Source organism: Callorhinchus milii, unplaced genomic scaffold (assembly GCF_018977255.1).
Source record: "Callorhinchus milii isolate IMCB2004 unplaced genomic scaffold, IMCB_Cmil_1.0 Scaffold6, whole genome shotgun sequence".
In the NCBI taxonomy this organism is placed as follows: Eukaryota; Metazoa; Chordata; class Chondrichthyes; order Chimaeriformes; family Callorhinchidae; genus Callorhinchus; species Callorhinchus milii.
The window spans coordinates 26,177,146-26,295,418 of NW_024704747.1; the positions used below are offsets into that span (position 1 = coordinate 26,177,146).

General features: G+C 38.1%; 3 protein-coding genes, 1 long non-coding RNA gene and 1 other non-coding gene across 7 annotated transcripts; 3 read left to right on the forward strand and 2 right to left on the reverse strand.

Moving 5' to 3' along the window:
• Positions 1 to 2,591: 2,591 nt before the first annotated feature.
• Positions 2,592 to 4,751, reverse strand: LOC103176580 (TLR4 interactor with leucine rich repeats-like). Its single transcript, XM_007890212.2, has one exon. The coding sequence runs from the start codon at positions 4,749 to 4,751 to the stop codon at positions 2,592 to 2,594; it is 2,160 nt and encodes a 719-aa protein (XP_007888403.1).
• A 14,834-nt stretch (positions 4,752 to 19,585) lies between these two features.
• Positions 19,586 to 82,644, forward strand: chn1 (chimerin 1). 3 transcript variants are annotated; one of them, XM_042336473.1, is made up of 15 exons: positions 19,586 to 19,654; positions 21,716 to 21,925; positions 28,967 to 29,005; positions 29,969 to 30,024; positions 32,986 to 33,017; positions 35,755 to 35,868; positions 52,516 to 52,804; positions 59,621 to 59,662; positions 65,836 to 65,913; positions 68,187 to 68,271; positions 74,687 to 74,860; positions 77,545 to 77,622; positions 79,684 to 79,821; positions 80,499 to 80,604; positions 80,839 to 82,644. In XM_042336473.1, the coding sequence occupies exons 2-15, from the start codon at positions 21,898 to 21,900 to the stop codon at positions 81,008 to 81,010; spliced, it is 1,431 nt and encodes a 476-aa protein (XP_042192407.1). In that variant the 5' UTR covers positions 19,586 to 19,654; positions 21,716 to 21,897; the 3' UTR covers positions 81,011 to 82,644. The 3 variants fall into 3 exon arrangements, with proteins under 3 accessions (XP_042192407.1, XP_042192409.1, XP_042192410.1); XM_042336475.1 differs by lacking the exon at positions 59,621 to 59,662; XM_042336476.1 differs by lacking the exons at positions 28,967 to 29,005; positions 29,969 to 30,024; positions 32,986 to 33,017; positions 35,755 to 35,868 and having other exon boundaries at positions 52,512 to 52,804.
• A 9,883-nt stretch (positions 82,645 to 92,527) lies between these two features.
• On the reverse strand, positions 92,528 to 95,102 carry LOC103176466. Its single transcript, XR_487597.2, has 2 exons — positions 94,980 to 95,102; positions 92,528 to 93,017 (listed from the first exon to the last, which is right to left on the reverse strand). It is a non-coding gene; the product is annotated as an uncharacterized LOC103176466 (long non-coding RNA).
• Positions 95,103 to 95,543: 441 nt separating this feature from the next.
• On the forward strand, positions 95,544 to 95,616 carry trnam-cau. The gene has a single exon. It is a non-coding gene; the product is annotated as a tRNA-Met (tRNA).
• A 945-nt stretch (positions 95,617 to 96,561) lies between these two features.
• Positions 96,562 to 106,429, forward strand: LOC103176465 (cholinergic receptor, nicotinic, alpha 1 (muscle)). The gene is made up of 9 exons (XM_007890026.2): positions 96,562 to 97,167; positions 99,748 to 99,890; positions 100,574 to 100,618; positions 101,101 to 101,210; positions 101,683 to 101,878; positions 102,356 to 102,593; positions 103,783 to 104,006; positions 104,653 to 104,892; positions 105,739 to 106,429. Exons 1-9 carry the CDS (start codon positions 97,110 to 97,112, stop codon positions 105,868 to 105,870), a joined length of 1,386 nt encoding a protein of 461 aa, XP_007888217.1. The 5' UTR covers positions 96,562 to 97,109; the 3' UTR covers positions 105,871 to 106,429.
• Positions 106,430 to 118,273: the final 11,844 nt, after the last annotated feature.

Consider the following 118,273-nt stretch of genomic DNA (forward strand, 5'->3'; position numbering starts at 1 on the left):
AATAATAATATGGTCACTCAATCCACAACTGTTTGTGGGACATTGCTGTGCGCAATTGGCTGCTGTGTTTAGCCCACAAAATACACAGTCAATTCACTTTTCAGTATACTCTCGAAGACGTGATAAGGCCCCAAATCAAACATAAGGATTATTATATATAATCGTGGTTAAATGTGTCAATATTCACTGTCAGAGCTCACACCTGAAGAATGACTCCTTGGTGAGCAATAACAGGCTACCTGGTACCTATAGAACTGTACTCCCAGCAAGACTCAGCATGCTAGAGCAAATAATGTTAAAACAAATGATGCAATAAAACCCTTTACAAAATGAAAAACAATCTTATGAAGAATAATGGACACAAAAATGGCAATCGTCTAAAAATTGGAGAAAAAAAATTGTGATGAAAAGAGAATGAAAGAGTGGTGAAATGGTGTTTTGATTCACCAAGAGTGTTACTCTGAGGTTTAGCAACAGATCCAACACCTTTCAAAATCAAATTAGTGGGACTAAAGTTAGGCAGAAGTCTACTGATTATATATCAATAATTTATCATTGTATTACTTTGATTTTTTACTTATTTGATTCACAGCCAGGTTTAAAATAAATGTTAAGTTTTGCTGCAACAAAAAATCCAGTAATGGGTTTCCATTTGCTTAAATACCTAACTCCTCTGCAAATCTTAACATGTACTTAATAGTTAGTGCCATATTTACTTTCCCGATGAGTCACGAAGATGGAATTTAAACACGGGCCCATGACAGATTTTTTTGATTGAGCCAATTCAGGAAACAAGATACTGTATCAGAATGGATCCTAATATAAGATGATGTATAAGAGATAGCATGGTTTATATTTTGCAGATCATACAGAAAAAAGTTTCTCAAAACCCTAAACATCCTTTTTATACGGCCTTGAGTATATTTTAGGCAGAACACATACAGTTGGGCTAAGTGTTTGTGGCTGACAAGATTGGTCTGGATCTCTTGTAACGCGACAGAATTCTTCTATCGTGTGTTGAGCGCTATTGTGATGGTCTTTTTTTTTCTACTCACAAGTATTGAGCAGGAGAGTAATAAAACTCGGAAACTTGCTCATGAGAAATTCACCTGCAAAGCTGCACCATCACAATGCCAGTAACCGTATGATTATATTTTTGGGGCAGAAAGTGCCATCTAGTGGCCTTCACCAGATTTATAGAAACAAATGAACTAAAGTTGAAGTCTGATGCTGTTCTTCACAACATCAGAAGTCTGACTGATTCCACTCGATTCATTTAGTTCTTGTGTGTTCTGTGTTGTTCATCTTTAGAAGAATTCTTTTCATAACTGTTTGATGATACTTTTATTTGCAATGCTGCAAGTTTACTAAGCTTCGTGACGTTTTTCATTTGAGTTAAAATAGGCAACATTTTTTTCCCTTTAGATCACTAGATTTTGCTTGGAACGAGAGCACAGAGTGTAGACACTTTTATATCCATGGTTTGGGGCATTTGCAGGTAAGTCCTAATAAGAAGGATGAGATTTAAACTCAACGTATGTTTATTTGGACTTCTTACATCAGTCAGTATAAAAATATTTTCATGTTAGAATTGTACAATTTTGATGGAACAAGTCACTTTGCTTATATTATCTTTTAATATTTATTTACAGTGTGCAGATACAAAGATACACAACAATGTATCTTTGGAATAAAATATTTTTAAAAAGGTCATATCTAACCATGCTGGACTAGAAGAGACAAAGAAACACAGTAAAATGACACAAACTTTCATTGAAAACTATCCGGCAGTTAAAATACTGACTTTTTCAAGTATTGCTTTTTAATAAGAGTACAGAAACTTCACTGTCACAATTGAATTGGGTCAGATACCCTCATTTAATATTACCCTAGCTGCGAAATTATAGCTAAAGTGCATCAAAAGTACAATCAATAATGTATAACTGAAACTAAAGCACTGGTAAAACATCAATTTCTCTTGTGTTGCTGAAGCGTATTCGTTACATAACGACCCTCGTACATTTCATACTTCTAAAATATGTGCCATTTAATAACTTTTATATTCCAGCATATGTTTTGGATTCCAACAAGTTCCAACTGCGGAATATGAATCGACATACAGTACAATATTCTATAAACCTGTAATTTTAAAGGGTTAAGAACATCCTTAAAGTTGAGTAATAATATCGCTGTGTCAAAAATAAATTAATGGAAAGCTCCCAGTATTGTAATTACCCACTATATTGCCTGAATATCATGCGTTTAAATTGCCTACATGGTGCAGAAGAACAACATTATACAACAACAACAACGTGTCCCTTCCAGTCTGCTTGATTTCTACAAAGTTTGTTTTAAGAAGGGCTTGGAAAAGTCCTGTTTTTTTTCTTTCATTCGTTCGTTCAGAAACAAAAAAAAATTGCATAGCGCGTTTCGCCCACAGTCCATCCAATTCACAGTCAATCCAATTCTGTGACTGTCTGACAGGTCTCAACAAAGTGATAAGGTGCTATATCAAATGCAAATATTATTATTATTGTGTCCAAATACTGTTGTCTGTAACAGAGTCAAGTAGTGAAGGTCCTGTGATGCACTCAGTCTCTCTGTGGTGGCTCCGGACAATCTGCACAGTTGGGCTGAGGTGTGACTGATCCGGAGTTGGTGCTCTGGTAACTTGAGTTGTATTGGGAGGTGATCCCAGAGCACGCAGCACAGTTACTCTTCCTGACAGAGCAGTATCCTGACTTGGGTGCATTATCCGCTCTCCTGCGTCCGATGTGTTTCGCCGCGAAGGTGCAGATCAGGAGAACCAGGACCAACACTAACACAGCACCATTAGCGGCCGTGACATACAATATCAGGCTGAGTGTGTCCACGGGGAAACTGTCCTGGGCTTTGGTGAGAATCCCCAGACAGTGCTCTCTGGATTCCATCTCACATGTTTTCATGTCCACCACACTCTCCAAACAGATCAAGTAAGGGACAGATGGATAGAGGTCCTGCAAAGTGTAACAATTGGTCTCCTCCTTGACATAAATATAGCGACTGAACCTTTTGTTCTGGTTGAATCGATCATACATGATTCTGAAGCTGACGCCTGTTCTGGCATACTCCAGGTCCCAGGTGAGGGTGGCCGAGGAAGAGGTGACCAGTTGGGTGGAGAGGTTTGTGATAGAAAGTCGATTGAAGCGGCAGGAGTCAGCGAGGGTCAGCTGTGGGACCTCCCCCAGAGGAGAGATGTCGAGCTTTGCTGGGGTGCTCTGCTTTGCCCTTGGTCTCATTGTGGCTTTCGATCTGCTCTCTGAGAGCCCCTTTCTCTGGGTGGGGGTGGGCTGCACATTCCCATTCCCATGCCCTTGCCCTTTGCTCCCGCTACTCATCACCGCAATTCCTGGAAAGGGCGAGCTTTGAGATGAACTTGAGGGCTCTGCTTGGGTTGAGTCCAATTCTGTCACCCCTGTGTCCTGGGCTATTTGTGTTGCCCGAGGGTGTGTTTCTGATGGCGAGGTGGGCTGGGTGGCCTTGGTAGGACATTCTCCCCCCGAGTTGATCAGGTCCTGGTCACTCAGGAGATCGAGGTACCTTCCTGATAGACTTTGGGGTTTGTCACAGCGAATGAAGACAGTCAGGAGTTTATGGCCTTTGACAGCCCAGTGGATCCAGTCTCTCAAACCCATCAGATGGCAGTCACATTCCCAGGGGTTGTCACTCAGGTCCACCTTATACAAATGTCCCGCAGAGGCAAACACAGCCGGATCCAGGCCGGTCAAGGCATTTCTCTTCAAGTTTAAGCTGTTGAGCAGATGTAACTCCCAAAAAGCGGCGATTTGCACTTCACTGATGGCATTTCTGCTCAAGTCGATGTCTTGGATCTGCTTCACCGGGCTGAAGAGACGCTGTGAGATCACCGTAATGTTGTTGCTGTCCAGGGCCAGGGATCTGAGCTGGGTCAGCCCCTGGAATGTGTTGTGGTCGAGGTCAGATATTGTGTTGTGGCTGAGAGAGAGTGTGGTCAGCTCTGTCAGCCATCGGAAGGCGCCTTCTCTCAGAGAGACGATACGGTTCTCAGAGAGTTGCAGCTCGGAGAGAGACTTCAAGTGTCTGAAGGGGTTGCCCCGCTCCAGGCTGATGTTGTTTTTGGACAGGTTTAAGTAGCGCAGTTTGCCCAATCCTCGGAAAGGGTTCCTCCACAGAGAGCGGATGTTATTTTTCTCCAAGTGCAAATAGCCCAAATTCCCCAGAGTCACGAAAGCCCCGTCTGGGATGGTGGAGAGGACATTTCCGTCCAGTCGCAGTTTGATCAGACTGTTCAAGCCATAAAAGGTGTCCCTTGAAACGTGGCTCAGACGATTGCGGTTCAGATCCAGCAATTGGATGTTGTTGAGTCCCGCAAACGTCTTGTTCTCTAGACTAGAAAGCAAGTTATTCCCCAAGTAGAGCTCTTTCAGTTCTGTGAGAGGCACAAAGGTTTTGGAAGAGATTGTCTGGATGGAATTGTACTGCAAACTCAGCTCCTTCAGGGCAGGGTAGTTGCAGAAATCCCCAGGAGAAAGGTGTGTGATAAAATTGCCACCTAAACTAAGAGCCCGAGCTGCTGAGCTCAGCCCTTGTGGTGGTTGAGGCACTGACTTCAACCCCCTGTTGGTACAAATCAAAGTCTCATCGTGACATTCACACACATCTGGACAAAACAAAGGTATCACCTCCTTCAAGCAGCTCAGAAAGGTAAACCACAATACCATTGACTTTGCCATTGATTTCTTTGGCACAAATGTCGGTCAAGAACAAACCACCAGAGCCTTTTGGATCAAGGATTCCCAAACCCCAGAGACACACTGGGAACAGAATATTTCACTACAACACGTCTAGGTCGCTTGAACGTTGTAGAATTCCCCCCTCCCACCCATTTCCTATTTGTCATAACATAACACCACAAATCCCCAGCAATGTTAGGCGTGTCCTAGTTTAGATGTTTGTTTCTCTGGCTCTCTATATCTGAGGACTTTCCCCACGTCCTTATTTCACCAGAAATAACAGATAATCACAGATGAAAAGAGTGATGTGTCTCTAGGCTGATTTTCCACTTGCAGACTGCCCTACTTCCCCTTTCACTTCACAGCTAAATAACCAGAATAATCCTTGAATCTACAATAACTACTATATTCCAAAGAAGACTTGATGCCCTTCAGAGGAAACTCTCACCTGCACCTGAAAATGTTGTGTGTGTGTGTGTGTGTGTATGTGTTTTTATGGCTTTTAGATCAATAATCAAATAAAATCCATTTTATAAATTAAACAACAATCGTATTTGTTTAATAACTAGAATTCCATTCTTGAGTTAGAGTTGGGACTATTCCAGGTTTAGGTAAATTGGTGTGAAAATGACCCACTGGTTTGTGTTATTTTGTTTTAATCATCTGTCAATTAGAGTTTGTTAACATTGTGTGGTAGATGATACTGTACGACAGTGTGGGAGTATCCTTGTCTGTCGCTTTGGAAGCAGAGAGCTTCCTGTCTGGTTTTGGGGGGTGAAGTGAAAAAATGGGCACAGACTGTCTGTGTGTGTGTGTGTGTGTGTGTGTGTCTCTCTGTCTATGTCAGCCTGCCTGCCTGCTGTGGACACAGAGCTTTCCCAGGCTCTCCTCTTGCGGGGTATCTGACAAGGCGATTTGACTGGTGCCAACTAGTCTCGCACCCATAAAAGTTCCAAACAGACAGACACCAGCTTTCCAGATGGAACTTGTCAGCAAATCGGCTAAAATTAGCGCTTTACTAGCCACTGAATCATGAAGTGAAAAGGCTGGTAACCCCCAACTTAAAGCTCAGTTGCGCCCCCCCACCCCTCACTCATTTATTTGTTTACTTATTTATTTCTGTAATTTTCATGACTAATTTATTTGTTTTCTTATTTATGAATAGATATATTTTTCGCCCACAAAATACCCAGTCAATCCACTTTACAGTATATTCAGTGAGGCGAAATGCAAGGATTATTATTGCAAATGCAAGGATTATTATTAGTAGTAGTATTTACATGAAAATGAGAAAGAATGGATTACCTTTCAGATGTGATGATCTCTCTCTCTTTCAAATGTTGATTATCCTGCTGTGAATTTCTTGCATTGCCTTGCTTTTATGCCCTAATAAATAGATTTGTTCTTGAGTAGCACTTCAATGCAGAAACCAGAAGGATACCTAAACTTTACCATTTACAGGTGTCCCTTTTTTGTTCTTTTCTCACCAGAGTTACAATAATAATCCCTGCATTTGAAATAACGCTGTATTATATGAAAACCTCTCAAGATGCTTCATCTGTAAACCCCTCTGCTGCTAAGTGTAGTAACCATGTATTTGTTGGCCAATGTGCCAGCAAATTTGCACCAAGTGATGTCCCATATACAATCAAAAGGTGAATGATCAATTTAACTGGAGGATTGCTGGCTAGGACACCGAGAGAAACTCCCTTCTCCTTTCAAACCAAATCACTGGTTCTTTAAATCAGGCAGATGGCACCTCGGTTTAATGTCTCATCCAAAGGAAGGCACGTCCAACAACAGAGGGTTAGCCCGGCATTCAGTCAAGACCATGAACTCAAAGTCTATGATCTAGACCTGAACCCACTATCAGATGCTGCGCTTTTATACCAATTCTCAGTAATTACACTTCACAGTGCCATGTGAAAAGGAGACTTTTTTTCTTTTGGATTTAATCCTGTGTCATCTTGTACTGATTGGTTTAGATTGGATTACATCCAGATCAACCTATTTTCAGCATCAACTTGTATGGCTGTTGATTTGCCAAAGAGCATGATGCACATCTAGGTCAATGTTTGCTTACAGTTAAAATGTAATGTAGGCAGCACATTTAAGACGTAAACACCCAAATTCAATTTCGTTCAAAAAGGTAAAAGTGTTTTAATTCTTCTTGCCTGATGGACTGCTGTGATTTGGAATATTCTTTCAATTTGCACATATGGCAATTGGCTTCTCTGGATTTCCCCCCAGCTTCATCCTCCTTTCAAAGCATCGTCCAGTGTTTATAAATGCAGGACATTCAGTGACATGTCATTCATTATTAAATTTATCCGAAGATTGAGGAGATTAAGAAGTGCTAGAGCCTTGTAGGAATTACATTGTCCACCTTGCTATTGAATAGCGTCCTATTTCAAGGGCTCTGGTCTGCTACCCTATGTGAGTGGTGCTATATAAATGTAAGTTGTTGTTGTTAATTTTACATTGTATCTAGAAATTTAAGTATGATCCTTAACAATAATTTACTTGTGAAGTGCTTCGAGATATTTTAACAAGATACAGTGCTAGAAAAATGCATGTTCTCTATGCTGTATTTAGAAAATTATGCTTCCTGGAAAACAGTTCTGTACACAGGGACTTGCACAACTTTACTGATTAATAATAAAGCAAGCATAATAATAAAAAAAAAGCAATTCTATAAATAACGTACTAGGGTTCACTAAATGCCTCACATTTATATTTACACTTTGGACACTAACTATTAAAGAATAAATAGAATCAGGACTACCCTCTGTGAGGGGAGGGAGGGGATCTCCTTGGAGTGGGATCTGCTTAGAGTTGAACTGGCTCCAAGGTGATATGTTTGGCAAAGGAATGTTGGAACTGAGCCAGCCCTCTGTGGTGGTCCCAGTTGTCCAGTTCCTGAGCCAGGCTGGTCCACAGTACTCAAAGGCAATGCTGATGACAGCACAGCTCATCGGCAGGCCGTGGAGGAGCAGACCAGTGGGGGACAGGGATTTTTCTCACTTAATTCCTGTTCACTGTAAGCCAAAGCCCCAGGGTGGTTTGGTTACTCTTAAACATGGTCATGGGTTTTCGTTCGTGTCAGACACTTGGCGGCGGAAACAAAATAAGTCAGGCAGATAATATACCCAAATAGTATTCCCTGTAAACCACTGTTGCAATCTGAACTGACTGTCTCCTGGGAAAATCAAATAATTTTACACAGAAAAAGGCCTGTCTGAATATCTCAGTAAAATGGTGCAAATATATCAGATCCCTAAGCACACTGCATAATACATTTTATAGTGTTTATATTGCAGTGCGATGTGAACATGGCCTCGAAGAGATGTTGAACAAATACATACAAATGCAAAGTTAAGTTCTAATTTTTGAACCCCTGACTTTTGGAACACTTAATATAAAATGAAACAGCTATAGTTGGTATAATTTACTTACGCTTACGTCCTGCCTGTTCAAAACAGACTTCGATCGGCTAAACACATGTCTGGGGCGAGTCAAGTTTGTCTTTCATGTGAATTGTTTATGTTTCATGTCTTTCTGGATGAAGCCTAGCTCTAAAGAACTTATCTCTGTTCCAGATTTAGTGATTCTATTTTGGCATGTTATCTGCCTGATCCTATTTTGTTTTGACAGCCATGTGTCCAACACATACAAAAAACACACTTACCATGTTTAAGAGTATCCAAACCACCCCACCCACAAGCGCTTCTTTTTTAAAAAAAAGCAACCTGAACCATTCATTTTATTTACAATCCTGCAGCCAGTCAAACCACTAATAATTACTTCACCAACTGTAGACCACATTACTACTGTAGTTGATTTTCTCTCAGCCTAAGTACTGGGTTGTTTTACAGACATCCTGGGGGCAGAACTAGAGAATTAACCCAGGATGTCGGTAATTTTAATTGCTCTGTGAATAGGACTTATGCAAGGGACATATTACAACTATTATCAATGTCAGTCCCAGACTTAAGTCTTTTCAATGCTTTAATGCCAGACTCTCTCTGCATGCCTGCTGGGGGCTAAACATTACGGTGCATTGCTCAGAAAAGCCTTGAAGAAATCTGCCACTTTGTCATCCTCCCAGCAAAAGGAAGATGAATGATGTTGAGTGGTTTTGTAAAGAGGAGAGATTAGGAGAAATGTAAACCAGTTGGTGTGGAGCCAGTCTACAGCGAAGCCTGCCGTCTCTACATGCTGTGTGTTGAACATGTTCCCTTAGTAACTGTTAAAGATCCCGTAACACTATTTGAACAGAGAAGGGAATTTCTTCTGCTATCCTGGTCAACTTTCCTCTAGGTTAATTGGTCATTCACCTTAACAGCTGTTTGTGGGACTTTGTTGGCCCAAATAATTTCCTAGGTGTTTGCCTACACTTGACAGTATTCATTTAATTACTTTTAATTCAATTAATTACTTGTGAAAAGCTTTGAAACATTCTAACACAATAAGGCTTTATAAATAGGGGAATTCTTTGGTAAAAATAATAAGTTTTAAATATATTCTAATGTATTCTAAAGTGTTTTGAGCTTTTGATCCTTGCACTTGAAATTTAACTTTCGCTTATTCTTCAGGTAAATGTGACATATTCATTGCTCTTTTATGTGCAATCATAGACACACAACAGTCTAGCCATTATTGTAATGAATGTGAACAAAAATGTTGAAAGCGAGTGATCAGTGAAATGTTTATTAGCATGCATGTTCAGTATAACATTTACTACATAAATATCTGAAGTAAATGTGAAATGATGCTGCAGAAGTAATATCCTGTAAATAATAGGATTCTGCTGTTATTGCCTCCTGCAAACATAACCAGTTCATGCACATTAAAAAATAAGAAGGGTGAGTGTCACAAAGGTGACAAAAGGAGGGATTAAAGAGTCTCAGAGTCATGTACGGACAGCTGATGATACTAATGGGAGGGAATCTTATGATTCTCCTCTTTCGTTGAGAGGAGATGGGTTAATATGTGATTTTCAGGGGACGGAAATAACCCTCACACAGTTTGCACCTGTGCAGTTTATTCTTTCAAGCAATTGTGCAATCGTGTAGGAAATGGCAATTAGTGTTTGTTGTAAACTCTAGATAGTTTGTACTGATTTTTGCTTGCAGAAGACTAGTAACCATTTCTCCAAATCCTTTACAGTATATTCTGTGAAGTGCTTTGAGACGTCTCGACGAGTTTGCTTCATGAATGATTGATCTGTAGCATATACATTATCAACATGTAACTTTCAACACAGTTCAAAGTGTTAAATATAGTGCATTTAGGGTTTAATAGAATAAATTTGTAAAATAAGTACAAGTTGTACTTGAGCTGAGAAAGCTTGATTAACACTTTGAAGTTCGGACCAAGTTATTAATCCCTCAACACATCACACGTCAATGGTAAAGATTCCAGGAGTCCCAAAGCAAGGAAAAACATCGCGTCAAAATGAAAAGCTTTGCACTGGACTGAAACAGAAACAAAATGTCTCCAGCCAAGAATAATAAAAAGACAGTTTTACTGGATCAAGCTGTTTTCTGGGTACCTGCACTGTATTAAAGTCTTACAATCTGAAAGTGCTGAGGGACCAAGAAAAAAAATTGAGAAAAAAAGACAGATTTTCATAGTACGGCTCATTTATGGTTGATTGTTCAGTGTAGAATGTTCTTCAATTACATATAATATTGCAGGAGAAAGTATCAGTTGCTTAGGCACCTGTCCAAATACAGACCACCTACTGGGAGATCATCATTGAGGAGACATTTTAATTACTAACATTCGTCTATGATTCCTCTCAACAGTAACTGCATCCAAATTTTTTAGTACCTTGTGTTGATATATTACCTTAGCTCTCCGATTATTATATCTCCTTGTACTTTGTAGTTCACAAATACCACATGACTTTATAACATATGGAACAATAAGATTCTGTACTGTAATGTTAATCTACTGATTTTTTTATATAAAGATAAGACTAGAACTTATAGTGAAGTGCATGTTGCTTGTACAACCAAGTGATTGACTTCTATGACAGTGTTGGGTTGGGATAGTTTCTCTGGCCTGCTGTTCATTTTAGGTTTAAGAGACCCGAGCCATTAATATTAATTGTGTCTCCATTAGCAGCTTGTATTTGAGATTGTAGCCTAGGCAGGCCTTGATGAACAACTATATAAAATAATTCTACAATCTCCAACTGGTTGGTGTAGTCAGCAGATGAGCAGAGTTTCTGAGAGGGAAGGAAATAGCTGTAACAAGCTAAATTTGCAAAGAAGAACTGTTTAGGACTACATCGAATATTGTTATCAGCAACTTTAAATAATAATAATCCTTGCATTTGATATAGTGCCTTATCACGTCTTTGAGATGTTTCAAAGCACTTCAAAGAGTATACTGTAAAATGAATTAACCGGATATTTTTGGGGCAAAACACGGCAGGCAATTGCGCACAGCAGAGTCCCACAAACAGTCGTGGATTGAGTGACCCTTCTTTTTTTAAGGGATTATTATCCGGTAAACACGCCACTAATTGACTAACAACCGGGTTCCTACTTACTGCAAGGTGAACAGAGGCATGTGGAGTAAGGAAAGTTTCCCAACGTTTCGCCCTGCCAGGAATCAAATCCAGGTCCTCTCACTTGCGAGGCGAGTGCTCTAACCACTGAGCTGCAGAACCCCAATAGCCTTTTAGCCATTTCACTGTATTGAAGTTCAATTTTAATTGCCAATTTGAACTTGATGGTGTAATTTGCTTAGGCACCCTTATGCCTGGTCCATACTAAACCTTCACATTTCAGTGGAAATTTCTGTCACAAATGTAATACTGATGAACTGAAATTCTGATTTGCACATTGTAATTAACTGAGCTCAATCTACTGCATTTGTATCCAAAACATCTATGTCACCCTCATGAAATGGTCATGTAACTTGTGTCAGACAAGCAATGAAGCAGAACAGATACAGTGAAGTGACTGGTGGTATTGGAGAGGTTGGGACCATCTGATTCTGACCACTAATTGTTTACAATGTTCTACTTTCACTGTCATTGTAGTTAAACATACATGGGAATTTTTGCTGCGGAATAATGAGGAACTGATTGAATTGAATGGAATTTATCTAATTTACAATGATCAGTGTTTGCAAAGATTACTAAGGTAAAGCTCACCACTGTCAAATATTGTATTCAATAAGCTTCTTAAACAGTACCTTCTTTTTCCTAAGTCAAAGTTCTAAGATGATTTCACCTGTAGGCAGCAGAAGACCTTAATCATCCACGTTTGGTGCCCTTTTCACTTTCCCTGCTATGATGGGTCACATGAAAGTGATATGATAAATGACAAATCAAACTCTACATATGACAAGGTCTCTGGGCAGTTGTTTTCTGCTGTCGAAATGTCATGTCAAACAGACCCCACATGTGTGACAGAGTGCCAACCCCTGCTGTAAGGTAATGTTTCCGAGAAGCAGTTTGATGCATTACTCCCCATTAATGGAGGACCAGTTTACTTAATCTCATGTGTTGCAGGAAGGACAGTTTTACTGGCAAGAAAATATTCCCAGCGTTTCCTTACATTTTTTTTTACTATTACTATTAATCTAGATGCTATCTTTGATAACCTTTTGGATTTCTGGTACAAAACTGTAGACAATGAAGTCGTAAAAATATTTTCATAATACTTCCACAGTATAACATTTCTTTGAAATGGTATGAAAACATCAATGTTATTCTATTTTCTCTGGTTATCTAATATTACAGTAGTTACCATTGGGCTTTTTACAATAATAAAACTTTTGATTATGTTTTTTTTTGGTTATTCCAGAATGTACGTGTAGTCCAAATACAGTATGCAATAAACTGTTTTATACAGATAAAATTACATATTTTCTAGGAAAATAAGTGTTAACTACATTATTTATAGTACTAAGTTTAAAACTTGATGGTGTCTGTGAAGAACATGAAGACACTAAAACAAAAAATTCTCTTTTCTTGACCACTATGTTGAAACCTTACAAAATGTTTTATATTAAATTACACAAACAACTAACTCGAACCGTGTACACTTTCTGCAAGACAAGGTTTGGACAGACTTCTTGCTTGTTGTGCTTAGAGATAAATCACCCAATGCGAATTACTCAGATTGTTTGATGTGTTCTATTGGTGCAAAAAGTTCCTCAATTTGAATGTCCGCTTCCTNAAAAAAATACATAGTTTGCAAGTTTTTACAGGTTTAGAAAACAAAGACAGCAGAGTGACTCATAAGTTTTTTTACATTTGTTCCCATGTTTTTAAATATAAATACATTCATTTCCTGGAATAAGCTTAGCATTTATACTTTTCTCGTGCCTGTCATAGGATCATTGTGTTTGCCATGAATCTTTGGTACTTTCCTGCATACATAAGGTCAAAACCTCTTTTTCTAGAGGTTTTTACACTTGTAGCTTAATTATAGTAACAGACCAATTGACTGGCGGGAAACTTATTGGAAATCTAAAATGTGCTAAATACAGGTATTGTGAATCTTTCTTTCATTTAATCAAAAAGAATTACAAGAATTTCACAGTGACAACACCACTGTAATCAAAAGATCCACAAAGGATATGCAATGGGATTTTAGTGGTTGGTTACCAAGCAAAAGTTTTATACAGCATTTTAGTTTGCTCAATTGAATATATTTTCTTGCCCATAAATCAGATCTTCCACCCTGATTGCCTGCTGTTTCACTGTGTTTTTTTAAGGTTTTGAGTAAAAAGGAATTATCTGAAGTTTTTTGGAAAATTGCCAGTACCAACAGACATTAAGATAACATCACAATGACTCTTCATTTCATTGCAGACATCAGGGCTGCACGGCATCTTTTCCAAATCCACACTAATCAACCATAACATTTATTTCTTAAACATTACTAGTGAAATGTGGATCTATTTCAGCTTACCACCCCACTGGCATGAATTCTTTTTATCTTTGTGTTCCTGTTGCAAAAGAACCATTACCAACCAAGACATTCAGCCTTTTGGGCAGGAAAGGGACTATTATGGGCTGAAAGGTCTTCTGTGCTGAAAAAAAAATCTATAATTCCAATTATTGTAACCAATGTGCCGTTTTATGGAAACCAAATCATGTTCATGTGTACAATGTTTATGAGCATCACTTTCTTTGCTGAGTAAATTTTTTTTTGGAGAGATTATTACCCTCAGTATGTGATCCACCAATTGACTATCAACCGGGTTCCTACTTCCGGCAAGGTAAACAGAGGCGTGTCGAGTAAGGAAACTTGACTAAGGTTTTGCCCCGCCGGGGAATCAAACCCAGGTCCTCTCGCTTGCGGCGTGAGTGCACTAACCACTATGCTGACTGTCCAGTGCCATGGGACATCCCCCTGACGTGAAAGTCACCTTACAAATGTAATTTGTTGTTGTTGTAGATGCTGGATGCACATGTAGAATTCCAATTATTTTGGTGCATATTTAACCAAGCCACATGGATGTAAATTGTTAGTGTTTCCAGAGAGAAGTTTGTGGTAGTAAACGGTCAGTCTGAAGAGCTTATTAAAACCCATTAATAATGAATCTGTCAAGAATTGGCAGGCTCTCCAAAAACATAACTGTGTTTTTAAAACTACAGTTTTGGGTTCCAAGTTTGATTTCAAATGAAATTTGCTTCTAAATAGCCTTTCAATTAGAGCACTTATTCCTGCCAGTGTTGTTTGGCTCAAGGACAGAAACATGATGTTTCACCACCAGGTCATGGATTCCAGTCTGCTGCTGATCTCTGCAGTATCTTAATCCATCTAAGCTTGTACTATGGCTGGTATTATTTTAAAAGTATACTGTGCTCTTTAATTATTATTATTGATCATTATTATTATTTAAAATAGACAAGACTGACTGGACTTTATTTAGATCTGAATTCATTCTATTCTAATAGAATTATAAGTTTAGGAGTGTTCTCATTCATCTTCAGGATTCCCTAAAGAATGTGGATCCAATATATTAGAAGAGTTTAGAAAACATTTTGACGTGTACACACATGTATAATTAAAACAAAGGGAAAGGATATGAGATTTTCTTCGCACAAAGGGTTGTTAGAACAAACATCCAAAAACTGCATTTTAAGTTGAATCCATAATACAAGGGCTTTTAAAAGGTGAGTTGACAAATATTTGATAATAATTGACAAGTATAACAGGGCTTGAGAAAATTCAGGGGAGTGGGACTAAACAGAAAGTTGGCAGAGGCACATTGGCTGAATGACCTTCATCTTTGCTGAAAAATTCTATCATTCCATGTGCTTGTGTGTGCATGATTTTACGCATGTGTGTCTGTGAGTGTGTTTATGTGACCATGTATGCTTAAACATCTCTCAGCGGCTAAGAATCGCACGAATAATCACAGCAGGTAAGCTGGGATTCCAGGCTAGATGACAATTTAGACTTTAATATTAATTTGTATCATTAGCATACAATTGTAATGGATCAAATCTTTGAACATTGAAAATAAGCATGAAAATGTTTATTTCCTGCATATTTTAGATGTATAAAATCCTGCCTTTGTGCCTGTGTGATTATTCATATTGGGCACTAAAGAGATAGAAAATGACCCTGGGCAACAATACGTAATTTACTCAGGTGGTAAATATGATATTCCTATGTTTTAAAGTATGGCAAAATGTGATTGAGTAAGAGATGTGCCATATATGTTTTTATGAAATGACCTTTTACTAAGTTAATGATAAAACAGAGAAAAAGCTTCCCAAGTTTTTAGCCACTGACCTTTAAAATCATTAAGTCTGTCAGGGAAGATGTTCTTGGATTCTGGAACTCTAATCTGTTGAGGAGCTATCACAGTAAAATACCTCCTCTCCTTTTTAAAATGCATGCTTGAGACTAAAATTAACTAAAAGTTTCATTCTGAAAGACGCATTGTATTCACAAGAAAAAATTGGCACACGAAAGACTGCTTTGTGATTGATGTACTGTGTTTGCACAACTGCTAATCTCCAGAAGAGGCTTGTGTCTAAAAGTTAAAATGATTGCAATGAAAGGAATATTATTATTTGACACTCTGGTTATTATTAGATCTCGTTCTTTTTATTATTATCAGGGGCATGAGAATTGCTACACTATTGCTTTTACTTGTACCACACATTTGTGTAACTTCTATTTGCCCCCTGTATCATTTGTTAAGTGGTTTTGCAGTGCACAAATGCTCTGTAAACTTTAAAAATAAATAAGAGAAACACTTCAAAATAGACCTCATGTATATTTTAGGTGCAATATTAGTTGCAATTTTTTAAGCATAGGAGAGCTTTTGTTAATGATTTTATGTGGTCATTCACACATCCTTGAAATGTATTTTCAATGGGTTTAAAACTGTTTATTATTATAAACCTTCTGCTTGAAACTAAGATCATTTTTTTTCCTTGGACCAGATAGTGCCATTGATATCACTGATTTGTCACATAATTGAAATGTGAAATACAGTTTAGATTTCACGCAATCAATCAGCTTTTACAATTAAACATTTCTTTATCACTAAAGAATGGCAATGCAAGTTTCTCTGGTTCAGCGTTTCCTGTATGATAGCCATTTCTGTTTCAACTGTTGTTTCTCATCTGATACTGCAGTTGAAAAGGCTACAGCTCCCTCCAGTGAATCAGTGGGGAATTGAAAACGATTAAGAGACATGAATGTATTTAGGTCATTATATTCAGGAGGTAATCTAAAGGATGGGTCATTGAAGAAAATATGAAATAAGGCAATTCATTTCTATCATATTTATTAGCGTTGATCTGAACAATATTTAAATGGTGGCACTTGTGTTTGTTCGCAGAAGCTGATTTTTCAAGATTCTATCTGCTGTAACCTTTGATATTCAACAATGAGTTTATAATGACTTGTTTTAACAGATATTTTCCACTTATCGATACGGGTATTATTAATGACTCCAATTAGGAATGGCCACAATTTTGACTGCAATATGTGGGTCCATATATGTGCAGGACTTACTGAATTAATTTCAAATTGAATGTGACATCAGTATAATTCCGGTTTACTGACATTCTGGAAGTCACGTCATATTGATTCCTGTTGTAGAACTGGAAAACTGCTGAGGAGATTAAGTCTGGAATGCTTCTCTGTCACCTGAAATGTTCTATTTCCACAATCTTAACATTTTTCCGTCTGAAGCACATTGCACTAAAGTGTTGTTACATTCTTAACCATGACAACAGCTTTCAGTTATTGAAAGTGGATGGATGTAACCTGCAATACAGTATCTGTATATAGTATTTCAAACTGGGCTGCCAGTATTCTGCTAAGTGGTTTCATCAGATTTGTTCACTGCATTGGTGCTGTGGGAATAGAGCACTTAATACTGCAACTGGGTTGATACTAAATTGTAATAAGCCTATATTCATTTTGCTCAGGCAATCCAATGCTTGAAGAATTACTCTCAGATATTTGCTTCCAACCTAAGGTAAAAAAACATCTCTGGAGAGAGTATCTTATCTTGGGGAGGCACTGGGGAACATAGGTTCAATGTTTAATATTGCGAGTTCCTGATGTGAGTGTTCATGTCCTTGAATGGGAGGAGGGATTATAGGAAGAGAATAAAGAAATGCCCATGAGGATCATAAGGGGGTGAACAAAGCTGGAGACATTAAGACAATCCTGATGTGACTGGATTGACTCCTTCAAGCCCAATTACAAAAACCCAGCCTAATGACCGCCAACAGAATTGTCCTCCTGACATGAAAGGCGCTGTACCAAATGTAAGGGTTATTATAACATAAAAGTCGCTGGGAACGCTAAGCAGCATCTATGGAGAGAGGAAAATGAGTTAACGTTTCAAGTTGATGACCTTTCGTCAGAACAATGTGCAGTATTTTGCCTTTTGTTTATTGCAAGGATTATTATTATTATATATTTACTGATGGCTGACTTGATTCTGACATTCTGTTACCAAGCAGGTCACCTTGGAGCCATCATAGCCTTACTTACTTACCTTTTATTTTGTATTACAATGGTTGGGTGATTTCACTATTTTTCACCTACACCAATTCCCATGACAATACTTTAGGTTTTTTTTATATATCACTGGGAACTAATGGGATGATTAGGGTTAGAATTAAGGCGAAGAAGGGAGTCATTAATCCTTGGTGCTCCAGTGCATTTACGGGTAAAATGACAATTTTGTTAACAAAGCAATGTGTCTCTTGCTGCTGATGTCATCAGTTTACTCTTTCATATACTGTAATTTATTTACATAAACAGAAATTGAAAGAATAAACAAGTCTTTGTGTGAACCTTTAGCTTCAGGATGCTTTACACACAAATATCTAGTATTGGCAACAATTTGACAAGCAGGACACTCACATTCCTGCCTCGAGGGATAGAGGACTGCGGTGGCAAAACAATACTACGATGCATTGCGGCTTGAGCAGCGTTTCTTTCCTGTTCTCCCTACAGTTTTAACAGTCTTATTCATGTGGGATTTATCCTGTGTTTCCAAAAACAGCAGGTAGATGGGATTGCCTAGAATTAGGTAAACAGGACGCGTCTCTCCAGGGAGAAAGCGCGCGTTCCATCCCAACAGATATCTCAGGAACGTCCACGTCCGGGTGGGAATGCGTGGAATTCCCTGTGTGGTTTGGAAAAATTCTTAAGCACGGTGATGGGCTGCTGCGTGGGTCAGACACCCGCCCGGCTGCCCACACCCACCCCCGAAAAAAGTATTTCAATAAAAATTACAGGGCAGGATTTGCAGGGCAGGTTGTCTGCAGAGAGAGCTAAATCAGCGTGGAACAGGCCAAGCAATAACATTTTGAAGGTTGTTTGCAGGAGCCTTATTAATGCAGAGACACACACATATACACATGCACGCACGCACGCATACACACAGACACACATATACACATGCACGCACGCATACACACAGACATACATATACACATGCACGCACGCACGCATACACACAGACATACATATACACATGCACGCACGCACGCATACACACAGACATACATATACACATGCACCCTCCCATACACAGACACACATATATACACATGCACGCACGCACGCATACACACAGACATACATATACACATGCACGCACGCACGCATACACACAGACATACATATACACATGCACGCACGCATACACACAGACATACATATACACATGCACGCACGCACGCATACACACAGACATACATATACACATGCACCCTCCCATACACAGACACACATATATACACATGCACGCACGCACGCATACACACAGACATACATATACACATGCACGCACGCACGCATACACACAGACATACATGTACACATGCACGCACGCACACACACAGACATACATATACACATGCACGCACGCACGCATACACACAGACACACATATACACATGTACCCTCCCCATACAGACACATATATACACATGTACCCCCCCCATACACACACACATATATACACATGTACCCCCTCCATACATAGACACATATATACACATGTACCCCCCCATATACACACACATATATACACATGCACCCCCCCCCCATACACACATAGACACATACATACACACATACATAGACACATACATAAACATGTACCCCCCCATACACAGACACATATACACACATGTACCTCCCCATACACACATATATACACACACACCTACACACACAAGCTCTGCACCGTTAGGACTGTGAGCAGTGTGAGGGCGGCGGCTGGTGGTGATGGTGGTGATGGTCCTGGGAGGGGAGGGGAGGGGGCGGTTGCTATGGTGACGGCGCTGCCCCCCCCCCCCCCCCGGGGCTCGAGCTGATGAGGACAGTCTCGGGGCTGAAGCAAAATGGCGGCCCTGAGCCCGGAGATTGCGGCGTGAGGTGAAGCCGCGGACACTCCCCCACACACACACCCCCACACACACTCTCACACACACACACACCCCCACACACACACCCTCACACAGCCCCCCCCCCCCACACACCCTCACACAGCCCCCCCCCCCCACACACAGCCCCCCCTCACCCCCACACACACCCACACACACACCCTCACACACACACACAGCCCCCTCACCCCCCACACACAGCCCCCTCACCCCCCCACACACACCCCCACACAGCCCCCCCCCCCACACACACACACACACAGCCCCCCTCACCCCCCCACACACACCCCCTCACCCCCACACACACCCTCACACAGCCCCCCCCCCCCACACACACACACACACAGCCCCCCTCACCCCCCCACACACACCCTCACACACACACACAGCCCCCTCACCCCCCACACACACCCTCACACAGCCCCCCCCCCACACACACACACACACACAGCCCCCCTCACCCCCCACACACACCCTCACACACACACACAGCCCCCTCACCCCCACACACACCCTCACACAGCCCCCCCCCCCCCACACACACACACACACAGCCCCCCTCACCCCCCACACACACCCTCACACACACACACAGCCCCCCTCACCCCCCCCACACACCCTCACACAGCCCCCCCCCACACACACACACACACACAGCCCCCTCACCCCCCACACACACCCTCACACACACACACAGCCCCCTCACCCCCCCCACACACACACACACACAGCCCCCTCACCCCCCACACACACCCTCACACAGCCCCCCCCCCACACACACACACACACACAGCCCCCTCACCCCCCCACACAGCCCCAAACACACAGCCCCCTCCCCCCCACAGACACACCCCCCACACACACAGCCCCCCACACACACACACACAGACACCCCCCCCGACTACACACACACAGACCCCCCCCCCTACACACACACAGACCCCCCCCCCACACACACACACAGACACCACCCTACACACACACAGACACCACCCTACACACACACAGACACCACCCTACACACACACAGACACCACCCTACACACACACAGACCCCCCCCCCCTACACACACACAGCCCCTACACACACACAGCCCCTACACACACACAGCCCCCCCTACACACACACAGCCCCCCCCCCCCGACTACACACAGACCCCCCCCCTACACACACACAGACCCCCCCCCTACACACACACAGACCCCCCCCGACTACACACACACAGACCCCCCCCCCTACACACACACAGACCCCCCCCCACACACAGACCCCCCCCCTACACACACACAGACCCCCCCCCTACACACACACAGACCCCCCCCCCTACACACACACAGACCCCCCCCCTACACACACACAGACCCCCCCCCACACACACAGACCCCCCCCACACACACAGCCCCCCCACACACACACACAGACCCCCCCCCCTACACACACACAGACCCCCCCCCACACACACAGACCCCCCCCACACACACAGCCCCCCACACACACACACACAGACCCCCCCCCTACACACACACAGACTCCCCCCCCACACACACACAGACCCCCCCCCTACACACACACAGACCCCCCCCCCCCCCCCTACACACACACAGACCCCCCCCCCCCACACACACAGACCCCCCCCCTACACACACACAGACCCCCCCCCCCCCTTACACACACACAGACCCCCCCCACACAGTTGTATAAAATACTCATCCGGACTGGCCGCTTCTTGTTATTTTTTTAAATTATTGTTTGTGAGGCGTCGGCAAATTCAGGAGATTTTCTTTTGTCTTTTAACATAATAATAATAATAATAATAATAATAATAATAATAACAACAATAATAATCTAATAACCATCTATAAATAAATAAATGTAACAAAAATTGATTCCAGTTTTGAATAGTGACTCAATTCAATTTCATTCCAAACCCCCCCCACCCCCTCTCCCCTCCCCCCCCCCCACTCTCTCCCCCACCCCTCCCCACCCCTCCCCCTCCCCCCCCCCACTCTCCCCCCCCCACCTCCTCCCACCCCTTGAACCCGTTTTTCGTAGACGAACAAAAAGGAATGAAGGTTTGAGTTGCTCTGGTGATGGTGAAGAGAGGAAGACGAGAGAGAGAAGAGGAGAGGAGAGGAGAGAGAGAGAGAGAGGGTGTGGATCAGTGAGTGGCCCCGACCAGTGGGAGGAAGGAAGGAAGGAAGGAAAGGAAAGGAAAGGAAGGAAGGAAAAAAAAGATGGAAATGGCTCTAACTGTGTTTGGTGGTAAGTTGCTGTGTTAAAACTTGGAACACAAAGGCATTGGGATGGGGTGGGGTTGAAATGATGGTGAGCTTTACCTTCCCCTCCCTCCATCTCTCCTTCCCTCTTCCCTCTTCCCTCCCTCCTTCCCTCCCTCCCTGTCCTCTCCAGGCAGAATGTGTCACAGGTAGGTTGTTCGTCTGCAGGGCTAAGAGCTTGCTTTTTTTTATTTTTTTTTCAAAAAAAACCGATGAGATTCGTGAGAGGCCATCTGTGGATTTTTATCATCCATAATTAATTATGAATAATAATAATTAATCACCATCATCATCATCATCATCATATTAATATGAACGGGGTTTCGAGCCCAAACCGGATTCAGTTCCGTTCATTGTCTTTGCTCAAAGAAACCTGAAGAAAATCTTAAAGGAAGGGCGGGCGGGCGGGCGGGCGCGTGTGTGTGTGTGTGTGTGTGTGTGTGTTGGCTGACAGGGACACAGGAATTATCAGCACAACAATACTATGGATAGTTTGTTTTTTACAATGACATTGTTTATAAATATCTATTCCGCTTTGCATTACATTGGTCATGTTACTAATACGGAAAGCGTTCAAATTTAACTTCACGCATGTTTCGTGCCTTGTGTATTCATCCTAAATTAGTGTCATACTAGAATATTAATCTTGCAACTGGATTCATTTCTGTCGTAGAAACCCGATCCAGTTTTAATCTGCATGTAATGAAGAACAATAGGACATCACTATTTGTCAGTGTTTTACATTCCGTACCAGAGGAAGATGAAAGTTGTAACTAATAACGTGACGGGGATTGGTCCATTCGTTTTACAATTCAAAAAGATGTTTTCTTATAATAATAATAATAATCCTCGCATTTGACATCGCACCTTATCACGTCTTCGAGACGTCTCAAAGCGCTTCACAGAATACACTGTAAGGTGAATTGACTGTATATTTGTGGGCAAAACGCAGCAGCCAATTGCATGCAGCAGTGTCCCACAAACAGTCATGGATTGAGTGACCAAATTATTATTGTTTTGATGGTTTTTTTTTCTTGTGGGATTATTATCAAGCTTGTGGAGTAAGTAAACTTGTCCAAGATTTCAACCTGCTGGGAATCGAAACCAGTGCTCTCGCTTGTGTGCTAAGTGCTCTAACCACTGAGCTACAAGACTCCACTTATTCCATTCAATAATATTTAGACTGGTTATTTTACTCTTATAATCTTTGAAGCTGAGTGGCAACTTTGTTTTTGCTTGGGAGAAGGAGGAGAGGCAAGGAAAAGAGTTCTTTTTTAAAAATCTAAAGCTACAAAAAAAACAGACTAGATATAATTCTCCAGTGTATATTGCTGGTACTTACGGAAGGCCACCAATTGCTTCAAGTACTTTGATGCAATTATTTAAACAAGTAAAATGATGGGGATGCACAGTGGAAATTCTGCCCAGTGTTTATAAAAATCACTTGTACTTATTCTGTAACTTGAAGTGTTGCCAATCAGTGCATGGCTATTACCATTTAATTAGATTAAACTTGTGAGTTGATGGAAAGAATGAACCATCATCAACTGTAGCTCACTCACAGATAGAACAATTTGAGAAGTCAGATAGCAATGAAAGATGATGAGATGGAAACTTCTTTACATTTGCATTGTTGCAGACCCTATCAGAGACTTTGGAAATGTTGAAGACAATGGCAAATGAATGGTTCATGAGTAAAGTTCCAAAGGTGCGTATAACAGGCAGGAAGATTGCCAGTGGAACTGATGAATCCTCCTTTCTATTCAAGAAGCTAGGCAAGTTATGGCTTTTCAAGTGTTCATTATAATCCCTCCAAAAAAAAGCCAAAACAATAATAAATTGGTCATTTTCAATCTACGACTGTTTGTGGGACATTGCTGTGCGCAATTGGCTGCCGCGTTCGCCCACAAATATACAGTTAATTCACTTTACAGTGTGTTCTGTGAAGCGCTTTGGGACGTCCTCCCGACGTGAAAAGCGCTATATCAAATGCAAGGATTATTATTATTATTATGAAGGCACTATGAGAGATATATCTATTTAATTCCTAGAATTGTGGTATTTGAGCTCTGATTTAGGTAAAGACAAATGAGCACATTCATCCTTATAGCAGCATAGGTAAATTATTTTATATTTATCCAAGATAGCATATATGTTGACGAAAATAGTTTTTTCCATCCAAATTCAGGAAATTGTACATTGCTGTTTTGCAGTTGCTGCTCATGCATGTGGTTGGCACAAATAAATGTTTTGCCTTCATTTTATCCCGAGTGACACAATCTTATTTCATAAAATATATTTAAATGTGTCTGGTCTTGTTTTGAAATCTGTACACCAATAGACTTCACATAATGGGTGTTTTTTTTCTTTCTTGTTTGCTTCTATCTGTGGTCAGGATCTAAAGTATAATTAGAAAGAAAATAAAAGGTGATAAAGAAGGAATATAATAACATGATAGTCAACACTACTTTGGTTTACAGTTGAAAAAGATCCTTGATATTGTAGTCATCTCCAAATGATGTCCAACTCAATTTATTTCAGGCAGAAAGCTTTGGGTGAAATGACAGTGTTGGCTTCATTCAAAGGATAACAATGTGGTATAGCTGGAAATTAATGGTGCTCATAACTTACTTGGTGTTTTTTATACTGCTGCAAAGCACTAGGCTGATGATTTCATTGATCTATGCAAGAAAACCCTTAGCTGTCTTTCCTGATCAGCATGATATGCAACAGTTCATTTAGCTCATATTCCCTATTTGGTTTCTTGCTCTCACACTAATTGCAGTATTTTATACTGATCCACATTGATTGACTGCTTGACATCTCAGACCAGCTACACAAAAGATCCACGTAATTTGAGTCTAATTTCATTGTTATTTATTTTGCTAGGTTTCAGTCTGACTTAGTTGATAGCACATTTGCTTCTGGGTCAGAAGATTATAGATTCAAGATCTATGTAAATCCAGTGTGACACTACAGTATGTGTATTATGAGGAGAGTCCAATATTGTCAGAGGTGTCATCTATTGGTAGAAACGATAAAAGCTATGATTCTATGGATAAACTGAGACCCTGCCTACCAGTTTAGGTGAATGTTAACATCGCATAACATATTGGAAAAGATTCTCTGTTGTCCTGACCAGTTTTCCTCCAGATTTAGTCTCTCACCCATTTGTGGACTTTACTATGTATAAATGGCCTTCATATTTGACTAGAAAAAATGTTTACCATACAGGACAGAAATTATCATTAATTATCAAGATGTCTGCAATGTTTTTGTGTTCATAGGTGCTAAAGATAAGGAAGTTGTTCTTATGTGGTAACTTGGAGATTTTGCCTTGTCTCAGTAGATCTGTTTTGGAGCTAATTGTTAATTTCGCCGTCAGGAACATGAATTTGTATTTGTCTTGCATTTTGCAAATTGTTCAGTTAACAAATCAAGATTGATCCCTTTTCGTAGCCCTTTTCTATCCAGACAAGTTGCCTGGCTACACGATTTTTGAGTTCTTTTTCCACCTCGACAAAGTTCTAGAGTTATTTAGGTTTTCATATATATTTGTTTCCCTCTCTAGGTCTCATTTCTACTTGCATTTTAATAATATCAAGCAATAACTTGGTTCAATTTTGATGTGTAAGAATTCTCCTTAATTTGCAGTCTTTTAAGACCGGAAATATATTTAGTTTGCTTGTCACCAATTGATAATATTCTGAAATGCTTCCATAGAATCATAGCTTTTAGAAAAACAAAAACTTTATTGATATTGTTATCGCCCCACTGTTTTTTAAGTTTTGTAGACTGTTCTACATCTGTTCAATGATATTAATAGTAATAATTCTTGCATTTGATATAGCATCTTATCACATCTTTGAGACGTCTCAAAACGCTTCACAAAATATGTATTGTCTACCAGTTTGCTGAGTACTTTTAAAATTAAGGCTGTTTAGGTGGCAATTACCTAGTATAATAATAATCCTTACATTTGATATAGGACCTTTTCATGTCAGAAGGATGTCCCAAAGCATTTCACAGGACATACTGTAATGTGGAGTGATTATGTTTCGTGGTTAAATGGAATACTTGTGAATTTCCATATTTTTAATAAAGCAATTAAGCAAAATTATAAAATGTTGATCCTATTTCTGCTTTATCTTTTTCTTTTAAAAAAGAAATTCATCTCTAATTGACTAATAGAAATTGATCAATTAGAAAAATGTAATCTAATTGCTGTCCACAAGATGGAGCTTCTTTCCTTTGGCAAATATTTGTACTGTAGTTAAATATTGTGCTTCGTTCTGAAACCGTTACAGAGACACAGGGCTATGTTGTACATTAGTTTCCTTATAATTGTAAGTAATTGTGGTTAACGTTCATGTAAATTTATATCAAAAGAACATAATTCAGTAAATAGTGCTACCCTACATTTTTCCAAGGCTGAGTTCAGTGGTTTCCTTTAAATAGTCTTTTCAAACATGGACAAATTGGGGAAAAAAAATGGAGGATAAACGAGCTAATTTAGAACCTGCAATGTAAATGTTTGCATTGAGTCTAAACAATTTTGTGTTAAAATTGAATATTTTGAATCTGTGCTCTGCATTACAAGAAAGTGAACCTCTTGTATCATGTATAAGCCATTGTATAAGTGAGTTGATTGAAACTTTAACAAAGCTGATTGATAGAATCAAAAGCCCACTATACTCCTGTTCCTGACACCATGTTTTATGCTTACTTGCATTTAAGAGAAGACTGCTAACCTTTTATCACACTTAGAATGTGTGCGCACATCCTTGATTGGATGAAAATTATGAATAATTTGTCTTTAAAGTCATTTAATATTCCACTGAAGAACATAAGAAATTCCACTGAAGAACATAAGAAACAGCAGTTTGATTACTTTAAGAAATTTCATAATTCTGTAATGGGTGAAATCATGTGGGCCAATGTGTTCTTCATCCAAGCCTCCCTTGTGAACTTTTATTCTCATTCTTCCAAAGAAATTTAGTGCTGAAGTAGATCAATTTATTTATACGCTATTGAGGCTAAGTGGAATAAATTTGCATACTAATCATTCTTCAGTTAAGAAGTTTGGTGTCTCTAAATTACCTGAAAGGCAATTTGATTGATGACTTGTTATCATGCAGAATTTACCAAGTTGGCATATTTATGAGTTCAGCAGATTTAAGTCAAGGAAAAAAAGCATGTTAAAAATAGTCAAAGGGATGACAATCAGAGCTGCATAACTGTTTAGAAATAAATCTTGTTTTCCATAACATTTTTTTTAAAAAAACAACACATTCTATTTTTCTGTTTTATTCTTAAATTCTTTAATGGACATGCTGACAGTTACTAACCTAGTTACCCATTAGTCAACTTTCAACATAAAATCTTTGCTGAGCCCCATGAATAACATTTTCCTCAACAGCTTGTGATGGCAAGACATTTCGTTTTTATTGGTTTGGCTGATCCCTTTTAGTGCATCTGTTATATAGAGAAAGCTTGTAAAAGGTAAAAGAAAGAGATGTTGGAAGAACCAAGGGTAAGCATCAATCAATAATGGTACTTGATCATTTTGTTAACTTTTTAAATGTTAGTTTTAAGTTTCAATAACTGAAGACTTAAATTTGGGCTTTTTTTTTGAAAACTTGTGTTTCCGAAAATTGCTATTTTGGTTAATCTAGTCTGACAACATAAAGTTCTGTCATTGAAGTCACCCGGGCAATATTAAATTTTTGTCAGTGCAATGTTGAGCTCTCCAATTGCTCAATGAGAAAACTTACACAGAGTAAATCAAGTGCTGCTGAGATTGTTCTTATTGGTTGCACCTTGGAAGTCAACTAAACGTTGTCAATTAATTAACATTTCATTTTTAATTCCACTGTTGGTGCCTATGTAACTATAGTTGTTGATATAGAATACCTATATATTGAAAGTGAAGTTTCTAGTACAATTCTCCAGCTTGTGTCTTGCATCTTTTATTGGGATCTGTCATTTCTTTAGTTGCGACTGAGGGAATATTTTATCATCTTTAAAGTAAGTTACATTTTCTTTCTGAGGTCTTGAAAAAGTAATGCATAATGAGGATAGTCTGTACCTGTTCTGTAACGTGTCCTACACCTAGATATTTTGAAGTGATGACAGAACTGTCTCGGCCACCTGTCCTTTGGTGAACATTAAAAATCCCATGAAACTATACTAAAAGAGAAAGATGTTTCTCCCAGTGTCCTTGTCCCCCTCTTGCTGTAGATGTTTTGACTGTTAAACTGAATCCTTATATTTATCTGTACTCTTACAGATGCTGAATATATTTTAAATTCTTTGAGCTTTTTCTTTTCCGGTGAACGTTATCCACTTCTGTAATAATAATAATAATAATAATAATAATAATAATAATAATAATCCTTGCATTTGATATAGCGCTTTTCACGTCGGGAGGACGTCCCAAAGCGCTTCACAGAATATACTGTAAAGTGAATTGACTGTATATTTGTGGGCGAACGCGGCAGCCAATTGCGCACAGCAATGTCCCACAAACAGTCGTAGATTGAAAATGACCAATTTATTATTGTTTTGGGGGTTTTTGGAGGGATTATTATTAGGCGTGTGGAGTAAGGAAACTTGCCCAAGGTTTCGCCCTGCCTGGAATTGAACCCAGGTGTCTTGCTTGCAAAGCAAGTGCTCTAACCACTGAGCTACAGGACTCCATAATATTATTATTAATAATAATAATAAAACAAGAAAGACATGCTGGAGCTTTGAAGATAATTTGTGGACAGTTTAGATCTAACTATTTTACACTACAGAGAGGTGTGACTGTGGAATAGATTACCAAGTGGGACATGGAAGGAAATTGCGCTCACAAATTCAAGAAGATAAGAAATGGTGTATGATGTATTTTATCTCATTCATTCTGTCTCTGTGTTGAATTAGAAATTGCTGTAATTCCTCAGGGAAAAGTCACCAGGGCTAATATTCCTTTAAGAAAATGTTTGTTTCTTTACTGCTAATTTTTACTGTTTTTCCTCGTACACAGAAAATGATGAATATAAGCCTCCGGTATGGAAATCCTACTGTAAGTACAAAATTTGATATTTACATTTGAAAATCGATCTTTAGAAAACATGTTTTTTTGTGCACATTTATACAAGCACTAAACTAATTAATTTCTGAATTGTAATCTTCTCTTGCAAAATTGCATAAACCAGATTAATTGTACTTTAAGGGACTATACTTCATCTCAAATATGCATTTTAGAACACCAAACCCAACCATTCTTTTACTATCTATGCAGCTATATTTTGGGTGGAATAATTTGGGTATATAAATTTATTATGTTGGACCAGCATTTAAAATTGTGTTTTTAACTAATATATTGCAGAAGCATCTAATAAAATACCAATGAGCTGCTTGAAGTGTTTTTGTATACAGCTACATCTAATGAAGATCTGAGAAATCATTTTCTTGGAGACACATTAGCTGTGGCAGTAAAATACTTGAGTCCCAATGAGGAGGTTACAAGTTCAAGTTACAAAGCTGCTTTTCATTGGCACTCAATTGTTTCTTTTGGCTGAGTTCTGTTCTCTTTGAGCCAGGTCTCAAAGTGAATTAATGAGATGTTCTATCATTTGTAAGAGGGGAAAAAACTGTCTGAATAACAAATAAAGCTTGTATTATATTCTACAATGTCCATTGGAGACTAAAAATCATACCTATATTTTGGCTTTTCCATCAGTTGAAATTGTGTAATTTATTCAGGAGTGAATTGAAGCAGAAGGTGAGAGTATGTGACGGTCTGTCTGCTAAATTTGCATTTACTATCCTAAATTATATTGGTGGTCCAGTGTATTGTACATTGCACCCTGTACAGAGATTAAATAAACCTGTAAACCTCTATTGTAATCTATAAGTTTTGCAAATTTTATTTTATAAAAAATTCTTGTTATATTGGTGAGGTAAAGTTGTGTTCCTTTATGAGCAACCATTATTAATTTTGTGCCGTATGTTTTTATAATTCTTGCCTGTTTTCACGTTGTAGTGTATCAGTTACAGCAGGAAGCTCCTCATCCAAGGAGGATTACATGCACTTGTGAGGTTAGTTTCATGTTATCCAAATGTCAGTAGATTTACAAACATTGTCTAATATTCTTTCAAATCACTCTTCAGATTTCAAAGATAACAAACTTTGTTGCACACTGTGTGATCTGGGTCTTATCCAGTCCACTTGCCTGCTTCCCATCTGCCTGCAATAATGTCTTACGTGAAGAATTCAGGATGAATTTCAACGCATATACTGGAGATTAGCATTGAACTAGAAACCTGAAAAGGGATTTGTCTAGTTGGTTGGCAGGAAGTGGAAAAAATTACTCCTGCAGTTTAAGGGGGTGCCTTTATGAAGTTGAGTGTTTTAAAATAATAATCCTTGCATTTGGTAAAGTGCCTTTCACGTTGGGAGGATGTACCAAAATGTCTCACAGGATATACTATGTATTTGTATTGTTGTTTGAGCACAGTCCAAAGAGCTTCACTCTGAAACTTTGGATTGATCTGATATGGAATGCTTGATCCTGGTAGTACAACCTAGTCGTTCTAACACAGTTTTGTTGACTGAATCATTCACTTTGTGGCTGTTTGTGGGATACCGCATTTGCCTGCAAAGTACATAGTCAGCACCCTTTACAGTAAATTCTGTGAAATGCTTTGAAACATCCTCCCACATGAACTATCCTCTATCAAAGTGCAAGAATGACCATTTATTATTATAATTCAGTACATTATACATCTAAATGCGACTTTTGTTATAGTTCCAGCATATCACACAGTGGGAAATCCAAAACAAAGCAACATTCAGAAAGATGAGCATTTTTATGTTCTAAGGTTCAAACTAAGTCAGTCATCTTGCTATTTTAATCAAGCATGCATGAATATGATTGTCGGGTGAGAGAGCAGGTTCAAGTCCATCTATGATGCTGTTATGGGCTACAGATGTGGAGTGACTATTTGGTGAGGTAACAGAGGATTCTGGCCATGGATCTGTACCCCATCATGAATCAATATCTTCAAGGGAAAGAAAATTAAAGTGTTCTGTCAAATACATACTGCTATCAATTGTAGGTTATTCAGTTATATCCTGCTGTCCAAATCAGTTCTGAAAAACAGAGCTGTAAAGATTGCCAGGAGTATGCCATCAGATATTATTTTAATTGATATTATGAAGCTTTTTTACATCACAATAATGTAGAGGAATACGAATAAAACATCCGTATAGTATAGTTCAAAGATATCCTCAGGTAAGGGTTGAACTGTCAACTGCTTTGATGGCTTACACCCTGACATGTTGCAAGGATTATTGCAGTAAAAGTGGCTTTTAACCGTACAATGATTTCCTCGAATTCGCACTCACATTTATTCTCAATGCTTTATCTTATAGAGTAAGGAACCCTACAGATAAATCGCTACTGGGATTCTAATTGTAATGAAGCTACTGAAATGTTAATCCTTTATTAATTTGACAGGTATATTTTCATTGCCGCAAGCAGTCAAGTCCCTGCTGTTTGCTTTCTCATTTAATTAAGACAGGATTAAGTATCATGCAGGGTTGTTTTTACTTGAATTATATCAATGAGTACTGTGGATATTCTGTAAATAAGAAATATATTTTATTTATGCAGTGACTGAAATCTTGCAACTGGGCTCGTCTTTTAAATGTTTCTGGAAATTCAATTTATCATCAGGAAACACTCGTTCCAACAGCATTAGATATTTGTGTTAATTCGATCAATGCACATTATCCTTTCAAACTACTACATCTTGGTGTATATCCATTTAAATACATTGTAGTTATATAATGTACATTATACAGTGAAATTCTGTTAAATTAACACTTAATTTTACAGCGAAAATTATTCAATAAACCAAACTATTCATATAACTGGACTAAACATAATAAGAGACTCATCTTCCGAAGCTTTAAATTCTATTCAATAAATCAAACTATTCAATGATCGGATATTCAATTAATTGAATTTCACAGTAAAAGAAAAAAAATTGTATACATAGCTCAGGCAAGTGCTTTGAAATGTTAATTCTGAAATGTGGCTGCACGGATTTAAAAGCTTATGTAATTTTTATTTTTGTAATGCTCTGTGGCCATCGGATTTATAAATGTGTTTTCCATGCGCTCACAACTTGTTTTCCTATTTGTAAAATGGTTACCATGACCACCACTTGCATATTATTGTTCCTTTTTCCAAGTACATCTAGCATCTGATTTTGTATTCATTACATTCTTAAATATATATTAACTAATTTCTCCCTCTTCCCCCCATACCTATTAATCAGATTAAAAATAGGAATATAAAATGTATTCCCTTTCATCTTTCTCCCCTTTCCCCATCCCCATTTGAATTTATCTGCCTCATTAGGATTCCTAACGTCACGCGAATCCTGGGCCAAGATTGCAGGAAAAGCAGCCTGCTGTTTGGCCTCCGACAATCCCACTTTTGAGCCACTCATTTAGAGTCAATGAGAACAGCATAGTATGTTACTTTGTGCTTGGATAGTGGGTGAGGGCTTTTGTCTTTTCCCTACGTTAGTGCAATTCTGCAATCTCAGGCTGTCATTTACATCCTGCCCCTCAGTGGTACAGAATTTCATTACACTATTATTCTGGGGCACTGTTTAAATCCGCACCTTTCAGCAATAATGTCTAAATAGTATGATATTATAAAGGTTGCAATCTCTCAAAATTCTTGACTACGTTTGAATATAATCTATTTAATTTTTTATGTCAAATATTCTAAACTCCTTCAGGGTAGACATTCTACTAAGATTATGAATGTTGATACAGTGGTAGACAATCCTAATGTGAATATATATAAATTTGTATTGTATTATACAAGTCTATAAACTTGTAACTGCATAAAGATGTGAAAACAACCAGTGTTTTGTTTTTTTAACTTTGTTGATGGATCTCTGAATTGTGACTTATGCCAGTAATTAGTAAACGGCAACTAAATATGGTTAATATTCAGAAATATTTTGTTTTAATTGCAGGTGGAGAATAGACCCAAGTACTATGGAAGAGAGTGAGTATAGTTCAAATTTTTATTGTACTATATTTTCTATAGCATGTTACAATATGGAGCAGGGGGAATAAAAGCAAGTATTTGATGTAATCCTGAAGAATTGATTCAACTGCCACTAATTTTTTTTAACCAGTCAAAAAAGGTTTCACTACTTGATAATACTTATACAGCTTATAATAAGCTCTGTAATTACTGTGAAGTAACGTGTAATTGCTGGGAAGGAGAAAATATTTTGCGGCTAAAGTATCTATGCCTCTGCTTCAAACATTGCTGATACTCAGTTACTCAAAGGCTAACACATCCCAAAATACAAAGGATATGAGTCACCACTGTTTCAATGTAGGTGCTCATTGATTGACTTTATGACTGATGTCAGCTGAACAATGTTGTTAACTTGAAATGTCCGGTCCCCGAGGAGTTGTAGGCAAGGATTATAGCCAGAAAATGGATATGTAAAAAAACATTTATGCTTGAGACAGAATTTGCTGTGTGTTACTCTTTGCTGTAATTTCTCCTTTGAGGAAGTTTCTTGAAAGATTCACTGCATTTAGATAATGCCAAAAATATCAAAGTTGCTGAAAACTATAAATACCAACTTTTAAGGTGGTTAACATTTTCCAAAATATCTCTTTTAAGTACCCTGCTTTCGTTCTGAGCACTTCAACAGGCCATTTGGCCTAACTAGAGCCTTCTGGTGTTCATAGTACTCCGCATGAGCTTCCATCCATCCTAAGCCCATTTCCCTATCCTCTTCCTATATCCATCTATTCCTTCTTTCCTCATGCCTATATCGAGTTTGCTCTTAAGTGCATTGATGCTTTCTGCTTCAATCACAACTTCTGGCAGAGAGTTCTATCTTCTACCACCCTCTGTGTAAAAGTTCCTTCTAATCTCTTTCAGGCCCGTTGGTGGCTATTTTAATATTTATACCATCTTGTTATAGACTCATCAACAAGTACAACCAACCTATTTATTTCCACTTTATCGGCCCTTTCATAATTATAAGCATGCTTATCAAATCCTCTCTCACTCGTCTCGTTTCCAAAGGAAAAAAGCTCTAAAACAAAGTACTTGCCATTACTGGCATTCTTGAATCTGCAGATCCTCCATGATTATTTAGATAATTAACTTATCCAAGGAACCATTCAGTTTTTAAAGACAGCCATTCATTCGGTCGTGATCTCTTAGGACTCAATCATCAAGAAAAATCATAGTAGGAGCAAGTGTCTTTGGGCAAGTTGGTCACTTTGTGAATACCTGGGATTTAGTATTGCACCAGTACACTAAAGTCCTTAGGAGTGATGGTGGCTACTGTTTTTTGTGGTTCTAGAAAGGAGGCTTGACTTTGATTTAACTGCGCAGTTTTAAGAAGATAATGTTCAAGTGGATTGGTTCCAGGTACCTCTCACTTTACAGCTGGTGGTGACTAATTGGTGCCTCCCTAAAAGGCTAAGGTACCAATCTCTTGGGATTCTCAATCCGAAGAAGATGCATCATTGCAATTAGAACATAAATTAGCTCAATTTCCAAGTAGTACCTAAGAGATGCACCATTTTAGCATTGGGGAAAAGATTTGCTTTTGATGCAAAATGAAAGCAATTTGTTCTTGTTCAGTCAGATTAATGCAATATTTTGTGATATCCCAACAGTCTTGTCTTTTGCAATCTTTATTCAGTTAGAATCTTATCTGCAATTCCTTCAGATTTCATCTGACAGTTAGTTCAGCCTGCTGTTCCTCAATGAAAGAAAAGACCACTTGGATTAATCCTCTAAAACCCAAGATCATGAGAGATGTCTGGAAGATTAGATGTTATGTTAGAAATTAACTATTCAGGATCCTCCAGGCAAAGTAAAACCTCTATTTACTCAAATGTTGTCTGTTTCATAAGCCAGGTTCAAATTTCAGCTTTGATTGTTATCTGTGGCACTGCCTCAGTATTTTATTTGAACATTCCCATTTGTAACCATCATCTTGAGAAAGATGCCTTATTACTTATTATGTATTATAGTTCTTTCAAAATTTCAGTCTTTGAATAAAATCGTAGAGTTGCCTGCTTTCACTAGTTTGCTAATGGATTGGTATTATCGTACGGATGAGAAAGCAAATAAATATGGCGTTTTTGGTGTGATCTTCCAGTTTTTTTTAAATTGATTGTGCATATGTGCAGTTTTCCTGTTTGAAAATTATTCCTTTTTGTATAATCTGCAGTTACATCAACTGAAATGATCTAAAATGAGTTTGAGATCTTATTCATAACCCAGCTGAATGGAAGATCATGCAAGATTTTTTTTTGTCTTACTTGGTAACACTGAGTTACAAACAAGTGGTTTTGAAGCCCATATGACTTGAACTGCTTATCTGAACTGTCATTGTAATGTAGTACAGAAGGACTGCCGCACCATTGGAGGTTATGTGCTTTGGATTAGGTGTAACTGGATTCTGTTTGATGTGATTTGTGGAATGTTGCTGGTGCAAATTCAAGATGTGTTTTGCCTGCATAACAATCAGTATTAATCATTGTGTGAAGCCCTTTGACGCACTTAAACTTAGTAAGATAAAATTAAATGAAACTAAGTTTCAGTGAAAGTTCTTAACTTTTCTTTATTGCTACCCCAATTGGACTTAATTTGTCGTAGGTGGTGGATAAATGTACAGAAATTCAACGTATTGGTTCCAGGTAATTTTAGCATTTTCTAGGAACTTTTTTTTTAATAAAAATCTTCTTTTTATACACAGGTTCCATGGAATAATTTCGCGAGAAGAAGCGGATCAACTGCTTAGTGTAGCGGAAGGAAGTTACATTATTCGTGAAAGTCAACGCCAGTCTGGTACCTACACATTGGCACTGCGGTTAGTGGTTTAGCAATTCAAATTTCGGTACAGCCACATATTGTTGTACATAAGGGTCCAGATAAAATTATGCTTATCCATGTGATCAGAGGAAGTCATCAAAGCAGTTCAATAAATACAAATATGCTTCTTGCAGCAACTTCCCCAGTGCGGCAATTGTATTAAAATTTGCGCTGAAATTTCACACAAACCATTTCTGCTTTTTATTTAACAATCGCTGCTTACTAATGTTTCTATAGTTATATGAGCTCCTATGGTTTCCTTGTCCCATCCTCCATTTTGTAATTTTTCACCCCATCATTACATTTTCTACTTTCCTGCTTGAGAGACTCAGTTTGAGGCCTTTGCAGATGCTGTGCACCAGGGGGCCCATGAGAGCAACTCAGCGCCACTTGCCATTTGATATTTTTAGTTTCCTCCCTACCTTCTCTGCTTCTGACTGAGGTACTGCAGTGTGTCTGCTTGGATACTGTGCCAGGTCAGGTGTTGATCCATATAATGAATTGCAAGCATACACCAATGTCCTGTACCATTTGGAAAATATCCTAGCGGCTGCACTGTCCTAGCCCCTTGACAGGAGAAACGTAATGGCACAATTGTCTGTTAATTACTCCTTTGTAAAGCTGCTCTCCTTGTTTATGTATCTTCTTGGAATAATGTCACGTTGTCCTTGAAATGGCAATCTTCAAACCTAATCCTTTTTACAAGTACTTTAATTTCATTTGTAAAATCTGCATCAGAAGGAATGTTGTTCCTTTATTTTAGTCAACAATTTGGTATCAGTAACAATTAAAGTCTGAAAATTATTGCAATTCACAGCATTTTCTTACACCTATATAACAGGTGTGGTAATACTTGCAACCTTGTATTTGTCAGCAGCAATGTACAACAAAATTCACCTTTTGTTTAAATATTACCACTAGAAGTATTGGTATTTAAATGTTCAGTGGCTGCCTTGTGGTTTTATTTGGGTAAACAAGTGTTGTGAATAGGTATTATTTCCATCTCTTCTGCAGTAGTTGTTTTAATTTTATTGCCTTTCGTTCTTACTCTGTCAAAAATAAGAGGAAATATGTGATTTGAACATCTAATAATTTATTTTAGTAAGTTAAAAGTGAGCTGAAAATAGTTACAGAGGTTTAATCAAATGTAGTTAGAAAGTTAATGCGCTTAAGTCATGTGGAAAAGGATTAAGCTAAAATCTTGTTGAGATTTTATGGAGGTAATTGAAGCGGAACATTGCCAACTACTTTAACTGATGTGTAGAATAAGCAGATGTTTGAGGAGACTGAAGCTTTTAGTCGATTTAAATGTTAAATAAGAAGCCAAGTGTTCAATCCATATCTTCGTTATGGTTTTATGAATTTTAGGTAAAATAAATAGCTATAAGCATCATTGTTGATGTACAGCCTTTACCGAACTTGACAAGATATTTGTTTTTTATTTTTATTCCTGAATTTCAGCTTGCAATAAAAAATGAACTGCCCTCTGAAGAAAATACAGTTGTTTTGAAATGGGGAATATTTTTGTGCCTGAGTGATTAGCTGTCTTTAGCTTCCAGGTGATCTGCAACATTGATTTCCTTCTGGAAATTGCATTTTTTTAATAGGTGGACAAGTCCTTTGAATTTAATCAAAGGAGCCAGTCTGCATTGTAAAACAAATATGTTAGAGGGGTTTTGCATTATCTAATAAAACCATGAGAGAATCAAGAAATAAATGTTGTTGCTTTCCGTTTCTCAACTTTTGGATAGTTTCATCAATGTTACAATCCTGAGAATTGTATTGCTCATTGTGGGACAGTGAACAGCCAAGACTTAATATTACAAAATCTACGTAATGAGGACAAACAAGGTAACTATAAGACTTGAGTAGCACAAGTGAGAGGCTTAATCTTGATTGATCAAACTCGGTTGCCTGAATTATATATATTTTGTCAGTGAACTGGATTTTAGAGAATAGTTCAGGTTGCCATTGGCAAAAGATGTTACCTACCCACTCATCTGCAGCTAGTTTTCACATCCTCACTTAATAAATTTAATTACAAAAAGGTGGAATTTAATTACAACAAAACCAACAGCAATTTCCACTTACACAGTGAAATTCTGCGTGGTCTGAAGCTTGTGATCTGGAGAGCAGGATATTGGAAAATTTGAGTCTGGAGGTGACAAAGGTGTGGATGAGGGTTTTGGGTATTAATTCATCTGGACCCAATTTGTAACCTCTTCTTGGTGTTTGTAGCAGCTAAAAAGAACTAAAAAATGATGGCTTGGGGATGCTGTAATTGCTGAACAGGAAAACTTTTTGGGTTTATTTTGCATCATCCAAAGAGATGAATATACCAGTGATTTGCATCCCACACTCCAGGTGGACATTTTTACAAGGTACTTCATTTGAACAATGATGATGAGTACTCAGTTTATCCTCCTTGACATCAATGTACTGTATTTTGGATTACAAAACATCTTTGAATCATTTTCAGCCTCTATTCATACAGTGTTAGCTTAACAAGCATAATGTCGTTTTATCAATGTTTTGAGTTAAAGTTGATTTTGACCAGTATTTTGGGAACTTGTTCGGAAAACTAATTAGCTGGATTAGATGTGCGATTCTAGAATCCAAATGTTATAATCTTACACAAAGTGATATCCAACATGCAGGAATATTATTTTATGCAAAACTAAGTTCAACATGTGTTTTATTCTCTTTAGTGTTTCTGTTAGGAAACTGTTTTAATGCATATTAATGCAAGTTTAGAACTGTTGTTGTACATGTCAGCAAAGTGACTCATTGAAGCAATTTATCTTTAAAATATGTTCTGGCAGTGCCACCAAAATAGACTGCAAGTATTGTGCACTAATTTATGGGCTATTCTTATCTGAACCTAGAACCAAGTAGCCTCCGGAGTCTTCCTAACAGAAATAATCCTTGGAGCACTTTCAGCCTCAGAATAAATGTAGTAAAATTCCACGTTTATTAGAATATTTTTTAAAAATCGTTGACTGTACTTTTGGCCACCTCTTCTTTCCTCCTCTCTCCCCCCGCCCCCCCCCCTCCACCCCCAAAGAAAATGGTCAGGTTTGCTGCAGCCTTGCAATGTTTCCCAATGTGAAAGGTGCTTTAATGCTAATTGTTGTGTAGATCCTTCAAATCAGAACTGTTGAGGGATCGATTGAATTTTGAGATTTTTTTTATAAATATACTGTTTTTATGAGAGGGGGAGGAATGGAAAGAGGTGGCTTTGAGAAATAAAGTGGAATCTCCTGGCATGAGGCCGCAGCACAATCGATGAGAGTGAATACTATGGATTATAAAGTCACAAGAATCCGTCCAATTAACACTTAACATGCTGAGTCAATTTGTCTGGGCTGATCAGACAGACTTCAGGGCTTGGTGTTTATTTATCCAGCAGCGTACCTTGCTGGTTTGATGTTCCATCAAATATAGAACTTAGTCACATCTGTTATTTGACTACATCAATCTTTACGCTTCTGGCATTGAATTGATTGGATGAAAATTGACCTTTTGGAGGTGGGTTTCGTCTGAGGATCAATTTTATTTTGCAAGGTCCAATTTCTAAAATATAAACCAGGAGGAAGAAAGAAATTGGTAAAGAAATTGCTAAAATTACTGTTGGAGAAAAAAAGTATTGGGCTAGATTTTGATAAATGAAAAAAGACAGTTACAATAATTTAGCTACTCATCATATCTGAGTTAATTTCGGAATTTGTTTTTCAGCTTCAGCATGTTAAACTTTTTCTTAAATTGAGTTTACATTTTTTGGCAATCTGAGGTCAAACTGGTAATGACTGATGAGCAAGTTCTCTTACTATAGTAAGAGCACGTTTTTGAGCAAGTTGCTCAAAAAATATTGATCTCAAATAGTAGTAAGGATAACATGGAGGTCTGGTGCTCGTCTGTATTAAGATTTATTATATTATATAAGAAATCATTGTAAGTTAATGATAATACAGAAACAGTATGTACAGCTACGTTCTTGTAGGTAAATATTATGATTCGCTTATATTTCATAAATGTAATGGATGATTAGGGGCATTGCAATGGTAATTTTCCCTTGAAACCTCACATAAAAGCGTTCAATATTTTGAATGACCTTTTTAGAGAAAGAACCTAGATATTAAATCCGGTTCTTTTTTAAAAAAAAACCTCAAGTTAATTGATGTATTATTTGAGGATAACGGTGTGGAACAAGAAATGAGGATTTGATAATCTATCCAATCCTAGACCCGACTCCATGTATGCAATTTCCTAAGTGGAAGATATACATTATCTCTAATCCTTAGAAGCAAATTTAATGAATATCTCTACGATGAGTGCTACCTCTGAAAGACTTTCACATATCCTTTTGTGGTGCAGAACCCACAAGCGCCATCATGGCATGTGGGTATTTGATTATTTCCATCTATAATTACCCCTTTAATATTGAATCATATTCCTAACCAAATATTTATCCTGCTTTTTTTTTGAAGGATTTCATTGACTTTGAGTGCTTTTCCTGGCAATTTGTTCCTTATGTCTACTTTGCTGTTGGGGAAAATGTGTCTCGCTGGAGGTTTTGGTATGTTTGTTTTTGTGCGTATCAAAAAAAATCTGTTTACATCAGCATCATGTATGCCTCTCAGGATACATTTATATAGAAAATAAGTGATTGAGAATCTTATTGAGGGGTTCACATGAGAAGCTGCCTGAGCAAACCATAAGTGGTTTACCTACTGAACATCATGGATTTCCTTGTCCTCAGTCCCATCCAGTCACTTTGGGGAAATGAATGTTCTAACTGAAGTATAAACCTTTTACTGTTGTATGTGGAAGAAGTTCATTGCCTATTTTTAGCATTGTGTGTGATTGGTAGACATAACTGGCTAAGACATTCTTTGCAACAGTCTAGTGGTACTTACATTTATATTGTAATCATTGTAAAATGACGATCGACATGAATTTGTTTAATTCAATTAATAAATTAAATTTTGAAAGTGCCCCATAATATGATCAACTGTTAGAAAAAGTTTGATTTAAATCCACATAATAAACCTTGAAAGCCCCCGCTATTTTTGATTTGGAGCAACAACATCAACAACAACTTGTATTGATATAGTGCCCTCCAAGCAGGGTAGGGTCTTATAGTGCTTAACAGTGGCGGAGCCTGACTCCGAGCCTGGGGGAGGTGGCCATAAGCATGGTCGAAAAAGAAAGTCTTCAGTAGGGATTTGAAAGAGGGGAGAGTGTGCAAGGTAGAGGGAATGAGGGAGAGTGTTCCAGAGCTTTAGGGCATAGTGACTGAAAGCACGAACTTCTGAAGGTGGGGCGGAGGGTGAGAGGGATGAGCAGAAGGCCGGTGCCAGTCGAGCAGAGGTGGTGGATTGGGGAGTGAGGAGGTCGGAGAGGTAGGGAGGTGCCAGGGAGTGAATGGATTTGAGCATGAGAGTGAGGATCTTGAAGTCGATCCGTTCAGTGATGGGGAACCAGCGGAGCCTGGGCCAGAACTGATGAGATTGGTTCGGGTCAGTATGCAGGCCCCAGAGTTTTGAATGAGCTGGATTTTGTGAATGGTGGAGAGAAGTGCGTTGGAGTAATCCAAGCAGGAGGTGATAAACGCATGCACGAGGGTTTCGGCTGCATTTGGGGTAAGGTGCGGTCGGAGGTGGGCAATGTGGCAGAGGTGGAAGAAAGTGGTCCTGATCAGGGACCAGATGTGGGGGAGGAAGGACAGTTGGGGTTCAAACCGGATGCCTGGGTTGCACACTGGTTCGGTGAGTCTGAGGGAGAGCCCAGGGAGGTGGAGGAGTTTAGATCCGCAGGAGTGAAGAAGTTGACGGGCCAGAGTATGGCTTCCGTCTTGTCCATATTCAGCTGCAGGAACTTTACACTCATCCAGGCCCTGATGTCTACCAGACAAGCTGATAGAACATCAGGGGGACCTGGAGTTGGTGCTGGAGGAGGCAAAGTAGATTTGTGTGTCATCTGGATACATGCGGAAGTTTATCCGTGTCTGCGGATGACATTGCCCAGAGGGAGCATATAGATAAGGAAAAGAAGAAGCGAAGGATGGAGTCCTGGGGTACCCTGCAGGTGACCGGTGGGGTGGGCGGAAGGAGGAACCATTTGTTGAGATGAAATGGAGGCTGTTGGTTAAGTTAAGCGGTTGAGCAAACCAGAATTGACAAATTATCGAGGAGGGTGTGTAATCTGACCCATGCACTCACTGAATAATTTGGAAAATGGTGGAACCAAACACTACTTGGCATATATGAAACAAGATTTAATGATTGGAAACTTATCTTCACAGTTATTCTAATTGAAAATGTCTAATATCAAAGATGTTTTAAAAAGGTGATTTTAAGCTTTTCAGGGATTCTTCGAAATGTTTGACTATCAACCCCTTGGTGCTTTTCATTTTGAAAAAACGCAATCTACTTTTATTGATATTGATGCAGTTAATTATTAGTCAATTATGTTTTTCTATATTTTTATTTTCAGCCCTATTGCTACAACTAACTGCAGTGTTCATTAACTTAATCATTTTTCTATCTGTTTCAAAAATAATTTTATTGTTTACATTTGTTTGAAATGTGGCATTTAATCATGTGAAAGGACATTTTACATGATTAAGTCCATTTATTATCAGTTCCAGTATTAGTAAAACAATCTATTCAATATTATTTTTCATTAAATGCAAAATGTGAAATTTACATATGGTGTATCTTTTGAAATAAAACAACAACTTCAGATTGATTGCATGGCCATTTAATCTGATGTTAAAAGTAGCATTTGAAACCAAACTAATTATGACAGCCAAAGGGTTTACTCAATTCAAAGAACCAAATCAGCAAACAAGAACTGTTCCATTTTAGATACAGAGCAACAAAAGAGGTGACCTAGATTGAAAATCTGATCCCTTGCTACTTGCAAACTGTGTAGAATTTAAGAACTAATTATGGTTATATTCAATTTTGAAGAATCATCAGGTTACCCATCTTGTCAGTCTTTCATTTTTATTTTTCTGTGAGTAAAAATCCCTTCCCTCCCTGCCCCCCTGCTGATACCAGAGAAGCGCAAAATATTTTAGTAAGTTCAAATGAAGTACAAGGATACGAACACAAAACTTTATTCATAGGATTTTGCATTTGTAAATTGCTGTTGGCCGATAGATTAATGCATTGTGAACAGTGCTTTCATTTACACCATTGGGGATGGTTTTACATTTGGTAGATTTAATTTCATTCTATACAGTATTTTACTTCCAAGGGGACTGATTTTTTTGTACAAACCTTTGATTTCAGATTGATCAAATCTACAGTGTGAGATAGTATACACTTGAAACTATTTCTATTAAGAACTGAGAAAAAAACACTCACCAGTGATTAATTCTGAGGTCTCTTGCTTGCTTTGAGTTACCATTTACCTGATTTTTACATCTGAGAGGTTTTCAGAGCTTCTAATTAAATTTGAATGTACAACTGTTATTCAGCTCCATTATTGGAATCTTCCTTGCCCAATATGTTTACACTGTGCTTATGTTTATATTGCGCAATGAACAGTTTGTAGATGCATAAGGTATTTTAATGATCTTATCTTGGAAAATGTTGCACTATGATTATGCAATAGATGTCAGCATCAACTGGATGCATTGTATTGTTTCTTGAAAAAAAATGTTTTCCCCCGTATAAGTCGAGTTGTGTACAATAATGGTAGTTGTTTTCTATAATAATGATTCAGCTTTAAAATGCATATTCAGGTGGATCTTGTTTTTATTGGCCAGAAGGGTGTCTGACACGTGCAGACACCCACTACCATGCTCAACAGTATCCAAACCAAACTGAGAATTGCATGCATCCCACTTATCCAGTATATGGAAATTCTCGTATTTATTGGAATGGAATCCACTCTCTTCCAACTGTAAGGTCACATCCTGCTTACCTAATTCTGGAGAGCATTCGGCACGGATTGGCAAGAGCCAAAGCTTAGGGGACCCTGGAGTATGCGTTGGGCAACTGCTGGAGTTTAACCAGCTTTAGGGTCTTAATAATAAAAATAATCCTTGCATTTGATACCGCACCTTATCATGTCGTTGAGACGTATCAAAGCGCTTCATAGAATATATTATAAATTGAATTGAACAGTGCTTTCATTTACACCATTGGGGACGGTTTTACATTTGGTAGATTTAATTTCATTCTATACATTATTTTACTTCCAATGGGTTCAATTCCAGGGTTCAATTCCAGGCTGGACGAAACCTTGGGCAAGTTTCCTTACTCAACACGCCTAATAATAATCCCTCCAAAAAACAAAAAAAATAATAAACATTGGTCACTTTCAATGCACGACTGTTCGTGGGACACTGCTGTACGCTGGCTGCTGCGTTTCGCATATGGTCAATTCACTTTATAGCATATTCTGTGAAGTGCTTTGTGACGTCTAGAAGATGTGAAAAGCGCTATATCAAATGCAAGGATGATTATTATTATTTTGTGGGCGAAACAAAAGGGTCTTGTGTCTTATGAGGCTAGATCTGAAGAAGAATTAATTCCTTCTTATTGCAATACTGCCTTTTGAAAATGAGATGTCCACCTGATCTGGTCATCTCCCATTTGATGCAGTGGAAACTAAAATACAGTATGCATAATGCTGTTCACGAGTCAATTAGAAATGCTGAACGTTGCAGTCAGGTGAACAAGTGCAACCAATTTTACACTACTGTCGGTAATGGAAAGATGATAAGAGTATTATATTTCAAATTGGGACTATTTGGGAGCTAATTATGAATGTAAGAAAATTATTGGAGCCATTAAGTGTTGACACAGTAGCAGTAGTAAGCTATTCAGAAATGTGTACGCCATTCAGATTGCATATTGTTCAATTACAAGATATTTCAACTTTGATTGTTTGGTTTGTTAGATCCACTAAATACAAGAATTCCTATGTAAAATGAGTATTTATATTATTGTAGCAACACTACATGNTTTTTTTAAAAAGTATTTTAATTTGTCCTTTTTTTGATTGAAATAATGGATTTTTGTATGAACGTTAAAAGTTCTTAAATGTAATATTTCATTTCTGACAAGTCTGACACACTGTGTAAATCGAATAAACAAAAAATCCAGCTTTAATTGCTTTACAGAAGACAGATTCTAATCATAATTGTACATAGGCCATGTAGTCAGCTTTGTACAGCTCATTGCTTACCATTAATTGCTTTTCCAGTCATAGAATACCTTGAACCATATAAACTACTAACTGAATTAGAGGTGATATTAAATATTTATGATTCTATTATACACCAATAGAGGTGTGAAATGCAATAAATGCCAAGGTTTTATATGATACTAGTTACATGATAATGGAAGAATGTGGTTTGCCTACATGTAAAATTTAAAAGGGCTTCAGAACAGAAATGCAGTGTCAATGTACTACATAAAATATGGCATTACGCAGCATTTGTCATAACTATGTAATATTGACCTTACATTGGAGTTTTTTTGACTGTGTACAATTTTATGTCACTTCAAATATTATTTGTATAATCTTGCACTGAAATTATTTTAATTTAAAATATAACTACTGTATCACCACACATATGCTAATAACATGGAAACATACTAACATATGAATTTATTGCAGCTTTACTCAAAGCTCAACTTTGAGAAACCTCAACTAATGCATTATTTTTTGAACACCATGTTTTTATATGTATACAGGGTGACCAAAACGATGTGATGTTTGTGGAGTCCTGTAGCTCAGTGGTTAGAGCACTCGCTTTGCAAGCGAGAGACCTGAGTTCAATTCCAGGCAGAGGGCGAAACCTCGGGCAAGTTTCCTTACTCCACACAGAGCCTAATAATAATCCCTCCAAAACCAAACAATAATAAATTGGTCATTTTCAATCCACGACTGTTTGTGGGACATTGCTGTGCGCAATTGGCTGCTGCGTTCGCCCACAAATATACAGTCAATTCACTTTACAGTATATTCTGTGAAGCGCTTTGGGACGTCGAGAAGATGTGAAAAGTGCTTTATCAAATGCAAGGATTATTATTATTATTATAAAGCAGTGAGTAAAGTGTTCCATCCAATTCTCCTCAAACTCTGAAACGTGACCATGTTCATTATTTGATAGATCAAGCATCAACATTCATATTAACATAGTTAATAACATAGCATTTTGTTACTTATTCTTTAGTTTTCATTGAAAAAAATTGCAATTGAGATCTCAGGCAGTTTCGATTTTTGATCATATTTGATTCAGGGCAATGGTACTCTGATGGATTAGAAAATTATCCTTGCAATAATCAAATGCAAGGATTATTATCATTTTGTTTCTGGACCTGGAAATTGAATACAGTTAAGATTTTTAGGACAAAAGTGTTCTTCTGATGGTGTTAATGTTTCCAAAATGAAAGTTTAGATAATCCTGAGCCAGTTTCTGACTCAGAGGCAAGAACGCTACTAACTGAGCCAGGTTGACACACACAGGGTGATAGTCTTGCGAAGTTTAGTGCAGGTAAGATATGCGCTATCAAATTTCGGATGACTTTGATCTTGTAAAAGATGGCGCTGGGGAGGGTGTTGAGAATTCACGTCTGGAGATAATAAAGGAGTGGATAAGAGGTTGTAGCTATATTACACATGACATATTGCTAGAGGTGCGAAATGTGGTAAATATGAAAGTGGTCTTGGTCAGAACTGCGCTATTCGAAGAATATTCTCCCTGGTCTGAAAGGTGTGTTTTGAAACAAGTGTTATTGTAACAGAGACCCACTTGTAGAAATTCTTAATGAAAAAAGCATTTGCATTTAGCCCAAAGATTAACTGAAGTCTCCTAGCTTATTCCTTATTACGTATACTGCAACTCTCCAGGAGACCAGATACCATAGCAACACAAGACTGATATTTAGATTGTTTCAACAGGCAATTTTTGCTTAACTGTAAGTAGTAACAGATGCCTAGGGATGTGAGTTACAAGAAACAGTTCAGAATATCATCTTAAAATGCAGGAGTGTTACGGAAACAAAATGATATTGGGATTGAAGCCAAGGTTAAAAAAAAATCAGAAATGTTTGTAAATTGACAGATCTACCAACACTACCTTAAACCAGAAAAAAAAATGTCAAAATTGCCTGTTGTAGTGCAAGGAAATGGTAAAGAAGGAGCTGTTGAGCTGAAGGAATCATTACAAAGTGAGCAATTTTATTCAGTATGTTCTGGTTTTAAAAGAAGAGGCTGTACTGCATTTGTTGAAGAATCTACAAGACAGCAGTGATATTTAACCAGGTTTGTTTCACCTGTTCAAATAAGTTTTGAAAAAAAATGTTAGTCGTGTCAATTGAAACCTCAGCAAATGGCATTCAGTTATTGAAGAGATAGACATTGTGAGATGTAAATGCGATGTGTGCTGTTAGCTTGTAACCTCGTGTGAATTTTGAAAAGCGTCAAAATTATAATTTGATCAGCACTGGCAAATTTTAGGATTTGTCCGTGTATCAATGCGCGGTTATTGCTGCTCTGCACCGATTTCAAGGTTGAAAATGATTTTGTATGAATAGAACAGTGAGTCATTCGGTAAGTCTGTTCCTCCATTCACCCAGCTTAAACCAAGGAAGCCAGCAAGTATTTGTTGATATTTTATACATTTTTATTTTTAACATTTTGGTAAATTTCCAAATGGTAGAAAAAAAAGTCATCTCTCTAGAAATCAAAGGCTAAAGTTATTGCAGACTTTACTAATGTATTGAATAATCTCAGATAATTGTATTGCTAATATCTGAATGAATGTGCAAGTTGCAGTTTCTGAAAACAAGTTATAAGTATTATTGAAGAAGTATTCATCCATTTGATGAAGGAAAGTTGGGCACTTTTTTTTACATAAAAGTTAATAGACTTGTGGAATAAATTATCATACAAAGCCATTGAAACAAACAGTTTGAAATGGATTCAAAAGACAACCAGACGAGTTTGGACAGAGACGAGCTTGAGGAATATAGTGATAACACAGTTGATTCTTATGGCCTTTTCGTNAAAAAAAAGAGTTGTTAAATGGATTAGTATTTTACCACATTGTGCTGTGGGTTAAATATCTGTTTGTACAGGAAAAATAAAATCTAAGTTTCTTAATTTGTCGCGGCAACACTGCAATGGTTTGTGGCAAAGTAAAATGCATCACTTTTACTTGGCAAACAATCCTGAGTTCAATGGTAAGAAGCAGTCTTACCAATGATCTTTAATGTGATTACATTCAGTAATTTATTTTAGATTTTTATGCTTTTTTCCCCCCAATAAAGATTTTTTGTAAAATGTTGTTAATGTTGTTCATTATCGTAATTATTTATGTTGGTCATAAAATGTGCAGTCAATGGCTAACAAATGACTGTATGAGTCCAGTTGGATTGGCAGGTTTATTGTATTTGAGGAATCTTGGCGATGTTGGTTTGGGTAAACTATGACCATTGATCTACCTCGTTTTTGTTACAAATTTATCATCTCAGTTGTAAAAACTTTTAATAGTGCAGAAATTCAAATGGGATAGTAATAGCCATTCATAAACTATTTCTCTCTCTCTCTCACACACACACACACACAAGTATGTTTTCAGATTATCCTCTATTTTCTTAGTTTTCTAACTTTTTTTATCCGTCAGATGGAGGCACATTTTGACTTGGCCTTTGCCACAATTGCAGTTAGTCCTTCTCTTATGAACCAGCAGCCAAAGGTAGCTTGCAGCCTTCTTCAAGCAATGGAGTGCTCTTTTGGCATTTGGCATTAAGTAGGTTGGTTGAAATTTGGCAAAATTGTCCATTAGGAGTGTAAAGCAATATTTATCTCTACAGCGATTTGGGACATCAATGTAATTTGTTGTTGTTTCCTACTAAAATTAATAAGCGTATAGAAGACAGTAAGAACACACATGGCAAATAACCTGTAGTAGTATGGGTATGGTGCCTATATCTTCATTGGGAGAATGAACTTCAACGGCCTTCCAGGTCCATATAACACAATTATGGCATATTTTTAACATGCTTTCAGTATTGTAATATATTACTAGTGGGCAGAATTTTGGATTCATCTTTAAAGGAGTTTGCTGTGCTTGATCCTAAACTCTGTGAACCATCCTAAATTACAAAACGCTACACATGCCAAATGTATTATGTTTAATAATATACTAATAATTAGATCAATTATTGTGTATGGATAAATGTCGCCAAAACAAGGTAAAAATATGTTCATGGTCAGAAACGGAAATTAAATGTCAGGCTATAGTATAAAATACAATCATAAAAGTAGACTTGTTAATTTTCATTTTAATATACATGAAATAAAACTTAATTAAATAGTAGTAAATCAAAGCCATGACCTTTGTAAATACTTATCTGTAGTGAGTCTGTTTGGCCCTAGAGCAATAAACAAGAATAGTGGAACAGAGGACCAGCTGTATTGTGTTATATTTTGTTCATTTTTGTGAACTGTAGCAAAGTCACACTTCATATTTCCTAGCAAATAAAGTGTCATTGTTTTACTAGTGATATTCGGAATTCAGTTGCCATTGTACATTGTTCGAGTCTAAGCGAATGTACTTAAGATTTTCATCCAATATATAGAGAAAATAGTTCCATTTAAAATGATCCACAGTTTTAAACCTTTTGAGTTCTACACAAATATTTTTGCCCCAAAATAATTTAAAGCTGCTTTGATCTTTTGATTTCAAAAATACTTTCTTCTGGTTATACACATTTTAATCCTGATTTGCTTTTGAAATTGAACACTTTTTAAATTTAATGATGGTTGAGGTTTAAACCGTGTTTACAGTATTCAGCAGAAAATTATTAATAGTTCTGAAACTAATGACTTATTTTAACATTTTCGACTGAAGATGACTTGCATTTCATTTTGCAGCAAATGATAGGGTATAGGAATTAAAATATTTGATGCAGCTGAAGTTGTGTTTCCAGCTGGTTCTATTTAAAAAACAGGAAATAGTGTGTACACAATACATCTACTGTTGGCTTCACACAGACTTAAAATTCCAGGGCTATCGTTTTACCATATGTTTCTATTTTCTCTTAAAATGCTGAATGGAAATTTTACGTAAATAAAATAGATCTACAGGAACACAAATTCTGGCTTAAGTAAGAAGATGCATAGAAAACAATGCGTTTCTGAGAAACTGTCCATATCTTTTGAGGAAAAGTAATTGCTGCATATTTGAGATCCTTTGCCCAATCTAAAATATGGTTCACTACGTTTATCTGATTTCTTCATCAACCTATAATCCTGGCCAACAATCTCCCAGATAAAAAAAAATTGTCCGTTCACTTCATGGCGGTTTGTGGGACATTGTTGTGCGCAAGTTGGCTGCTGTTCTTACCCACAAATAGTCACAACACTTCACAGAAAAACTCTGTGAAGCACTTTGAGACGTTTCGACGTGTTGAAGCATTATTTCAAATGCAAGGATTATTATCTTTTTTTCATTTGAAGCTTTGTACCTGATGCACAATACACACACACACACACCTACTTCCAAGCAAGAGAATTGTGAATTGAATGGACACGCAAGATATCTGGTACACTGTGAATTCTTATATGTACTGTGGCGTTAGATACGGTAATAACTTTGCGCTGTATAACAGTTTTTGTAGCAAGCTCCAAGCGGGTTATTGATGACATTTTGGCTTTTTGTAATGCAACAAAAGTTTATGATATTTGCCTTTTTTTTTTACAAGGCAGGAAAGGAGTGATATATTGTCAGAATGATTGAACATAATTATGTATTTTGTAAATGGATGGGATTGTCAAATTCTGATATGAACAACCTGTTCGATGAGATTACTTCAGTGTTGTTCACAGCACTACTCGGCTCACACGGGCAGGAGAGTGAATTTCCTTTTTTTTAAAAAAGATTGTCAAATTTGAAAGTTATTTCTAACTCCTTTTGTAAGATCTCCTCGTACCAGCCTGAAATGAAGACTTCAGTTCATCTGCTCACAAGTCTCTTAAGACCTTTTCATCTATTTATTGGGAGGTGTCCTGCATTGACTTCCCCTCTGAAACTACTTTTGCTTCTCCTCCCCCACCCCAACCCCCCCCTTTCCGAGAAATAATTTGCATCATTGATCCTTTCCTGATGTTGTACTGAAGATCGCAGCATTAATATCTCTTAATTTTAGCATGAAATACCAAGGTATCATTGCCCTTGTACTGACTCTGATTAATTTTTAATTTTCAAATGTTTGTGTGAGAACCACAAAATGTCATGCATTGGAATTTGCCGAGGATGCCAATGACTCAAAAGTAGAAAATATATATATCTATTTTTTAAAATGTGATTGATGATTAGCAAGGTGAGGTTTCAGTGAGGTGAAGTTTATGTACACTGTGTACACATGTGTGTGATGTGTATATATGTTTCCAAGCATGACTCTCAGTATAAGAGCACTGACTATCACTCGGCAGGAGAATGAAGGTAAAGGCATACGGTACCATCAATCTACAGGAAATTTAAAATAACCGAGTTAAATTGAAAAATCAGGGAGTCGCAAAGCATTGCACGTGACTAGTGATGGTGACACGTGTGGCCAACATTTTCATATCCTTAGTCATCTTTGACGCAGATGCACGGTTGTCTGTGAATGCTGTTTGCAGTATTCCAAAGTGCTGTTAGCCTCAGCAGTGATCCTTTGAGGGGAAATGACTGAATCTTAAGAAAGAAACTAGCTAGAACAGCAAGCAATAGACTCAGGAAGGCAAATTAAATCAGAGATAGGACTGGAGAGGACAGAATATTATGATCAATATGGTAGTATGGTCTAATTGGATTAACCTGTTTTTCTTTTTGGCTAACAAGAAAGAATAACGTACATACATTATCTAATTTTTAAAAAAAGACTTAAATGCTTTAACATTCATTATTGGTAAACATACTCAGTTAACAATGAGAGAAAATTCTTGACAAATATTTATTCTGTTCTGCAGAACGTTCAGAATTCTGTAGACTGAATTTACTTCAACATTGTGAAGAGTATTTTGTATTATCGACGGAAGCGAGTGCAGCACATAAGCACTTTGTACACTAAACTCAACAGTTAGTTCTTGGCCTCTAACCAGAAAAAAAAGAATACTCACTCTTGTGCCGTTCAGTCTTACATTTCAGCTTCTGGCAGCAGCTCTATGCAAGTATAATTGTTGGCATTGGGACTTCATAGCACCCAGAATGGCCTCTTCCTTCTGAAATGATTGGGCAGAGAAAAGTCTAACAGCAGCATCAAACAGTTGATCTGCATTAGTAGAGGGACAACATTATGATGGTAAATGAGAAATAGAACAGTCACGTTCTGATAACAAAGATGTTTAAAAAAATCAAATCGATAGTTCTGAGTATTTTTCAGTTTCTTCACAACTGCAATATGCAGTGGTGTCTGAAAAGGCTGAGAACAAATCACTCCTTTTAGGGCAGGCATTGGTCTGGTGATCTGTCTTCATTTGTCAGTGTTGTGCCCTTCCCATCTGTATAGTTCACTTTTATATTTCTGTTTCACTGCAATACCCTGAATGCAGGCATTGCTTGGTATTTTGGACTCGCGGACAAATTCTGCTTTGCTCATTTTGTTTTAATTTCTGCTTTTAATCAAGACAGATTTGGGACTCAGACCAGAAATTTTCGTCTTTACTACGATGGGAAGCACTTTGTGGGGGAGAAACGTTTCGAGTCGATCCATGACCTGGTAACAGACGGATTGATTACATTGTATATCGAGACCAAGGCAGCAGAATATATTGCCAAGATGACGATTAACCCAATCTACGAGCACATAGGCTATACTACTTTAAATCGGGAACCTACCAACAAAAAATGTCTGCCAGTCCTGAGGGACATACAAGCAGGGCACGATTCAGCTGGAGAAGATGGTATTCCTGAGAAAAGGGTAAGGATTTTGAAAATTATTCTTTTCTTCCACTGAATTTCCCACAGAAGTGGAGTGTATATACTTGTAAAGTATAGGTGTAACTATTATTCAAAGTTTTCTGATTTTTGCATAGCACCTAAATCATGTATTAGAATGTTAAAGTGTATGGGGCATTTAAATGCTGATATCTTGCTGACAGCCTAAAGGTGCAATAACTGGTACAACCCAAACTAAAAGTAATTTTGAGCAATTTTTGTATTTTAATACTTAATATCAATATTCCTGGTAAGTACATTAGGGGCTTATTGTGAGGTGCATGGCAATAGAGGTAGTATGCAACATACCAACAATATGTCATTGTCAGTAGAAAGGAATAAAATCAAATTAAGCAATGTAGAGAATAACTGGTATTGGAGATGAGCTTATAGACGTCACTTTAAACCACAAGAACAAATCATGAGTGGTTTACAGATGTCATATTTAACCCCAAAAGTTACTTTTAGTCTTGAGCAAAATTCCACATATTCATTATTCAGAGTTTTTCATCTCCACTTTTAACATTGGATCTTTGTTATCATTGCAAATTTATTTCTGGCCATCCTTTATGTTTTGCTGCCAAGTCTTGTTGTGCAGTTATGTGTTACAAGATTAGAAGAATGTGTGTCTTTTTTTCCACGACTAATATCCTAATTGCATCAGCAAACTGAAAAATATTATAGTGAAATGAAATGTGACAATAGTTATACATTCCTTTACATTATCAACTAACTTGCATTTTTATTGGTGTTAAATTGGATTGTATCATCAACTAGTAATAATTTATTGCGGTCACTTAAGGACCCATTTCTATGACAAAACTTTGGGAAAGGGGGAATATTTTGTGCTTCATAACTCATGTTGAATTCTGCTAATATATGGTCACCTACACTAGGAATAAATATGTATGTAATAGAATAAAAATGGGTGGAGTTTTTTTTTTACATTTCAGTAATTTACTGAGTTAAGTATATTTGGTTCCTTTATCTGTATCTATACAAAGGTACCGTTTCCACTCCAACAAGAGTTGCACTCCCATTATCTTGCATAGGTGATAATTGCATCAGAAGACTGGATTATTTGTCACAGTTACCAATGGATTGTAACTTGCTTGTACCACTCCTGTAACAGCAGGATAGCTGAAAAAGCACGGCTTTGTTAGTAATTGTAAACTACACACAGTATATATTTTAAAGAAAGTTTTGAGCTATGTTTCACTTGAATAAATACTGTACCACCTGTCAGAGAAGAATGAAATATAGTTCAGGCTTGACACTGATTAGCTTCTTTCATTTAATTTCTCTTGGGTATGTGTCGCACCGATCTGTTTCATCAAACAGAAATTGGTTATATTGAGCGCTGGTTATTAGTTTAGTGTGAGCATCTTCATTCTCAGAAGCGAAATGAATATAATCCTTAGCAAACTCATAAAACTATCAAGACTCCATTCTTTGTGACTTCAAAGAATGATTGCCACAGCTGACACTTTACTTGTTAACGTCCTGGGAACAGAAGATTTTTTTTCGAAGACTTAGTGTACAAAGTATAACCTTGGGGAGTTGTTGATAGCTGTATCCCAGATGGTTCTTGGTGTGGGACTCCAATAATTTGACTAAGCTGAAAGCAATACTCTTGAATGATTGCTAATGTTTCCAGAAAAGCATTTATAACTATATCACAAAGTATATTACTTTTCTCCTTAGGCTGTCTGTCAGCAATTTACAGTGTAAAGTAAATGTTTTGATTTATTACTTTGTAAAACAAACGCCCAATTCCTAGACAAGTTAAATTACTTATTAGCAGTAAGTCCTATTTTGTACCAATTGTGAGAACAACTACCTCTTATTAATTTTTCCTGGAGATTTGTTATGAAAACAGGGTGTTAATTTAAAATGTAATGCTTCTTAATATAACAGTTACGTTTTATTTTCAAATTCAAAACCTGAAATTATTCCATCCAAGAAAAACACTACATAAGTGAAGTTAATTGTAGGAGTTAGACTTTGTGTGGAGGGTAAAGCCTCTGTCAAGTTAAGTTAAAATACAATGTTTGGAAAGTTCCCTTATTTCTATGATAAATCAGATTTAACGTATGTTCAGCCTTTTTCAGTTCACAAACTCAACAGACACAATCTCTGAACTGTTGTCTGCTTTGGGACCAAACAGTGAGCAATGCCAGGTGGCGCAACATTCTTTTCCCTTCAGAGATGTTTATCAGCAGTTTGGCAAATTCTTTTCTTGGCCTGATCTACATCGAGGACCAAATGAAACTTATTTTAAAAAAAATGTAGATTTAATGGTCAGGAAGCTGCCGCAATAATATTGCATTATTGATCCTCCACATACAAATGGGATGTTCCCACACTCTCTTAGTGAAAACCATCTTTATACACTCGCTTTAATAAATTCACTCTGCCTTCAACAGCACATCTCACTGTTGCTTCCCACACCAGAAGCAGCTCTAAATTACTATGCATTAGATAATTGGCATATTAGTGTTATCATTCAGTCTCTTCCTGAAGTCTTTACTGCTTAGGGAAAAAATTCAATTTTTGTATGAATTTTTTCTGGCACTATTTTCATCGGTGCTATTTTGCACCCTTGGCTATCTGACCAGATTGTCTACCTCAGGAACCATCCAGTGTTAGCAAATCAGTCTTATAATCTGCAAAGCACACTCTACATGTTCCTTTCCAGTCACAAAACACTTACCATTCTGTCATCACATTGTTCACAACTCAGCCAAAGACACAACACAATGAATTCAGCCATAGTTAAAACCTTGGGGTTTACTTCAACAAAACTTTCCCCCCCTCCCATCTCTGTCAGGCTTTCAGACCTCAAATCATCCTTCAAGCTTAAGACTAGGCTTCCCCTTGTTTTCCAAGAGGAGTTGGGCTAGCAACCTTGACTCTGTACATATGGATAGGATGTATGCCTTGACGAGTACAGTTCAAATAGTGTTTCAGGTAGATCTCCAACCACAAGCATAAGCTAGAATAGTAAACTAAGAATAAGCAAATCTGCAATTATTAATCTAGTGAAGATTTCTTCAAGTCCTATTGTTAGTTTGTTGTCTCTCTTGCCCCCAGGCTTGTTTATTCTGTCCCCAGACTTCAAACGTATTTTTATTTACACAGTCACCTGCAGACTGCTAATTTTCTAAATGCAGATATTCGCCTGGAAATAGTCACTACGCTTCACAGAAACGTTTTGAAGTGCTTTGAGACATTCTCAGTTATAGACATATCAAATGAAAGGATTGTTAATTTTAATTAACACATGACATCCTTCCTACGGGAAATCTCCAGGGTTCCCAGATAAGAGGTTTAAGCAGTTGACTCCTTGAGGGAAGGGGCTGTATTGCCAACGGGCTCACCACATGCTAATGGCTACTAGTGACGTATACTGAGTAAAATTTATATATAGCATATACAGAGCAAATTAGCAACAGCACCTGCTACAGTATAGCTCGGAATCAGATGAGGGCTAATATAGATAACATTGGACAGATGGGTAAGTTGCTGCAGCATTGAGCAATGATTGTTTTAGACAGGTGCTTAAGGCATTAATTCACCAGGCTATCACCTACGATTAATGACAATTAATTGAAACTGGCCTTTTCTGATGAAGGTTACTTGCTGACCTGTACTTGGAATGGAATTTGCACTCTCTCCCTGAAGGTGTGCATCTTGTTGACCTAATTCCAGAGAGTATTACAAAGAATGTGGTGGAGGTTGACAAGAGCCAAGACTTGGAGACCCCCAGAGTGTGTGCTGGAGGCTAACCAGCTAAAACCGCATATCTTGCCATTGAGGCACTGCCTGCCAAGCTAGGACCACCCTACCTTTCAGGGCTTTGGCTGAAGGATATAGTGTTATTGCTAGGAGAGCTTAAATAGACAAAACTACTCAAGTATGTTTTATGCTTGTGGGTTGGTGGACACAGATTTTCTTCTGATTTGATTATTGACTTTTTTTTAGATTTTACTGATTTTTTAATAGTTTTTTTGTGGGTCGAAAGACAACTGTCACACTTGGAGCACACACCACCTCTACTGTCTCAGTAAAAGCACATTTTTCAGACCTGCGATGAGTTATGTTTTCAGGCTCCCCCTCTTCCCCCTTGTTCAATGTTAACAACAACAGTATGTTTGCTTGACTGAGATGAACCCATTTATCTTGTACCAATCTGGTTTACCTCCAAATCGGTTTCAGTTACCTATAAATCCAACACCACTTGACCAGCACCGCCTGGCCAGCCATTCATTAGTTTCCACAATCCTATATTCATGAACTTTTCACCTCTACCACAAAAATTGACTGGTGACTCAATTTTTAACCTTTGTCTGGAAGAATATTGGCAGTATAAATGCAAGTGACTGGAACAAATTTGTGTCAGTGGTAACAATACGAATGCAACATTGAAATTTGTAATTACAACATCCCTCAATTTGCAGCCAAAATTCTTAAATGTTTTAGTGCATTATTTTATATCTTTGTCACTAATTTAATATTTAAATGCTTTTGCAGAATTTTGCTTGCTGGCATCTAAATCATGATGAACTTCCTAATGTTGGAAAACAGCAGACAGGGGAGTTGAGGTGTTTCTATAATTAGAAGTTTAAAGGCTCAACAGCACTCAGTCTAGTTTGAAGTTAGTCCAAATTAAAGCTATAAATTAATTAAAAATTTATGCTTGAAGCAAAACGGTACAGTATTCTAGGTTTGATTACAGTTGGTTTTTAGTCTCTTGCGCGTAAATGTATGCACTAATCTGGAGTTTCCATCCTATTAACATTTAATTTGACACCCGTATCCATGTGTGGAGGGTTAAGATATAACAAAGATGGAAGGTTGCTTGAATTCCTAATCAGTCATTTTGATTGTACACTCTAAAATCTTTGTTTATTACCTCTGTTTTACATCTGGGTCTCAATAGGTTTTCTTAAAAATAGCATTTCCGTTTCACAGAAGACATATATTTTCTGTGCAGCCAATGTAGCTTTCAATTTTTTATGTTGCAATCTAAAGTATTTTTTGTAATGATCCATCTAAAACCAGATTGCATCTATATAGACCAGGTAATACTGTTTTATCACCCCGGTAGTCATGTACTAAAGCTCGAGAATATATTTGTTCCGCCAAAGCCACTCAGTGTAAATAAAATAGATTAATGCTTTGCACACTTTATATAATTGATATGATTATATTTTATGAAGTCAACTAACAGAGACCTCTTTTTGTTGGCCAACCAACAGAATAATCCACCCATCAAATGAATCTAATTAGCATACAGATTAAAATGCTTTTGCCTTGATGGATTTTTGTGTAGGTTCTTATACTCCTAAGATAATGCAATGTACATTTTGCAGATTGCAGTGAAAACAGTCATGGTTTTGTGAAATATTAAAATGTTTCCTAGTTACATTAATATTTATGAGACAACTAATATTGAGAGAAGTGTAAATTGATCATTTAAGGGAAGGAAAATCAATTGGGAATAATTTCTTTTGAAGATACTCCCTTGATCTATAATCTTTTGAAAAAATTTCTTGCATTCAAATACCTTGATTTTTCTGCTTAATGGAGACGCACTATTTTGTATCACTTTCCCTCCTCAATAACTAAAGTAGAGGAACCCTGTACCACTCAGAGATGCTTCAAAACTAAAGTTGGAGCCAAACTGGTGCTGCCCAATCCTAAAAAGCCTTCCATCGGTATGCGACAATAGTTAGCTAATGATATGTACACTCTGGTACTTTCAGATTGGCTCTGAAGCTGGTGTGAAGTTTCAGGCTTCCATTTCAATGAATATATTTGCTCTCAGGATACATGAGGCTCCTCCCTGTAACTGCAGCTGACAAAGGAAGGAAGGCAATCTGAAATGGCAGGTCTTCACGAATGACAAAATCAAATTGATTCAATGTACAATATGTATTTATTCTCGTACTTCATTGGCTAGCGATGGGATTTAAACACGTAGTACTCCACGTGGACTTGTATGTTTTATTACTCACTCTTTAGTACCATAACTATTGAAAGACATAGTTTATATTTTGAATTAAGTTGATTTGAAAGTGAAGATAGAATTGCTCAAAACTACATTCTTGTGAACCATAGCTTTGGCACCAAGGATTTGTTTTCTAAAGTTGCCTATACTTTAACTTGAAATTCCCAGATGATCAGTTTACAGGTTATTTCTTCTTGGTAAATCTGAAAAAATGACATTGCAAAATGTCGGTTTTATTGTGTGAACATTTGTCCCACATCAAGTGAATGTAATGCACAGACATGTGGTGTCTGGATTCTATCGCACAACACGAAACTGAATTGAAACAGAATAAAGCTCCTACTCAAAATTGAAGTCAAATATATTATCTTATATTATGAGACAGCTTTGAGGAAGTTAAAAGCTGTAATTTAATTGTAGGGTTCAGGTGACTACTATAAACTATTTGATCCTCTATTAGCTATCCATTGTTCTGTATTTCATTTGTCTTATGTTTTCTAACAAGACAACAACAGAAACAGACATAAGGTATTTGAAACAGTATTATCCATCATGTAAATCATTACACATTTCTTGTCTTTTGGGGTGAATGGAAGAATTGTTGGAAAGTATAATTTGGCTTTAAAATCTAGAAGTAGGAAACATCAAACAATATGAACAGTGTGCCAGAGTAAGAGCGTAAAGGTGTCCTTGTAACCTTGATGTTTCTGAATTAACAGCATAAATCACTGTCTAGACTGCTTTGAATGAAGTAATTTATTGGTCTCATGTTTTTGTGACCCTTAGACAGAGCAAGTGAGCCCTGAAAATTGCCAGACACCTAGTTTAGTGAGTATTTGGAATGTGAAACATTCTTTTTTGAGAGAATGTAATGTATATCTAAGCTTAATCTAATAAGGTTGCCATATAACTTATATTTGTGCTGTACTAAGGAATTCTGTTTGCTATGTAGTATAAGAGGTCTTCATTTTTAATATGATTTATGATAGCATTTCATTTAAATATGAACATGGATGTGTGACTGAGTTTTGGTATCTATTTTCATTATGTTCTGTTATTTACTCATAGGTCCTATAACGTTTTATTTGGTTGGGATATTATGAGGAGAAGGAGTGCAGTTCAAACGTCAATAACTTAGAAATTTAAAAAGAGAGTCGATAAATAGTTATTCTTCAAAAGAAGTGACAAACAGTCACTCAGAACTTTAAAATGCTGGTGCTTACAAATCCTATAACATTCTAACAGCAACACCAAAACTATACATGGAGTACAGTATAAATAATGCAGCCATAATCCACTGTGTTAAAATTTATAGACTTTTTGTTATTAATTTGATTCTTATCCAGCAATCACTCCACAACTTAACTCTCCATACTCTGAATAATTGAAGTTCTTGGTAATGTGCAGTGCTAGTTACTTCTTGATTTGAATCTTTTTTTTGTCAAATGAATTCATAATGTTCCAACTTTATCACTGATTTACTAATACTTTGGTTATATGTATGAACCTAATGGGTATTAGGGTTTTTAAAATAATTGTTTAATGCATCAATTCACTGATTATGAGTAGGAAGACAGTGATTGAGTCCATTAAAAATAAGTAGTTACATAATTCAGATTAAAATAGGGTTAAGAGATACAGAATTTCCAGTAGTTATATAATCTAAAAAATACAATACAGTACTGCAATAATTTGTTCTCTGCTATGGATATACGAAAGATTTGGCAGATGTCAGATTTTCTGTTTGTAACAAAGCTTTGCATTAGTGTGAAGAATTAGTCGGTGAAATCTCTGCTTACTAACCACCTGTACATAAATTATTTATGAGATTAGTGAACATGTGCATATTGTACTTGATTTACTAAATCTTTTATTTAAAATCCAATGAGAATTTACTGATAATTGGAACGATTCTTTTACATGACTGATTTATTAACCGATTAATTGCTGGGTAAACTTGCAGTTTCCAGAAATGTGCAGTATTTTATACTTCTGAATTTTAGATTATTGTAAAGCTGAGCTCGAGAAATATTTTAGTCCCAAAACATTTTGTAGCCAATTTCAGTTAAAGAAAAGTGGATTTGTGCATTTTTTTTTCATCTCTAACGCTGTCTGATTTCAGAGTATTTTAGCCATTTTACTTAGTATCCAATGTTTGCATGGAATTCGTAGGTGTGTGGGCTGGCAAACACTTTCAATTTGTCATCATAGAAAGTTGGTGTAAACCTATCAACTTATAAAGTACATTGCTGACTGCAGTATGAGCTTTCACGGGTCAAAAAGGTCCAATATTTGTATATTGACTATATTTGAGTATATTTTACTGCGGGTGATGACAAACAGGTGGTCAAACTGCACATTCCCTTTCTTGAGTCATTTGTTGGAGTGAATCCAAATGTGTGGGCCGGCGTACTGAATAATTGCTGCAGCTATCACCAAGCGACGGTGATGACGATGCCTGAGGTTACCGTGGTGGCAGCACCCAAAATAAAACTCGGAAGAGATGAACATATGTGGAATGCTGGCAGTACCAAGTTGTGAAGAGCAAATAACCAAATATTTTTGTTATCAACTTAGAAATTGATTTTATGGATATTTACCCAACGAGTATTTCCATATACTGTGATACCCAATATTTTTTGTGACCCATTGAATTGCGCTATGTTCATGCTCAGAAGTGTACTTGCCTTGCAAGCAAGCAACCAGGATTTGATTCCCGGCAGTGCGAAACCTTGGGCGAGTTTCCTTACTCTACACGCCTGATAATAATCCCTCAAGAAAAAAAACAATAATAAATCGGTCACTTCAATCCAAGACTGTTTGTGGGACACTGCTGTGCGCAATTGGCTGCTACCGTTTCGCCCATAAATATACAGTCAATTCACTTTACAGTATATTCTGTGAAGCACTTTGAGACGTCTAGACCTGAAAAATGCTATATCAAATGCAAGGATTATTATTATAATTACTCAGAGGATTACATATTCATATGAACCTCCACCTCCCCTTATCCCCTCTGCTTAGCCCTCTGTTTCCTTCTGCTCATGCGTGCATCAAGCTTCCTTTTAAATACATTGATGCTTTCTGCTTCAATCATAGCTTCTGATAGTGAGTTCCATTCTCGTCTCCCTCTGCACAAAGACATTTCTCCTAACCTCTCTTAGAATCATTGCTGGCTATTTATGCTTCTCATTTTGGACTCACTAATAAGTGGTTGGCTCCTGTATGTCCACAGCTCCCTCCTCTTCCCCTCAAACTTGGTATTATCTTAATAATGTATCTTGCAGGAGCCACACCAGTCAGGTTTGGTCTAATTGCTTAGGAAAGGTCCCTTTATTGACAACAATTTGTTCTGTCATCCACTGTAGCAATATGAACGATTCCATTTCACACACTACCCAACCTTGCATCCCTGAGTGAAATTGTCACCTTTGCCATGCTTTGGGTGACGTTCGTTTTATCCACTCGAGTCTGATTTAACTTCAGAAATTAATTTCATATAGATTAGTTACAGCTGCCAGAAATAGGTAATCTTCATGCTGGTAGTTAGTGTTTGTTGTGACAGCAAGTTAACCCACTGCTAACCCATTGCTTACCCTGTTTCCTGCATAGCATGTCTGTTTTGAAGGGACTGGAGTTAGTATTTTTGTATTTTAGAGACGGAGTATGGACTAATGTGGCTCTTCCTTTCCTTTCTTCTCCTCCACGAATTAGTAATAATCAACAATACGCAATTACTGTTATTTGTCTGTTATCTGACCCAGTTTATTAAAACCATAAATAATCCTTGCATTTGTTCTAGAACCTTATCATGTTGAACTGTCTCAAAGCACTTCTCAGAGAAGTATAGTGACTGTATTTGTACTCAAACCAATTTGAGTACAGCAATGAGGTTGTAATTCTTAACATCAGATATTGCTATTGNTTTTTGTACATGGAAGGAGAGACCAAAGTTAATTTCATTAGAAAAAAGAAAAATGATGACAAACATGATTCTGGTTTTTAATATGCTCAAAGATTTATGCGGTAGATGTAAATTGACTTTTTGATATGTTCTGCGAACACAGAACTGGAGAATCAGATTTAAATTTATCGAGCCTCCAGTGAAATGTTTATTTCAACAAAATAGTGGATACGTGGAATAGGACTCTCAGCAGAAGCATTTTTCCTTCCACTGGAGGTATTGTTCCATGGACACCAGTGTTCAAGAGGTTATCGTTCAAGAATTCATATTTGAGCTTCAATTCTGAGTGCCAGCAGGCTGTTCAATAAATAGCAATAGATAGCATTGCATCCAAACTCAGTTGTGTTCTCGTCCGATGTCCACATGAGGGATATGAATATCCATCAGAATTGAGAACCTTGACTCTTTTTCCTTCTTTCTAACCTGGAATCCTGAAGCCAATTTAATTTGATGCTGCTCCAGTTGAGATTAGCCGACTGAGCATAGACTGAGCAAGTGGCTCCCTGAATAAACTCATCAGTGAACTTTTTTTAAACCTATCTGTTGGTTTGTTTTTTTAAGACAAGAGTGTTGATGCAAAACTTACTCAATATTGTTTTTGAGATATAAAATTGACACAGGACCTCTGGAAAATAAGATGGTTTAGATTATTTATGCCAAAGAATGAACTGTCTTTGAATTTTAACTTGATTGCTAATGGCAAGATTGCTTTATATAGAATTTGAAACTATTAAGAAAAGCTGCAGTATGTTGGAAGAAATTGTACAGTTTGCAGGTTCAAACTTGTTTTTTCACAACAGCAAAAATTATACAATGTTAATTCAATACTGAAGATTTTTAAAAATATGTTTAAAAATCTATTATGCCCAATTCTACTATAATTACAATATAATTCAGAGTAATCTGACTAATCTGACTAAACTTTATATTTCAGGATATTTATCAGGACATTATCAGGATATATCCCTTCTTTCTAAAGAGGGAGTTTTATCTTCAAAGTTAGCCTTTTACCATCAATCAGAAAATGAGAGCTTCATTAAAGTATATGCCTTATCTTGGGATTTATTTCTTTGGCTTTCCATCAAAGAATATTGTCAACCTAAGACTTTTGCTTTCAACCTTTGTAATGTGCTTTTCAATTCCTGATATATCTCTCTTCTTCATTGATGTACTTATGTTGTTGCTTCTTTTTGAAAACTTGGTATATTTTTTGTATGATTTTTATAAATGAGATTTGTTTGCTAACTAGATATCTTCATAAAATTCTAATTGCAGAATTTAGCTCCCCATCTAATTTTGTGTGTTGTGATAACATCAATGCTGCATATAGAAAATAATTGTAACAACAACATCCAAAATACATTTGTTTGGCGCCTTTCACGTCGGGAGGACGTCCCAAGGCGTTGGACAGTCAGTGTTTCAGACCCGAGCTGGAGGTCGGGATTGGGGAGGGTGGAGGGTAGGGGAAAGGAGGGTGATTGAAAACATGAAATGCAAATGCTTTTTTTGTGCTAACGTGTCCCAATGAGTTTAAAGGGTTAACTTAATTTGAAACGTACAAACAATAAAAAAACATTGCATGACTGCAAGCTGCAAAAATGGCTTTAAAATCTACTTTCACTGCACGTTTCAAAACCAGTTTATTTTAAAATTTGGTGTTTAATGTTATTAGTTTACCATGTTTTGAATTGTATTTATAAATATTTTAATACCATATCAAAAAATTATATTTAAAAAAATTAAAGTGGTGACCGATGAAGGGCACAGAGCAAAATGTTATACAAACCAACTGCTTGCCAAAGATAAAAAAGAATAATGAAAAATCTTAATCTTATTTGGTTGGGTTATCAAAATGAGACACTCTCCAATACGTACATAATCCTGTTTCTGGAAAAAGGCCTCCTGAGTAAATTCCAGTTTGAAATGTGTAATACACCCTTAATTTGAATATCTTATGGATATGAGCAAACACACTGAATTTATTTTGTGTTCTGTCTCCAAGAATCCATGATTGAAACCGTTGTGATTTAAATAGGAAAAAGGTGTTCATCTAACTTAATATGCTATTTCCCCCTTTTTTTAGTAGATTCAAAAACAGAAAAATGTACAGAATGGGTCATAATGTTAATTTAAATATTGGTACATGGCGTTGGGGGCTATAATGATGCATGACTCATTCATTGCTCATTATCTTCCCACTGATAGTTGTTTTCTCATCCAACATGAAAGCTCTCGGTCCTTAGGAACAATGGATCAGTACCAGCGACTTTGCTATTGGTTAGCCGCTGCCTTAATGTGACCTGACTAATCCAGTGTGCCTGCCGAAGCCCAGCCTCCGCCACCCCTTCCACTAAAGTGAGGTTGTCAGGAGCTTCGTATCCAGAAACTGGCTGTGTGCAGCACTAAGAACATCTTTTATTCAGGACAGCATCAGTGTTGTGAGACAGAGGAAAGTAACCTGGAACGGGTGCTGAAGCTTTAAAACACCATGTACAAGTGAATTGCTAAATGGATGAAGACTGAATTTCTTCTGTCACTAGGCGGATATTTAAAATCATACATTAGATTTTTTTTTCCGGTTTGTCTAGTGTTTTTTAAAAAGAAATTATTTGGCAAGGTCTATTTCAACCCTGGGATAACTAAGGCTGTTTTAAATTGACTTTTTTTAAAAAAAACAAGCATGCCACAAAGTTCTCAATTCAGCAGAACATAGACAAAATCTCTTTACTGACATGTTTTGATCTGTCTGAATGTATTAATCTTTGGTAAAGTTAGATCAAAGAAGACTTTTAGTTTTACAGATTGTGATCTAGGAACTTGTTTCTCCAGATTTGTCACGTAAAAAATTGTTCAGTACTTCAAGATGCCATCCAAGGAATCTTGGTCAGGGAGTAAACCCTATAAATCTCTTATTCGCAAGCCTAAACAAGAGAAGAATCAGCAGGATATTCTGACAGCAGCTCTAGGAATGGGAATTGGACCCAAAAAAACATCCTCAACCCTTTGGCAACCACTAAAACTGTTTGCTTATTCACAGTTGACTTCACTTGTTCGAAGAGCCACATTGAAAGAAAATGAGCGAATTCCCAAATATGAGAAAGTTCATAATTTTAAGGTAAGCAATTTAAATCAGTTTAATGAATATTGACAAGTAAGCATTGAGTGTTGGATATACAGTGTTTGAAATTAAAATTGACGATTTAGCTACAATTTATAGGAAACAAGAAAGCCATTCTGTAGCAAAATTATTCATTGTGGAACTAAGCTCTTGTTATTGTGAAGTGTTAGAATTTTGTTTTGTGCTTGCAATTGAATGTTTCTTCAACTTAACTATTAACTTATACTTAATCCTAGAATAGTTTTAAACATGCATTTTTCTCAAACATGGAAGTGCGTACCATTATATAATTCAAGGCAATTTGATCCAATTTTATCTATATATTGATTTCCGAAGATGTACAGCATTATGTTTATGGAGTCTTACAATTAATGGAAGAGAAACATATCACAAAGTAGCTTGTGTACATAATGTAAATAAATACAGCGATGTTAGCAAAGGTAAGATCTGTGTTTGGTTACTTCTTTGCACGTCTGCTTTAGATTTAAAGAGAGAATTTTTCAGTGCAGTTGATGGTGATTAGAAGTGATGGATAAATTCATCTTACTTGGACAGACAGCTAGGTGTTCACATTCTCTGCAGAGAGCCCGTCTCTGGAGTCTCGGAGCATGTGTTGTCTCGACTGGGTATTAGCAGATGGTCCACATCTTTCTTCCCATTGCCAATGAATCCCTCCTGTGCTAATGAGGTGACAGTGGTGAAAGGTATAGGGTTAGCTGGAGCTGAGAAAATTGCTAACGCCAGGAAAATCACATTTACAATATTTCTTTTCTACAGCCTTCCTGTCAGCTTCTAATTATAAAATGGTCCCAGTAGACCAGGCCTTCAGATATGTATATTTATGTCGATTTGTTTTTTCTTTGCTTTGCTAACCTTTTCAATATTTTATGGGTAAGTTAACATGATAACGGTATGTTGTACTTGTTTCTGTGTGTATGGGTTTATGGTGACTGCCCAATTTCTCTTCCAGTAGAGAGAGAAATACCTTAAACATTGATTGTTTTGTCTGTTTCTAGATATTTATGACATAGCATTAATTTGGAAAACAGTTTCAGGAGTCATTAGCTCCTTGCTTTGCTCTATTGAAAAAGCCTTGCTGGTCTTATCGGACTGTTTTTTTGGGGGGGAAAGGGGATTGCTGCCTTTGTTCTTCAGAAACCAGTGTCCCAACACTCACTGTATGTTTATGCTTTTCAACTATGTGTGTGCAAACCACTTAATAAACATGAATGCATTTCTAATTTAGAGGTCACAGTAGTGCTCCAGTTTTCTGTGCTTATTTGTTAATTTACATGATTCAACAATACATGAAAGGGTTAATGGCACTGTCCCAGTTGATTTGGTTGCTCTGGTGATCAGAGTATTAAAGCCTACTTTATTCTGCGACTCTGCCACTAAATTACCATTGGTGTATATCTGTCTTATTAAAATCATTTGCTGCTTTATACAGTTTCCTTACTTTTGTCTAAGCTTACACAAGCACAACCTGCGGGAAAAAAATCTTCAAATTGTAGCAATCTGCTCACTTGCATTAGAAAAGTAAATTTCATTTGTGCATTTGTTTTGAAAAAGGCTCTAGGTTTCAGATGCAGTAAAATGTGCAATATAAAACTAGTATTTTATTTTGCAGATTGTATTAAGTACTCCTAATTCACGTATTTTGAGAAAAAAATCAGTTATCAATCTAAAGCTTAAAATGCAACTTATTTGTATTTCAGTATCTTGCCTATTTCTACACCAACTATACCTTTCATTTTCAAAAGCCTCCCTAATTTATTCTGATGATTAGCATTCGGATAATTAGGCTGAAAAATGCTTTTGTTGGTTATTTTAATCTTTCTAGAAAACTGAATTAAAATACCCATTCTGCACTCTGAATACCTGAAATTCTAATTTTGCTCCAGTTGCACATTGATGATTACCATGGCAACTCACCTACACTTATATCCACCCATAATAGCTACTCCCTATTTAAAGTTCTTATTAATTATTAACCATTAAGACTCACTAAAGTGAATTTTGCAGTTTCCATTCTCTTTGTTAGATTACAAACATTTCAAGTCAATTTATACAATTCCTCCCAACTCTGTTGTTTGTTCGACCTCTTTTACATCCCTTACATTATTTCAATTTTCTTTTCAGTTTTGTTAAAACGGTACTGTCTAAAACTGAACTGCACAGATTTAAAAGATTCTTAATGCTGAACGGTTTATTAAAGAAAACAATTGTTGTGTTGTTCTTTCTTAATATTTGCCGTGATCTGTTTGCAGGTTCACACATTCCGAGGGCCTCACTGGTGTGAATACTGTGCCAATTTCATGTGGGGTCTGATTGCTCAGGGAGTGAAATGTGCAGGTACTTTGTTCTGTAAAAATCTAATTTCTCAGAATTAGCTTCTTTGTACACTAAAACTTAACTGGTACTTGCAGATTGTTTTCTTTAAACATTTGTTCTGTTTTTGTCACAATGTATGCATCTGAAACCTTCTGTGTGCGCGGTTCACTCTGGAAATATTTCTGTTGCGGTAACATTGATCAGAGTGGAATATCATTAGAGTGAAATATTCCCAAAAGGACTTCAACTTCTCCCAACAGGCAAAAGGGTACATGCTTCTCCCAAAGGCCAACTTTGAAATGAGGGATGCTGTTCTGAATTTGTTACTCATTATTACTTAAATCTTTCTATTCATTATTATATTTTGACAAGCCAGCCATTGGTATAAACAATATTTTTTTGTTAAAAGATGGATAAAATTGTATCCAAATGCTTTGACTTTGGTCACAAAGGAAGTGATTAGAATTTTGCGTGTCGTAATAATGTATGCACTCGAGTTACTACCCCATAATGTGATGTGAAGATGTTGCTAAACCCCCATGGCATTAATATTTAAGCGTCTTCACAATTGAAATCCTACTTCTTGCGGGGTACAGAAATCTCAGCAGCCTGCCTTCACAATTACTTGGATCTCATCATTGTCACAGGCCTGTCAGTACCATTACATCTCTGCAGCAGCAAACACCCACTCCTAAATTATTTAATGCTTTTGTGAAAAGCATCCAGAACAAAGTATTGAATGTAACAGAAGTATTGACAGTTGTCAGCAATTTAATTTTGTATATCTTTAAGCGCTTACTAGTCAGTGGTATCTCTTCATATCCGGTGACCTAACTTTTTGGGGGGCTTTGTCACTTCTGTTTTATGCTGTTTAGAAGGTGAATATAAAAACATAGTAATGTGCCACACTGATTTGATATTCTATGTTGCTTTAAGAATAGAGAACTTTATAACTGTGAGTGAACCAACCAGTAAAACACAATCCTAGATCTAGTTTTAACTAAACTTTAGGGCCTGATTAGCAAAGTAGCAGTAAAAGAACATCTGGGGGCTCATGATAATATCATGTTTAGTTGAAATGAGAGTGGAAAGCAGAAGTTCTGTAAAACTTACAGCTTCAGAACAACTATTTGGCATGCTTTCTCTGGGCTGGGTAGTTCCCTCACTGAACAAAATGGCTGATTTATGGGTCATCAGGAATTTAGTCAGTGATCTGATGACCCAGAAGTCAGCCAAGTGTTATACAGGCACTGCACTTCATAAAGAATTTCAAAAATAATCTAGACTAATTTGTTTAGTTAAAGCGCAGAAATAGGCTATTTGGCCCAGCCTAGTCTGTGCCGGTGTTTTTGTTTGCCAACCGAGTCTCCACCCACTCCTTACCCCCTTCCATATCTTTCTATTCTCCCTCGTGTATATCTAGTTTCCTCTTAAATTCATATGTACTATCTGATTCAACCATCACTTCATAGACATTAAAAGGATTCAGGGTTATCAGGTGATGATGATAAAAGAATCTTTTAGGAAGGTTAGAAGAACCAATGTGTCCTATGTTACGTATGTTGAATTTCAGCAGTTTGTCTTGGAAAATGTGAGTTGTAACAAATCAATATTATAAGAAATGCCCTTTGTAATGGACAGTAGCTTAAAACTAGGACTTATGTATTCTGCACCTTGCAGTAAAAAGTGTAATCTATTGATGGCGTCCTGCAATTTAATGTGCCGATTTTAATGTGACAGACTTCATGACATAAATATTATGTTGGGAATAAAGGAATGGCCAGAATAGAACTAACCACTCTATGGCCTGTCACTAAGCCTATTCTGGTAAACCAAAGGGCGGAGGTGGGAACCCAAGAACAAAGGACCCGAAACCACTTGTATTCATTTATCACTGAGTCACAGACTGATTGTGGATAATAGGGAGGCCCATGCTTATTGAGTCCGATGGACAGATATATTTTCACATTATTGAAAAAGGCAGTGTTATGCTTAACTTAGAATATTTGTTATATTTGTTAGGTGACAAAGTTCGAAGGTAGCTGATAAGGATTCTCTTGGTTTGAGAGTGTTGGTAACAAAGGTTGAACTCTTCTACAATTTGAGAGCTTTGGTAATGAGGGCTGAAATCTTCACTTTCTAGGGCTTGCAGATTTTGTAAAGTCCGCAGAGTTTCTCTTCTGGCTTGAACCTTTGGGCGAATGATGTGCACTACAGTGTTTTTATATCTTAGTTGTTTACTCCATTATTAGCAGCTGTTGAACCCTCAGGAGCATCTTTTTATCATGTTCTCAAGGATTACTTTGTCCATGCCGTACTATCAGCTCTATTCTGCAGAAAAAGCAGATTATTTTCTACAAAGAGTCAGCAAATTGTTTCACAACAATTAGAAACTTGTAGAGTTAAAGCAAGGTGTTATTTCATCAGTACTCAGCTGTGTGGCACATGGGTCCAAAGGACATGTGTTGCATTTCATAGAAGGATGAGCTGGAGCTGATAACTTTTAAGTATGTTTCTGGTCAATTGAATTGATTGCAGACATCTACTGATTTTTTTAAAAAATGTGACCTATAAAACTAACTTGGCAAAATGAGCAGCTTCTTCTTTGAAAGGCTGAGCCATTGCTTCCCATTAATGTTGTTGGCCATGCTGAGAATAAATTTATTCCAAAATACTGTATAATAATTGCCTGTTATGAATTTACATGCGAGAGGTCTTCCTGCAGGGATAAGTATGCCCTCGTAAATGTTAATTGCAAAATGTTAATTATAGCTTAGAAAATATATGTAATGGAACGCTGTTTGTCAGATAAATGTCAGATTACCAAGATTTCTCGATTGAGAAGACACAATCTGGATGCTTTCCAGCACTCTACATATTATTCAATATGGCTTGGGTTCACCTACAAATACACAGTCTCTACACTTTATAGAAGTCCTGTACTGCTATTTGAGGTATTTCAACCACACAATAAGGCACTGTATCAAATGAAAGTATTACTATTATTAGTTGGTTGTTTTTAAGATCCATGGCAAAAGAAAGTTTGTACATGTTAGAAAGCAAAAAGACCACATTAATAGTATACTGATTTGACAACCCACTTATTCTGTTCATAGCCAAGAGAAGATTGTCTGGCATTACTGCAAGAGTATTGCTGTTTTTTGGGAATGGCAAAAACAGCTCTTTAGTTAGCAATTTTGCCAAATGGAAACAGCTTCAGTCACTGTTCGTTCAAATATTTGTGTACTCTCAGGATATTCAAGTGGCCATCTTCATATTGATTTGTAGGCCTTTCTCACTGATTCATCTCTTCAACAAACGTCCATTAAGTGAATTTGAATGCATGGATTTGAAAACTATGTCGTAATCAAGAAATTGATGGCAGTTTTGTTTGTCTCAGTTATGAGTGTTGGATCCCCATTGATGAGTGGAAACGTTGAATAAATTAGCTTGTTCCAATGATTCCATCTGAAGTCTAAAAATCATCACTGCACTGACAGTACTTGTCCTGTGAAACTCTAAAATATTTCAATGTTATAGGTGCTATATCATAAAATAAGGATTATTATTAATGTTCACCAGCATCAGATGGCCAATTTTTTTAATTTTTAAGTGCAGAAAAGTATCTATACTTCTCATCAACTTCTTATCCTTTCTGACTTAAAACATTCAGGATCTCTTTTGAAACACTCAAAACTTAAGTGTATGCTGCAGTGTAAAGTCCTATAGCACAGTGGTTAGAGCACTCGCCTCGCAAGCGAGGGACCTGGGTTTGATTCCCGGCAGGCGAAATGTTGGGCAAGTTTCCTTACTCCACTGCCTCTGTTTACCTAGCAGTAAATAAGGAACCCGGTTGTTAGTCGATTGGCGGATCGCTTTTCCGGGGGTAATAACTCTTTCAAAAAAATAAGAAGAAATTGGTCACTTCAATCCACGACTGTTTGCGGGACACTGTTGTGCGCAATTGGCTGCCATGTTCACCCACAAAATCTAATCAATTCACTTTACGGTATATTCTGTGAAGCGCTTTGAGACATCTCGAAGACGTGATAAGGCGGCTATATCAAGTGCAAGGATTATCATTATTATTATTAGTCATTTTCCTTTGGGGGCGTCTCATTCTTCAATTACAGATGAGTTGATCCCAATTTGACAGTTACATATCAGTTATATCTCACCTCTTCCACAGAAAAACACTTGCAATGTTGCACTTATGCTATGTTGCTGCTCTTTAACTGAACAGAGTTTGTTTGCTTCAGTTCCTTTTGTTTGCGTTTGAAATCTGTATTGGTGCACTCAAGGAAGCTATGTACTTGTGAGTGATTGTGACAATGGAGAGAGAAGGCATTTATTCCATTTCATAGCCATATAACAGTAACCTGTCAAAATGAGCAGCTTCTTCTCTACAAGACTGAATCATTACTTCCTATTAATGTTGTTGGCCACAGCTGAAAGCTGAAGACATTTGATATCTTTTGGGAGTCACTTCACAAAACCCCTGTGGGGAAAATCTTGAATGCTAAAATGAAGGAATGTTAGCCATTTTAAATTTTTGTTTTGCTAAATCATTTTTAAGTATTGTTTTTCGAATTCACCTGAAAAAGAAAGCTGTACATTAACAGTACAAAATGGCTGTTTGAAAAGCTGGCTTGGGTATTCTTGAATTAATTCAATTTGTTCTATGGATCAGTGAATGAAAGTAACCAAGGCTTTTATTCTCTCCGCCCCAGGGTATGTCTTCATAGATGTTGAGAGTGTAATGGATGGATTTGTTAGTGCCTTTACTCTAGGAGCCTTGTACGGTTCTGTAACGTCAATGGTACTGATTGTGTTAAAATGATCACATACTTCAAAAGTACACTTGACAGAATTATAAATCCTAATGCAATTAGAGTATTAGAATTTCTTTGTAATAATTGGGAATAATTTGAGAAATTTCTGGAGAGGGCTGTTCCTTAACAAGTCACACGATTAGAACGCCTTTTGTAAACAGAATTACGTTGTTTCCAACACAATCTACTTCCATAAAAAAGATTTCTCACAGATTGACAGGAATTCTAGAAAGATTCTTTATTAAACAATCCCATGAAGAAATACTGCAAATTATATTCATTATATTGTTACTTTAATATTTTAGTCATGCAAAGTACTTTTGAATTGTAGCGATAAGAAGTATATATTAGAATACCCCATTCATGTGCCTTCATGTACCATTACAGACACATTTATGATGCATTGCTTGCTGCTGTTAATTAGAATGTGCTTATCTACTTCAACACTTGCGTTTATCATTTCCTCTATTTTTTTCTCTGCCCAAAATGGCTAAGGATTTAAACTTAATCGTCGATTAGAAAAAAGTATTGCATATTTTGTGTTTTGATTATTGGAGAGGAGTACAGGTAAAGCTACATGTTCGTCCCAAGAATTTAAGGAGATCTGACAATTGGCATTGATCAAATTGCCTGAATTCTAGAAGCTCCAAAATAAAACTTACGTGGCTGGATGAACTGGGATGCCATTTCTTCAATTGTGATTATCACTTGATTCACATGACTTTATATTGATGCCTATTATCTTTGTGTTTTCCTTCATATTTGCCTGTTAAACTCGAGTTGGTTTAGGTAATGATAAAGTTTGCAGTTATAACAAATTAAACCAACCTGAATGATGCAAAAGGTCCGAGCAAATCAGTCAACGATCAAAATATTATTATATTTATAGAATTACATAGACCGTGCAGCACAGAACCGGGCCATTAAGCCCAAATACAGTATGTAGACTTGGTATAAGCAGCTAGCAGTAATTCTTTTCTCTCTCTCCCCCTCCCCCCTCTAATCTCTCCCATCCCCTTCCTTCTCCATCAATCTACTCGTCAGTCATATTTTATGTACGTGCTGAGTTGGGTATTAATGGGAAATGAGCCTACCATCCTGGCCGAAGGTGTGAGAGGAAAAACAAAATTAAACAAGATACATTCTTGATTCAGTGGAACTTTGTTGATTCAGCTGGCGCAGACTCATTAAAGCCAATTACGTTTAACCTGGAAATTTCATTTATTTTAACATTGTAATGGTACACAGTATTTTGCTATGCAGAATGATTTATTATGAAGCAAACAGATGGGTTTTGCAGATGTGCTGTTCAAATGAGTGTTACATATAGTAATGTGACAAAGATTTTCTTATACAATAAAACTCTTAACAACACTAAATAAGTTGAAAGCATCTTTGACATTTGAAATGTTACAGAATAGTAAACTGTAGCTATTGTATTGTAATATTTGATATACTAATTATTACTGCAACCATGAAATGTTAGTCTTCAAATTTATTTGCCTATTGATATGGGATATATCCTGTTCTGAACTTTTTTTCCACATCTTTTTAATTACAACTTTCTGTAAGGATTTTAAATGGGTTTCTCTTTATTTTCCTAGACTGTGGCTTGAATGTTCACAAGCAATGTTCTAAGATGGTTCCACATGACTGTAAGCCAGACTTGAAGCATGTGAAAAAGGTCTACAGCTGTGACCTAACAACACTGGTTAAAGCACACAATACAAAGAGGCCAATGGTGGTTGATATGTGCATCAGAGAAATTGAAGCCAGAGGTAGGAGCCAAAGCCAACTATCAGAGAATTATATGCAAATCTTTTGTGGAGCAGTGACTGTAATGATAATTTCTGTATTATAGGAAAATGTTTAATCAAATGGCAGGATTTCTCCTAGTTAATAAAGTTGCAGCTTTTACGATTAATCGTGTTATGTTCATGTCTGTACTTTTGAAATAAATAATTATCTACTTATTAAACAGAGCAAAAGTTGGGGAGGGGAGTAGAGAGTGCTTCCACAGGACAAGTATTTTATCTCTGAATATTACAAACTCAGGTTGTTAATTCCAACAATTTATGTCGGTCTACATTGTAAATGATGATCCAGAAAGTTCCTCAGTTGTGATGTTCAATAACTGAAGTTTTAAATTGTTTTCGTTGCACAACGGACATGAAGAGATAAAATACTTGTGGCGTTTCTTTGTTTTAAAAAAGAGGCTAGTAATTTTACTGAGTGTTTTATCAATTCATGAATGACCTTGATTTTCAGTGCACTGGTTCAGGAATTATGCTTTAAACCCAGATAAATTATAGTCTCTTGTTGCAATTGTCAGGATTTGTACTTTAAACTCAGCGAAATTATGGTCTCTCATTGCAGTTTTCTGGGGGTAATTATTCAGGCATGGCAGAATATGAGTAGTTGTTTAAGAACAGAGAATGGTCTGTGTGCTTTCTAAATTACGTTTCTGCACTGAGATCACCTGTGGTGCATCGCTCTTTCAAATCTTTTCCAACTGCTTGTAAGTGTGCATTATATTTGACAGTACACTATATTATAGCAGTGAATATATCCAATGAAATATACAAGGAGGTTCTTCAATTTACTGTTTTTAGATCATTTTGACTAATTGTACTGCAGCAGTTCTACAGTTCCATTCACTGCCTTTTTAACTTTTTTAAATTTATGTTTTAATGCTTTAATGTGCACTTTGCTCAAGATCAATTGTAGTAGTATCTGAAATATGTATTTTTTTTAAAGTAAGCACTTCCAAACACCAGTATGTTGCCAGCTGTAGATAAAAAGAATGCTAGTTTTATGTACTGAGGCTTTTCTTATCCATTACAGAAGTAATTGAGGAACTGAGTGTGTGAACTCCAAACAAAGCATCTATGGACTAAAATTGTACTGCAGGGAAACCCTATATGAAGGCAATTAATTATTTGAAAAAATTTCTCCCAACAGCAACTTGCATGCTTATAGTACTGTTCGCATAGGGTGACGTTTTGAAGTGTTTTACGGAGACTGTACAGGCGGGTAAGGGAGGAGGGTAAGCCTGGTTGAAGGGGTAGGTGTTCAGGAGGCTGTTAAAGCCTGAAACTATGTGAAGCAGAGGGATTTATAAAGAGGGATGGTTTTACTTTATAAAACACAAACTTGATAGAAAAGAAAAAAGGTGCTGAACAATATTACAAATTAGTTTGAAATCAAGCTTGGAACATTTAAATTGTTCGAACTAAAAGCAATTGCTTTGTAAATAAAGGTACCTAATGCCTTGATGAACTCCGTTAATCCTTATATAATCTTAGATTAAAATGGTTTGTAAATGATTTTTTCTGCCGCAGCCCAGGATCTGATTTTCATACTTGATTTTTTTGTATTGGTTATACAATCCATGTTTCCTGACAAATGAAGTAGATATTAAACTTATACGAAACCAGCTATCATAGGAAGCTCCTATGCATACATAGTTGGAACTAGATACTCCAAAACTTGGTAAGAAATTTCCATACTCGTCAGGTTTAATGATTTAATGAAAACAAAGCACTAGATGTATATTTCACAAGTACCATAAACTTATTGCTAGCTGTCACTTATTTAGATGCATGAACTACGTTGAATGTGTATCTATTTTTCATTTTTGGAAAACCTATTGTTGACGTAATTGTGTTTTCATGCGTTTGTATTTTGAATGTTGTTGTCTTTGGGTTTGTCAAGTGACCCATTTGCTTCAGACATGTGGTTAGAATCTTGTACCATTATTGTCCTGGTTTAGAAACCGAAGCAGAACAATATACTTCTGTGATAGAGTCCTTTTGGAAGTTTGCGTGCTGTTAGATGATCACTAAGTTTGCTTTCTGTTGCAAATTGTCATGGTTTGATTGCATGTGTCATTTGGGTCTGTGCCAGTATGTGTATCTGTTTCTCATTTGTTATGTTTTCCAAATATTCTTTCCCAGTTTCAACTCCATTTCAAGTTATAACTTCTACTACAAAACTCAATTCTTCTTTGGTTTGTTGAATGCATTGTCCATATATTCCAATAAGATTTGGTCATCTTTGCACTTTCAAAGAGCCAGTGCAGAGTTAATTTGTGTCATTCAGGGGAGAGATTTCTCACTGCAAAAATGGCAAACAAACACTATGTGGGTTCTCAGTCGTTGGAACTGGATACTCTGAAACTTGATAAGGAATTTCCATATTCGACAGACTTCTGTGATTGATGCAGAATTTTTGATAAAATGTGGTCATGTCATGATTGACTCTACTCTATATCACAGTAAGTTTTCACTAGTTGCTTGTCAAAAGAATAAACCATTGAACATAAACCAGTGGTTTAGACTAGAGGCTGAACCTGTTCCAATATATAAATTAATCTGAAGTAAGATTTACATTACTATCTAATTTTTATAAAAGATTCTAAATATGTTTAATATTAACATTTAAAAAATGTGGTTCCATGTAGGCTTGAAATCTGAAGGTTTGTACAGAATATCGGGGTTCAGTGATCTAATTGAAGATGTCAAGCTGGCATTTGACAGAGGTGAGTACAGTTTCCTTTCCTGAAATCCATTTCGAACTGCTGAGAGAAGGGACAGGCTCTGTAATACTTATAGCAGACCAATAAATATTACTTGAGTGGTTTTGGAATTTTCGGCAATATGCACAATCTACTGTTTTTAACACAAATGCGCATTCTGTATAAGTCTAGTCAGGGGGAAAAAAAGGAAGGATTTTAGATTTGTCACATTTCACAGCAGCTGAAATTGAACACAAGGAAGCACAGCATCAACCCTAGGGCTTAAGAATTCCTAAGCCATTGCAAAGCAAGTACTACAAAGACTTTAACTTTTTGTCAGTTTGGTTAGCATGTGATGCATCCTATGAGAATTCAGGCATATAGTTAGCTACAACAGCAGCTGAATAAAATCTCTGCAGTACAGCTATTTTTATTTGGTTGATAAAGAGAGAATGACAGTTTCTAGCCTTCAAATAATTTAAGCTGTTCCTTGCTTGCTACCAATGGTATTTAATATTCATCAGTCTTATAAATTCACTTGCCTTTTTAGTTTATTTAATTGTATTTTTGTTTTCTTCAGAAAAGACCCGATGGACTGCAGTAGTGTTTTTTTAAGTCTCGTACATTCCTATATTCCTAATGACATTGCATATTAACAAGCAATATATTGAATCTAAATAGTGTCTCTTCTTCAGAGTTCTTTTTCCCCAAATACAAATAGTGCAAAATATCATCTGTCAGATGAGACATTTGTCTGTCATGTGGACACTAAAAATCTTGTGGCACAACTTCAACAGAGAGCAGGGAATTTCTCCCTATGTCCTATCCAATATTCCTCCTTCATCCACGTTCATCAAAAAAATAAATTCAGTTAACTATCTCATTGCTATCTGGGACATTGCTAGCACAGATTAGCTTCTATACATGACAATTATTGTACTTCAAAGTCACTCATAATTTGAAGGAATTTGAGATATTTTGATGGGACAAGTTGTAATATCAAGTGCAAGTGCTTTATTATAACATAGTATACATCTACTTAACAACTAATGAAAGAACACAATTGCTTATATAAAGCCTTTCACTCCAAAACATCTCAAATGGCTTTCACAGTAATTACTGTTAAGTATAGTGACTGTTTTTGCAGGCACAAACAGCAGCTGTTTTGCAAACAAGAGTCCCAGAAACAGCCATGAGGTGAATAACCAATTAATCTGGAGGATTGTTATTCAGAACACCGAGCGAAACTGCATTCTTTTTTCAACATCATGGGATCTAATATCCATCTGAAGAAATAAGTCAGCTCCTTGGTTTAACATCTCATTTAACAATGCACCCACCCCCTACCCCCACTCCCGTACTGCTCTGCACCGTCGGGTTAGAAAGCTGAACTAACACTTACGCCCACTGCTTTCCCCAGAGTAGGAGTTCTGTCAACTGAGCCAGGCTTGTGAAGGAGGTAAGAGTGGCTGATACCCACTCATTCCTCTTTTGAAGTGGCAGAAAAGTCAGATCATATTGCTAACCCTCATTGTATAACATCTCTTCAAATCAAAAATAGAAACACCATTAAGCTGTAATACCATACAGTGAATAGGGCAGCTGATTTTGTAGCACGACATGTTTTGATAAGCGAGATGGGAATGGCAGATTATTTGCTTTTTCTGCCTGCAGTAAATTATATTAGATAACATAATTTGGGTTATATTTTGTTTTGTCGCACTGCTGTAAAACTTTCCACAAAAATTTCATTTATGGAGTAATCCTATCCAAAAGTATATTACTCTGCCACCACTTTCAGTAACATTTATAGCATGTAACTGAAATTTATCAAACTTATCACATAGTCTAAAATTCATCTTGAGGAAAAGGCTTTGAAGCTGTACTGTTTTTGCTATTGGTATTCGCAGTAGCTTTGGAGAAATTTGTAGAACAACCCGCCCTACTCTCAGTACTGTAAGTTGCATTGTAGAGGAAATCGAAACATGGAAAAGCAAAATAGTTTGGAGTTATATAAGTAGAAAATAAGAGTATAATTAAGTTTTGCACCAAAGATTTGCTGATTTTATTTTTTATCGCTTCTAGATGGTGAGCGAGCAGACATTTCGGTGAATATTTATGAAGATATAAATATTATTACTGGTGCACTTAAATTGTACTTCAGGGACTTGCCTATTCCACTCATCACTTATGATGCTTACCCCAAATTTATTGAAGCTGCAAGTAAGTAGAAGTGGTATATAATGTACTTTTGGATTAAAAGTTTTCTTTTTAAATTGTGTAATTAAGTGTTGTGTTTAAAAAGTATGTATTAATAATATATTATTTATATAATATTTGTTGATTTGTAGATGTGCTGCTAAATTTACCAAAAAGGATTTTAAATTATGTTCAGGAACATTGTAATTTTTTCAGAAATTCTGAAATGTTGAAGGACAGGATTTTGTCAAAACATCTGCATATATAAAAAAAAACTACCCTTGAGACTATTTAACATTTGTGGCATCTATTTGATTGATTTGGATTTCAGCCAGTATTCAACCGTACTCATACATATTAGCTCTGGAATTGGTATTCAGGAGCAGAAAGGATGTTGATGTGTTCAGGTCTACGGCTGCAAACCCCAGAATAATTCATCAAAGATTTTTTTGCAAGCAATGTTTTTACGCTCAGTATGCTGACATGATGGGGTTTCCATGAGAAAGCTGCCTTTGGATCAAACGAAATATGGATTCCCTTCTCAGCAAGGGCGTACTTAAAAGTATTCTCCCTCTTTCGCTTTCCCCCACTTCCCCACAGCAGTATTCCTATTTAATCCTTCTACTTTCCGTTAACAGCGACACCAGTGTTAAAGTAAACTTTGATTTGTATTGTTTCAATCTTTAATGTTCCTATTGCAGAAATTCCAGACCCTGACGAGCGGTTAGAGGCACTTCACGAAGCATTAAAACTTTTGCCACCTGCGCACTGTGAAACCCTGAGGTATCTCATGGCTCATTTAAAAAGGTATCTTATCAATCAATATAATTGATTTTCCTAGAAGTGATTGCATAAATTGACCAGCGATTGATTGTATAATTCACTTTTTTCCCTCTTTTTTGAAATATTCTATTAACACACACGTTGAACCAGCATACAGTTTTTAAAACGTATGAAAGTTCCAATTTTTTCATCTTGTAACCAAGTACATGTTACACCTAAAATATATTTTAAAATAGATTCTTGTTTCTCCTTCTTCAGGGTTACACTACATGAGAAAGACAACCTGATGAATGCAGAGAACCTGGGGATTGTTTACGGACCAACCTTAATGCGAGCACCAGAACAGGACGCTATGGCAGCTTTAAATGATATACGTTATCAAAGACTGTTGGTGGAGATGCTTATCCAAAATGAGGACATTTTGTTTTGAAGATTTTATGAGCTACTTTAAATTATAGCAGGAGGAATGGATTAGATTAACTGGTCAGCATCATCAGCCTGTTTAATTGTTTCAATGCACAAGTTTGAAGGCAGCCCTTCATGTGTTTTGCATAGTGCACTCCGCTGCAGACGCACAATAACAGAATTTTAGATACTAAAATTGCTGGGTGTGCGTTTGATTCCTTAATATAAGCTAAAGCTACTGCATGATTTTAATCTCCGTTTTTGTCGGGGACCTTCAGCAAACATTGCAAATGTTGCAGTGTTTTTCCTTTTGGATAGTAATGAGTGTTATGTGCAGCATGTTTGTAGGTGTGTGTGTGGGTGTTATTTGTCAAATGGTGTGACTTGCTTTTTATATAATATGTGAACATTACTAGTGTATAACTCCGGAGTAGGACTGAAGTTGTGAGTCATTTGAATACAATATGCATATTGGATTCTTTGACACTTACCCCATGTGCATTTCTGCCTTTGGGCTATGGCCTGTTTTGTCAGACTCATATAAATCTTTATTTGTAGATGTTTCTAAATGAAACAGAATGATTTGTAAAGTATGTTTCTGTACAACTTACATAATCAGTGTTATGTTAAGATGTTGCAGTACCCCACTGGCAGCACTAAACATCTTTGGGTTTATTTTTCTTGGTGTAATTTTGTATTTCACTCGGGCATGCAAACATTAATTTATTAAAATTTACTTTTGAAATGTGATTTTTATAACTATTGTTGCTTGAATATTCAGTGGTAACATCTGCTTGTGATACACTTGGATGGATATTTAATTTCTGTGATTTCAAGCTAGATGTAGGTTAATAGGCAACAGACACAGATGCAATTGGAGATGATTGAATGCAGTAACAATTGCTCCCACAGGAGCGAAAGCTGTCATTTCTTTAAGAACTGCAACCAAAATCCAAAAACAAATTGCTGGTTTAGGGTTGATTTGAGTAAGTCAACAATATATGTACACAGCAGTATTTTCTGAATTGCTTAAGAGATGCTGATGCTTTTGTTGTGTCTTTCCACCCCCCCCCACCCAATATCCTGTTTATTATTTTCTCATATCAAATGGAAAAAGAATATATTTTGCACATTCAGTTGAAGCCACACCAAGCTGCTTCTAAAGAAAATTATTCTCGTCATTAAAGTACTCTATTTATCTCAAATGAAAACCTGTTCCCTATTCCTCCGGTCACATCACTCTGTGCTCACTTATATTGTCCACCTTGGTTTCTCTGTACTTCATATAGTAAATAATACTAAAGTCACCCATTTGGCATAGGCGAATGAGCTCACATAACTCTTCCCAGAGGGATCAAAAGCAGCCAAAGTATTTACATTAATAAAATGGGGTTAAATATATAGAAACAACCTTGTGCTAATGGTTTGTTATCTAATACCAATAAAACACTCAGTAATGTTGAATAAAATATTTAGAATAATTAAACTGGACTTGAGATAGATGCATATCCAGTTAGATTGGATGACGTGCGTTTCAAGGCAGGAAAATGATTAACTATAGTAGCTCATTACAGTATTAATGGATAGAGTAGTGGGAAAAATTCCTTTGCTAATAGTAATCCTTACATTTGGTGTACAGTAGTGTCTTTCATGTCAAAAAGATATCTCAAAGTGCTTCACAGGAAGCACTATAAATTGGAGTGACTGATTTTGAGCAAGCATTACAGCTAATTTCTGCACAGCAATGTCTGCAAATAGCTATGAAGTGAATAACCAATTTTATTGGGGACTGTAAGCCAGAACACTGGGAGAAACTCCTCTTTTTGAATAGTCCCATGGGATCTTTAACGTCCAACTGAACAGGCAGACAGGACCTTGGATTAACGTTTCTTCAGCACCTCCGATACTGAAGCACCTCCCCAACACTACATTGGAGTGTCAGTTAGACTGTGAATGCCAAGTCTCATCATGGGTCTTAAACCACAAACTGCTGACTCAGAAGCGAAAGTGCAACCCACCAAGCACTGCAACCCACAACACTGATTTACACCTTTCCCTACGTGGTGTTGAAAGAACAAAACGTGGTTTCCAATTTCACTTGGAGAGTTTAGAAGTGAGGCTGGTACTCGTGTTGCCCGAGACATCATAGAAACCTTACAAATAACACATGCACACGCATCTACCGACAACCCTGCTCCCTGCACCGCTCAATACTATCCAAAAGAAAACAACAGCGCCATTTGGCCCATTGAGTCTGTACCAACTCTGAGAACAATGTATTTGTTCAATCACACTGCCCTGCTTATCCCCATAGTCCTTCAAGCCCCTATCCTTCATATACTACCTACGTCCCTCTTGAAACCCACAATGGACAAAACATTTGAGCAAGTTAATGTCTGAACTTTTTTTAACCCATGAGTTTACAATCTGTCAAGTACTGATGGTATGTTTGTCCCCTCGATAGCAACAATATCTAGAAATGTTCTCAGAATGCAGTCTGGTTGATAGCGGATTTGGGCAACACTTTTAGAAATTAGTTCCATATTTTACCTTCAAAATATGGCACAAAGACTGGCAAATAACATCTGACTCAAAACAAAGGCCAATTTGTGTAAATGTTTAAATATTTGTGTGCTTACCATTTCCTCTGTATTTGGCATCTGAAGTTTCTTCACCGCCAACTCAAACATTGCCTGCCAAAGTACAGCGAAAGCTCTCCTTCTGAGCAGGCTTTTAAGTTTGAATAATTTAGAAATATTGGCTTCTTTACTCCACAGCCTTGTGTTTTTTTTTCTTGCATCTAATTTGCTTACTCAGGTTGACCAGTTGCATTTCGCACTACATTTAATTTTGAAACAATGAATAATGATTGTGCTGCAAACTGTAAATATTTTCAATTTATTCTATTTAACCCTTGTTTGTGTGCAAACGTACACTTCTGAACTACTCTTTTAACAATTCAATGAACCTAATTAATTAAATTGACGTGGTTTCAGTAATTGGAAGTATTTATTTTTTATCGATTGGAAAACTGGTGTGCGTGGAAACCCCTTGATGCTATAGACTCTTGCTATTGAAGCTTATAGAAGTAGAGTTTCTGTTCGCTGTTCAGAAGACTTGCATTTTTAGAGTGCCTAGAATCTCAGTGTTTTGAACCACTTCACAGCAATTACTCTGGTGTATATCTATTTTTGTAGGCTATGGGAGAACACTCCATTTGCCTTGCCTGGAAAAATTAAGCACTGCTAAGCTCTTGTTGTTTGTTCAGCTATGGCTACCTTACCAGTTAGATTTTAGCTTGCAAGGTTAGTTTTAAGAGCGCCATGATGAATATCGATGTAGTTATTTATCTTACATTACAGGACAAGATGTTTGCCCGCTGTTTGGACATTTCATGATTCCGACTGCTGTTACTAGCGAAGAGTATTTTTAATTGTTTGAAAACAAATGTTTTGTGTATATCCTGAAATGTGTGAACTTTTGATTCGAGTGTGAATGGATTGTGTTTTAAGTTTGAAGTAAAGTTGTGCATCTATCAATGGCTGGCTGTTTCAGTTTATAACGGTACATAAGAAAACACACCACCTTCAATTTTAGGTGGGGATGGGGGGAGAAGACATATATAAGCCCTCTCCATTCTTAATTATTTTACTGCTATTACATTAGAAAACCCTATTTTGAAAATGCTCACCAACAAATCAGTGGGGATGGGAAGAACTGCCTGATATCTTTGTCATAGTTTGCCTCCAGTATAAGCCCTTTCAGACTTTCCCCCCCCGGCCCAACACCGTGTATCAATGATTGATGTTTTTTTTAAAAAAAACAACCCTAGAATGAGGGAAGCCATAGTCGAAAGGAATCTCATGGAACAGCTGAAAGTTATTGTCTTCCATATATTGTTGTCTTGAGTTTGCTGTCAATCTCAACCACCTTCAGTCCTCAGAGCAGCTGTTGTTTTTGGAGGAAACATTCAGCACCCAAGCAGACAAAATCTTCCCCAGTATCTGATGGGAACGATTTGCAGCACAATTGCTAGGAATTAATACCACAAATACTCCCAATTTTTATGTGTAATTTATTAAAATATTTACAAAGTAATTGAGGTTTGGCCAAATATTGTTTTCTGTTGACCTATCTTTAAGTTTTATAGTTTCATAAAGAGCAATGCAGGTGAAGCGTAATAATGTATTTCAAGTGCTGTTCCAATTCTGTCTAATTCAATTACTGTGAATGGCACCAGTTAGTGCAATTAGACATAGCCACCATTTTGCCGAAAGCAAAGAAAATAAAGTTCTTATTGTCTTAATGAATTTTACTGGTTCGCTTACACGCACCAGTTTTAGTATATGGTTTAAAACGCTTTTTTCTACGAACATACGTGACCTGATCCAATTAATGCTATACACAAGGTTGTTGTGGCATTGTATCGATTTTCACCGCTGTCATATAAATGAATTCCCTTCGCTCAGAAATGCTCACTAACTTAAAAACATTTGACCTGATCCATGATACCATTAAAATAAACTAATTCAAGCTGGTGGAGGTCAGTACAGGTACTTTGCTATGTATGTGTAATGCAATTGGAGAAAGGAGTATAAATCCTACTCCCAGCTCTGAATTGCTCCAATTTGGACAAAATGTTGGCTTCAACGAATATCAATGAGGCTAAAATAGCTTGGTAAACTCCAGGCAAGGAGTGTAGAAGGGAAGGGGCAGATGTGATGGACCAAGTGTCCTTTCTTTTTTTGGGTTCCATGCTTTTTCTGGGTCTTTTCATGCCAATCTGACTCGAGATTATTTCTAAAAATATTCAAGAGAATCACTCCAGTCTGTTATTTTTAAGAAAGGTATATTTGATTGTGTTTTTCCATCACCCTTTTTCACTGTATGAGATTACTGCAATATCCTTTGCTGATAATTGAGGTTATTCATGTAATCTGGCCAGCTCTATGAGTTCCTGTCTTTGAAAACAACAGGCCACTGTTCGTGAGTACTACACGAGAAAGAGTGATTGATTTACTTGATTTACTCAACAAGCTCAGTGACTTAGAAAAATAGATTGTTTTCTTTCCTGTGACCAAATGTTCAAATTCAAGTCTCTCCAAAAAAAAGATGAAAATAAGTCACAAGAGGGCTTATGTAACTGTCAAACTGGGATCAATGCATCAGTAATTGAAGCAATGAGAAGCCCCCAAAGGAAAATGTCTTCAATAATAATAATCCTTGCATTTGATATAGCGCCTTATCACATCTTCGAGACGTGTCAAAGCGCTTCACAGAATATACTGTAAAATGGATTGACTGTATATTTGTGGGTGAAACGCGGCAGCCAATTGTGCACAGCAGTGTCCCACAAGCAGTCGTGGATTGAAGTGACCAATTTATTATTGTTTTTTCTTGAGGGATTATTATCAGGCGTGTGGAGTAAGGAAACCTGCCCGAGGCTTCACCTTGCCGGGAATCAAACCCAGCTCTCGCTTGCGAGGCGAGTGCTCTTAACAGCTGAGCTACACTGAGCTATATGGATATCTGGAAATCCAAACCAAAGAACCTCAGTGAATTTCTCACTTCTGAACAGGATTTGGAGAATGTAATCAACTTTAAAATCCATCGTTTGGCACCGGATGAAAGTACATTCAAGGAAGCTTCATTTAAATGCATGGCTGTCATGGTCCTAAAATTACTATCTTGAGAGACCTCACTATTTTTAGCATTTGCTTTGGCTCCTGATATAAACGAACTGCATGCATTCGTGGCTGACTCACCACGTCTATTATAAGGATAGATTGTTTCTCTAGCGTCATCCAAAGTCATTACGAAAGGAGCATCTGAGCTCCATCAAGCTCAGTAATTTATAATAAAATTCCTCTTCCCATCTCCTTGCAAATTTAAGTATTAATTCCACTGCATCTTTGTGAAGTCGACTTTCTCGCTTTGTCAATTTGAATAAGTATTGGATCAGAATTGGCCCGAACAATTTATGTAGTAAATAGGGTAACAAAGTATCATGCACTCGTGACCAAATGTCTAATTTCTTTTTTCTATAATGAGAATACTCTTTGTAAAAATTACCTTCGACGGGCGGTGCTTTCAGATATCTGCTCTGATAATAATAATAATAATCCTTGCATTTGATATAGCGCCTTATCATGTCTTTGAGACGTCTTCGAGTGTTTCACAGAATATACTGTAAAGTGAACTGACTGTATAGTTTTATGAGTGAAATGAGGCAACCATTCAGAAAATCCACATTTGTTCAACAAGCACCATAGTCCACATCTAAACATCAGAGTTAAATCACGTGTTTTGGGGAGAGTGTTTGGGTCATTTCTACTTTCTTCACTGAACTTTATGTTAAGAGGCATTTTACGGTTGAGAAATTTGAAGGAAATGGCTAAAGGGGCAGCCTTATAAATATACAGTAAGGAAAGGTCACATGAATTGCAACAACTCCAAAAGCTTTGGCTGAAGAAAGCCCTTCAGCCCATCTGATCTAATTTCCCGGAACAACAAGCCTATCATTCTCCCATCACAACATTAAGCTGTTTTTTAAATGAATCAAACATTCTGGTCTCAACCACCCTTCCTGGTAACCTGTTCCAGTCATTAATTACCCTCCGGGTAAAAAGAAATCTTCCTCTATCCTGAAATTGCTCTTTGCAATCCTAAACCTGCTCTTATTCTGCAGATTCGTCCACAAATATACAGTCGATTCACTTTACAGTACATTCTGTGAAGCTCTTTGAGATGTCTAGAAAACGTGAAAAGCGCTATATCAAACACAAGGATTATTATTATATAAAGTGTATCTGTTAGTACAGCACTGTTCTGAGTTTATTTTTTCAATCCCATTTAAAATATACCTGTATAAGGTCCACTCAGAAATGTCTGTTTTGAGACTCAAGAGCCCAAGCTTGACTAATCATTCCTCATAGCTAATTCCTCTAACTTGTTGCTGTCCTCTGCACTGCCTCTGTGACCTGGCAGCCCCCTTACATCATAGCGACCACAACAGCATTGAGCTTGAGTATGGCTTCTGGGGTCTCAGCTCAACACATTTGGCAATATAGCCCAGTATCCTATTGCTCTGCCTCACACTGTTTTGACATGGTGAGTAATGAGTCAACTAACACCCAAAGATTTATTTTTGCCTCCCCCTTTGGCAAATTCGATCCAAACTGTGGAATGCACATGCCTTTCATTCTTAATTCAAATATGCATTATCTTGCATTTATCTATATTGAATCTCATTTGTCAATCATCAACCTATACACATACCCCATGAAATTTTTTTTGCAAGACNTTTTTTCCTGCCTCTGATTCCACAGTTGCCCCTAGTCTAGTGTCATCTGCACATTTAACCACCTTATATTGGGTCTGCAAATCCAGGTCATTAATGGATACAATACAAAGAACTGGAGGAATCTATTTTTTTTATTTCCCATTTGTATCCCCAGATACTTACCAATTAGTTTACATGTCCAAACAACATAAAGATAGATCATTGGCTTTCTTTAAATACCACAGTATGAGGTGAACATGAGAATAGGGCAAGGTAACAAGCAGTTAAAAGTAGTAGAGATACAGATTCCACGAAGAATGAAGCTTATGTCTGCTTCTTTGGTGTAATAATGCCCTACAACACATGATTATTAGTTGTGTTTTCGGGTTCCAGGTGGTTACTGATTACCCAGAACCTTTAGTCTCATTACTTGATAAGCATGTAAAGGTGGGTTGAAGATTTGTGCTTTGATGTGTGTTGCTCTTCTGCTGTGGCAGACACTGTTTGTTCTGTGAAGAGCAGAAACAGATGATACATTACCAGTAAAAATGTCTACATATCCAATTTGCACTGCTATACTACTTTGACACAGATCATTGTCACTGCATGTACTTTGAAACACAATGACTATGCATAGATGCATTCTCGCATGTTTGGTGCAATTTATATGTATGAATAATAAGGTACCGAGTACTAATGTGATCATCTATTCTAATTTCCATCATCCCACGTTGGCTCTGAAGTAATGTGACCTAACATGATATCTGTCATCTTTGTCAGTCATTTGAGATGTAGATCAACCAGCTGGTGCCCTCCAGTTTTGCACTATTTTTTCCTGAAAACATGGTGATGATTGAGTCAAAGTAAATTGGTCCATTNAAAAAAATCCTTTACTATTGTACATTCACAGTCCAAGGTTTTTGCATGTAATTTTCACATTCATTACTTTGCTATTTACACTATTGCTAATAGTTTGTGTCTTTTTGCACCCACCATTGACAGCTTAATTTTTTCCTAATACAATATGCGCATACATTATGTTGTCCTATTGCATAACAATATTGTTCCTTGACTTTAACAATGTTCTTAACAACTAAGATTTATTCGTGCCAACTCCTCCCAAGTCATACAAACTGCCTTGATCACCAGTTCTGCATTTGCCAGTTTCTTTGCATGTTGTGGGAATGCATCTCCCATTAAAATGGGTGACAGGTGCCATTCTATTACCATTTCAACGAGCAATTACAGGATCTTGGCTGAAGTTAGCTTTTGAGTGTTTACCAATGACCCATTTTCATGTAGAATTCCATACTCTTGCAAATTTTACAGGGCTCAAGTGTCCTGTTAACTGCTTCAGAAGTGCTAAATATTTATTACGGTAGATGCATAATCACTGTCTGATATTTTTTCCATTAATACAACCCAAATTGCATTTCCTCCCAAACTGCATTTAAGAATCCTGTTATGATTTAGTTGTCATTTCATTAAAACTTTGTTAAACAAGCTCTTCTTATTTTTACAATAAATGGAATATCAAGCTTATCATGTCACGGGGATAGTTGCTAGGCCTAAAATTCCAAGTTAATCATTGATAAACCTTAAAGATACTTTCGATCTTTAGTCCATGTTTACTTTTGAAAAAATAATACCAATCCCGAGAAACATCTCATAAGATTCCTTCAGTCATACGACTCAGTTTGTCATGTCACAATAAAAAAAAACTTTGATTGATGAACTGCTATCTGTAGTTTCTGACAATAAGCATTGTGCTGTGCTGCTATTTACATTTAAGCAAACTGGAGATTGATTATGGTAATTGTTTTTGCAACAATGAATTGTAGGGCCCCAATACACTGAAATGTATAAGTCTACTCTCGCTCCACTAAGTCCTGAATGATTTTTATCATATAATTGATTGTTAGTTTTTCAAAATGGGTTGTACTTTGTTGCTAAACCAATAATAATGCAATGACCAAATTGTTTCATCACCAAATTGCTAAGTAATTAATGCCACACTGTACAAGCTGTTCATGGGTTTAGACTGTTACAGTGATCGTTTTTAAATTTAGAACTTTAATTCTGTTTGTCCCTAAAATAATCTTAAAACAGAACTTTTTTTTTTGGTCCATTCACCTGAGACTTTGCTGGATTTCACTGTTATGGAAGGATATTATTAGTCTGCTCTCTCTAACACGTCTGCCAGTAATAATGCACAGATAGATGGACATGGACAGCTTTACAGTAAATCCTTTCAGGACTCATTAAAAAAGAGTTATGTAGTCTTCCTTCTGGCCATGCTCCAGGAATTATACTGTTGGATGTGTGTTCATCTATACTTACTGCTAATATAGATGGATGCCATGCTGAGATAGCAGTCTTGTCGGGAATGTCTAACTTTGCTGGAAGTAAAAATGCTTAGTTATCTCACAGGCTTATACATTATACACAACACGACATAGGAAACCCTGTCAGTGAACAGGTAGAATTAGATCACCAAGGAAAGCTCACCCCATCTCCCCAAATAGAAACGTCGATGGTTTTCCAACAGGCCTTTCATCTGAAACAAGTTCTCAAACCAACAGCTGAGCTCAAAAAACAGGCAAATCGACATGAGCCTTCCATCACTTCTGTCCTAGCAGTGGCAACAGGGAAACAACAAAACAAAAAAGAAGATATTTTTAAAACTTCGAAAGAAATGTACTGACTTTGGAGCTTTTCAGATACTTCTTCCCTGGAACAAAAAAATTACTAGCTCCTTTTTTTAAAACCTAAAAACTATTATGGAAATTGTTTAAATATACAGTGTTGTGTATAACGTATGTGACTGGACCACTGAATACCTTGCTCATCTACCTGTCCCTGTGTAACGTATGTGGGTTATGTTTGCGGCAACAGAATGTGCAGGATCCGATTTGCTAAAGCATCAGCTGCGTGAGCGCCATCCGCTGGACAAATAATCTACAATTAAGAATTTAACCACAGTTTTTCTAAAGTCGTCTTTTTTTTCAATCAAAAGTATCATGATCGGACGCCTTGATTGCACGGTGCACTGCAACGTTGACAAACGCAAGGACAGGTAAAACTCTGGTAAAATTATTTTTTTTTACAAAGCATTTGTCCACAAATTAATGACACAAAACGCAAACGAGCATTAAAAAAGCGTTCTGCGTGAAGGAAGCTGCATAAATAAATGCAAGTCGTTGTTGAAAACAACTCATTTTGACAGTGCTTTGAAGGCCACCGGACTCAAATGAATCTGTTCAAATTCACATTTCCAATTAATATCATAGATAATTCATCTGTATTGTAAGTCGCTGATTTCTCCTTGGAAATGACCTTTGAAGAAAGAGGTGGAAATAAAAGCCTGTGATCACTATGAAGAAGAGCTATAATTAGATAATGCACTAAAGCCAATATTTCAGTGCAGAATAACTCAGATGCCAAATTGCTCTAGGGAAAGGTCCTCAAGTGAATCATCTTTGGAAAAGTGCAGGATGTCTAAGGACTATAGTGCTAGAGAACAGTGAATTACCACAATCATACTGGTCAAACATTTAAGTATTGATCCTTTCTCTCACTCTCGCTCTATGGCCTTATTCAAATGGAATTTGACCTCCAGTAAACGTCCCAATCAATGTTTTAGTTGTTTAGTTGCCTTTTAAAGCTGTATTCAATATTCCGCAAGGAATGTGCAGTGTGTTCATTGTGTTATATTATAGCCCGTAAGCAACACACTGCATTCATTGGAAAATATGTTATAATGTTACCTCGCGCAGTAGAATTCAGACTCAAATATTAATCAACTATTATATCAGAGACAGATTTACTCAGACCAGTTGAATAGCAACCTTGTCTCATTACATAAATCCTGTACTTTGTCAGCAGGTGTAACACATTTATGTTCCTGCCACAAGCAGATTGACTCATTGACCTGGAACTGACTCAATCCAATGCAATAGCTGCTGCAATTGCTTGCGCTGGCTCTGAATTTATGTGATCGTTCCATCTGCCATTAACATCCTACTATTGCTGAATTTCTTCGTTGGCTCTGTCTTGTACTTGTTATTTAATGTATCAGATAGAATTTCGTTGTAATAACATGTACAATAGCTCTCCTACCTATAGATTTTTTTGAACAAAAAAAACACTGAAATGAAAGTTGAATTCTACATTTAGGGATAATTATCTCCCACTGGGGTGATAGCTGTGTGGTATGATGTAGTACTTTGCAACACAAGTATTTATTTTTAAGATTGCTGCTTTGTCTTTTGTAAATAACTTTATTAGCTATAAGGTCATTCGAGGCACAAGGCAGCGGGGAGAACGATGGGAAGAGAGGCAGAGCGGGAGGTAAAGTTGTCATTACATACTCCTAAAGGAGGTTGCTCACCCCACTCCCCCTTTTATCTCTGCCACTACATGCACATATGTGTGTGTGTGTATACCCCAATACATGTAATAATAATAATCCTTGCATTTGATACAGTGTCTTATTGCCTACACGCAGTCACCACTGAGTTTTTGCTAAATTCCCCGCCTTATAATTATTATTAATCATATTTTAGGTGTATATTGCAAAATGCTCAGTAAGCAGCTGGGTCAGGTTGACGTGAAGTGCTTGTCTTCTGCAACGAAATTCCCTAAGACCGGCAAGTGAGTTCCTCACGCCATCCTCTGCTTGTAATGGGCAGCATTGACAAGCTGTGGAACCATGTCACTCTCTCTGTGGGAGCAGCAAAGCCATGTGAACCTATAGATAGAGAACAACAAATACAAATGAATATGCAGACGCACAGTAATAACAAAATTCATATTACAAAATAAGCATCTTTACTGCTAGCAATGCTTTGTGAATAATGATTACAATTAAACACATCAAAGTGCAGACACTGGCAATTAATCCCTTGTGGAAACTTACACGTTTTATCGTCAACTAATCACCTGAACATGCTGGTTAATGGAGTGTTAAATTAACCACGATAATGTATTTGTCACAGCTATTTGTAGTGCAATTTAAAACTTTTTTTAAAAAAAAGACAGTACACAGCTAAACTAAATTACTACTTGCAGTGATTCAAATATACTGTCACGTGAACAATACTCAGATAGTTGAGCATTAAAGATCCAACTCAAATTAAAGCAACGCAAAATTAAAATGAGAGTTTATAGTCAAATATGCAATCGGAATTTTGTGAATGGGGGGAGGAGGGAGACAAATAGATTGGTATGTATTAGGTCTTGTAAACCAATGATTTAAATACATCTGATGGTTCAGGATGGAGAAATACGTATGCAGTTGAAGATTGTTCCTGTAACTCCCCTCTCGGCTGTTCATTTTTCTAAGACCAAATTATAATTATTGAAAGCAAATTAAACTTGCTGTCACTGAAAATAATTGTATTTGTTTTATGTATTTACAAATTAAAATGACAGCCGCAGGACTAGAGATTAGAAGTTATATTTACCAACGCGGTGCTGGAACCGATCAAATCAACTCCCAGTAAAAGCGGTGACAATTAACTCCTTCAAAAAGGATCTGCGATAGATATCCGGATGGGAATGTGATTGAAGGTTACAAGTATAGATTGTGACGATCAAATACTCTACAGGACACAGTAGTTTGCGTGCGTGAGATTGCCTGTGAAACACCAGGCGGAACAGTTGGGAGGATGGAGAGAGTCTGAAGATTCACTTAATTCCTTCTGAGGATTACGGAGCATTAGGAGATTAAATGGATGGGGCGTATCCGCGAGATTGTTGCGTGATCTGTGGCGCAATCTATGAAAATTATGGTTTGCCGTGTAACTGCGTTTGAAATATTTCAAGTAACAACAGTAATCAAGGGTCTGGACCTGACCTCCACTTCCTACAATAATAACTATTATTAATAATAATAATAATAATAATCCTTGCATTTGATATACAGCGCCTTGTCACGTCTTTGAGACGTCTCGAAGCGCGTCACGGAATTGAGTGTCGGGTCAATCGACCTGAACGTATTTCGTGGGCGGAACGCGGCGGCCGACGGGGTCTCCGCGAACAGTCCCATCCTGAGCCGTCAGTGGCCGTCGTTTGGGATGATTTTGCGGGATATTAGAACCTGAGGCGGAGGGCGGGGAGGGGGGAGGGGGGGGGAAGAACTTCAACTGAAGTACATCTGACAACAACTACAACAACAAGTACGACGACAACCATTACTGCAACTGCAACAACTACAACAACCACCACCACAACAACAACAACAACAACGGCTACAACTACTACAACAACTACAAGAACTACAACAACCACCACCACAACAACAACAACAACGGCTACAACTACTACAACAACAACAACTACAAGAACTACAACAACCACCACCACAACAACAACAACAACAACGGCTACAACTACTACAACAACAACAACTACAAGAACTACAACAACCACCACCACAACAACAACAACAACAACGGCTACAACTACTACAACAACAACTACAACATCTACAACAACCACCACCACCACAAGAACAAGTTCAACAACAGCCACTACTGCAACTACAACAATCACCACAACAACAACAACGGCTACAACTACTACAACAACAACTACAACAACCACCACCACAACAACAACAACAACGGCTACAACTACTACTACAACAACAACTCCAACTACTACAACAACCACCACCGCAACAACGACGGTGACAACTACGACGACTTACAACTCCAACCACCACAACGACAACAACGACGACATCTACCACAACAACAGCTGCAGTGTCACCGGCAATGGCGTCATCCTGTCACCAATAAAACCTGGGCCACTCAGGCCCCGCCCCCTCCTCCCCCCCTCCCCCCGGGGCTGGCCCGCGGGCCGGACCGGGTCTGCACTGCCTGCCCGGAGCCCGGTGGGGGGCGCTGTGGGGGGAGCTCTCGGTCGGTGCGGTTTTAATGGCTGCCGATCAATGCTTCGATTAAACGACTCCCCGACACACACACACACAGTCTAAATTAAAATAAAATATGGCCGGTGAGGGGGGGAGGGAGGAGGGGGTGAGACGGCGACGGCACTGGGGGAGAAGGTGTCTCTGTGTGTGTGTGTGTGTGTGTGTGGGTATGTGTGTGGGGGTGTCTGTGTGTGTGGGGGTGTCTGTGTGGGTGTGTGTGGGGGGGGGGTGTGGGGGGGGTGTGGCCCCTCAGTGCGTGTGCAACGGCAATTGGCGCGGAGCGCGAGCGCGGCGCTGGTTCTCGCTGACATAAGGGCCGTTTCCGGCCTTCTCAGCGCGGCCTCGTTAGCGCAGTAGGTAGCGCGTCAGTCTCATAATCTGAAGGTCGTGAGTTCGATCCTCACACGGGGCACGAGAGCACTTTTTTTATATATATATATATATATAAAGTAACGCGAATCCATTCCATCTCTCACTCTCTCTCTCTCTCTCCCTCTCAATACCCTCAGCACTGCTGTGGCTGTTCAGTAAAAGATGTGTCTCTCTCTCTCTGTGTGTCATATTATAGACACGTAATGTGATGTAATATGATGTTTTCTTGACCGCTTTCTCGCATCGATCGGCGGCGCCTTCCGTCCGCGCAACGCCGTCCGCGGCCCCATTCCCCCCGAAGCCCCTCCGGACGTCCGGAGGACGTGAAAAGCGCTATAACAATTTCATAATGTTGTTGTTGTTGTTGTTATTACCATAATCCTCGCGTCCGGTACAGCGCCCGATCGCACCTCCGAGACGTCCCGCAGCGCTTCACGGAGAAAAGAGCGTAATAAATAATAATAATAATAATAATGATAATAATAATAAACACGGAACGCACCGTAAAGCGGATTGACTGTACGTTTTGTGGGCCCCAACGCGGCGGCCGATCGCCCGTCGCGGTTGTTTGTTTCCAAAGGATTATTCAGATCTGGAATTTTTTATACAGAGAGAGAAGTATCTACGTATACATATACATATATATACACACACCTGTGTGTATAAAAAATATGGTTTACCTGCAACGAGGAACTCTTAACTCAAACGAGTGCCTTGGCTCAACTTTAGGCGATTGAGCTCCGCCGCCCTCGGCGTCTCTTTGCCGAGGCCGACGTCATTCCGGCCGTTACTCCAACGTTACGTCGCCGACCTCGTGCGTTCGGGAATCCCGTTTGGGAAGCCCGACTATCAGCACGAGGGGCCCCAACTGGAAGCGCCGGTCAACCCGGGAACGTAGACCGTTCCGAGCCGGAGTAGGACCGGCGGCCCATCTACCTCACCCATCCGGCTTAGGAACTTAGGACCGGGAAGGCTCTCGAGCGCTCATCCAATCTGTTCTACCACTTTATTGAGCGATAGCTCAATCGCTCCCGTCTGATTTGCCTGATCTTCCTGCACACCCCTTCGCCCACCCGCTTGGGAAGAACCTCCCGAAAGATTCATTCCTCGCGCGCATCTCGTTGTCATCCTTGAATCCTCCTGATGTTGCCCTTCTTGTTTATGCCCTTGTGTGGCGCGTGCGTTCGCCAACGGTCTCCGGGCGACGAGTTTGGGTCGGGAACATCTGATCCTGGAGGGATCATCGGAAAGCTTATTCTTCTCGCATCTCTCGGTTGGCCGAATGCTTCGCCCCTCCTTCCCCGTGTGTGACAGCTCTCAGCTGTCGTTGACACAGGTGGTGTTAGACCATAACTCAAAGGGAGGTACAAAGGCACAAGAACCTCTACTTCGCTCCTCACTGAGGGCGTTCAGTTTGTGCCGCTTACATTGGGCAAAGTCGAGGCGTCCGAAACGTTGCTGGTATTTTTCTCAACTTTTCCAAGAGACGAACCTGTGTGGAAGGACATAGGGATCACCGCGGGAAATTGGACAATGGTTCCGTCGAATGATCTACGTGTATTGTCGGTAACGCTTTTCCTAACATTTGCTGGTAAGTTCGACATATTTGTAAACGGATTTAAACCTTCACCATTTCTAAGTGCGCTCGATGCTCCAGGCGGGTTTTTACAGTGCCTTACAACATTATATTTGGAAAAGTAACCCGAAACGTTTCCTGTTCGTGATTGACAGTTGCATACGCTCCAAGTTTCTATTCCTATGTTTCCGGGCGAAGAATCATTGAAACTGCGAGAAAGAATTAAGGCTTCGCACACAGAGTGTCCATTTAGAATCCGAAACCGTCAACGAAGGCTACATTTGGAAGCGTCGTATGAAGTGCGTAATAATTCTAGATATCAGGGAAAATAAATCAGACTGCAAAAACAAAATGATCTGGGGTGTTGTGATTTGTATTTGGCCAAGGTCATAGACTGGACCCTGGCTCCTGGCCACGTCCATCGCAACGATATGGGATCACTGTTAAACACCGGAACTATCAGCTCTGTTACAGCAGGAACAGGGATCCAAGAATGTGTCAGGGTTGCATGTTACCGTTACTCTTCACCGGGGCAACTAATGTGGGATTGTTAAAAGCTAAAGCAGCTTTACAATAATGATAATAATAATAATAATCCTTGCAGTTGATAATTGATCCTTATCACGTTATCCTTATCACCCAGGGTGAGATAATAAAGGGCGTCTTGGTGGTTATGCGGCATCCTTTCTCTTGCATTATTTCAAAATTATTGTTTCCTTTGTATAATCACCTGCAAAATACACTGTCTCTCCACATTATTGCAAATCCCGCGAAGTGCTGTGAGACGTACTCCCGGCGTGGCAAGTGCCACATCAAATGCAAGGATTATTATTATTATATATTATTTATTAGTAGGAGTTTCTTTGTCATCGGTGGTATCATTTCGCCCACAAAATTTACGGTCAATTCACTTTACAGTATATTCTGTGAAGCGCTTTGAGACGTCTCGAAAACGTGATAAGGATCAATATCAACTGCAAGGATTATTATTATTATTATTATTATCGTTATTAACACCGGCACTTTTGCCCCACATGTTTCCAGTTCTAGAACTTGAATTCAGCTCCAATGTGCGATGTGGCTACTGGTGACAACAGAGGCAGCTGCTTTTTTTATTTAGCATTTTCAAATATTTTCAAGCCACGTATGCATCAGCTGTTTGAGGTTTTCTGACGTGACATGCGGAATAATCTGTCCCCTAATCTCACTGGTATGTGCTGTTTAAAAATACCCTGACAATTGAGAACCGTATAGAAAAATCTCAGAGCAACAGGCACTGAGCATACGGAGCGGTTACATTTTTTTGTTTATTCTGTAAGCATTGAAATACTCACAGGATGTAATTATGTTACTTGAAGAAACAGATAAACTAATTGAATTACTACTTTTGAAATCTCTTTTGCAACTGTTTGCACTTAACCTATAAATCATATTCAAACAGACTAAACCTATCTGGGTCCAAATTATTGTAGATAATTTGTGGTGGCATTTTCACAGCAAACAGAACTTGGCAAATTCTTAAAAGCAGACTTTACTTTGAAGGCTGTTTTTCTATATTTCTGTGTTTTTCTTCTTTCAGAAAAATCTGCTTCAAAATTCAGACTGAATTCAACAATTTGCTAAATCCTGCACGCTCTGAAAGGTTACATAAATAGACTAAATCTAAACTCAGATTTCCAAACATTCCAAACCACACCCTGAGTCAGAAGGAAAAAAAATATAAAGAAAGTTTAGTGCCTAAAAACAGTGCTATATATTTAGAAGTAGAGAAGGCAGCGAAGCAGTAACTGATCCCTTTTCATATTTAATTGTATTCTGGAGTCTGAGTTAATCCATTGATTTTAGAGCAGAAACGTTTGATCAGTCTTGCACACTATTTAAAGTTTTTTTTGTCACTGGAAGTTTCTATGGTTTCAGTGACTCCTTGACACAGTTAGCCTCGTTCTCCCTGTCTCACCATTCTGTGGACATTAATACTGTTGAAGACAGCTTCATGTTTCACTATGAATATCTAGTTTTGATGAGGAACATGAAAGGCTCTCTTACGTGGGGGCTAATGAAGTAATGTTATTTGTATGTCGTTGGGATGCAATTAGATCAGAATTTATCAATCCAATATGCTATCGTTCATCATAACCTTTAATGGAAATCTCTGGGTCTCAATAAAGAGAGTAACTGGAAACTCAACAATATATTTGTATTTATTGTTCAAATAGTTCTTTTTTTTTAACTGGTGGGATCTTCGTAATGGCATAGTTGTTTGAACGAAACTTCCTCTGGCACCACCTATTCTACAGCATATTGTCCTTTCCCAATTGTGCAATGCGAAATACTGTGAATTTAAAAATGGACCTTCAAATATGGCATTGGAGTTGGATGCTGTGAAGGAATAAAGCTTTGCCTGCACGTGAATGTTACCCGCTATCTTTCTTTTGTGTGACTTCTTGTGTGAGATATAAATGGAACAGTCATTTTAGAATAACAGAAGAGTAAGCGGGTGGAGCTTGAAAACAATCTCGGGATTCTATATCCATTTATATAGCGAGGCATTAATTCTATTAGTTAAAAAAAAGTTTTCATCTTGTCTTCCCACAGGATCAGTACTGGCTAGTGAACATGAGACGCGGCTGTTGGCTGAATTATTCAAAAACTATAACAAGGTGCTTCGGCCAGTGAAGAGTCACAATGATATCGTTAATATCACGGTGGGACTACAGCTTATTCAACTCATCAATGTGGTATGTTACCAACCAAATGTCTTTGTTTATTGAAGAATGCTGCCTTTGTGTACAATACAGTACATAATGACATTTGTATAGTCTCTTTCACGTCGGGAGGATGTCCCAAGGCGCTGGACAGTCAGGGATTTGGACCCGAGCCAGGGGAGTTTGGGATCAAGAAGAGGGTGGAGGGCAGGAAGGGTAGGAGGGAGGCTGAAAGCACGGTCGAAGAGGAGGATCTGGAGACGTGACTTGAAGGAGGCAAGGGAGGGTGCGAGGAGAAGGGAATGTGTGGAGTTCCAAAGGGTGGGGGCAGAGAGGCTGAAGGCCCGACCGCCACATGTCTAATCCCTTGTGCCAACCAAACATCAGTTACATCCTACACATCACAATATTTTAATTAGGCTATCAATTCTGAATAGTGCAAAGTAATGGGATAAGACAATGTTACTCATGGATCTAAAGTACAATCACACGAGTGACCAATTTTTTTGGGTGTAATAATGTCTGATTTGGTCTCCTGTGGACGCAAGTGAGGGGTGAGGGGGAGAGCGTGGGTGGGTTGCGGATTAGGAATAAGGGAAAAACACTGAGGTGCAAAAGCAGGGTGGGAGATCACTCTTGACAGGGAGCCAGTGCGGGATTGTCTTTACCAGAAATAAATGAAACTTGGTTACATCTCTACTTCATGTTGTGCTCAGGATGAAGTCAATCAAATTGTGGAAACTAATGTGCGCCTGAGACAGGTAAAAAAAAACTTTACTGTATTATTAGTCATTGTATTTAAACAGATGCATGTGTTTTAATTCTTTACAAAAAGTTTTTTAAATTTGTTGCAGTAATAATCCTTGCATTTGATACAGCGCCTTATCATGTCGTTGAGACGTCTCAAAGTGCATCACAGGATATACTGTAAAGTGATTTAATGTGTATTTTGTGGGTGAAACGCAGCAGGCAATTGCAGGAAAAGCGGACTAACAACCGGGTTCCTACTTACTGCTGAGGAAACCGAGGCATGTGTGTGGAGTAAGAAAACTTGCCTAAGGTTTCCCCCCCCCGCCCAGGAATCGTACTCGGATTGTCTCCCTTGCGAGGCGAGTGCGCTGACCACTTCACCATGGAACTCCATCCTGTGGTTATTTCTAACAAATAGTATTTCCAATTAAATACCTAAAGTTAAAAGGTTGTGGCATCATTAAAATGGCGTACAAATGAACTTCTTCTGCAGCAATGGGTTGACTGGAATCTTGGCTGGAAGCCAGCTGATTATGGTGGTATTGAAAAGATCCGAGTGGCTTCTTCTAATCTCTGGCTCCCAGATATCGTCCTATACAACAAGTAAGAAACTATATGATTGTTTAAAATGTATTCAAGCAGAGCAAGGAGAAAAAACATCTTTAATATTTTAATCATCCTAACTATTCGTTAATATCAATTGTTCCGAGAGTTATGAGTAAGCTTTTATAAGCGATGTGCAAAAATGTGTTCATGTTTTGAGCCTGAACCAATGCAATATATGTATGTACGTCTGTGTTAAAATGGTTTCAGTATAACAATTTGAATTTCCAATGCATTGCATTGTGTTGGAAAAAATATATTAGACTTGCTTTGACACACCTCTAGAACTATATGATTCTATAAACAGTGCACTCTGTAGATTATGTACTGTGCCTTATTTGTGCGACTGATAATACTGTAAAAAAAAAGGTTTGAGTAATGCAGTTGAAAAGGCACGTTGATGTTTCTTCAGAAAACAAGATATTATTGATCAGAGAGGTCACACTCACCATTGCTTTGTGTCTTATTTCAGTGCTGATGGTGATTTTGCAATTGTTCACATGACCAAAGTGCTCCTGGAATACACAGGAAAAATAATCTGGACACCTCCAGCAATTTACAAAAGTTACTGTGAAATTATTGTGACACATTTCCCATTTGATCAGCAAAACTGCAGCATGAAACTGGGGACGTGGACCTATGATGGTACAAGTGTCGCAATATTTCCGGTGTGTTTACTTAGCAACCTTGTTCTTTCCTATAGATCTCTGAAAAGTGTTTCGAGTTGTTTTACATGCATTAGTTTGTTAGATGTAAAGTGAAAGTTGAATTGCCGAGCTGGTATTTAAACATGGGATCAAACACTACTGATCCAGTGTGAATTAATCTGAATTCGTTGAAGAATGTTGCAACTTCTCTGAGGAACAGTCTCGGGTGCAACAAAACCTTTCCTAACACGAGCTAATGTGTTAGTTGCAATATAAATGGTTGCCCTTGTTTATCACAGGGTGATCAAAAAGTGGTGAAATAGTCTTAAAAAAAACGAATCATCATTTCTTTAAGACTTATCAGACATTGTAATGGTATCACGACATTTCGGTTCACCTTGTATAATATATCTATATATATATATACAATTTGCTGTTGTTTTTAAACCAAATGATTTATGACACGCTCAGAAAATCGTTGTTGTGGTTCTCGTACAGGAAAATGATCGGCCAGATTTGAGTAATTTCATGGAGAGTGGCGAATGGGTGATGAAAGATTATCGTGGATGGAAACATTGGGTGTATTATACCTGTTGCCCAGATACCCCTTACCTGGACATCACCTACCACTTTGTCATGCAACGCCTTCCCCTTTACTTCATTGTGAATGTTATCATCCCTTGTCTGCTCTTCTCCTTTCTGACTGGTTTGGTATTTTACTTGCCTACTGATTCAGGTATGCAAAATATATATATATATATATTTATATATTTCCAGATTGTGATGAAGCAAGAGGAGGGAGGGGCGGGGGAGGAGAATGTTTTGTTCAGTTCAGAAATGCGCAATGGAACTCTACAACACAAGTCAAGATATTCACATCTGTTTCTGCTCAGACCGTATCCTCCAGAGCAGAACTTTGCTTTCCTTTTCCTCTGCCCTTTTCTCTCTTTCTCTCTCTCCCCACACATTGCAAAGTTATCCCATATCCAGGCTTATTCTTGGCTTCAGACTGAAACACGTTCTGCAAACATGTCCATAGAGGCCATTAGTGCTCTTCCTGAATTGGTCACATTTATGCATAGTGGTTCAGTCTTTCTTGCACCTCAGTAACTCATGTGAAATTTCTCTCTCTCTCACTCTCTCTTTCTCTCAGTCACACTCACTGTCTTTCCCAAGCTCCACCTCACACTCTCCCTCTGTACACTTTCTCTTGTCAGCGCTTCACATTTCAATTCATTTTACTTCTTTCTCTTGTGCACCTATCACATTCATTCACACTCCTCCCGCGTGTGTTCAGACACCGTTATTGTTCGGAATCATTACATCCTAACAGTTGTTATGAGCACCTGCCAATCTCCACTACAAGTGCCCAGAGAGATTGATAGAGAGGAGAGTGTTCGATGAGGGGAAAAGATATTTAATCATGTATCTCACAGCAAGAAAAATTGCAATAGTTTTTATTAATTGTCTGCCCTGATTAGTAGAATTACTAATGAGATTTCATTGGCATGCCAGTAAAATGAGTATTAAAAAGGGTCTTTGTTACTCATTCTGGTAAGGTTTATACAGCAGACTTTGCATTAAAGTATGTAGCTTTGAATATAATAATAATAATCCTTGCATTTGATATAGCTCCTTACCACGTCTTCGAGACATCTCAAAGCGCTTCACAGGATACACTGTAAAATTAATTGACTGTATATTTTGTGGACAAAACATGGTAGTCAATTGCTCACAGCAGTGTCCCATAAGCAGTCGTGGTTTGAGTGACCAAATTATTATTATTTTATGTATTTATTTTGAAGGGATTATTACCCTCGGAAAGCGATCCCCCAATGCACTAACATAAATCCTTGGCAAAAAGTTCTGAGCTATTGGCTTGTGGTATTTTTCATACAGTGTCTCACTCTGTTTTCTCTTTGCAGGTGAGAAGATGACTCTGAGTATCTCTGTTTTGCTGTCTCTGACTGTGTTCCTTCTGGTTATCGTCGAGCTGATTCCTTCGACTTCCAGTGCCGTGCCTTTAATTGGCAAATACATGCTTTTCACAATGATATTTGTCATCACGTCAATTATTATTACAGTCATTGTGATTAACACCCATCACCGCTCGCCAAGCACACACACAATGCCGCAGTGGGTACGCAAGGTTAGCAATCGTTTTTGTTTAAGTCTGTTTTGAAGAATCATTATGTTTCACTTCTGACCAGAGTTACATTCTGTGGTGTGTCAAGACTGAATCAAATTATTAAATGATTGGAGTGCTAAATTATTCATGATCGACAACAGAAAGGTTCCTTGCTTGTCAACCAGGAATGTATTTATCACAAAAAGTCTTGAGTGAAGAGTTTAAACAGTACCTGAAAAAAAATACAAAGCCGCACAATAGGAGCTAAAGGAAGCTGTGTGTGTTTTGACAGCCTCACACTCCCTTACACAATACAACTGCTCGATTGGTACTTTACTGCTTCATTGTGAGTCTTACAACAGCTTTTGATAAACTGAGATAATGTCCTTCAACAGTTTTAAAGCCTTAACAAAACATTAGAATCAAAAAGTTACTGTTGTTCAATGTGTCTGTGCAGGTAATGTAGTGAGTTTTTTTTATCTGAAGAGATTAAATTGATTATTCGGTACTTACGATTAGCACAAGGAGGACTAGGGTCACCAAAGTAAAATATGTTCTTGCTATGAACAATAGTCAAATTGCTTCAATGATTATTTAATGATGTGTTTGCTTGGCACTGTTTTCTTAATGACTAGATGCGGATTTTCTAAACGTGCCCATTTTACAGATTTTTATCGATACCATACCCAACGTGATGTTTTTCTCAACGATGAAACGACCCACGAAGGACAAGCAAAAGAAAAGGATTTTTAATGATGAAGTGGACATCTCTGACATTTCTGGAAAACAAGAACCAGCGTCTATCACCTTCCATACGCCATTGACCAAGAACCCAGACGTCAAGAGTGCCATTGAAGGAGTGAAATACATCGCAGAGCACATGAAATCGGATCAGGAATCCAGCGATGTAAGCTGTTTCATTTGTTTTCTTGTTACCGTGTTTAGAATGGTTATCTCACTTTGTTTTGGCTTATCTACAGAAATATTGGCTTCACACAGGAGCAAGGAGACAATATAATTATTTTTGAACTGAACATAGGTTGATTTTTTTTTAAAAAAAGGACTTTTCCCCCAAATATCTCTCTCAAGATGAGAAATATAGTTCTAAGGGCATAGGCTCCCAATCAGTACTTTCACCCAAATTGCCCGTGTTTGAACAGGCTGTGTGTTGCCAAGCTTTCAGACTAAGTGAAGGGGGAGTAGCAGCCCATATTTACCTGACATACAGAAAGGAATACTAGTGAATTCACCAGGAGAAGATGGGTTACTTTTTACCTTCCCTAACCTCGGGACAGTGAGCTGCATTGCATTTCCCAAACTGCTCCATGTTACTATTTGTGGACACCAACACACTCAACACCGACCAGATCTGACCTGGTGGCCTTAAAATAGCAGAATATGTAATGCATGAGCCACATGCTCATACTGGACATTCACTGACACTTCCTTCCTTCCTTCAAGAAAGCAAAATACAATTAAAGGAACATTTTATACTGGGAAAATTGTTTTTAAATGTGTTGTAACATTTGCTAAGATCAATTGAAGCAGAAGCGACAGACAGACAGACAGACAGACATAAAATTACATCTTGAATAGTATTGCTCCCATTCAATTTGTGTCAAATACAATTATTCAGCATTATTGTTAATACAAATGCCAATGAGAATCTAACCACCTGTAAATTCACGAGAGGTACTATTACCTGTGAAAAATTAAGTATATGGTACTGATTCACTTTTTGTTTTGTTGCCAGGCTGCAGAGGAATGGAAATTTGTAGCTATGGTGATCGATCACATTCTGTTGGGTGTCTTCATGATGGTCTGTATTATTGGGACACTGGCAGTATTTGCAGGTCGTCTCATTGAACTCAATATGCAGGGCTGAAACTTCATGGTGAACCGATAGACAGAGATGGGAATATGAAGTCTGGGAAGAGAAAGCTAACACTGCTTTACACTGGGTTGCTCATTAAGAAATTGGAAGGTTTTGAATAATAATATTTGGATCATTCTAGAATATACTGATTTTTTAAAAACAAAATAGAATTGAATTGCATTTTGATTGGTTTATCATAAAACGTAGTTACTGATTTTAATAATTTGATCACTCAATCCACAACTGTTTGTGGGACACTGCCTGTGCAGTTGTTTGCCACATTTTGCAAACAAACTACACAGTCAATTGACTCTACAGTATATTCTGTGAAGCACTTTGAGATGTCTTGAAGACGTGATAAGGCGCTATTTAAAATACAAGGCATTATTATTATTATTTGTAGTCATTTGTAACTTGATAATGAAAAAACAGTTGTGTGGAAAATGAACATTGTACAATGAGATTCATACATCTAAAAATTGTTTTGTTGTGTGAACATAGATAGTTCTTCTCTCGTGTCTAATCATACACCTATTTTATAGATTATTAATAAATACTGGCGAAGTGATTGATTCAAAGAAAGTTTTATATTTTATGGTTCATTTTCTTGCAAATGTGACTGAGCTCACCGTTTCTTTTCTCTTTTCAAAGAGCTGGCACAGACATAAATGGGCCAAGTGGCCTCCTTCTGTGCTGTATAATTCTATGATTCAAATAAGTTTCATTTTAAGTTGTCGGGGAACAAAGGTCTTAAGCAACATTTGAGCTTTAAGCAACACTCCAATAAAGGGTTCCATAATCAATTCATTTCTCAGTAGTTACACTTCCCTATATTCCTTCCATATTCACATGAAGCCAACATTTGTCACCAAGCCAATCTTTTCTGGAATGTGGACTACCACAAACTTCCACTGCTGCTGGCAAGGATGTACATATATTGCAATAAATGTCTTAACATTTCTTCTCTAAAGGCACAATATGGAGAGTTTCTTTATCGGATATAACCAGAATCCCACTGCCATGTATGACTGTGCACTAATATATTCTGATTACAAAATCACATAGGATTAGAGGGAGATTTGGATAAAGAAGATCCTTTAGTCAATTTGATCTCGTCCACGTTGCCGGTATCTGTCCTAAAATTCCGTTTCTCAGTCCTGAACCTGTGCTTCTCATCCAAGTAGCCTTGACATATCTGAAAGTACATGCAGTGGGTTTACTATCTCTATCCTTTCCAACATATATCACATAAGGTCCCCACTGAGATTTCTCTTTTCAAGGATGAAGAGCCTTAAATAGTTTATCCACATAGCTCGTACTTCTAACACTGGGATGTCAGTCTTGTTGCTCTCCTATGCACTACCTCAAGGTTCGCTCTGAGACGCTGCCCTACATGAAGGGTGCTATATAAATGCAAGTTGTTGTTGTATGAGGTACTCTCAGTGTGGCCTAACTAGACATTATGGCATCAGTATGACTTCTCAGGATCTGAACTCAACTAATTTGACACCACCATTCACTTTCTTATTTGGCTTGTTCATTGGTACCTCAGACTCATTTAACATCTTTCCAATCCCTTTATGTTCTTGCAATAATGGTTAATATACTTTAACATTAGTGAACACTACATTATAAAGTCCATGACCACTTTAAAATGGCAACAAATAACTTTACTCGTGACACATTTAAATGTGCCTCCTACAATGTTTCAAGATTTTCTGAAGCGTTTACTGAAGATGAACTTTGTCCGGGTGTGATATTTTAATTATCAAACATGTTCAAACACTTCAAAGTGTTATGTAAGAGTATGGGATCTAAGCAGCAAATATAGCTGAGGAAAGTTGCATTTATCAGCTGTTGAAGAAGCAAAAAGATCGAGATTTTTTTCATTCTTGCCTAAGATCGTGAAAATGAAATGAAAAAAACATAGATTATGTGCAGCACAAAAGACAAATACTGCAATGAAAAGAAAGAACCTCTTTCATATGCTGACTTCAGCTATGAACAATGGGATTATTATTATCATCCATGTATTGAAAATACAAGGGCAATTCATCAGCCTCCATTACAAATTTCCTTGCATAAATGCACATAGCATTAATATAGACCGTTTGCTAACAGCGGGGTTTCAACATTGGCTTATTTCCTTTTTCAAGTCTTATCCTTTTTATTTTCATCAGTACTCTATTTGCTTTTATTTGAAGTTGCCTGTTTTCTTCATCCGTTTTTGTGTTTCATTTTAAACATGACCAGGTCAGATGTATTATCAATTTGCATTTTTTTTAAAAAAAGTATTACATTTTATGCTTATTGAGGATATACGTCTCAGCAATAGGTCATTGCCAAGTGAGGTGTAAATGAACAAATGAGTATTAAAACTCAACTCAGTCCAAACCCTCAAACACATAACACTCTCCACTGAACAAGTGTGATATTTCCATTTCCTGCTTCAGTCATTGTGCCGACTCCCTTTTAATGCAAAGACAGTTAGTTCACTGCCAAACTCAGACTGTTTAACGTCTTTCCAGTCCCTCTATACTCTTGCCAGGGGTTTAACTTCAGCTCAAGACATACCTAGGCAGGTTCGTGTAATTCAATGAGTCTTGAAGATGTAAGCTTGCTTCCACCCTGCAAGCCCTAAGGCATTGGGCGTTTCTGACACACCGCACTCCTCTGAAGTGAAAATTGTAAGCTGTGCAGTTTATCCTCCTCAACTCAGGCGCTGACAGCATCACCATCCATGGATGCACACTCCACCTTAATAAGCCAGTCCAGAACCTTGGCGTCTTGTTTGACCCACAACTATCCTTTCTATCCCGCATCCATGCCATGACCCGCTCTGCCTCCCCCCACCTCTGCAACATCGCCCGGCTCGGCCACTGTCTCACACTGCAGGCCGCCAAAACCCTCATACATGCTTTCATAACATCCAGGCTTGACTACCAAACGCCCTGCTTCTGGATCTCTCCAACCTCCTCCCTCCATAGGCCACAGATCATCCAGAACTCTGCACCCCGTGTCCTCTCCCGCACCAGGCTGTGTGACCCTGTCACCCCCATCCTCGCCTGACTCCACTGGCTTCCCATCACACAGCGGATCCTGGTCTTCACTTTCAAGGCCCTCCATGGCCTTGCTCCCCACTACCTCTGCGACCTCCTAACCCCCTACCAACCTGCCCACTCTCCATTCAGCAGGCTCCAGGCTCTGTTACGTGCCCTGACTCACCTGCCCACTATTGGCGGGCGGGCCTTCTGCCGCTCTGCCCCCACCCTCTGGAACTCCATCCCGCAGTCCCTCCACCTCGCCCATTCCCTTGCCTCCTTCAAGACCCATCTCAAGACCCTCCTCTTCGACCGTGCTTTCGATCTCCCTGCTTCCCCCTCACTGCTCTCCACGCTTCCTGATCCTGACCCCCAGCTCGGGTCCGAAACACTGATTGTCCAGCGCCTTGGGACATCCTCCCAACGTGAAAGGCGCTGTACAAACGTAATTTGGTCCTTGCTGTGGTTGTTGTTGCTGTTGTTATAAACATTTTTGAGGTTTCACGGAGCAAGATAAAGATAAAAGACTAAGGGTAGAGGCAAGTGAGAAGGAGCATGAGAGTAAACAATATGTTATAAATGTAACACTGAAAAAAACTCCTGTTTGTACAGGAGGGAAACTGCAAAGTACATAAACGTTTCTTCTTAGGATATTTGCATTGGGAAATTAACACACATTAGAGTCACCCACAGAGGGAGATTTGATGTTATAATTAATAATGTGCTTTTATCACATTGCTCACTGACAGCTGCCTCTGTAAAACGTGTCAATTTCAACAAGAACAACTACAATTGATGTACACAATCCCTCGCTTCCCCAATCCATTCAGGGGTCATGTCATGTCCTTTACTGAAAGCATCACTACCGTTATTGGCATTTGTCCAACTGCATCTGCACTGCTGCGTGTATATGTAAATACAACGCACAACTTGCATTTGCAAATCAGCGCCCTTCATGCGAGTACTGTCTCGAAGAGCTTAACAACGGTGTGGCTTAAGCCCTGAGCCAGAAAGGGATGGGATGTGATGGTCAAAGAGGAAAGTCTTAACGTGTAACCTGAAGAAGGGCCAAGTGGGAGCAAGACAGAGGGATTGAGGCAATCAATAAGGGCCCTGTTGTCACTGCTGTTCTGGTCCAAATCCCTGATGTCAGGAGGATGTCCCGGCATCTTGAAAAGGCAACAGATTCTGCGCGACCGTGAACAGGCTGCGGACCCAGAGAGGAGCGGGCTTTCCTCCCAAGGGCATTCTTGCAGTGCCAAGAGCTGGAGACCCAGTGGCCATTGCCCTCCGAGCACGTGTTGCTTCCAGCGCGTCGAAACAACCACTGACAGCTTGCGCTTGAACATGGCTCGCGCCAAAGACAAGCGAACAAGCTTTCCCTCCCGCGAGCAATGAACGTCAAATTAAAGCAAGGGGAGCGCTCTAATAAACAAAAAAGCACCGAAGTTTTTTTATTTACATGCGGGCGGCTCAGACCCCGGTTCTTCATCGGCGACCCGCGTGGCAGAGTCGCGTTTAAAACGCAACGCAAACACGGGCGAAGCGGAGAGAGCGAGTGGGGGGTGGTGGTGGGGGGGGGGTGCGGAAAAGGGAGGGCGACTTCAGATGCAGAACAAACAACCGCGAAATAAATTTTTTAAAAAAAAAACCTCGACGCGAGACGAGGAAGGTCGCAACTGCTCCGACCCGCCGCGTCGGCAGGTCGCCCGCCCGCCCGCCCGCCCGCCCGCGTGCGACGCCGCGCCGGGCGGGTTCACATCGCAGCGAGGAAATTTTGCAATGGAGTGGGGAGGGCAGGACTTAAACTTAGCTAAGCTCCGCGTTTAGAAGTCAGGGTTTTACAAAGCTCCCACCCAACACAGTCCAACCCAACACAGTCCAACCCAACCCAACACAGTCCAACCCAACCCAACACAGCCCAACCCAACCCAGCACAGCCCCCCCCCCACACACACACACACACACACACTCACAGCTAAACCCAGCCCAGCTCCAGCTGCAAACATTACATCACTGACAAGACACACAGAGAGAGAACCCAGATCGCCTCCTGAAGCAGAACTTTAGGCGATGGCTCGACTCAGGGTTTAAGCTGCAAATGTCTGGTTTGCAAAAAAAAACAAGAAGAAAAAAAAAAGTGGGAGAGAGAGAGGGGGACTATGAGGAGCTGAAGCTGAAGCTGCTGCTGGTGTTGGGAGCTGAGGGTGAGCAGAGTAAGTGGAGCAGAGAGTCACTGACAGCAGCTGCAGGAGCCCCAATGTCACTGGGACTGAGCTCCACACAACTTTGCTGACTCTTGTGATAAGTCCTTTCTAAGGTGTGGCTTTGCAAACGAAAGTCTCCTTCTGCATCTCTCTTTCTATCTCTCTCTCTCTCTCTCTCTCCCTGTCTCTGTGTGTCTTTCTTTCTCTCTCTCTCCCACTCTCTCTCTCTCTCTCTCCTCTCTTCTCCCTGTGTCCTGTGGAAAGAATTAAAACTTTTACCAGTTGCAGTAGGTTGTGAAAATATGTTTTTTTTTCCATGTTTAAAAAAAAAGGATGTGGGGCTGGGAAAGAATGTTGATGATGTTGGTGATGATGATGGCTGAGGCTTTAATTGTATTGTGTGTGCAAGATTGCATCGTTGAATAAGTTTAGGCTGTGGCTGCAATAACACTGCAATTAAACTGAACACAATAAAACGTGTTCATCCTCCAGTGACTTGAAGGGAACTAATCCCTGTTGGTTGAGTCCTTTATGTCATCAGCCTTTTCTCTTCCTGTTTCATTTTTTAGGGTCAAGAGTTATTTGTGGATACATTGAGATTTTCAGAATACTGTACTGTATGACTGAGTTTCTTTTACTTTATTAGAGCAGCGTTGAGTATATATGAAATATATATATATTTCAGTGCCTTGGGACATCTTCTTGGAGTGAAAGGCGCTATACAAATGTAATTTGTTGTTGTGGATCCTTCATTGCATTAGAGATGCTGCACTGCACACCCAGGAAACAACATGCCTTCCTTTACTTTTTATAATTTACAGTAAAACAAAGTTGGCGCTTAACCATACTGCTATGACTCTGGGCTCTAACCATAAAGTGGTTGTTGATTATGATGGGAATCTTTTGACACAATGCCAGCTACACATAGACAGAGCACTGTATGTTTCATTCTTTGCATATGTATGGACATCTCAATGATGTGATAAGGCGTTATATCAAGTGCAAGGATTATTTATAATAGAGATAAGTACACTTTTCCACTTTATTGCCCCAGTGGCAGAATCAAGCATGCACAGTACTCCCAGTTTAGGTGTGACAGAGGTTGACTGTGTTCTCCATAATAACCTGCTTCAGAAGAGCATTCCCTGTTTTCCCAACATAAGACGTCTTTAAGAGATCTAACAGTACAATTGACAGTCGACTCACATTTGATGGACAGTTTTGAGTTGCGAACTTCTTCCCACTGGGAGCTTGGATCAGACTCCACGGACTACATTTGCTCGGGTAGAGATTGACAACATTCATCCCATTGTCATTCTGAGTGAGGTTTAAACACAGACATCAAAGGATACTGTAATAATTGTCTAATACAGTGATTGTCCAGTTGCCAAGAAGAATCTATTAGGGGATGAGTTCTTGTAAATTACACCAGAACTATATTTCATTAAAATTGACGTGCCAAAACTTGTGTCATCGGTACGTCCAATCAGTAAAAATGAATGCCAAAGAAAATTAAATTCTGAATAGTGTGAGCTCTTAGACGCTGTTTGGAAGCCTGTCATTAATTTACAGAACCAATACTAGCTGAACTTGACCTCTGTTGGTTTAAGAAATGAGTTGTAGCTTGCAATGAACATGCACGTAAGCTAAATGTATGTGGGACTCCATTTTTCTTGGCAAACATAACCACTTACAATATCCATTAGCGATTAGAGAGTGCGCAGAACAAGACATTCACTTAGAGCGTTCTTCAAAGAATGTACTTATGTTGAAAAACGCAAGGAGGCAACCATTTATTTTCCTCTCCTCTGGTAATTATATTTATATTCTGCAAACATTTACTTTTAGGAAAGCAAAAGGTTTCTTTGATAATCATGCATTTAGTGAAACAGTTGTCTTATTCATATGTTCACACAGTATCTTTGAGAGGTTAGAATATTTGGGGTTAAATATGATGTGGTATGTATGACGTTAAAAGAAACATTACAGAAGTAGGATATGTAATTGAATTGTTGGAACTTGATTATCTGAAACTGATTTATTTGGATTTAAATATTTATAATGTCTGCATTTTAACCTCCTGATGTGAAAGGCACTACACAAATGTAATTTGTTGTTTTTTGATGTTATTGTTGAATGATTTCTCCCATATCTCCATTCCTAACCTCGTAGCTCAATTGGCAAGTCTCCATATGCAGATATCTTACTGAGAGCCAACTTTACGATGTTAAGCAGAAGAGACGTTCTTCTCTAGATTCCTCATGCTATTAGAAATGCAGGATTGTTTTCAATCATGATTTAAAAAATGTATGAAATCACTCTCTTGGTATTAGAGGATTAATAAATTATTACTAGACAGGATTGGAAATAGGAAACAAAAAGCTGCCTTCGGCAGAAAATTGCTTTTAATATATTTGAAGTTCCTCATGGATGCAACGCTCTTGCTACTATTGTAATCCCATTTATATAAACATACAGCTGTATGCTTCAGTTAAGGGACAACAATGTATATTTATTCCAGCATTGCCAGACATCTTTGCTGCTTTTGTATTCTGAAGCAATGGGGTTATTAATATGTTGAACAATTAAGCGTTCCGAGAAGCTGCCCAGCATGAAGGGCATTATAGAAATGCAAGTTGTTGTGGTTGTTGTTTGTTCAAGATACACCAAATGCAGCTGAGAGAGTAGCCTGTGTTCCCCTTTAGCCAACCACTGGATTGGCCCAATTCAAGATTGAGTTGTGGTGAGGGTCGATGTTCTGACATCGCCAAGGCTCGCATCAGTCGGCTCAGACAAAAAGCGGGTTTGTTATGAGTAGCAGCAGCAGCATTTTGTTTCCTGAAGGAAACTAAAAAATTCTTGAACATTTTCTCATGAAGACAGTGTCCCTTTAAATGTATATTGTATATCACTTTCTCCAGGCGTATAAAAAGTCACTCCCTAAGGAATAAGTCCATTTGTAGGTTAAGATGGGTCATCTTATTGTAGGCTGTGATAAAACACAAGCCTCCTGGAACAGCAATCTGCCAGTTGAAATACTGAGATGGTAAAATATTGGAACTCCTTTTGATTGCTTGTTGCATTTAATCTGCTGTATGCAGTTTGCAATCCACTGTAGTTTCACAACAGTTTCACAAGAGTTTTTTTTAAAAAATATTCAGAAATCTGTGCAATTATAGGAAAAAGCAGTTCATTTACTTAAGTCAATAACTGTAATAAATTTATCAGAATCTAATCCTACTGCTGAGAGTTTTTCGAAGGGATGAGATGAGGGGTTGAGCATTATCTTTGAAACAACTGAACCAAAACAAAATGATTATCAGGATTAATACCTGCACGATGCTCTCACCGGTACAGAGGTAACACGGACTAAAATGAGTTAACAGCAAAGATATTGTATGCTTCTGTTGTAATCCATTAGTGGGGAAATGTTTTTTTAAAAATTCTACTGTCCTTTCAGCTAGTACCAAATGATCTTTGCATTTGATATAGCACCTTATCAAGTCGTCAAAATGTCTCAAAGCGATTCACAGGATATACTGCAAAGTGGTGTGACCGTGTATTTTATGAGAGAACATGGCAGCTAATTTGCACACGGCAAACAGTCATGGAACAGTCATCAATTTTATTTGGGGGACTTGTTGAGCAGGACGCCAGGAGAAACTCCCTTCTCCTTTTCAATAGTGCCGTGGGAGCTTTTAACGTCCAACTGAACAGGCAGACGGGGCATCGGTTTAATGTCTCATCCGAAGGACAACACCTCCCAAGAACGCAACACACCCACAGCATTGCATTGACGTATCAGCTCAGACTAGATGCCAGACTTGGGACTTGAACCACTGTGCCAGGATGACACATGCTAAAACATACAGCTAAACATACTGTAAATCAACTGAGGACAATTGTAGACAACACGGATAAAGAAGGCAATTTGGCCCAATTGATCTCATCTTTCCAGAATATAGCCAATCATTACCATCACCATGTCAATAACAGTAAAGAATTGTTTCGTACTTTTTTGCGGCTGGAACTGTAATTAATTTGAAAGCTACAAATAGCCAGAAAAATAGTTTAGTGCTCAAAGAATATCTAAAACTCTAAGCAAACACTAATCATAGACTTTTCAGAGTTGAGAATGAGAGCTGATTATAAGATGCTGGTCTGTCTTCAATTACCCAGTACAGGTGATTGCCGCTGAAGAATAATTCATTTAAATTGCTTTTCTTACTTGTTTCTCCTCTAATAACATGCTGGTAAATGTGCTGAAGAGTGCCTTTTTTTTCAAAGGTTCAATTTATTCCGTGTGCTTGAAATTAATTGATCATAGACGGATGTGAGGAATGACAATGTATTCTGCAAGACGACAGATAATTGGGCAAATCTCAGTTCAGGATGCCTTGACAAAGACTCTTGTGGGAAACACAAATACCATATTGCTGCAATGGTGCGTGTGAGTGCGTTTATGGGTGTTGGGGAAAGAGGAAGAGAGGGAAGCTGATATGAATTAAAGCACATGCTCGAGCCAGTGAAACTATTTCAGTAAGGAATTCTCAATGTGTTAAATGTGGGGAAATGTTTTTAACATTGTCATTTTTCATGATCAACAAAGCTACCAATCCCCCCCCAAAAAGCATTTCAAGGCGCGATGAACAGAATGCCCAACACAATATAAAATGTCTTGCTTGGCAATTAAGAATTATAATTAATTTCTAACAAATCCAAAGTCCACCATTTTAAAATGTTTCTCTGCATCTAAGTATTAGTGGTATGTGTAATTTTAAGCTCCTGTTTAAAATGTTCATGTATGATTGATTGGATCACACAGTTAATTTTTTCTCTATGGTTCCCTAGGTATATCAATTACTGTATGTTACAGGGCATATGAGACTGAGGATTTGTTTTATAAGGTGACATTTGCAGTATGTGCAAATTGTACAAACATTGTAAATGAATGAACCTCACTGGCTAATAACTATGGAAAATTATTTATTGAGTGAAGAAAACTGAATAATTGAACAGAGAATTATTAAGTCTTTCGCAGTGGTGATAACAAGCATGGCATTCTGGAGTAGTCTGGTGCCAAATGTTGTTGACGAAGCAACATACTACACTTGCAGTCATGAGAGTTCAGATCTGTTAAAACAATTACAAAACAGAGCGATATCAAGTTTAAATCTACCCTCTACACATACAGTGTAATTGAAGTATTCCTGTTGAAACAGCTTCTGCTTGATTTTCCGCAATGAATGCTCACTCACAATCTTATGATTTAGTTGCAATGACAAGTATTTATTTGGTTTATACTGGGCACTCACAAATGGACTTATCAGTGATATATTAAACTGGTTGGCTCACGCTTTGCTTGATAATACACTAGTTGTTTCCTGAAAACTATTACACACATTCCACTTAGGTTTGGAGTTGCACATTGTTAACACGGTAAAGCTCTGATTTCGTAAATGAACTAATCACACTTCTCCTGCACGTATGCAAGAAATTCCTGTTACCTTGGGTGCTTGGTTAAGAAGACTGAATGCTTAGGTCATGCATATTTCTGCATCAGTCCGGCATATAAAGACCTCTCTGTATTGAGCGTCAGTAGATATAGTTTGTTGATATTATAGTTATGATTTTAAGTCCTAGTGCTTGTGTTTTTGGAGCTGCTTGTTTATATTATTTGGCAATTCAACAAACACATTCTCAATTTTGTAAATGGAATGATGTAAATTAGACGTTGTGCTGTGATTTATGCTGGCAAACATCTACTGATCTCTGCATTGGGTAGGACCCAGCACTCAGGAAAGAGGGGAAGTTGTTCTTGATGCCTGTGCTGATTTCAGAACTTTGAGCATTTTGTTCCCTTTTATAGAAACATGGTGATTCTCCTTCTGGCTGTTATTAATTGTATTTATTATGTGTACAAATCAAAATTCAGTTGAGTTGTTCAGAGGTATTTGTGTTTGGCTCATCGACAAGGTTGACAATAAAGATCAAGATAACTATGCTCCTTGGGGAGGGAGGTAAAGTTGGAGCTCTCTGGAACTGAATTGGCTTCAAGGTGACAATCAATTCAACGCCTTGTGGTGGTCTCAGGAGTCTGATTCCTGAGCCAGGCAGGTCTGCAGTTCTCCAGGGCACTGCTGATGATAGACCAGCCATCCTGGTCCTTTGACAGTACTTAGAGGGAACATTGATTTTGCCCCCTCAGTTGCCGTTAACCCTGCAAGTCAAAGCCTTAACAGATAGGATGGACCTACCTGGACAAGCAACCAGAAGCTTGTCAGATGTGTAAAGCAGTATCCCAAGGCCCACTGAGGGAGCTGAAGCCTTGACACTTGCCGGCCTGTGTCTAATAGTCTCAAGAATTGGGTAAGTAGAGTCGTCCTTCCAGAGAGAGTGCACATTCCATTCCAGACACATTTATATGTGTAAGTGGCATATATATGCTAAAACTATCTGGTTTGGATACTCTTAAGCATGGTGGTGGGTTTCTACGTGTGTCAGACCAAAACAGCAATAAAGATCGAGATAACTATGCTCTTTTGGGGATGACCAAAAAAACAGACTCGGACAGTGTTTTTTCCTCTTGCATTTATAAAAGTACAATCCCCTATTTTGTTCCCTGTATTGCATTTTTTTTTTCTTGGGTAATAGGAAATCCTAATTGATGACGCTGAGCAAATAATGTCCGATTTTAAATAAGAAAGGGAAAGAGACAGACATATGGCCACAAATGTAGGTTGAGGAAAATGTCATTGCTTTATCTGGACAGTGAAGGATAACTTTAACCAGTGAATCAAGATTAACAATTCGTATATAGTGCTCTGAATGAGAGAACATTTAATTACTAATTGCATCAATGAAGTGTGGGCTGTTTTAGAAAAGACTTAGAGGAAATAAACAGGCTTTCTTCTGTGTAGCAAGTTGTTGAAAGGATGCTGCGTATTTCCTTTGTGAGCCACGTGACTCAGCAAATTACTTCAACTTTTTTCTTAAAGAAAACTGATGGTATCTCTTTGCTGAGTTAGGTTTAAATTATACTGCCACCAGTGTTTTAGCCAAAGAGCATAAGGAGAAAATGAGTCCTGTTCAGTACACCGTTTGTGCTGAAGTGGCGATGAAAAGCTCACCACAGTTTCTCTGATTCAGCTCGAAAGACTGCTG

Bases quoted from the DNA above. Each gene is read 5' to 3' on its own strand.
- LOC103176580 (XM_007890212.2), bottom strand. From the start codon at position 4,751: ATGGCAAAGTCAATGGTATTGTGGTTTACCTTTCTGAGCTGCTTGAAG.
- chn1 (XM_042336473.1), top strand. From the start codon at position 21,898: ATGGAAATGGCTCTAACTGTGTTTGGTG. The intron at 29,006-29,968 runs GTAAGTACAAAA...TTCACGTTGTAG, and splicing joins TCCGGTATGGAAATCCTACT to TGTATCAGTTACAGCAGGAA. The intron at 74,861-77,544 runs GTAGGAGCCAAA...GGTTCCATGTAG, and splicing joins CAGAGAAATTGAAGCCAGAG to GCTTGAAATCTGAAGGTTTG.
- LOC103176465 (XM_007890026.2), top strand. From the start codon at position 97,110: ATGGTTCCGTCGAATGATCTACGTGTATTGTCGGTAACGCTTTTCCTA. The intron at 99,891-100,573 runs GTATGTTACCAA...TGTTGTGCTCAG, and splicing joins TTATTCAACTCATCAATGTG to GATGAAGTCAATCAAATTGT. The intron at 101,211-101,682 runs GTAAGAAACTAT...GTCTTATTTCAG, and splicing joins GATATCGTCCTATACAACAA to TGCTGATGGTGATTTTGCAA.